The sequence below is a fragment of the Trichomycterus rosablanca genome, chromosome 12, assembly GCF_030014385.1.
Source record: "Trichomycterus rosablanca isolate fTriRos1 chromosome 12, fTriRos1.hap1, whole genome shotgun sequence".
Taxonomy (NCBI): Eukaryota; Metazoa; Chordata; class Actinopteri; order Siluriformes; family Trichomycteridae; genus Trichomycterus; species Trichomycterus rosablanca.
Window position 1 is genome coordinate 22,820,162 of NC_085999.1, and position 144,179 is coordinate 22,964,340.

Sequence of the window (144,179 nt, forward strand, 5' to 3'; positions counted from 1 at the left end):
ATTAACCATTGCCTGTCCCTTTGTGAGAGTGAGAAAGAGTGGGCACTTGATAGAGATGTTAAGGTCTGTAGCAAAGAGTGTAGAGGCAGACAACACTGGAGACGAAGTGCCTTCATGTCTGTGGTCACCTTAGGAGCTGCCAAGGGATGCAGGTGCTGAGCAGTGAAAGCTTGGTTTGGGTGGGATGTCCTGGGAAAGTACAGTGCTTTTTATTTGATATATGGTTAAAATAAGTATGTTAATTAAAAAAAATGGAAAAGTGGCTGATTAAGAAGGCACACATGGCTATATGGCTAAAGCTGAGTGTGTGTTGTCCTAATACCTAGTTTCGGGGATTTGCTTTAATTGTCTTGTTTTGATTGTTCAAATGCCTGCTGCAGTCACCTTAAAATAGCAGGGGTTTTCAACCTGAGGCCTGTGGGTTATTTGTGGCTAAAAGATGCACTTTTGTGCTTTAGGTCTATATATGCTATGTATTGTTGCATGCATGTGTCTCACAAGACTGACTATTGCTCATTGTTGCATCCTACTGTGAACCAGTTAAAAAAGAGGGCTATTGGTCATTATTTCTTATAGCCACCACATGACAGATTGCATTGTGTATACTAGATAGGAGGACTACAATTACAGCTTCATTCATTTATTTATTGTCTGTTTATCCTGGTCACCACTGCTTTATCCTGGTCAGGGTCACAGTGGGTCTCATTCATTAGGTGAACGGAGGAAACACCCCGGACATACACACACAAATAAACAAACAAACAACATCACACCCTCTTAATAAACTGGTCTTAATGGAGGAAACTGAAGCACCTGTAAGAAACACATGCAGACACAGGGAGTGCATGCAAACTCCACACAAAAATGACTCTGGACACTTGGTTTAGAAATCAAACCCAGGCACAAACCCACAGCGCTACCCACTGTGCTGCCTACAATTACAGCTTGCTCCAAAGTAATTACTCCAAATCAGCAGACCTAAAAACCTAATACAGAAACCAATAGTGGATCAAAAGTTTGTTCAGTATGATTTGGAAACACTGGAAATACTCTAAAATAAATAACATTCTTGCAACATATAGTATTAAAGTTGACCAGCAGACAGTAGAAAGAAGCAGCCAATATATGGCATCTGTATCCTGGCATCCTGTATGAGGTCAGTGAATACCATGCACACTAACAGTCCTGGATCTTCTTATAGGTCAAGTTGCTTTTTTAAAAAATTGGCTGGTTTGAATATAGTTTGGATTGCCACTCCACTGACTGAAGGTTTCTGTCTGTCTGAGAAGCACAAACTTTTGGGCTCATATGGTTGAGGTTGGCTGATGTGTGTTAAATGATGCCAAAGAACCACAGCCTCAAAGAACAGCAACCTATTTTTTCTTATTATATGGTGGATTGACCCTTTCTAGATACAGCAAAAATCCTACTCCACCATCCTAATCCACCATGTCTTGGTGTTTTGAAGTGCTGTATCCTACTTCTGGTTGTGATTCTCCTTCTCTCTTTCATTGTATTCAGAGTCGTGGTCCTTTCTCATTGATAAAGCTGATTTGCTCTGCTGAGTCCCATTCTTGCATCTCAAGCTCCAGATGTGGTTTTTCAGTAGCAGGCAATGCCTGTAAACAAAAGGAGTTCTGCTGGTTCAGTGGAAGGCTAGTTAACCCTTGTCTGTCCATTTGTGAGAGTGAGAAAGGGTGTGCACTGGATGGAGATGTTAAGGACAAGGTCTGTAGCAGGGGTGTAGAGGCAGAGAAGACTGGAGAGGAAGTGCCTTCATGTCTGTGGTCACCTCTGGAGCTGCTGAGGGATGCAGGTGCTGAGCAGTGAAAGCTTGGCTTGGGTGGGATGTCCTGGGATGGAAGTAGAATGTCTTTTGAAGGGGGTGTGACTAACAGGCTTTGGGTACAACTAGAAGGGCAAGATGGATGAGGTCCCTGGCAGGGTGATAATGAAGATGACTGAGAGTGAGAGGAAGATACAGACAGGGAAAAGGACAAAGATGGGGAATTGACATGAGAGGCAAAAGACGCAGTAGCTAGCTGCATGTAGCCACTGGTCGAGCCCAGAGAGATGTCAGACTGGACACTACTCTCTTTTTGGAAGAACTCTGAGGTGTATACCTGAGGAGAGCCCTTCTGAGACTGTGGCCTCTGTGGAGGGCTGGTAGGTACAAGGCATCTGGGAAGACCTGCTAAGCCCAACTTGTCTGCATTGTACAAAGAGCAGGGTAGAACAGATGAAACTGAAGGTGAGTTTATAGATGGATTACTGAGGGGTGGAGTCAGTGAAGGGGTAAGGGTTGAAAGAAGTGGCTGTTGAGCAGTGAGAAAAAGAGGGTGCAGGAGGCGAGTCATTTCCTGCAGATCCTTACTGAGCTGGGAGACCTGCTGCGACAGGCTGTTCATCTATTAACAAAAACAGAGCAACATGACAAGACAAGTTTTCTGTGACATCAAAATTGCCACACGGTAATCTTTAATTTTCACATTAACATTAACAGCTTCTTTTCTTTGCCTAGTACTGCCCTATCATGCAACAGCGAACAATTTTGAAAGTGTAAGAGCTTACACAGGCTTTCTCAATAACATAATGGTAGCCTCCCTCTTTGTCCTGAGCAGCCCCCCTCCATTTATTTAAGAAAAGTGAATTAATAAAGCAATGTGGAGAAAATGGGGAGCACTTGGAAGAGAAGGAAATAATGGTTTAATATAGAGACAGTCAGTTAAGTATTGGAAGGAGTTTCAGCCATGTCCTTTTCACCTAAGGTATTTAATAACTCTATTTGGCAGTTAGAAACAGTTGTGTTTTCATCTTTTTGTCAAACAGAACTTTTCATGCTGAAAATTTGTGTAAATAATCAAATGTAATGTAAAACCCACCAAAACAGCTCCGCCATGAATTAGAAACTGTTGAAACATTAGTCACACTGTCCACAGTCAAACTTTTACATCACCGTGGGCTTAGAGACAGTTATTCTGTTTAATCAGGACAAACTGTAGTGAAGCGTTAAGGTGTCAAAGCATAAAGTGTGAGTCTAAGTTCATAAGTATTATTACTGCAGAAAAATATTGTTTATATTTTATCGCTTACAACTATTCATAATGGGTCTCATAAAATATATTTGCAAAATTAATCTGTGAGCTGTTTTTGCACACCAGTTGATACCATCCAGTCGGGACTGCTAATACTGGGTCGTGATTGTTTACACAGACACAGATGCTCCACTCATGTATATCCAAGCTGGTTTTTCACTTGCTGGTCTGGACAGATATTATTCTTTGTTTTGGTGACATGAGTTGGTGTTTCGAGATTCTTACCTCTTCACTCAGTTTGCTGATGCTCTTTCTGGTTTCCACCTGCTCCTGACTCACTACAAACAAACACACACACACACACACACAAGCACAATGAAAAGAAGAATAAATAACAAAGCAAAGGCATTTAATTATCCAATGGGTGTGTGATGAAATCAGTTTTAAGCAAATGAGAGATGGTATCCCTTGTGAAAAAAAGTGTACTTAAATGTACTTAAAATATACTAAGATTCGTCTAAGTATACAATAAATAAACTAGCAAATGTCTGTACTTATTTTAAACATGTTAAAAATATATTAATGTCATACTTTGAGCAAGTAAACTTTTATCATACTTTTCAAAAGTTATCAAAAAGTATACTTTTAATAAATACATTACCATGAAGTATACTTTTAGTTACATTTAAGTTTCATTTAATTTAATATACTTGTTTTCAAATACATGTTTAGTATATTTTTGCTAAGTATGTTAAACAACTGTTGTAGTAATTCAGTTAAAGCACACTTTGAAAAGAAGTATACTAATCTTAAGTACACTAATGATCAATACACTTAGAGTGCTAATTATACTGTAATTGTACAAAAATAATACAAAAGATCAACTTTAATTGTATTAAGTGTACTAAACTGTACTAAATTGGAACTATTTTAAGTAGTTAATTTACCTTAACTATACTACTGCATGTGTATTTAACTCCATGTTTCACATACACTTAAAGTGAAATTAAAGCACATTTCACAACTGCACAATCAGTATTCCAAGTGCACTTGGAGTACATTAAAATATATATTATGAAAAAACTTTAAATATATTTATTTTAGAGTAAAAATATACTTCCAATTTTTGTCTTTCTAGACCTGATTCTAGCAATATATTTATCAATATATTTATTTATGAGCACTGTAATGACATATGCAGTAATACCAACCTTATATAGTTATACTTATAATTATACTTTTAATAAATATATTACCATGAAGTATACTTGTAGTTAAAATTAACTTTCATTAAATTTAATATACATCTCATATACTTGTTTTCATAATAGATGTTTGGTATATTTTTGCAAAGAATGTTAAACAATTTGTATTTTTTAACATGAAGTTACTTATTGGTAAAATGTTAATAGTATTTTTGTTATTTTAAAAATATGTCATTATTCTTTAATTTTAATATGGAAAATAAATTAATCATATTAAAGAACATATTCAGGTACTTTTTAATACTATGTTATGTGTTTTTACTTTGCATGTAATTAATGGATTTCACATGATGCTGTGATTATACTTGCAAAGAATTCACTACATAAAAATTTATTGTGTACTTGAATGAACGAGTTAAAATTTACATTCCAAGTGTATTACTACACCTGTGTTTGTAGTGCTCTGGTGGCACAGCAGTAAAACACACTAACACATAAGAAATGACATGTGAAAGTTAGGGGTTCGAACCCCGTGTCTGCTAAAAGTCTGAACACCACCTCAAAATGTAACGACTGGTTGCTGGTTACAATTCAGAGATCAGTGCTTGGCTTTTCTCTGAACTACAAAGAAGTGTAAGAATGTTTTTGCTCTAAAATAAATATGTTTAAAGTCTATTTTTAATGTACTCTAAGTGCACTTGAAATACTGATTAAATGTGCTTCAACCTCATTTTAAGTGTATGTGAAACGGAATTACATTTACATAGGGTTAAGGGCCTTGCTCAGGGACCCAACAGTGGCAACTTGGTGGTGGCGAGGTTTGAACCGGCAACCTTTTGTTTACTAGTCCAGTACCTTAACCACTGAGCTATCACTGGCCCTACACATGCATTTAAATACACATGCATTTAAATACACATGCATGGAATTAAATACACATGCAGTAGTATACTTAAGTTGAATTGAATATACTTAAAATTGTCTCAGTTTAGTACACTTAATACAATTAAAGTTGAGCTTTTGTATTATTTTTGTACAACTAAAGTATAATAAGTACAAAAACTAGTTGTTCCATTTTAGCACTCTTTAGTGTATTGATCATTAGTTTGAAAATAATACACTTTAGTGCACTTTAGCATATTGAAGATTAGTATACTTAAGTATACTTTTTTTTTCACCAGGGATAGTATACATAAAATATGTAGATAAAATTTGAGTTACCTGGACTGGGAAATGGAGGGGTGCTGTCAGGTAAGGTGGAGGTGAATTCAAACCTTGGTGCACAGCTAGAATTGCTCTCTGTCTCAATGCCATCCACAAACCTATGGACCAACAACAACCCCACAGAAAACCTGTTAAATAAACCAACACAATTCTACTTGCAAATCCAAAGGGATGTAGCCAAGTATATATAAAAAATAATAATAATAATAATAATAATAATAGTAATAGTAATAATAAAAGGAAGAAGATCACTTTACAAAGTCAAGAAAAAAGGGGAAAATAAAAAATTGCACCTTAGAAGTAGAAGTACTGTGCTTTGAAAGCGAATAGAAGTACTATGCTTTGAAGGCGAGTAGTAAGTGACACAAAGAAATTGGAGTAATATGTTCCATAGTCTGGGGGCCATGTCACTGAAAGATCTGTCCTTTCAACAATCTTAATTCGTACAGATCGTACAGACAGATGCCTGTTACCAGAGGAGCTGAGTGTTCCGGCAGTTCAATAAGAGTGCAGAAATTAAATAAGCTGGTCTTAAATCATGAAGAGATTTGTGTCTTAACAGGAGAAACTGAATGAAAAGTGGGACTGGCAACCAGTGTTCTGACATGGACTTGGAGTGACATGAGCTAATTGTTAAAGTGACAAAGTGTTCTATACTGTATATACCAAAAATCTAAATATTAGATCTTATAACTCCAGTATTAGTTAACTAAAACCATGCTTTTCTTTCTAGCGTGAAACTGATGGTCTGTCAATGGCCGATTTTTCGTGGCAGCGTGTAGTACACCTCTGTATACTGCACTAAATTATGTATTATGCTTCAGCTGCAGTTCTTCTGTTGGTTAGCAGATTGCCAAAATTTTGAGAATTTTTCTACATGAGCATAGGTAGAGACATGTCAAAAGTGATTTAACGCTTTTTATTCACGTAGCATTTAAGGGCCCCACGTTTACTGGTTAATTTGGACTATGGGCTTGTCCTAGCAACCCTATGGTAATTAAGTTAGTAATTGCTTAGACAAAATGTCCAAGATGTAAAGCAACTAAAAACCCTACTCGGGTAACTGAGATTGGAAAACTCCCAACCAATTCTGTGAACACGGGCGGGGTGGGGGAGGGGGTTAGGTTCATTCATCCGTTAAGGTAGGCTGTGCTGTGTATTGTAGCTTCCATTTATTCTATCATTCAGGTTATGAGTATAATTTAATGACTGCCATGAAATGTGGCACTTTTCTTAAAAAATCCATGAAATCTATGATTTTGTGAAAAATAAGGTCTGTAAAATTAGGCAATTTTACAAATTTAGTAGGGCTCTACCTATAGTATTAGCAAAAAACAACATTACAAGGGTATTTTATCAAAAACATTGTAGGAGTATTTTTGAAATAGTGGAATATTACTACTGGCAATCATGCCCTAAATACATGTTCTATTGATCAATAATACTTCTTGTAAATTAACATTTTTTTCCCACATAATTTTTATATTTGCACAATTTCACTGAAAGTGAAATATATGTTCTGTTCTGTAAACAGGATAAAAAAGTACCAATGTTTGAATTCATGAATGCATCTCACTACACTTAAAGACACCTTAAGACATGTTAGCAGAACGAGTTGGACAAAATAACACTTTAAACACTTAATCATGCCTAAACATCTTTTAAGTGTTGTGAGAAGGAATGGCAACATTACAACTTTACATTTGGTAAGTGCTTTTTTTTTGGAATGTGTTGCAGGTCTGAAATGCAAAAATGGATGTACATTAACAAATGAAATATCTTGGGTTCATGCTGTCTGTAATGAGTAAAAGTAAATGTAAGAAACACTTAAATGTTTTTATTTGCATTTTTCATACTGTTCTAACCTTTTCTGATTTGGGGTTGTAGTATTGACATTTAACTCATTGGTTTTCCATGTACACAAAGATTTAAAAAGAATGTGTCTGACAGTGATGATGTTTTTCTACCTGGGGCTCAGCTCTGGAGGGGCGCTGCTAAAGCTGACCACAGGTATCTGAAGTGCGGTAGGACGGCTGTGGTCGGAAGGTGGGCGGAAAGGGCGTGGAGGAAGCAGGGGTGAGCGCAGGGGTGAGCGCAGGGGTGAATTTAACCTTCTAGTAAAACCGGTGGTTGAGTAAGGTGCCTGCGACACTGAATTCTGGTCTTCATTGTTCTCCTCATCCTCACGGATGGAGGGTAACTTCTTTACTAGGCCACTACTGCTCTCCCAGTCCACCTGTGATCAATACAAGAAATGCACCGGCTGTTAGCTTTCAGGAAAACATTAAAAAAAAATACATATTAGTAGGTTCCCAGAACCTTTGAGGAACTATACACATCGGGAATAAATTCCTAAATCAAAAGACTGTTCCAATTATTAAAATGTAGTAAATGAAATCATGATTATAATAATATTGTATATTGTATTGTATAATATAGGAAAAAGATTTTTAAAATATGGGTCCATCCTGCAACAGCCTATATGACACCTAGCAAAAAATTCAGCATTAATTTATTTGTCCATTCATTAATTTAACTAATTAACTACTTAATGTAGCTATTTTAAGTTACTGTTAAAAAGGCATCACAGTAGCACAGTGGGTAGCACTGTTGCCTCACATCAAGAAGGGCCTGGGTTTGATTGCCTGGCAGGAAACCACCTATAAAATAGGCTGTTATTGCCATTAAGGACGTGAGGGGTCAGCTTCCATAGTTAAGGAATGCAATGTCCAACAAGCTTATGATTAACCGTGTACATATTTTTGGCTATGTAGCATAAATGCCTTAAATAGTTCAATAGATTGTCATTACATAAATTAAATAAATACCAAATATACATTCTTCAGTACCCTGAAGAAACACATGCAGACATGTAGAGAACATGCCAAACTGTACGAAGATAGGTCAAAGGAGCTGTGCAGCGCTAAAACTACTTAGTTTTAGTCCAATTCCCTAGTACAGAAAAATCTTTTAAAATACCTGCACTGAGGAAACACAGACAGTGGGGGGGGAGCCATAACATATTGTCTCTCTTTTTTGACTCCCGTCCTCATTATTTTTTCATGTGTCTTCTTCTGCTATTCATGCTGCTTATTAAACCTCTCCATCATCCCTTCAAGACCCCTGTGGTCACAGCTTCCTTTTTCCACTAATGAACATCGACTTCTGTTTGTTTGAGAAGCTCAAAGATGTAAATACTATTTTAACTATGCTACATGGAACAATTAAGAATGTAGAAATATTTTAGTTAAAGCTCTTTACAGTCAATTTGGTATTCAAGAAATCTTACATGAAGACAATATATGTTTATTTTATAATTACTTCAGCCTGTTTGATTTTTACCCTTATATAACATAGACACATGGTACACTCATTAAACAGTCTCTAATTAGCATCTACTGAGTGCACGTATTCAGTTTGTATATCAGATTGGTTCAAAGCACAGTTATTTCGACATGTCTGTTTTGTTCCCTCTGAGCATCTCTATCACCATCTTTCTCCTGCAACCCTCCCCTACTCAAACCAGTAGAGTGCTTTTTTCTCAGTTTTCCTCCCCCTTCCTTGATGCCTCCATCCCTTTTAAAAGTAGTGCTATTTTTGTATCTTTCTTCTATTTTTAGTAATAAGGGTTCCATTGGTACTGAGCTGTTGCATGTTCTAAAAGCATGTGTGCATATATTTTTTAGTGCATACACACACATTGCTCTCCAATACAAAGCAACAACTGCAGATGCCTCAACTAGAGTCTGAATAAACATTCAAAATGTACATTTGATTTCATATATTATTTTAAGTACTAACAGCATAATTAATGTATAAAACATGTCACAAAACATTTACATGTCTGTGCACATGGGATTCCACAAAATCCACTTTTTAACTTTTCTCACTAAATTTACTGCAGCAATTCATTACAAAACTAATTATGTTCATGTTGCCAAATAAAGAAAGAACATGGATTTCTTTTATCACAAATTCCTTGCCCTTTAGTAAACCATTTTTATCTGTTTAATATATTGCAAAATTCCTCTACAGAAGTTAAATTACACATTAAAATGTTTTTAAAAGTGAAACAAATTAGCAAAACCTCATTATACTTTTTAAAATTATTCTTAATAGCAGTTATTCTTAATGGTTCTGTCCCAAAAATGTCTGCATATTGCACTACTCGTCGTTTGTATCAATTGTATCTAAATCCTAATTTTTAATTAATTAATTACAGATGACATAACTTTGTAACTAACACTAGAAACTAGCCAAATCTTATTTTTTATTGCGGTTCTATATAGTCGAATCTCTATGAAAAAATTATTTTAGTTGCAAATCTTCACTGGTGTAAAGAAGGTAATTGTTCATAACAAAACAACGTAATAGTGGTCAGAGGTCAATTTTCATCATGGCAACTGTGGTACTGTGTATTGCCCCCACATGCATGTATACACTTCTGACATCATCTAAGCAAGCTCCTGATAAGATGGTGGCTGGTGTCCTGGGGGATCTCCTTCCAGACCTGGATCAGGGCATTAGTAAGCTCCTGGACAGGCTGTGGCACTACTAGGCAGCGTCAAATACACTGATATAGGCAGCATCAAATACACTGATATCATTTATGAAGTCCCTGGTTGTTAAGCAATCTTCTCATGGTCGACACATTTATCAGTTATATTCATCAGATTATCCTCAGGTCATCTTGTAAGTCTTTTAAAGAAGCACAAGAGTTTTGAGTTTTCTTCCATATCCAGGTAGGTTTACTACTGTGCCATTAGTTTGAAACTTCTAGACAATAATTCAATGGTGTCTTTAAAAATGTTCAAGATTTTGGAAATCTTTTTGTACCCATTGCTCTTTTGGTGCAATCAAATTATCTCTTCTCTCAGCTTTTGTGACAGCTTCTTAAGTTTTCACCATGGTTGTAACACACATTGAACACATGTCTGGGTGGTGTTTATATCCAAACTTATCAAAGCTGAAGCAAATTAAGGGTCATTATTGAGATTCCAATGGTTTTAATCACATTGTAACCCAAATTCAGGTAATGAAAACTAGCAGTAAGATTGCTATACATAAATCAATTATTTTCCTTATTTTCTTTGGGGGCTGAATATTTCCAGTTGCAACTGTAAATTGTATATTTTTACTAAAATAAATAAATAAATAATGGGCTCAATCCTTGATGCTTATACTTGTTGCGGGTTGTTCTGGAGTGCCTTGTATTCCAAAAATAATCCTACATTTTTTGTGTGTTGTGACAAATGTAGTTGGTATTTTGTCCGTTTTTTGAAGATAAGCAGTAGCAAACTGACGTTGGGGGGCCAGGTAATAAATGCTAACACTGGGCACCAGGTGGACAAACATTAGTAGGGTTTTGTAAAAAAAATATCTGTCTTGCCATGATTGGGTCAACCCTGACGTGGCATTGTAAAGGGAGTCAGTTTACCACCTTAGCATTTTGTATGGAAATAATAAAGTAAAGGTCATTTGAAAAGGTTCACAAAAATATAAGGGTAAATGCACACTACTGTTCCCTTCTCTATACAAACTGAAAAGAATTATTCTTTATTGTGTTCAGTTTGTATAGAGAAAGGAAACAGTAGTGTGCATTTGCCCTTATATTTGCCCTTTACTTACTTTTTTAAAATGTATTTTAGCCCCTTAATTATTTTAGGCAAATTTAAAAAAACTATTGCTGCGGGGGTGTTTGCACAGTTAAGTGAGTATATATGTGAATGTGTGAATGGGAGACTTGTTTTCACAGTCAAGGAGACTTTCCAGTTCAAGGCACACTGATGCTTGAACAAACATGAATGTCAGTAAACACTGTACCACTTTACACACCAGATCAGATCTCACACACTTTGTCTTTTCACTGGTTATGTAATCACCAAACAGCTTTTATCTAATCTTTCTTCATTTGAAATGTGTTTTATCAATCTCTTTATATTGTGTTTCTTTGCAGTGGTGGACTTAGAGGAAAGCAGCACTATGACAGATTTCTCTTCCTCAAATCTAACTGCCTTATATTTCCCTATTTTTTCCCTCACCCTACATGGCTTTCTATTTTTAGCAACAGAGTACAATCTTAGCAGACACACAGGGAGCTCCTAGCCAGTAAGGGAGAGCCCTCACCCCACCTCAGGATATTCTTAGCCATGTCTCACACTTCCAACAGCTCTTCTGCTGCTATTCCACATCCGTATGGCTTGTTAGAGGGAAAGAGGATTTGTGGGCATCTTTAAAGTGACAGGGGTTGAATGAAATTGGTGAGAGATGTATATACTGTATGTACAAAGAAAGAGACAGGCCAAATACAGCAAATAGATGGTTGATCAGCTATTGCAGCAATTTCGTTACTTTGAAACACACACACACACACACACACACACACACACACACACACACACACACACACACACACACCAGTTAAAGGTCAGAACAGTTTTCTTCTAAACCCAAACACATTTATCTCATGCAAGATCAATGTAATTTACAGCCCCACATTGTTTACTTACACTTAGACCACAAGATCTACATACATTTGTCTAATACTAGTACTGCACTAATTTCCTCTTTCCTCCACTTCTGTACAGGCGCCTCGAGCAACTAACCAGGGTCCTTACACAATGTTATAGACCCCACCCCCTTTTTAGTCTGACCTCTTCCCAACCAGCAGGCTAGTGGCCAATTTTGTCTGGTGCAGGAATAACAAATTGCGCCTGCCCAACCGGTATTAAAGCTAAGACTTAAACACAGAGAATTAGGAAACCCTGCACTGGTGCGCTAGCAGAATATCCTGCTGCGCCACTGAAAACTTTTTTTATTCTTTACTTGTGCAACTGAACTTCAACTTTTGAACTTGAGCTGCTCAATCATAAGAAGTCTTTGCTGTCATATTTTACACTTCAAAATGAGGGAGACAGGTCTGGACCGCAGGCTGGCTAATCTGCTTTTTGCATTTACATAGCTATGCTTTTGTAACAAGCAGAATGTGATCATGTTGAAATAAACATGGATGTCCCTCAAATCATGTCTTACAGCATTTAATGGGTCATTGCATGACAGAACCTGGCTCTTGTTTGCATTTTAATGAATTTACATTTACATTTTACATTTCATTTCATTTTCGGCATTTAGCAGATGCTCTTATCCATAGCGACTTACAAAAGTGCTTCCATAGTGAACATTACCTTACTCTACTTTAGGTGGACAGTTTTTTTAATGCAAGAAATAAATAAGAGCATTAGTAAGTACATGTCAGCTTAAGTGCTTGGTAAAGAGGTGAGTTTTTAATTGTCTTTTGAAGACAGTGAGAGACTCAGATGTTTGGACAGACAAGGGAAGCTCGTTCCACCACTTGGGTGCAAGTACAGAGAAGAGCCTTGATGCTGGTCTTCCTTGAGTTCTGGGTGGAGGATCAAGTCGAGCGAGACTAATGGCTCGAGGGTTGCGTGTTACAGCGTTGGGTTTTATTAGACCTCACCTCAAAGGTAACTTGGAGCTGGTCCACGTTTGGCTTTGTAGGCGAGCATCAGTGTTTTGAACTGAATGCATGCAGCTACAGGAAGCCAGTGAAGAGAATGCAGCAGATGTTGAGCATCAGTGTTTTAAACTGAATGCGCACAGCTACAGGAAGCCGAATGTGATGAATTACCATTGACATTAAAATCTTTCTAATAATATGCAATGTAGAGGCGAGGGAAGCTCGGGTGGCCACTGAGATCCAGAGATCTGGGGTAAAAATCTCAGCAGTGTTATTAGTCAGTCAGGCATCTACATGGACGTGATTGGTAACATCTGGGGGAAACTGATCAGGTTATTACCTGATGTAAGATTTAATAAGTGAGAAACAAGATGGAAGGAAGTAAGTTTGCATTTTTCAGCTCTAATATTAGTTTCACTGTAATTACACCTGTAACACCTGTTACACCTGTTTTATTATTGACTTGTCACAGCTACAATTACTAGCTTATTATTTATTAAGAACTTGTGCAGTAAGGCATCTGCTAAATGCCGAAAATGTAAATGTGCATATATTATTTTTATAAAATGTGCACATAGATAAATATAACTTGTAACTATTATTTTACCTTTTTTCTGCTTATCTTTTTTTTTTTTTTTTGCATTTTACCCCTTTTTTCTTCCAATTTAGCGTAGCCAATTCGCTGCTGGGGACCCCGATGGTGTCCAAGGAGGGGGTGTCCTGACTGACATACACTCCCTCCAATGTGTGCGCAGTCTTACCAATCCCTTCTTATTCACCCACACTTCTGTGAATTTGCACACGGAGAGCCATGCCCCGGAGAGTGCAGGTGCCTTGGGCAACCAAGATCAAGCCCCACGCTTTTTTTTATCCGGTCTTTTCTCACCCAGCAGACTGGAGGCCAATTTTGTCTGCTAGAAGGTGCCTAGCTGACCTGTAGCAGAGCCGAAATTCAGAACCAGGGAATTCAGAATCTCTGCACTGGTAGGCTAGCGGATTATCCCGCTCCGCCACCCAAGCGCCTTTTATTTTACCATTTTATTTTCACCTTGATACAGCTACAATCACTGAATTATAATCAAGTATCTACTACTGTGTTACTTACATCTTTGCTGTTTCCTTCACGTAGGTTGTAGGTGAGGTCATGCTGAATTTCACTGACGAATTTTCGTGCATACTCGGGGTAAAGGCGCAGTACCTCGCGAAGCCCCTTTAAGCTAATGTACTGCAGGTCACAATAGGTCAAAGCCTTAACATTTGCATTGGTCTTAATCACCTGCTCTCTTGTCAGTGAGTCTGAGCCAATCAGGTCTCCCTTACCTAAAAAGTAAAGAGAGTGTTACCAACACTTAGCATATTTATTAAATAGCATAGTATTTACCAGCATTTCCAAATCAGCTCTATGGCTGACTCTGTTTCAAGAATGACGTGAGCTCTTCCCTGCCCCTATTAAGATAAACTATACTTGTCAAAAGAGCAAATGGTGACTCAGTAGTTTAAATGTCAGATGCTTGAATATAGACAAATCTTTTAATAAAAGCTACACTTTCCAGTTGGTGACCAGCTTAGTATCTGTAACTAATAACACTTACACCTCTCATTATCCTCGATATGTTCTGATTTGCTTAATGTTTAATTTGCTTTCAAAAAAATTGCATATAAAAAGAAACTACAGTACAAATGATGAGCTACAAAGTAAGCTGAATGAACTTGAAAAAAATAATCCACAAAATTATATAAATAGTACTGATAACCCATGGGTGAAACTGACTCCTAATGCATGGAAAATAATTATTAAAACTGAAATAACTCAAGTAGTGTAAATATGACTTTATGCCAAACAAATTGGACACAATTTAAGCAATGGAAGCTAAAGGAATAACAAATCTATGCAATATAATGAAAAGAATATTACCCAGTTTTGAAACACTTAGTGAGAAACATTTATTGGAAAAACAAGACTATCTACAGACGCATTTGTCTGTTGACTTTAATTTGCTTTCAAAGAAAAATCTGCATATAAAAAAGAAACTTTGGAGAAGCTACAAAGTAAGCTCTTTTAAAGGAATTTCTTCCAATTCTGAGCTGATGGCACTGCTGGACATCTTCTGATTTTAAAGCATTTTGTGTCTTTCATCTGCTGAACTATGTTTCCTTGGCTGACCACTGCATCTACGGTCCCTAATGTTGCCTGTTTGTTTGTGCTTCTTTCTTTTTGGTTTACCTGTTATCCTCTTGTATTGCTTTCCTGGTTTTGACTTATGCCTGCATACTGATTTAATATCCTGATCCTTACAGCATTATATGTACATTATACGTATGTGTAAATGTGTGTTTTTATGAAAAAGGGTATAAAACTGTGAGAAGTTTGGGAATCACTGATATAAAACATGTACATAGGAACTTAACTATAAAAATACCTAAAATAAAAGCAAATGCTTTTTTTTAAAACAAATTAAAAATATATATTTTTAAAAATTATTTTTAAATGACTATACATTACAGATTTGAATATACGCATAACCTTATTTTTTATTTTTTTTTACAGTGGTACTGTATATAAAATGATATTTCCTCCAAGGTTGATACTCTCTGTGGTATGAGCTGTAATGGCCATTTGAACCGTCCTTCCAACTTTGTATTTTTAAAGCTAAAAGTTACGAGATTAAATAATGGTGGTTAAGAACATACTGCAGCCCATATCATATTGGTATTATATATCCAAGCATTTACCACTTTGTAATGTTTCTCTCACAACACTTAAAAGACTTAAAAGAGGATATCAAGCAATAAAGTGTTTTGGGTGTTATTTCCTTTCATTATTCCTGCAAACATGTATTATATAAAAAGGTATGCAACAGTATGGAGTGTGCAACAGTACACTGACACAACCTTATATCATAACATGACCCTGGCTTTTGAAGTTGTTGCTAAGAACAGTTTTCATGGTCCTTTTCATATTTGGTCTGGAGCACACAGCGTCCATTTCTTCCAAAAAAGACCTGGAATGCTGATTCATCTGAATAGAATACACGTTTGGTCCATTCCCGATGCTTCCAAACTCAGAGAATTGGATGCTACCACTGGACATGGTTAACATAGGGCATTTTTTGTACAGTAAAGTGAATTTGTGAAAGTAACTCTGTATTGTAGTGCTTGAATCCCTAAAATGATAAAACAGAAGGGTGTTCCCTGTAAATCTCAAATTCCTTTCTACCATTCTGTTCACCATTTTAAAATAATTGACTTCCAGGGCCTAAATGTCAGCAAAGCAGTTGTGTGTGTGAACAGTTTTGTAATGTCTTTTAATCTGTGGTGAAATACAACCTAAATACAATATTATATACACCAAATAATATTACACACAGCATTTCTACCTCTACAGAGCTGTAATTAAGTTATAATTAAAAATAATTTTACTACAGTGTAAGTAATTAGATAATCAATTGTGTGAAGTACATTTGTGTTCATTCATCTACCACAGTGAAATGTTATTATTGACAGGTTGTTTGTCTGATTTAATGTTGATAAATACTGATGGAATAAATGATGATGAACGCTGTTTAAATGTACAATGAAATCCTGAAATACTGTTTAAATTTTGAAAAAATAAAAGAATATTATATATTATTAATATTTTAATATTAAATATAAATATAAATTAATATTAGTAAAATAATATTAAATGCTTTTTAAACATGGGTGACTATGTGGTTCTTAAGGTGTACTCATTCATCGTTTGTTTTCTCAAGAGGTTGCTAAGCTATAGCTAGATGGTTGCTATGATAAAAGGTTGTTGTGAAAGAGTGGCTAGTCAGTAACTAAGATGTTGCCAAGTGGTTACTAGGCTATTGCTAGAGGGTTGCTAGGGTAGAACCTTACTTGCTAACTTATTCTTAAGGGGTTGCCAATGTGTTGCTTGGTGGTTTCTAAGCTGTTACTAGGTGGTTCCTAAGGTATTGCTAGGTGGCTTTAAGGATTTGGGATATGGTTGCTATGGTGTTCCTAGGCAGTTACTATGGTAAGAAGTTCATTGCTAAGATGTAGTTAAGTGGTTGATAGGGTGTAACTAGGTGGTTGCCAAGGTGTATTAATTTGCCGAGGTGTACTTTTCCTCAGACAGGTGATTGTGTGTTTAAATATTCATTGGTGGTAGTGTAAATACTTTTACTCAGACTGGTGATTATGTATGTGCAAGCATGTATTTGGTGGGGATGTAAATGTGTGAAAAGTTGGTGATTGTGTGTGTGTGTGTGCAAGCATGCAGTTGGTGGGGGTGTGGATGCTTTTGCCCAGACAGGTGATTGTGTGTATGCAAGCACATAGTTGCACTATTCAGCTGTCTGGGTAGTTAGGGTTAATGGGTAATTCGTGGTGGAGTAGTTGAGGCTGATGAGTTATTTAGCTGTTGGGGTAATTAGGGTTGATAGGTAATTGACTTGTGTAGTTGAGGCTGAGGAATTATTTAGCTGTTGAGGTAATCAGGGTTAATACGTAATTGGCTGTGGGGTAATTGAGGCTAAGGGTTATTTAGCTATTGGGGTAATTAGGATTGAGGGGTAATTGGCTGTGGGGTAGTTGAAGCTGAGGAGGTTGTTTAGCTCTCCACGTGGTTCTAGTTGAGGGAATGAGGGAGAAAAGAGTCCATCTGTGTGTTCTGAGAAGATGACATTAAAGAATCTTAATTTCCAAACATTCCACAGTTTTTCACAAAAACCCAAATCTTTCTCAAAAGCACAAGCAGACTATTCCCATGGGGGGTCTACAGTTGTGCTGAATTTCATGATCCTAGGACAACCGGCTTGATGAAACATCTAAAAACGAATAACAGACTGTGAAATTACGTTAAATGCAGCTTAAACTTCTGAAATACTGGTTACAAACATGCTTGGCAAATGCTAATGTGTTGCTAGTTGGCAGCCAAGATGTAGTTGGTTGTTAAGGTTTTCTTAGGTGGTTGCTAAGATATAGGAAGATGGTTGCTATGGTAACATGTTGTTGTTAAAGAGTTGCTAGGCAGTTACAAAGATGATGCCAAGTGGTTGCTAAGGTGTTGTTAGGTGGTTGCTACAGTAGTAGCTTATTTACTAACATACCAAGTGTTGTATGGTTGCAAAATTTTTGCTACACAGTTACCAATGTTACCAAGTGTTTGTTAAGCTGTCACCAGATGTTTGCTAAAGTGTAGCTAGGTGGTTCTTAAAGTGGTGCTAGGTGCGTAGTAGGGTACAGAGGGTGGTTGCTAAGGTAGTCCCAGAAAGTTGCTATGGTACTGGATTGATTGCTATGGTGTAGTTATGCAGTTGCTTAGGTGTAGCTAAGTTGTTGTCAAGGTGTATTGGGGTTAGTAAGCTGTTGCTAAGGTGATTCAGGTGGTTGCTAGGGTGCATGTGAGGGGATTTGTATGCATGTGATTGTGTTTGTTCATGCACGTATTTGGAATACTTTTGCTCAGACAGGTAATTGTGTGCAAACTTTAACTGCTGGGGTAGTTGTGGCTGATGGGTAATTTGCTGTGAGGTAGTTGAGGCTGAGTGGGTATTTAGCTGTTGAGGTTAAAGGCTTTTAGGCTAACAAGGTAGTTTTGGTTGAAAGCTTTTAGGTTAATGGTGTCGGCAATTTAGCTGTGGAGGTAATTAGGGTTAAGGAGTAACTGGCTGTGGGGTAGTTGAGACTGAGGGGTAAATTAGGTTTTGGGGTAAATAGGGTTGAGGGGGTATTTAGCTGTTGGGGTAGTTGAGGCTGAAGGATTATTTAGCTGTTGGAATAGGTAGCAATGGATGTATTGAGGTGTTTGGGTAGTTGAGGCCAAGTAGCTATTTAGCTCTTTAGATAAGTGGGGTTAAGGGTGTATTTAGATGTTGGGGTAGTTGTGGTTGAGTGGTTATTTAGGTTTTGAGGTATTTAGGGTTAAGAGGTAATTGGCTGTGGGGTTATTGTTGCTGACGTGTTATTTAGCTGTTGGAGTAATTATTATTGAGAGGATAATTAGCTTTTGGGGTAGTTGAGGCTGATGGGTAATAGACTGTAATGCCAAGTTCACACTGCACGACTTTCTGATTTGTCGGGTTGCTGTACAGTTCACACTACACGACTGAATCTTTTGCACTCGGGAGTCTTTCAGTCGGTGTATATTTCACACTACACGACTGATCGGTGATAGGGGGTTTCACACTACACGACCTATCACCAACTGGAATCACAGGCGAGCTTCTCTGGTCTCCCAAACTACGTTTTGTCACGAAAACAAACGCGAGAAATGACGAGGGGTTTAATGATACCACGTCCAAAAATACACGTCAACAAGTAGCGAGTGATCAAAGTGTTTGTGCGCTGATGTGCAGCGTAAAATCAAGGAGGAAAAATAAATGAATCTGAGTGGATTTGGCAACACGAACAGTATGGATTGTTCTATAGTAAGTTGGAGGTTAATTAATATTTTTGCAATGCAACGTTGGTGTTTTGTAAAGAACGATCAAGTCAGAAGTACTGTAAAGCTTGTGTGTGTGCCGGTGTATTCTGATATAAACTATATTATGTCCCTGCCTATATTATGTACCGGTACCCTCCTCTCCTGCGTTTCCCCTCGCACCGTATCTTGCGTTCTCATTGGTTGTTCGACAGAGCACTCATTGCCAGACGTGCAACTGAGATCAGATATCTGACATGCTAGATATCTCAATCCAGACGCCAAGCACTCGGCGAGCCGGTCGGATCGAGTTGTTGGATAGTTCACACATAGCGACTGAGTGCCGAGTTTCGATCGCCGAGCGAATGTTGAGCTCCTGAGCCGGCAAATCTAGCGTCGACCGGTCGCCGAGTGAAATCTGGCCAAAAATCGTGTAGTGTGAACTTGGCATAAGGTAGTTGTCACTGAGGGGGTGTTTAGTCAAGTTAATTAAAATGTATTTGTATTGTTTTTTTAGCTACAGTGTTGTTGAACCTTGGTTAAGTATCCTGTTATTGGTTTAATTTATTGTATCCTCTAGGTGCAGAACTTAGCCTGGTGCCTCTTTGGCGAGGCGCTACTTGCCCCGTTACAAATAAATAGAACCTGGCCAATTATACTTTTACATAATGTAAAATCAAATAATGCGCCTAGATACCATAAATAACAAGGCCTTAACTAACTGTTTATAGCAAATCATTTCAGTTAATATTTTATTTTATTATTTTCAAATAACAGACACATCTAAGTGGGCACTAATATGTTATATTAAATAACACCTAATGTTTAATGAATAACATATTGATAAATGTCTTAATTACATTCATAAATAAAAGACACCAGCTTTACTAAAAAAAGAACAAAGCTTTAATTATCCACTAATGTGTTCAATAAAATAAAGTGCACATTTAAATACACTACAGATCTAAATTTAGTTAGAATACATGTTGCAGTTTATATTTAGCATTTAGATTTAATGTTTAAAGTTTAATGTGTCAGTTTGATGACAAGTTGTTCTAATTAATCCAATATTTGGTTTAATTATTTTCTGGTAAAATAAAGGCACATAGAGCCCAATAACCTTTTGTTTTTTATTATTTACACCTTTGGCACTAAATATTTTAAATAAACTTAATAAAAATAGCATACAAAAAATATGAACAACACATAAATATACACACTCCATTACCAAAATTGTGGACATCATTTCTATTTGTTATGCTTCAGCTACAGTAACTGCTAACAGGTGTATTAAATTAATGATGTCAAATTAATTTCATATCTTAAACTTTACAGCAGCAGTTGGGGAATTCCCTTTCCTCCCCAATATTGACTGTGAAGTCCATAAAGATGAGTTTGTTATGAAGGAAGTCCAAACTTTCAAAATTTCAAATCTATCAGAGGGAATGATATTATCTTGGACAATAAGAGACAATTTTAAAGAAAAATGGGTCACAATTTAGAAGAATTTAAGAGCATCCTGTACATACAATAACTTTGATTATTCATTTGCTGGGGTAACAAGGTCTAAAAAATCATTTAAGCTATAAATTGCCAATGTTGCCATATATAAAAAAAATGCCCCTGTTGCTCCCTTTTATTCATCCACGCAAATCAGATTGGGTCTTTAGTATTATGAGAATTAATTTAATGTACACATAAAAAACAGGAGAGGTTAAAATACAGATAAATTATACAATTAATATATACAGTTAATATGCATGTAGGACTGTGCATCTAAGACATGGAAACATGGTAGGTGGATGTTTGCGAGGACATGCACAGCTGACAGCTATAATTCTCAATAATAAAAAAAAATCAATATATAAAAAATAGATTATTTATGCTCTCTACTAAAAAGGACAATGATTTTTGACTGTATATATCTTTAGCTGCATATATTTTAGCTCAGTTATGTATTTGTATGTTCAGACAATCCCTACTGACATCTATCTATCTATCTATCTATCCATCCATCCATCCATCCATCCATCTATCTGTCTATCGTATCTACAGGGGTTGGACAAAATAACTGAAACACCTGTTTTTAGACCACAATAATTTATTAGTATGGTGTAGGGCCTCCTTTTGCGGCCAATACAGCGTCAATTCGTCTTGGAAATGACATATACAAGTCCTGCACAGTGGTCAGAGGGATTTTAAGCCATTCTTCTTGCAGGATAAAGGCCAGGTCACTACGTGATGCTGGTGGAGGAAAACGTTTCCTGACTCGCTTCTCCAAAACACCCCAAAGTGGCTCAATAATATTTAGATCTGGTGACTGTGCAGGCCATGGGAGATGTTCAACTTCACTTTCATGTTCATCAAACCAATCTTTCACCAGTCTTGCTGTGTGTATTGGTGCATTGTCATCCTGATACACGGCACCACCATTGGATGCACATGGTCCTCCAGAATGGTTCGGTAGTCCTTGGCAGTGACGCGCCCATCTAGCACAAGTATTGGGCCAAGGGAATGCCATGATATGGCAGCCCAAACCATCACTGATCCACTCCCATGCTTCACTCTGGGCATGCAACAGTCTGGGTGGTACGCTTCTTTGGGGCTTCTCCACACCGTAACTCTCCCGGATGTGGGGAAAACAGTAAAGGTGGACTCATCAGAGAACAATACATGTTTCACATTGTCCACAGCCCAAGATTTGCACTCCTTGCACCATTGAAACCGACGTTTGGCATTGGCACGAGTGACCAAAGGTTTGGCTATAGCAGCCCGGCCATGTATATTGACCCTGTGGAGCTCCCGACGGACAGTTCTGGTGGAAACAGGAGAGTTGAGGTGCACATTTAATTCTGCCGTGATTTGGGCAGCCGTGGTTTTATGTTTTTTGGATACAATCCGGGTTAGCACCCGAACATCCCTTTCAGACAGCTTCCTCTTGCGTCCACAGTTAATCCTGTTGGATGTGGTTTGTCCTTCTTGGTGGTATGCTGACATTACCCTGGATACCGTGGCTCTTGATACATCACAAAGACTTGCTGTCTTGGTCACAGATGCGCCAGCAAGACGTGCACCAACAATTTGTCCTCTTTTGAACTCTGGTATGTCACCCATAATGTTGAATGCATTGCAATATTTTGAGCAAAACTGTGCTCTTACCCTGCTAATTGAACCTTCACACTCTGCTCTTACTGGTGCAATGTGCAATTAATGAAGATTGGCCACCAGACTGGTCCAATTTAGCCATGAAACCTCCCACACTAAAATGACAGGTGTTTCAGTTATTTTGTCCAACCCCTGTATGTTACCCTTTGACTGAAGGATTTGGATTTAACTTTTGCCTCTATTTAACTTAAATTAAATCAGGGCATGTAAGAGAACACTGCCCTATTAAAAGCTCAGGCATAGCAGGATTAATGATGTTGATATTTATACAACAGTTAGTTCCGACCTTACAATCTGATTGGTTGAGAAGCGCCTTTTCACACCACAACTGTATTACTCCGTTGACGCGTTGCCAGTAACGACAAGCTTCATGCACACAAACGCGCACGCAGGCGACACAGACCTTATTCCCGATCGCGTTTTAAATCCGTTATCTGATATACAATCTAGCGCACTGTGTAGGGAACATAAATCCGCGATCTGATACACAATCTAGCGCACTGTGTAGGGAACATAAATCCGCGATCTGATACACAATCTAGTGCACTATGTAGGGAACTTTAATGTGTTTGTAACGTGAACAGATAGCTTAATAGCCCAGTTAGCAGCTCCTAAGAGTTCTGTTATCACCCATATCCTTTGGTGTGTGTGAGAGAGGTTTTTTATTTCTTTTTTTCCTTTCGGAGGTTCTTGCCTTCTTCTTCTTGTTCTTCTTACCTCCCTAAAATTAGTTTGTGCAACTTGGGATGTCTGCTTTGTAGTGTTAAACTTTATATTCGTTGTGGAACTACTTTTTGGCGGAAGGTATTGTCAATATTAAAGCATATTTATTATGAAATTCAGGGCTTTTCTTTCTTTATTTTGTAAAAACGGTTGTATAAAAGCAATAGAACACAAGAGGGAGTGTGTTATCGCGAATAACATCACGGCTGTGATGATCTACTGCAACCAAATCACAGCCGTGATGTTATTCACGATAACACACTCCCTCTTGTGTTCTATTGCTTAATTATACAACAGTTAGTTCCGACCTTACAATCTGATTGGTTGAGAAGCGTTCTAACCATGCTGATATTCGTGATAACAGCACGGCCTTTTCACACCACAACTGTATTACTCCGCTGATGCGTTGAAAGTAACGACAAGCTTCATGCACACAAACGCGCACGCAGGCGACACAGCCTTTTTTCCCGATCGCGTTTTAAATCCGTTATCTGATATACAATCTAGCGCACTGTGTAGGGAACATAAATCCGCGATCTGATACACAATCTAGTGCACTATGTAAAGAACATAAATCTGCGATCTGATACACAATCTAGTGCACTATGTAGGGAACTTTAATGTGTTTGTAACGCGAACAGTTAGCTTAATAGCCCAGTTAACAGCTCCTAAGAGTTCTGTTATCACCCATATCCTTTGGTGTGTGTGCAAGTTTTTTTATTTCTTTTTTTCCCTTCTTGCCTTCTTTTTCTTGTTCTTCTTACCTCCCTAAAATGAGTTTTTGCAACTTGGGATGTCTGCTTTGTAGTGTTAAACTTTATATTCGTTGTGGAACTACTTTTTGACGGAAGGTATTGTCAATATGAAAGCATATATGAAATTCAGGGCTTCTTTGATTTATTTTCTTTCTTTATTTTGTAAAAACTGTTGTATAAAAGCAATAGAACACTTGAGGTTGTGATGTTATTCGCGATAACACACTCCCTCTTGTGTTCTATTGCTTAAAAGTTGACCAGGTGTTTTAGGTGCTTTGTTGTGGAATGCATCAACTTGAGTGTCTGCATAATGGTTAGCCAACAATCACTTCAGATGCTATTACAATAAAAATGATGGTATTTTGTTGTCAGTATTCAGTAGTAAATATTTTGATGTTTCTATAATAGCATAACATTTTTAAATTAAATATAATAAGGTGTAACTTCAGCAAACAGTTTTATAAGTGTTACAATGTGTATAGGGTCTGAAGAGATTTTCCTCACTAATTATAAAAATAAAAATGTATACATATAAGCAGGAACATAACATAAAGTTTAAAACTAAACGCCAGAATATAACCACTAGAGGATTTGTGCAGTGGATTTGTCTGTGTGCATTCATGTAACAAGCAAAATTTTCTTTCTTACCCAATATAGCTAGTACAGTGTTTTCCTTAAGCACTTCCATGGAGCCAGAACAGACAAAGTAGATGGCCTGCAGTGCATCACCTTCGCGGATGAGGAACTCTCCAGGTGCACAGAATGATGTCTTGATAATAAGTGACAGTGAGCGCAGGCACCCCCGACTAGCCGATTCAAACAGTGGCAGCTGCAGCAGCTCTTTGTTAAGGTGCATGGCGATGTCTGCTCGCAGCTCATCAGGAAAGTCCTTTAAAAGCTGGATACAGGAGGGAGAAAACAAGAGATATACATTAGTCATAAATTGTAATGGGCAATGAGTCAAGCATTTTGGGAAAATTACAGAATTGATCATTGGAATTGTGTGCTTTAAATGACCACCATGTGATATCACTTTTAGTATTTTATGTTGTATGTTATTTACTTCAAAATCTTGTGTAAAGACTTCTCAGAAGAGTGGAGGTGGTTACAGCTGTAAGGGGGCAACTTTATATTTCCATGGTTTTGGAATGGTATGTCCAACAAGGCCATACCTTTCACGTGTCCACATACTTTTGTGCATATAGGGTAGACTGCTGTCACTGGTCCTTGCCCGTGTTGCTTTAAATATACACTGATAATTTCCAGTTTACCCAATGCAATACCTCTTGCAAATGTGTTTGTAACTAAACCTCTTTGATTTGGACCTTAAACCTTGTTTGTGAACTGTGTTACATTACCTTCCCTATTACTTGAACTTTTTCATAGTTTGGGAAATGAGGATACTAACTGTTGCAGTTTTAAAAGTAGCATTTTGCCTATTCGTGCTTGATAAAAGACTTTAGATCCGTAATCCTCGTCACTGTTGTTGCATTTGTTTCATTCTCCTCTTCATGATGCTGTCTGTATACATGCAAACATTCTCAATAGAAGACAGATCTGGACTGCAGACAGGTCAGTCAGCATGAACACTCTGTGTCTACAAAGGCATGCAGTTGTGGCATGTCCAGAATGATGTCTGGCATTGTCTTGCTGAAATAACCAAAAACTTATGTGACCTTGATAGCAGCATGTCTCTTAATATATGCCTCAATCTTAATATATGCCTCCGCATCAATGGTACCTTGAAACCATGACAGATGTTGGCTTTTGCACATTTTGCTGATAACAGTATAGATGGTGCTTTTTGTTTTCGACATAAATAACTGTCTGTCACCGTGAAGTTGAAATCAGAATCAGAATCTTTATTCGACAAGTACCAGGTGTACAAGGACTTTCTCTTGGTGCAGGTGTCAGCATATTTTAGACCAATAAAAGTGTATACTATATATAAACATAAAATAGAGACATAAATACACAGTAAAACACAGTAAAAACATAAATAGACAGTACACTGCACAAATATAAACAGACGGTGCAATTTAGATAAACAGTACACTGACAAACTTAAAGTAAAAAATGTGCAGTGACGATGACTAATAACTGACTGCAGAAGGAAAAAGTGTAAGAGGTACTAAATCAGGAGGATTGTGGCCTTGTATGTACAGTGGATAGTGGATACATACTGTATATACAGCATGTGTGATAAAGTGCATATGCAGTTGTTTAAAGCAGAGGGATGTGGGAATGGTACTTATGAGGAAGGTGATGGCCTGGGGAAAGAAGCTGTAGAGGTGGCAGTTGGTCTGAGTCTTTAAGGCTCTCACTCTTGGTCTCTGTTGAGATGGAAGCCACTGGAAAAGAGAGTGACCAGGGTGTGACACATTTACATTATTTAGCAGACGCCTTTATCCAAACCGACTTACACAATGAGCGGAACACGATGAGCAATTGAGGGTTAAGGGCCCAACAGTGGCAACTTGGTGGTGGCGGGGCACCACCAAGTTGCCACTGTTGGGTCCCTGAGCAAGGCCCTTAACCCTCAATTGCTCATCGTGTTCCACTCAAGTCGCTTTGGATAAAGGCGTCTGCTAAATGCTGAAAATGTAAATGTGTGAGGTGTCAGCCATAAACTTCCCTTCCCTCTTTCTCATCCTAGAAGAGTAAAGATCTTTGAGGGTGGGAAAGCTGACAGCCGAGATTTTTTCTCGAGATGCAGGGCCAAACCAGACAGTGATGGAAGATGTGATGACAGACTCAATTACAGTAGTGTAGAATTAAATAAGCAGTGCTTGAAGCAGCCTAAATTTCTTAAGCTGTCGCAGGAAATACAAGCTCTGCTGGGCCTTCTTAATAACTGCAGTGCCACGTCGGTCCCATTTGATATCCTGTTAAATGGTTGTGTCCAGGAATTTGTAGGACTCATCTCTGCTGAATGTAGAGCCGTGTATTTCCAGTGGAGGCCGTGGGGTGAGTTATGCTTCCGGTACCACTTCCGGTGGTACGCACGCTGAGACGCTAGCCTAGTTGTTTGTTTGTAGCCTTTAGCTAAATAACTTTTTATATACGTATGTTTTAAACATATAATTTATACGTTTATCTTCCGTGTGTTGTTGATTTAGTTTTATTTTGTTTATCGTAAAAAAGCGCTTGTGTTTACTAACGTAAATTCGTGCTGTGTTGGAAACTAGGAAACTTCTGCTACCGGCATCCGAACGAAGCCGGTTTTGTTTGTTTTTGTACTTCAGCGCATAAATATCTTAATTATCCAGAATTAAAACCGTTTTCGGTCCGCACGAAGCGCGTTTGTGTTTGGTTGTGTTCTGTATTTCAGCTCTTAAAACACCTCTGTTTTGTGAGGAGTTATTTGTTTTGTACACCAGCGCATAACACCGTTCTCCTTTAGAATTACAGCCGCTTTTGTCCGAACGAAGCGCGTTTGTGTTGGTTTGGTTGCTGGTTTTTGTATTCCAGCTTATCATCGCCTGTTTCATCCGGAATTAAAGCCGTTCTTCTGTGACTACCAGCAGAAGCGCCGGTGAATCCAACATAAACATCATCTCCAACTCATCTTGTAAAGCTAAGTACATTTCTTTGTTATTATGGCCCCAGCAGGAGCATTATATCCATGTTCCGAGTGTAACATGTTCAGTTATTCCTTCTCCGTGTTTAGTGATAACTTTATATGTGATAAGTGTAGATTAGTTGTTAGTCTGACGGAGAAGATCTCAGTGTTAGAAGGGCGCATTCGGGCATTAGAACAGACTACTACTAGTGAGTGCTTAGATTCAGCTGTAGCAGCCCCGAATGCCAGCAGTTCAGGTACAGAACCCCAGACTCCGGCATTAGAGCCCTCACAGCGGGGCGACTGGGTGACATCTCGGCGACATAGTCGTAGGGCAAAGCACCGACCATCTCAGTTGCACGTGTCCAACAGGTTTTCCCCACTCAGTGAGCCACCCGCTGAGCAGCCTGTTAATGTAAGTGCTCTGGTTATAGGAGATTCTCAGCTCCGACACGTGCGTATTGCAACCCCCATAGAGACACCAGCAACCATAGTCACCTGTATTCCGGGGGCCAGGGCGCCTGACATCAGAGCAAACCTGAAAGTGCTGGCTAATGCTAATCGTAGATTTTCGAAGATTGTTATCCACGTCGGCACTAATGATGTTCGTTTACGGCAGTCTGAGGTTACTAAGAGTAATGTTAAAGAGGTGTGTGAGTTAGCTAGGTCGATGTCTGAGGCAGTAGTGTGCTCTGGCCCCTTACCGATTCGACCCAGTGGCGAAACCTACAGCAGGTTGTTGTTGCTGAACCGCTGGATGTCTAAATGGTGCTCAGAAAACTGCATTGATTTTGTAGATAACTGGTCCACCTTTGAGGGAAGGCCTGGTCTTTTGAAGCGGGATGGTGTCCACCCCACGTGGGAGGGTGCTGCTCGCATTTCTTGCAGCATAGGTGACAGGCTTTACCACCGCGTTAGTGTAGCGGCAGATAGTGTTAAATGACTATCCAGAGCCAAGACCAGGCAGCAGACTAACAGGCCTAACCGACTGTCTGCGAGTCGCCATCGGACGTCACCCGGAATCCTTAGGTCACAAACCATTGAGACTGTGTCTGTTTACCGTGGCAGGTGTAAGCCAAAACAAAATCAAAAAGTATGTCATAATAACTTAATTAAAATTAATCTAAATGAGCATCATGAAAACCATAGTAAAGCTAAACTAAAGTTAGGACTTCTAAACATCAGGTCACTTGCATGCAAAACAGTAATTGTAAATGAAATAATTACAGATAATAGTCTTAGTGCACTTTGTTTAACTGAGACCTGGGCTAGACCTGATGAGTATCTAGGTTTAAATGAAGCATCTCCTCCGGGTTACAGTTATGAACATAAGCCACGTCTTAGTGGTCGTGGCGGAGGAATAGCCGCAATTTATGACAAGGACATAGGTCTCACTGTAAAATCAACTCCCATAACAAACTCGTTTGAAGTTCTTATCTCTGACATAACCAATAAATGTTCATCTGATAAAACTAGTATGTTTAAGCTGGTTACTGTTTATCGACCCCCTGGTCCTTACTCAGAATTTCTTAACGAATTTGCCGATTTTCTTTCTAAATTAGTTTTATCAACTAAGAAAGCTTTAATTGTTGGTGACTTTAATATCCATTATGAGGATAAATGTAATCCACTCAAAACTGCGTTTGATTCTATTTTAGAATCCTTAGGCATCACCCAAAATGTAACAGGACCCACTCACCGCTGTAAACATACCTTAGATTTAATACTTACTTATGGTATAAACATAGACAACCTGGAAATTGTACCACAGAATGACTTAATCTCTGATCACTCTCTACTAATTTATGAAGTGTCCCTGTCCAATAATATACAGCAACCGCATCGTTTTAAATATAAGCGCACTATTACATCTGCAACTGCAGCAGCGTTCATAAACTGCCTACCAGAATTACCAAATATACCAGCATCAGAACCTAAAGAACTAGATCAGGCAACTCAAAACCTAGAGACTGTATTGCGCACAACCTTAGATAACGTAGCCCCACTCAAAACTAAACTGATTAGGGAGAAAAAACTTGCTCCTTGGTACAATGACCACACATGCGCACTTAAACAAGCAGCACGGAAATTAGAACGCAAGTGGCGTCACACTACACTGGAAGTGTATAAGATTGCTTGGAAAGATGCTCTAACTGAGTATAAACATGCACTTATAAAAGCTAAATCTTTATATTATTCGTCCCTAATAGAGAAAAATAAAAACAATCCCAGATTCCTTTTTGAGACAGTGTCCAAATTAACTAAAAACGTTAATGAAACTGAATCTAATATACCGCCTGACTGTACCAGCGATGATTTTTTAAAATTCTTTAATGACAAGATAGAAAAAATACGACTTCAGAGTCAGAGTGTGTCACTTGCCAATGTTAAGTATGGACTCACTCCGAGCAGCATTGGTGATAATAGTAACGAGTTAATCCAACTAAATTCCTTTAATCCAATCTCCCAAAATGAACTAACTGTGTTGATTAAATCATCGAAGTCATCATCGTGTATACTCGATCCTGTTCCAACTCGTTTACTTAAAGATTTACTCCCAGCTATTGTAGAGCCCCTGCTTACATTAATCAATGCATCCCTTAGCCTTGGATATGTACCTAAATTGTTTAAAAGTGCTGTTATTAAACCCCTGATTAAAAAACCTAATCTTGATCCACATGTACTAGCTAATTATAGGCCAATTTCAAACCTTCCTTTTGTCTCTAAGATATTAGAAAAAGTAGTTTTCAAACAGTTATGTTCTTATTTGAATGAAAATTGTATTCATGAAAAATTTCAATCAGGATTTAGACCCAACCATAGTACCGAAACCGCATTAATTAGAGTAGTTAACGAGTTGTTAATGTCTTCTGATAATGGATGTGTCTCTTTTCTTGTTCTATTAGATCTTAGCGCAGCGTTTGATACGGTCGATCATAACATTTTACTGGAGAGGCTAGAAAATACAGTAGGTGTTAAAGGACTCGCACTCTCTTGGTTTAAATCATATCTGACTGACCGCTCTCAATTCGTTTATGTAAATAATAAATGCTCGGAAACTACAAAAGTAAAGTATGGTGTTCCACAGGGGTCGGTACTGGGACCGCTATTATTTACACTCTATATGCTTCCACTAGGTGAAATTATTCATAAACATGGCATAAACTTTCACTGCTATGCAGATGACACACAGCTGTATATATCAGCCAAACCAAATGATACTGACACAATCAGTAAGATAGAAGATTGTGTAAACGACATAAAAAACTGGATGTCATGTAATTTTCTTTTACTTAATTCAGATAAAACAGAGGTTTTACTTGTTGGCTCTAAAGCTGCAAGAGACAAGTTGTCTAACCTGGTGCTAAACTTAAACACGTTCTCTGTTACTCCCAGCCCAGATGTAAAAAACTTAGGTGTCACAATAGATTCAGATCTCTCATTTGATACACACGTTAATAATATTACTAGAGTTGCTTTCTATCATTTGCGTAACATTTCTAAAATAAGAAATATACTATCTGTTAATGACGCCGAAAAACTGATCCATGCGTTTATAACTTCTCGGTTAGATTATTGTAATGCTCTTCTAACTGGATGCTCTGGTAGATCCTTAAACAAACTCCAATTAGTTCAAAATGCAGCAGCTCGAGTGCTAACTAGAACTAAAAAATTTGACCATATTACTCCTGTTCTATCGTCTCTACACTGGCTGCCAGTTAAATTTCGCATTGATTACAAAATACTTTTACTAACTTATAAAGCGCTACATGGTCTGGCTCCACAGTATCTGAGTGAACTTATTAATCACTACAGCCCAGCGCGTCCACTTCGTTCACAAGATGCAGGGTTACTTATAGTTCCTAAAATTAAAAAGATCACGGCTGGTGGAAGAGCGTTTTCTTACAAAGCTCCACAACTCTGGAATAATCTTCCTGCCTCTATTCGGGATTCGGACACAGTCTCAATGTTTAAGTCTAGACTGAAAACATATTTATTTTCTCAGGCTTTTGATTAGTATAGACAAAGGCGCAGAGCTTGGGGGTTCTTGGTCATAGAAACTTGTGGTGATCAGGGATGTTGGGTTGCTGTCGTTCTGCCTCTCTTGTCCGATCACTCAGGTTTGGTGACGGTGGGGAGATGGGCGCTGATGTCCTGTGAAAGCCTTCATGACCTTGTTACCTGCTCGCTCTCCCTTTTAGTTATGCTGTAATAATTAGGGCTGCCGGAGTCTAAAACTCTCTGTAAAACTGTTTGTCAACTAGCATTGTACATTATTAACTACATTCTCTGTTGTTTTACCCCGAGGGCATTCTGATGGAAACCTGTTTACCCGCCGAGGTTAAGGATTAAAGTCGAGACTGCCGGGACAACGATGCTGCTCCTGTCAGATGTGACGGGTCTGGAGTAATTGCAACGACAAGAAATCACTACAGACTTTATTGAAGACTAGAGCGGATAACAACTCTATTATTATTTAATTGTTTATTTATCTATTTATTACCAGTTATGACTTTTAGATCATTTAATTCTGTGTTTGTATGATTTGTGTAAATCGTGTATTTATTTAAAGTATCCTCCAGGCCACCCATGAAGGATGGGCCCTGCTGAGTCTGGTTCCTCTCAAGGTTTCTTCCTGTAATTTTCAGGGAGTTTTTCCTTGCCACAGTCGCCCTCGGCTTGCTCAACAGGGGTTTTTGTATCTGTTGGTCCTGGATTTTGTAAAGTTGCTTTGAGACAATGTCTATTGTAAAAAGCGCTATATAAATAAAGTTGACTTGACTTGACTTGACTTATGCCTGAAGTCAATGATCTTCTCCATCGTTTTTTGTGTGTTTAGCTCCAGGTTGTTAGCTCCACACCATGACACCAGCCGTGTTATTTCCTCCCAGTATGTAGACTCATCGTTGTTTTAGATAACACTGAGCAGTGTAGTGTCATCTAAAATTCAAACAAGTTTAACAGAGTTTCTGATAGAACTACAGTCATTGGTATAGAGGGAGTAGAGCAGGGTAGAGAACACACATCCCTGTGGAGCACCAGTGCTGAGGCAGAGAGGGACAGAAATGTGATCACCTGCCTTGACATACTGTTTTCTGTCAGACAAGAATTTGTGGATCTAGAAGCAAACAGATGGGGAGACATTGAGGTGCCACAGTTTATCCAGTAGAACTAAAGTCTACAAACAGCACACGTGTGTAAGAGTGCAGTCCAGGTGTTGCAGGATGTAAGGAAGAGCCAAATTAAGGGCATCATCTACAGACCTGTTGGCTCTATATACAAACTGGAGAGAGTCATGAACGGCACCAGTCAACTTTAAGGTGTTGAAGTCTGTCAAAACACTTGTTCTGTAGTCACTGAAATGATGACAGAGTTCTTGAAGCTTGCAGGAACAGCGGACATGGTCAAGGACTGATCTAAGAGATCAATAAGGATGGGAGAAAGCTGTACAGAACAGCATCTGAGTGTAGCAGGTAAGACACCATCAGGACCAGCAGGTTTCCTGATCCTCTGTTTCCAGAGAACACAGCTGACTGTGAAGGTAATAGGGTGGTGGGCAGGGGGTGTTAGGTGTTATGGAGGGGAGGACAGATGGGTGTGAAAAGTCCAGATAAAGGAACAGTCATTTGAGGACAATTCCTGCTCCTGTCTTCCTCTCAGGCTTTGTGGGTTTAAGCTTTTGAATAAGGGGATGAAATGGATAAGGGAGTGATCAGAGTTTCCAAGTGGGGCACGGGTCTAGGCCTGGTAAGCATTTTTGATGGTGCTGTAGCAGTGGTCAAGTGTTTTGTCTTCTCGTGGGGCAGCTGATCAACTGTTTATATTTTGAAAGTTTGGCACTCAGGTTGGTGTGGTTGAAGTCTCTCATACTAATGATAGGTAAAGTGTGAGTGTTGCTGTTCAGCTTTTACAATTTGGTCAGCCAGCCATGGTGCAGTTTGTTGCTGAGTGAGCGCACGTTGAAGAGAACTATGCGGGAAAGCACAGGTCTAAACCGCATCTCCGAAGTCGTGTGAGTTTACTGCCTCTTCTTCCACGAGCTCTTCACCCTCGCGGCACATTGTTATGGGAGAACGGCTGGTAATCTCCCAATGAATTACTCCAAAGAATTCTGGAGGTATGCGAGTTAAGTTCGGAAAATAGTTCTGCTGTGTTAAGCCCCTGATGTATTGATGATGTGGGAATAAAAGAGAGATAGAAAGGATAGGAAAAGATGAATAATAAAAATGGTGATAACTAGATGGTGATAGACAGTGGCTTTTTGGGAGGAAGCAATTAAGTATTAGAACCCAATGTGGCCAACAATATGTTCCCAGAACATGGCTAAAGTCTCTTATATGAAGGCTTGTCAAGTACAACCCCAAATCAGAAAAGTTGGGACAGTATGGAAAATGCAAATAAAATAAAAATGCAGCGTTCCTTACATTTACATTTAACGACCCCATACTGCACATCTTAAGACGTGTTTGCAGGAAGAATGGGACAAAATAAAAGCTGAAACACTAAATCTCTTGGTATCCACTTGGTATGCCAAAACGTCTTTTAAGTGTGGTGAAAAAAAATGGCAACATTACAATGTGGTAAATGCTTTACTGTCCCAACTTTTTTTGGAATATGTTGCAGGCCTGAAATGCTGGAATGGATGTTTTTTAATAATTATTTCATAACAAAGTTGACCAGACAAAACATGAAATATCTCACGTTCATCCTGTCTGCAATGAAATAAAAGTCAAAGTAAATGTAAGAAACTCTGTGTTTTTTTTTCATGCTGTCCCAACTTTTTCTGATTTGGGGTTGTACATAACTTGTTCAAAAAGTGGGTTCACAAATCCTTGTTCGGTGTATTCTTTGAAGAGGGGCTTATTAATAGGGCAAAAACAAATTTTAAATTTGTTGTGTGAATCCTTTTACTCTGTTTTTACATACCCCAATTGCATTAGAAAAATGGGTTGGTATTACTGATTTCAAACATGGTGTATGCTATTAGTCCTAAATCAAATAACAGAAAATGTCTAGCACAGAACTGAAACTCACCTCATTGACATCAATTCCATTATTCACTGACCAGGTGGTCTGAAAGCACTCCAGCATGCGCTGCTCTAAGGCATTGGGCAGCCGGTGCACACGAATGAAGTCCTTCAGGTCTTTTGTGCGTGTGTGGTATAGAGATCGGCGGCAGTACATTCGCTGGATGATGGCTGTCACGTTACCAAATACCACAGCATGCATCAATGCTAACAAAAACAGACATAAACAAGAAAACATGTGTGGATGTGCACCAAAATGAGTGAATCATCATTATAATTTTATAAAGTATGTAATAAATTCTCCAAGCAGACAATCACCAAACAAATCTAGAGGAAAGGCAGGATGGTCTAGCACCAGCACTTTCTTACTTAACTCACACTTTTGCAACATATGCAGAATGTGGCTTGGCATTGTCTGAATAAAACAATCATTGTTATTTAATAGTCTTATTAGTGTGATTGCAGTAGGCAGTATTGTTATTTAATGGTCTGTTTTCTTTTTTATCCTCCTTTCTCCAATTTTCTTCTTCCTAGTGATGACACCATTATTATTATTGTTGTTGTTGTTATCTGATAGCATTGTTATTCTTCTTATTATTAATAGTATGATTGCAGAAGGTAAGAAGGCAATCAAACATTTTCTGACAGTCTTATTACTATTATTCTCTATATTATTTTTATTCTTATTCTAATTATTAGTATTGACAAAGCAAACATTCTGTTCTTCTTCTTCTTCTTTATTATTATTATACATGACCACACACACGCTCTAGTCTAGAACAAGCAGCACAAAAATTCAAGCGCAGGTGGAGGCACACTACACTGGAAGTGTATAAGATAGCATGGGAAGATTCTATAAACATATAAGTGCAAGTATAAACATGCACTTATAAAAGCTAAATCTATATCTTATTCTTTTTTAATAGCGAATAATAATAATCCTAGAATCCTTTATGAGACAATGTCCAAACTAACTAAAAATGTTACTAAAAACAAATCTTATATGCGATTTAACTGTACCAGCAATGATTTTTAAAGATACTTTAATAACAAGATTGAAAAAATACGACTTCAAAGTCAGAGTGTGTCACTTGGCAATATTAAGCATCAATTTACTTTGAGCAGCATGGGTCCTACACCCTACAAGCTAACACAATGCTAAAGCTAAACATGAACTGGATGCTGACGCTAAACATGAACTAGACTAAGACAAGACATGATTCTCTAAACATGACCTGCAAAACATGATTCTTAATATTCCAAACAATCACCAAATAAAGTAACCAAAGTCAGTACTAAAGTACCATCTATATCATGAACAGAGTAACAGGCAAAAGCATGATTAAAGAATCTATCAATGAGTTGTAGCTGTGGATCATTAGCGTAATCAACCAATCATAACAAAGGGGTGTCGATTTGCCACTATAAACAAAGCTTCCTCAACCATGTGCTCCTGGAGACAGAGGCGTGGCACATACATGAATCATTAGCTCCGGGAGCTCCTGTCACATCTAGCAAGCAGGCTCCTGCTGGATGTGACAGAAACCTGCTGTGTCTGCACTGAAAATGTCCAGAACTCACTATTGACTTTATCACAGAGTGGACCGGACTAATAAAGAACTCAAATTGCTTTTATTTTCTTCTCACTAGTTATACCACCATGTTTAACTGTTATGTTATGATGTTCTTTTGGTTGAATGCAATGTTAGTTTTATACCAGATGTAACAGACCCATGCCTTCCAAAAAGTTCCACCCTAGAATCCTAGATCAGTCCAAAGAATTTCTTTGGAATTTCAGTCCAAAGAATTTCTTATTACTGACTTTGGTCATCAGTTTGTTTTGTTTGTTTTTTAGCAAATGCAAGACAAGCCTCTTTTTTTGGTCAGTAGTGGTTTGCGCTTTACAACTATTCTATTTTTCAGTGTCTTTCTTATTGTGGAGTCGTGTAGACTGGCCATAAATGTGTTAGTCATGCAGCTCTTAGTTTTGTCTGAGATCTTTTGTGAAGTTGTCAATACATTGGTGAAATTTTGGTAGGCAGGCCACTCCTAGGAATGTTCACCACTGTTTGTTTGTAAATGATTGCTCCTTTTGTGGTTTTCTGAAGTCCCAGAGCCTTAGCGATGGCTTTGTAACCCCTTTTCAGACTGACACTTCAGTGATTTTGCCTCACACACGTATTTAAATCTCTTTACAATGTGGCATCAGGTGCTGCTTTTTAAAACCCTCTAGCCTGCTTCACATTGCCAGACAGTTAATGATCTTAAGATTTTACAGGTCGGACAACAGTCATGCCTGGGTGTGGCTAGTGAAACTGACCCCAACTGTCAGTTGAATTTAGTTAACTAAAAATGTGTGTGTTTTCATTTTGTGTGTACTTGAATTATCTTGGTCTAATTTGTTAGATCTAACTCTTTCTGTGCAACAGCAGAAACTGACACAATTCTTAATAGATACTTTTAGAAAGCAAGAAGCCAATCCACATGCTACATCATGGTTATGAGCCCAAATGCAGAGGGTGGGAACAGTCAACATAAGAATGATATTCAAATGACTTCATGCATCAGAGCACTATCCTGCCATATAAAATAAGGCTTTTCCAGCACAAAATAGTGTAATGATCAACAAACACACAAAGACAAATGAAACAAAGACACACTGCGTGCAACTGGATTCACGTTTTTTAGCATATGAAACATTTCCCTCAGCCCCAAGTTTCTGCCAAAATTACCCCAAAAGGTACACTTTGCTGGCACATGTGAGAAATGTTTCTCTTAACAGGCAGAAGCTTAAATACAATCACATGTGCATCACAGTGTGTAAACTACCTTGTTTTAGGACAAGGGTTATAGACTGCAAGTGAAAGCTAGATATTTAGATATGATATAAAAGCAATGCCACAGTGTCAGCAGGTGGACCTCATTGCATATGCAAATCATCTTTAGCTTTGTCAATTCTGTTTAACATCAGTAGTAAACATAGAAAAGTTTACTGATCGAGACAATAATCATTCTCCCAATGAAAGTCCGAGTTATTACCTTCCAGTCATACTTTGTAGACAGCACAGAGTATGAATCTTTACAGCCCACTGGAGAAAGCAAATTGCTTACACACTAAGCAGGTTGCTGTCATCTAGCCACAGACAGCACAAAATCACCACTGCCAAATTTAATTTGCCTATTATTTTAATTCTTTGTGTCACTGAACAAGACAGCACTAAGCACTAAGAACCATTACTTCTAAGAGCTTACCAACAAACTTAGACACCACGTGTTCTCTGCATGATTAAAAACCTGTACCAGAAAACTTTGCTGTAGAGATACGTTTCGCCACTCAATCCAAGTGACTTCTTCAGTCTAATTCTAATTCTTCGTATCTCTACAACAAACTTGTGTCCAGATGAACTGATTCAACTTTGTGGATTTGTGTACCTGGATTATTGAGCATGCATCAAAAGATTCAGTATAATATGGTGCCCTTAAGTGGCTCAGTCAAATCTGTACACAACTTCTATAACTTTTTTTGGTTTTGATTAAAAAAATGGTTTAATATAAAAAGTAAAGTTTGAAGAAAAAGGTATATAAATCACAGGTTTGACACTTGTAAAACTGGTTCAGATTAAAAAGGATTAGAGAATCAAGACTATGGTATTTCAATGCACTGTATCATTCACAAGTGAATGTTTAGAGCATACTTTAAAAAATGTGTTAACTCACCACCAATCAGCATGGTGCAAATAGAGAAGACTTTCTCAGAGTCAGTGTTGGCTGAGACGTTGCCAAAGCCCACGCTGGTTAGACTGCTTAAAGCAAAGTACAGGGATGTCACATAAGAGCTCCTTACAGATGGCCCACCACCCAGCATTGAGCCAAGACCAAGACCGTCTACTGTCCTTGTACCATTCCACTGGCTGTAGTTTCCTCCCAAGTTTTGGCTAACCACATCAGCACTAGACGAATTCCACTGACTCATGTTCTTACTCAAGCCGTCCAGGTGGTTTGGCCTCAGAGAATCAGGGAGGAGGGAGGCAAGAGGAGAAAGGACATATGGTGTTCCCAGACGCTTGGCTAGCTCATGCAGCCAGCCTGTATGTAAAGAAAAAATTATATACACATGAGATAATAAACAGTTTTAGCCCTAAACTAACTCACTTTTCTGAATTTAGGCAACACAAATATTTTACAAAATTTGGTCTAAGTATCTCAGCAGTCTTTTACTTATTTCATTAACACCTTTAGAAGATATACGATAGGCTCATTTGTATCTATGATTTCATACAGTTAAGACATTGCATGCTGTTTGAAGTTATGTGCATTTGACAAAATACATAAACAGGGGGACGCAGGTCCTTTGACTACAATATTGTTTATTAGCTCTATTGCATTGCACCTGTTTCGGTTCTAATTAAGAGAGGCCTAAACACCAGTGTGAGTCATTCTGTAATGGGGCTAGTGAGGTTGAGCAGCCTTCACTCATCAGCAAGCTTATTCTGGACCCAAGGGCAGGTCAGTATGAGGATAAAAACAAGTGATTTAATTCTCTTGAACTGACAAAAGTAGAAGAAAAAGATTCTCAATGTCTTCATTGATTTTGAACTTAATTAAATTATGTTAACACATTTAGAACGTAATATCTGCAGAGCTCAGGTTGTGCAGTGGTAAAACACACTAGCACACCAGAGCTGACATCTCAAACTCGGAGGCCAGGCACCTATATGAAAAATTGCTTATCCAGAGGGCAGAAATGTCAGGTTTTTTTTTTATAACTGATGCAATTATGGTCTCTGCTGGCTAATCAATGGTGCCTGTGTGATATAGATCTTCATATGAACCCACCCAGTGCAGATGGAAAAGAGGCAGCTGGCTACTGCACGTGTCAAAAGGGGTGTGTGCTAGTCACTGCCCTCCTTGGTTAGCAAAATTGGGTAATTGGATATGACTAGATCATAGGAGCAATACTAGAATCAATACTAGAATACTAGGATCAGAGGCAAAATGAGACTGAAAGGTTTGTATATTCAAGTTACAGCATTTCCCAATAAGCAAGTAAATAATAACAGATAAGGGAACCATGGTTTAGTATTAAAGGACGATCCAAAGGATCAGTCTTTACAAGAAATGATTACAATATGTAAGGTTTAGTTTAAAAAGAACTCAATGCAAGACTGCAAATTATTTAATCATCTACTGTTCATAATATTGTGAAAAAAATCAGGGAATCTGGAGAGATCTCAGTCTGTGTAGGGCAAAGCTGGAAACCACTATTGAATGTGTGTGATCTTTTAAGCTGTCTGATGTCACTGCATGAGAATCTATCATGATAAAATTATAAAAATAGCCACATGAGCAAAGGAGAACATCAGTAAACCATTGGCACACAACACAGTTTGACGCTGCATTAAGAAATGTAGCCTGAACCTCTATCACACAAAGAAAAAGCCATATATTAATTTTATGTATAACCACCTCCAAATTCTAAGTTCCAAGGTCCAAGCTTATTTCAGACAGTAAAGTTCATGATTATTTTAGCAAGATGATGCCAGGCCTCATTCCGTATGCACCACAACAGCATGGCTTCATAAACACAATATGTTTACTTGACTAGCCTGCCTGTAGTCCAGTTCTATCTTTTATTGAACATTTATAGTGCAGCATGAAGAAGAGAATAAGACAGTGGCAACCACAAACTGTTGAGCAGCTAAAGTCTTGTATCAAACTGAATGGACAAAATTCAACTTGCAAACCTGCAACAATTAGTGTCCTCATTTACCAAACTAGTAAAGTCTCATTAATAAGAAATGTGTTAAAACATGGGGGTAAACATGCCTCTGTCCCAACTTTTTGGAGTGTGTTGCAGGCATACCATTTTAAAGATGTTTATATTTATAAAATAAAGCTGATTAGTAAAAACATTGGAAATCCTTTCTTTTACTTTAATTGGTTAAAGAAAGATCAAGAGAACTCACAAAATATCCCAACTTTTCTGGAAATGGGGTTTGTAGTGTAGTTTCAATAGTTTCACATAAATAAATGTCATAATTAAGGAAATGATGCCATGGTTGGTTAGCAGGTATTTTAATTATTTATGTACCAGGACAGTGTCACGCTTGGAGCCTCAGGGTGATCCTGTGCTCCAGTGTGCCACGCCCTTCTCTCCCCAGTCTCCAGCCAGCCTCCCTCTCCTGATTGGTTAGCTGGGGCTAATTAGCCCCAGCTGCTACTATTTAGGAGAGGCTCAGGGAAAGGCTGGTTGGAGACTATTTTCATGGTAACTCTGTTTGCTCTGTTTGCTCTGTTTGCTCTGTTTGCTCTGTTTGCTCTGTTTGCTCTGTTTGCTCTGTTTGCTCTGTTTGCTCTGTTTGCTCTGTTTGCTCTGTCCGTTAGCCTGTTTAGACTTTGTTTAGCCTGTCCGTTAGCCTGTTTAGTCTGTTTTGCCTGTTTAGTCTTTGTTTAGCCTGTCCGTTAGCCTGTTTCGTCTGTTTTGCCTGTTTAGTCTTTGTTTAGCCTGTCCGTTAGCCTGCTCAGTCTGTTTAGCCCAGTTAGTCTGTTTAGCCCAGTTAGTCTGTTTAGTCCTGTTCTGTCAGTTTAACCCTGTCTTGTCTTTATTATTATTAAATATAGTTTCTATCACACATCTCTGCGTTTGTGTCCGCCCCTCCTGTCCGTCTAGCCCACATACCGTTACAGAATAGTCTCCCTCAATTAGGACACAGCGAGATGTTGCTTGTTCACGTTTTCCCAGACTTTGGCTCTATGAGGTTTCCTCTGGTCTTCCCGCTTAGTAGGCCGGCTCCTTATGATGGAAGCAACCATAGTGTTGAAGGCTTCCTTCTACAGAGCCAGCTCTACCTGCAGAACCTTCTGGACCCCCAGCCAACTGAAATCGACAAGGTACGATTTATGATGTCTAGACTGAGGGGTGCTGCTCATGAGTGGGCTAAGCAGCTTTGGTCTGACAGGGGAGTTGTGCTGAACTCGGTGAAGGATTTTGAGGGCCTCATGAGAACCAAATTTCCATGTAGCAAAGTGCCCACTGCAGCTTATACCTGGCATCCAGTGCCCACTGGGGAGGTTAAATTTTCCCCAGTGCCCACTGCGGATGTGGTCCAGGAGCCAGTGCCCGCTTATAAAGCTCGTGACTGTCCCAAGTCCACGTTAGGAGCCAGCCAAAATTATTTAGGTCCTGTTTCCGGTTTCGACCCCAAGGGCTCCGGGAGTCCTTCTGTTGGTTCGCCGGCTCCAGTGTTTTCGCAGCTGAGTCCAGTTTCTCCAGGGTCCAAACAGCTGACTTTTGACGCCTTTCCAGGGTCCAAGCAGCTGATTTCGGATGCCTCTCCAGTGTTTTCGCAGATGAGTCCAGTTTTTCCAGGGTCCAAACAGCTGACTTTTGACGCATACCCAGGGTCCAAGCAGCTGATTTCGGACGTCTCTCCAGTGTTTTCGCAGCTGAGTCCAGTTTCTCCAGGGTCCAAACAGCTGACTTTTGACGCATATCCAGGGTCCAAGCAGCTGATTTCGGACGCCTCTCCAGTGTTTTCGCAGCTGAGTCCAGTTTCTCCAGGGTCCAAACAGCTGACTTCTGACGCATATCCAGGGTCCAAGCAGCTGATTTCGGACGCCTCTCCAGTGTTTTCGCAGCTGAGTCCAGTTTCTCCAGGGTCCAAACAGCTGACTTTTGACGCATATCCAGGGTCCAAGCAGCTGATTTCGGACGCCTCTCCAGTGTTTTCACAGCTGAGTCCAGTTTCTCCAGGGTCCAAACAGCTGACTTCTGACGCATATCCAGGGTCCAAGCAGCTGATTTCGAACGCCTCTCCAGTGTTTTCGCAGCTGAGTCCAGTTTCTCCAGGGTCCAAACAGCTGACTTCTGACGCATATCCAGGGTCCAAGCAGCTGATTTCGGATGCCTCTCCAGTGTTTTCGCGGCTGACTTCGGGCGCCTCTCCAGGGTCCTCACGGCTGAGTGACGTTTCTCCAGTGCTTTTGCAGTTACCTTCGGACGCCTTTCCAGGGTTCTCACAGCTGTTTCGAGAAGTTTCTCAAGGGTTTTTGCAGCTGAGTCCGGACGCCTCTCCGGGGTCCTCACGGCTGAGTGATGTTTCTCTAGTGTTTTCGCAGCTGACTTCGGACGCCTCTCCAGGGTCCTCGCAGCTGAATGACGTTTCTCCAGTGTTTTCGCAGCTGACTTCGGACGCCTCTCCAGGGTCCACGCAGCTGAATGACGTTGCTCCAGTGTTTTCCCAAGTGACTTCGGACGCCTCTCCAGGGTCCTCGCAGCTGAGTGACGTTTCTCTAGTGTTTTCGCAGTTAACTTCTCAAGGGTTCTCGCAGCTGACTCCGGATGCTTCTTCGCCAGGCTCCACGCAGCTGACTCCCGAAGCCTCTTCGCCAGGCTCCACGCAGCTGACTCACGAAGCCTCTTCGCCACGCAGCTGGCTTCTGTTCCCGAGTTGGCGCATCCCGATGGCGCTCCTGTTCCCGAGTTGGCGCATCCCGATGGCGCTCCTGTTCCCGAGTTGGCGCATCCCGATGGCGCTCCTGTTCCCGAGTTGGCGCATCCCGATGGCGCTCCTGTTCCCGAGTTGGCGCATCCCGATGGCGCTCCTGTTCCCGAGTTGGCGCATCCCGATGGCGCTCCTGTTCCCGAGTTGGCGCATCCCGATGGCGCTCCTGTTCCCGAGTTGGCGCATCCCGATGGCGCTCCTGTTCCCGAGTTGGCGCATCCCGATGGCGCTCCTGTTCCCGAGTTGGCGCATCCCGATGGCGCTCCTGTTCCCGAGTTGGCGCATCCCGATGGCGCTCCTGTTCCCGAGTTGGCGCATCCCGATGGCGCTCCTGTTCCCGAGTTGGCGCATCCCGATGGCGCTCCTGTTCCCGAGTTGGCGCATCCCGATGGCGCTCCTGTTCCCGAGTTGGCGCATCCCGATGGCGCTCCTGTTCCCGAGTTGGCGCATCCCGATGGCGCTCCTGTTCCCGAGTTGGCGCATCCCGATGGCGCTCCTGTTCCCGAGTTGGCGCATCCCGATGGCGATCCTGTTCCCGAGTTGGCGCATCCCGATGGCGCTCCTGTTCCCGAGTTGGTGTCCTCCGACGGCGCTCCTGTTCCCGAGTTGGTGTCCTCCGACGGAACTTCTGTTCCCGAGTTGGTGTCCTCCGACGGCGTTGGTGTCCTCCGACGGCGCTTCTGTTCCCGAGTTGGTGTCCTCCGACGGCGCTCCTGTTCCCGAGTTGGCGCATCCCGATGGCGCTCCTGTTCCCGAGTTGGCGCATCCCGATGGCGCTCCTGTTCCCGAGTTGGCGCATCCCGATGGCGCTCCTGTTCCCGAGTTGGTGTCCTCCGACGGCGCTCCTGTTCCCGAGTTGGTGTCCTCCGACGGAACTTCTGTTCCCGAGTTGGTGTCCTCCGACGGCACTTCTGTTCCCGAGTTGGTGTCCTCCGACGGCGTTGGTGTCCTCCGACGGCGCTTCTGTTCCCGAGTTGGTGTCCTCCGACGGCGCTTCTGTTCCCGAGTTGGTGTCCTCCGACGGCGCTCCTGTTCCCGAGTTGGTGTCCTCCGACGGCGCTCCTGTTCCTGAGTTGGCGCCCCCTGATGGCGCTCCTGTTCCCGAGTCGGTGCCCCCTGATGGCACTCCGGTCTCCAAAGGCGCTCCTGTCAAGTCGGCACCCCCAGAGGGTGCTCCTGGTTCTTTATCAGCACCCACCGACGGCGCTTCTGAACTTTTGTCATGCCTGCCTCGGAATTTTTTGAATGACTTCGAATTTGCCCCTCAAGGTCCAGGACCTCCTTTTAGTTTTTGTATTTGGGCACGCCAGGAGTCGTGCCTTCGGGGAGGGGCCTACTGTCACGCTTGGAGCCTCAGGGTGATCCTGTGCTCCAGTGTGCCACGCCCTTCTCTCCCCAGTCTCCAGCCAGCCTCCCTCTCCTGATTGGTTAGCTGGGGCTAATTAGCCCCAGCTGCTACTATTTAGGAGAGGCTCAGGGAGAGGCTGGTTGGAGACTATTTTCATGGTAACTCTGTTTGCGTCTGTTTTCTCTGCTCCTGGTACTCTGTCCGTTTGCTCTGTTTGCTCTGTTTGCCCTGTAAGTCTGTTTAGTCTTTGTTTAGCCTGTCCGTTAGCCTGTTTAGCCTGTTTAGACTTTGTTTAGCCTGTCCGTTAGCCTGTTTAGTCTGTTTTGCCTGTTTAGTCTTTGTTTAGCCTGTCCGTTAGCCTGTTTCGTCTGTTTTGCCTGTTTAGTCTTTGTTTAGCCTGTCCGTTAGCCTGCTCAGTCTGTTTAGCCCAGTTAGTCTGTTTAGCCCAGTTAGTCTGTTTAGCCCAGTTAGTCTGTTTAGCCCAGTTAGTCTGTTTAGTCCTGTTCTGTCAGTTTAACCCTGTCTTGTCTTTATTATTATTAAATATAGTTTCTATCACACATCTCTGCGTTTGTGTCCGCCCCTCCTGTCCGTCTAGCCCACATACCGTTACAGACAGCTTACAGTTTACACACAGTTCAAAATCACTATGTCTGACAAAACAAACCAATGTTTAACTTCTTTGATTACTGAAGATTACTGTATACAGTAGACCTGTACAGTTTACCAGAACACTACTGAAGAAAAGGGCATTTTAACTTACAGTTAAAGTCATAAGTTTACATACACCTTAGACACATTTATTTAAGTGTTTTTTTTTTTTTTTTTTTTTTTTTTTACAATTTCTAACATTTAATGCTAGTAAACATTTCCTCTCTGTCAGTTAGTATCACTACTATATTTTAAAATGTGAAATGTGAATAATACTAGAGACAATTATTTACAGTTTCAATAAAAAAATTCAACCCTTCCTGCAAATTAGGCTTATTAGTAAAATTTACAATGACTGATTATCTCTTTATCATGTCACCTGTTAGTGGGTGGGATATATTAGGCAGCAAGTGAACATATTATCCTCAAAGTTGATGTGTTAGCAGCAGGAAAAATGTGATGTCTAGACGACTGGGTAAGAGCATCTCCAAAACTGTAGCTCTTGTGGGGTGTCTGCAGTGGTCAGTATCTGTCAAAAGTGGTCCAAGGAAGGAGCAGCCAAGACTCACTGATGTGCGTCCGATCCATGAAGGCCCCACCACGCAACTTACAGGAGTTAAAGGATCTGCTGCTTACATCTTGGTGCCAGATACCACAGCACACCTTCAGGGGTCTAGTTGAGTTCATGCCTCAATGGGTCAGGGCTGTTTTGGCAGCAAAAGTGGTCCGACAATAAATTAGGAAGGTGGTCATAATATTATGCCTGATTGGTGTAAAAAAATCTGCTGTTTGCAATAAACCAACAAAACAAGAACAATTTAAGTAGCTCAATAAAAGTCATTTCTCCAAATTCAACACAAAATGCCACTTTTAATATCCCTTGTCACCAATTCCTCTCCATATTAGTAACTACTTCACTTAAACACTTCATGAAAAGTGTCTTTAGTATCTAGTACCCTTTTGCTGTTTTGAGTCAGACACCAGCTTCTGACAGTGTTCCTAAGGAATCTTAGCACATTCCTCATGGACAATGGCCTCCAGTTCGCTAATATTTGTGGAATTGCATGCTGCTTTAAATCTCTGTGAAATTTTTATAGATCTCACCAACCTACTGTGATGGCCATTCCAGAATCTTCTTCTTCTAAAACCAAGTGCTGGTGGGCTTTTTGGTATTATTGTTCTGGGATTATTGTTCTGCTGGAAGGCAGAATGATACCCAAGATGACACCCAAGCTTCAGCTTTCTCTCAGAAGATGGCAGCAGGAAGCGTAGATTAACTTGTTCTGCTCTGAAACAAATTACAATTCCCAGACGCTGTAGCACTAATCAGCGCTAAACTCTCAGCACCTGTAGCCAAGGTTACTTAAGGAAACACCAAATGCCTATTCAGTGCTGAGTCACTCTGTCAGGTAGTTGGTTGGTGTGTGTTTCTCCCTTGCTATTTCTCCTAAAAGAGATACGTTTACTACAGAGCACTTTCTAATGCCACGTTTACATTGTGTTTACTTCTGCATTACAAAAGCCATTGTTTCCTGAATTGAATCTTTTCCCAAAACTTTTTTCTTCTTTTTTGATTCTTCACAAGAGTTGGTTTGCTGTATCGACTCACTTTCCCTTAAGGCTCTTTTATCGCATTTTTTTCTTTCGAATTAAGTGAAGCATTTGGACTTCGGCTGTGTGTCAGGTGACTGGTAGATCGAGTAGCTGGTTGACTGGCCGCGGTAGCAGTCCCACCTAGTGCTTTCTCCCACTTAGTTGTAGCTTCTCTATTCTGTTTCACAAACACTCTTCCCTCCTCCTGTATATTGGGTCCAGACACCCTTGCTGGTAAGTCCCCTTCGCTTTTCCCCATCAGCCCCTCATTACAGAATGACTCGGCCAGCATGGACCCAGCGAACCTGAAGAAAGTCAAGGAGGCTGTTGAGCGGCAGGGTTCCCTCCAGTCGCGACCAGATACTGAGTCAGATTCTTTCTGAGATCTGCAGATCTCGGACTGCAGTTGCCACCTAGGAACCTCCCGCCTCCACTCCACTACCCTCCCACATAGGCACACAACCTGCCCGCCCTCAAGCATTTTAGTGGAGACCTGGTACATTGTAGGGGTTTTCCTTCTCCAATGCTAGCTGGCATTTGAGCTTCAGCCCTTGCAATTTCCCACCAAGTGGCCACAGAACACCCACATAATCACTGTCCTGTCTGATTGGGCTCTGACCCAGGCGACCATGATCTGGATAATTGAGTCTCTCAGATGGGGACTTGAAGAGGCTAAATGAGAAGCTCAGTGACAGGAGCCCAATCCCATTAACAGCTTCCAGGCAAGCTAATCATTCCAACCTTCATTTAGAGATAAGTCCTGCAATGGAAACACACTTCCCCTTCTTCAGGCCAGCCAGGACTAATAGAACACATGAGTTTTGTCACAGATGGACTGTGATATGTGGAAGTATGTTGGGTTGAGGTCCTTGCCCTGAACTCGACCTGCAGGCCTCTTGAACCCTCTTCCTATAGCTTGCAGTAAAAAGATCTTTCTCATGCTTTCTGTCTTGGCCTTGGGGGTGCAAAAAAGCTTCCCAGGCTGAGACAGAGAAAAGAGTCCATTATTTGGATGGCTGGGGTCCCTTATTATCTTCCTGAGTGTTGACCAGCACCGTTTAATATATATGGAGTGCAAGTCAGGAAGCTCAGTTCAGCTGATCACACCACCCTCTGTAGAACCAGCCTGTCCAGCTTGGTGCTGTTTCCAAACCAGGCTGTGATTTTTCCTGTGATGATGCTTTCGGTGGTGCAGCTGTAGAAGCTATGTAGCACCTTTGAGGGCAATTTGATGTCTCTTAAGCACCTAATGTGATATAGATGTTGTAATAGTCCCAATTATATTGTTGCGTACAAAGTAGGTATCCTAAACAACTTGCTAAAACTAGAGTTTGTTGACATGTTATGATGTAATCTGTGCAAAATACATGGAGTATAAAAAGGCAACAGAGTTGCACTGACTAATCCAAAGCAAAACATGAATTCAGAAAAAGCATTCATCATTAAGGAGTAAATGCTCACTTGTAATGCTCACATTGAAATAAATATTTACAGGCTTTATGGTGTGGAAAAACAACCTAATTGCAGCATTATGATAATACGTAACCATAGCAACCAATTTGTAAAAGATGGTGACGGTAAAGGATAAAGATTTAGTTAAGAGGAGGCAAAACATGTTTTATTATCAATGATCCAGTTCATTCCAAAGATGTTTAATTTCAGGACTATAAAATGCAGGAGTTTCTCTACACCAAATTTGTCAAATAGTGTCTTTATTGACCTGGCAGTGTGGAGGACTACAGTCAGGCTGGTACAGGTAGGAGCTTACAGAGGAAAACTCCATTATCATCTTTCCGTAATAATTTAAACATCAAATTAAAATAACTTTTAAAAGGAAGAACATAACAAATTTTACATATCTGTATTTTCTTCCCTAAAAACCACACATTATTACCTTCTGGCTTCAACTAAAGTAATTATGTATAATAAAAGGATAATGCTGATCCTTAAAATTGCTATTTTTATTGCCCAGCAAGTTTTGTCAGTATGACAGTACTGGTATTATGACTGACAAGACAAATTTTAGGTTATACATTCATCATTTATTTATATTACTATATAACTTTTTTGTGGTGGGTCATGTGGCACCTGACAAACACAGGATGCAAGAAAGGAATGCACTTTGGACAATCCATTGCACAGGAAGACACAATTGAAAATGTACTTTGCCATAAGATAAATCTCAGGGGTACCGCTCTTAATTTAGTAAATGTTTCTGCCCGTCTGTGGTGAAGAATTCAGATATGCTGTTTCCGGAGCACACTAGCAGATGTCCTGGTGTGAGGTGCAGAATTCAGAAGTGCTGTTTCTGGATCACACCAGCAGCTGCCATAAGATGAATCTTAATGTTACCACTTTTAATTTAGTAGATGTTTCTGCCCATATTTGTGCTGAAAAATTTAGACATGCTGTTTTAGCAGCCCACTACCAGATGCCCTGGTCTGAGGTGCAGAATTTAGAAATGCTGTTTCTGGATCACACCAGCAGCTGCCTGGTACACAAGGCAGAATTTAGACCTACTATTTCTGGAGAGCACCAACAGCTGGCCTGCTTTGTGGTGTAGAATTCAGAAAAGCAGTTTCAGGAGCACAGAAGCAGCTTCCCCAGTCTGTGATGCAGAATGCTTTTCAGCAGCAGTAGCACGTTCATTTATTCATTCATTCATCCCTGGACCACTGCAACTGAGAATCAAAAACAGGAAGTTCTTGCTGTGAGGCAACAATTTGCCCTGCTACCCATCAAGCCAATGTGCCACCAGCAGTAGCACAGGTGCCAATGAATTCAGACACAAAAGCGTCACATTAGTTTTCTTCTGTCCATGGTGCTGAATTTACTCCCAGAGCAACTGAGAAGCAGCTGGTACTATCCATGGTGCTAAATTCACACCCAAATCTCCAAAACTGACAACGCAGCACCCATGCCTAAAACTGTAACAGTTACAGTTCCTTTTTTACCCTTTAATCTTAGTCTCCCAAGTTTAAATTGTTGACAAACTGGAGATGCTCCTCAAAGACTTAGCCCATCATACTGCTTTTTTTTTTTTACCAAATCATGATTACAACCACCTGTTGACATCAACTATTTAAAATTACATCATTATTTAGTTTTTGTTTTATTTTATCTCACTACTAGCCCTAACTTGCCCCCATACCAACTTCTTTTGGAAGTTGTTGAAGGTAAATTGTAGGAAATTAAATGTAGGAATGGATGCATAGTAAAAAATCAAAAGCTGACCAGACAAAACATGAACTATTTTGGATTTATAGTGTCTGCAAGTAAATGAAGGTTATGTAAGAAAAACTGTATTTTTTCAATTTGCCATAACATCCCAACTTTTTTTAATTTGGGGCTGTATTTCAAAAGTCTTTAGTTCAATGAACTGGAATAGCCTTGGAAAAGCTTAATCTTTTGTTTATTAGACATTTTAAATTAAATTAAATGTGTGTGCAAAGTTGTCTTGCTAATAGATCCAACTATGATCCAGTTTAAGCTTTAGAGACAGGTTTGACCATTTTTAAAGCCAGTGTCTATTTACACAGATCGACAATTTTTGTCTTATCTGTGTATTCTCCAATCTTGCAAGACAAGGCAATTTGCCCTGTCACCTAGAAAAAAACAGTCATGAATAATTGCTTATGTGTTCCTAAATGCCAATAACTGACATGATTATCTTGTTCAAAGATTAAGAGTTTATTAAAAATAAATGAATAATGTATTAGATTAGAAGGGTTCATTTATTATTCATTCACTAAAATTTAGGAAGATGTTCCTTGCCACTATTGCCCTCTGCTTACTCATTAGGGGTTTTTGGACCTGAATTCTGTAAAGGTGCTTTAAGACAATGTTCACTGTAAAAGTACTATACATCTAAATTTGACTTGATTTGATCAACCATTTCATCCTGGGGTTGTAGTCGCTCAGAACATAGGAGGTACAAGTAAAACATACACACAGAGTGTACAGGGTCAAGAGTCCCAGGACTCATGTTGTGGTCTAGCACCCACTTCACCAGCTGTGCCCTTTTTAAGTTTTGGGTGAATTTTTCTTAATAGTACTGTAGAGTAAAAGGTTTAAATAGCAGAAGTGCATATTAGTAACATTTAAGTAATTTATAAGAAAAACTATAACTTTACTGAGATGTGCTAATGGAACATTGCTGACATACACTCACCAATGTCCCAGGATCCTGGGCTATTATTTTCAATCTCTTTGCGCCCAATAAAGTACCAGACACAAGCCATCCAGTGAGCCAGCAAAGCAAACATGGACATGAGCAGGGTAAGCACCACTGCACTGTACTGTGAGTAGCGTTCCAGCTTCTGTAGTAAGCGCAGAAGTCGCAACAACCGAACCGTCTTCAAAAGATGAACCCCAAAATACTGTAAAAATAAAGTACACAAAGTATACAAATGAAGTACACATAGAGTGCATAGTTCACTATTAAAAAAAAGTTAAATGTGATGTGCCCTAGGGTTCAAAAATGGAAAAGTATAGATTTAATATTTTGTAGAAAAAACATAGATCAGATAAACAAATATATATATATATATATATATATACTCACCACACTGACATTAAAAGCATAAAGCAGGTCAAAAGGTAGCGCAGCAATCAAGTCCACAAACAGCCAGGTAGTGACATAGTGCACACAGATGGAGCGAGTATCATACACCACCTGGCCTGTTGTGCTTACAAATGTAGTGCGGAAGTTTAAGACAATATCTGTCAAAAGAAAAAAGTATATTTGTCAGCATAATGTGTAATAAATTACAAAAAAAATTTGTTTTACTTACATTTGTTAAAGCTACAAAGTATTTAGGGAGCTAGAGCTCATAAAAATGTGTTATTGCAAAAAAGTGTCTACATGTCATGTTGTGTCTTGCTGAAATAATTAGGTTCTTTCCAGAAAAAAAAGTCAAAGGCAGCATACATCTATCTTAAATCCCAGTATATGCCTCCACATCAATGGTACATTCACACATATGCACGTCACCCATGTTACAGTGACTGATGAACTTTAATGGCATGTAAGATGTTAGCTTTTGTACATTTTACTGCACAGTCTAGGTCATCCTTTTCATTTTTGTCTGTTTTTTTCCCAAAAACAAGCTGAAAATGGACTCATTTGACCAAAACACATGTTACCACTGTCTTGTCAGTCCACCTGAGATGATCCAATGAGCTCTTCAGTCTTTTTGCATAGAATTGATACATGGTTTTCTCTTTGCATAACAGAGTTTCAGGTTGATAAAAAGGTGTTAAATGACATTTTTTTTAGCATGAAGAGATCAAAGAAAAAAAAAAGTCTTCCAAAGTTTGGCACAAAGTGGTGATCCTTTAGCGTTTCCTTCTTAGTGGATCTTCCTTTTATACCCATATGTGTAGCCAAGTCTCCTGCTTATTGGGGATTGTTATAAAGCAGTAAAACTTAACATATTATAAACTTTTCACTCTGTCTTTGCCTCTGCCCCAACATTTTTGTTAAAATTCAAGTAGGTCAGCTAAATTCCTTTGTACGTTTGCATGTTAAATGAAGGTTCAAGAAATTGAAAAAAACTTCATTTCATTGTTACTATACTGTAGATCCATTTCTGCATTATAGGCCTGGAACAAAGTTGAAAAAAGTTGAGACGGGGCAATTTAGGGCTAGTAATTAGGTAAAAAAAAACAGTATCCATGTATCTATGTTATTGAGAAGAAAAGATGGGCAACAGATCTACAATTTGTTAACAAATGCATGAGAAAGAGCGCAAGCCTAAGGCGAACAATCTGAACTCATTGATGGCACTGCATGAAGAACCATCATTTATCAATAGCTGATATACCCACATGGCAAAATGGTAAATACTTTACCGTACCAATTTATTGGTATGTGTTGCAGGCCTGCAAACTGCTTTGTGTTTGTATTTAGATTTACCATACTGTCACAACATTTTCTGATCTAGGGTTGTACAACTAATTTATGATGAAACTTACCTAGCATAAAAAGGATCTCCACCAGGATGTCACTTATGCTGGGAGGACTTCTGGGTGTCAATACATCATCACGCACACCAACCACAGTGAAACATACATTATAGGGCACGGTGACGGCCACATAAAAGGTGGCTAACAGAATTAACCAATCCCAGACAGCTTTAAAGGTACCATAATGAAGAAGGATGAAGCAAGATTTCTGAATAGCTGCCACCTTGTATTCTGGAATAGGTGGGTTTTCCCCAAACATGTTCTAAAACAAAAGAAAAAACAGACAATTATATTAAAACAGAATTACATGACGAGACAATCAGTTTATTTTTTCAACTTACACTACTTTAATTCTGTAGAATTACTTACTTAACTATAGGTTTAGGCTATCTCAATTTATCTTAAATTTAATCAAACAGAATCTTCTGAAAGAATACACTGAATTGATTTTTATTTCATTTAGGGCACTGACCAAATTCACATTCTTTATTACCATAGATCCACTTAACAATTATAGGGAACATGAAAAACACATTACCTAAGTAACATATTATTATCTGGTCATATGAAAGGCACAGTACTTAAATAATCTGAATTGAACTTATTTAGACTTGCAGTTTTTGCTAAATACTTGTGTATTTATGCTGGTGATTATAGAGATCATTATCTGGATTGGGTGCTGGATTGAAGTGTGTCCTAGGTGCTGAAAAAAGGTGAAAAAATATGCTCACCAGTTCAGCAAGATCTGTTGTCAATGTTTAGTAAATTCATTTACGTTTATTTGCCACTTTATTCTGTTTTGGGTTGCTGTAGGACCGGCCACCCAGAAACATTAGTGTACCCATTTACTCACTTATTTGGAGATTTGGAGTTTAAGGGACGTAGAGTTACAAGGTACCACTCACTGTATTATGTTTTTATGATAGGAAAATAATGTTTTAGACATACATATTTACATTATGTATGTAAAAAGCATTTATTTAGACATATGCTAGGCAATATGAAGTATGAAGATGTTTTGTGTGCTTTATTTAATGTTATAAGAACATTTATAAATCATTTTAAAGAATATAGCATTTTTGCATATGGCAATTAGGCCCTTTTAAGTATTTCTGCAAATGTATAACCATGGCTCATGGTATTTCAAAAAATTTAACAACATGATTAACTATGCTTAAACACACTTAAAATCAAGGAAAGTAAATTAAATTTGTCAGTTTTTTATTCATAAAATAAGGGCATATGAGCTTTGGTATTGTTTATGAAAGTACGATACAAGAGTGTATGCCTCCATACGTTTATTCACACTTATATACCTTAGAAACAATAAGAGTACAATAAAATTAGTCCTGTGGGTAACTTACATTGTTAATCTTGAGCTTGGTTTTGTCCTGTTTTTGCAGGTGTCCAGACAGTTGATACAGCACAGCCCGGCTTCGCCGCCGACTAGCATTAAAGCCCTGTGGGTGTGTGACCTTATGAACTTCCAGACCTGTCTGTTCATCTGTCACAAAACAGGATTATATACAGTTTGTTTATTGAATTCTATTGAGCCACAAAGTTACTTATAGTTAAAAATATAAAAATAAAACAATCTGAGAATTACGTGTTATTTTAACACGTAAAATAAATAAAGCACAAACAGAATATGTGAAAACTGTATACATGTTTAAATAATATAAATCATTTTAGTGTACATGTAGGTCATACAATACAAAGTCCCTCTGGTACACAGAAATGTGTGGAAGTTATGATTAATAAAGCAAACAAGGAACAAGAGAGTATGTACTTGACTACAAAGATGATTACTAATGGACTGATGTGCAAACACATTACATGGGATAAACTGCATTTCTATTTTATTTCTGTCACATAAAGGTGGTTCTCCAGAAGGTGGAGGACATGCCTAACATGTGTTCATCTAGATTCTTGCTGTATATCAGGACATCAAACGATATATGATATATGCTGCAGCAATTCAAAGGTAGTGTTCATTAGAGGGGGGATACCAAACTTTGATGTTAATGCAGTTCAAGCCTTGGTAGTCTATACAGTATATGGGCATAGAGTTTCATTCTTTTTATCTAAAAAGAAGAAGCCGGACCCAATGGGCGAGGTGGAAGGGTAAATTAACCCCAGGACCAGGGCTTCCTGAATGTAGTCGTCCATTGCCCTCTGCTTAGGAGCAAACAACCAACCTCGTGGGGGTGTGGCACACAGGAGAAGGTTAATTGCGCAATCAAAAGAGGGATAGGAGGGCAGGATCTGGGCCCTGTGCTTGCTAAAGACTTCTTTTAGGTCATGGTGTGTGAACCATCAACATATTAATTACTTCTGATTGTGCAAGGTTGGTAAAGCCATCATGACTCCCTTCAGACATGTTTGTTGGCAGAGTGGCCCCCAAAAGAAAGAATGATCGGGTGCACCAATCAATCCTGGGGTTGTGCTGCTGCAACCATGGAAACCCCTGGATGAGAGGCTGGTCTCTGTCCTGCATCAGTAAAAAAAAGGTCTTTTCCACCTGGTTCCCTAGATGTAGGGTGATGTGACAGGTTTGGTGGGCAACCGCCCCAGATCCCAATGGTTGATATTATCTGTGGGACCTCTAGGGAACAGTTGGTATACCCAGTGCTTTAGCAAGGGCTGTATCGATAACATTCGTTGCTGCCTTAGAGTCTACAAATGCATTCATGGGTTTCTCCTGTTTAACCCTCCCAGAGAGCACTTGGGCACACATGCTTACTCACTCATGGTAAAATAGTGCAGTCCAGGTGTAACCAATACTCATTGATGAGCGTGATGCTTTATGGGAAACAAATTTCCTCTATAATTATGGTGCAATGTTAGGTGCTTCCTCTTTGAACTGCAATAGCAGTTTTTTTAACCGACTCTGATAGTGAATAATCTCATGGTCAAAAACAATGCTACACATACACACTCAAAAATATATGGTAGTTTCTTGAGAGTACAAAAAAAAAAACTAAAGATGTTGAGATTACTGATTATTTTCCTGCTCATTAATTGTTTAATGCTTTAGTTCAGAGCCTAATGAAAAATGAGGATGAAGTTCACTATCTAAAAAATATACTGATAAAATTCAGTCACATGAGCTCCAACCAAGTAGGGGCTCTTATATTTGCTAATATAATAGTCTCTTTGCTGATATCATATGGGGTGATGGCAGACTTACTCTGTGAGCTGTTTCAGATTTACAGTTTGTGTAATGTCTGAAGAATTTTAAATCAACAATGCGGGACACATGGGCTCATTATCAGAAGGGGTTCATTTCTCTTGCAAGACTGGACTGATTCCATTGCTTTAAACATCATCTTAACACTGTAAATGAGTATTCAGTTTCACAGACTGGTTTCTCAAATCACTGTCTGTTTATAATTTTCTTGTTGGAAACCTAAAGTCCAAAGGCGCATATAGGCACTTTAGTGCTTGTTTGTTAGTGGATGTTAATTTTCAGAATGTTTACTGAATTTTTTTCAGTAATCAGAAAACATTTTAAGAAACTACAAAAAAGGTTGGATCATGGCAAAACAATTATATCAAAAGTACACTTACAGATTTTTTTTCAGGATACCAAGGCCGATCTGAATTTAAAAAGCTGCTCTTGCAAACATTATTGGTTTTTAAGGACAGAGGGGTTTTGTCTGATTGTGTTTTCAGTGCTTAACGGAAATGGATGCTCCATCCAAGTTTTTCTTTAGCCTAGACTATACGCTGCTTTATTCATTCACATACTAATATTCATAACATCATTGACCTGTATTACAAGAGCTATCAAAGGCCACTGACATTTGCAAAAGGGCTGAGCGATTTTTTAAGGGTCTCCTGAGATCAGTGCTGGGTCGAAATTATGAACTGGAAAGGCTGACTAATGAGCAAGGACTTTTGGCTGCACTACACAACATTGAGGGCTGAATAATAAAATAAAAAATACTTCAGCTAAGGTTTGTAAAGCTTGGGTAAGAATCTATTAAGTGTTCTTAATAAAAAAACTGACTAAAGGTTCCTTGTCCTTGAGCTTCAGCAGAGTTTACTCTTCTGCTGAAAAAGGTAAATTACATGAGATAATGAACTGAAGGCCAGTAAGCCCTTTAAATACAGATATAAAGATCTTTTACAAGGCATTCACTAATAGATGGAAAACATTGATGGGACTGGTCATTCATATTGATCAGACCTACTATGTGCTGGGCAGATCAATTATAGATAATGTTTGTCTAATTATAGACATTTCGGAAGTATCCAATATTATGGGACTTGATATTGATCTCCATAGATCAATAGAAAGCTTTTGATAGAACTGAACAATCCTAGAGGTTTTTATTTTAATGGCAAAACATACCAAAATGTCATTCAAATGACAGATTCTAATAATCAACAACCTTGGCTTCAGCTCTGTGGCACGCAACGTTTTGTGCCTCCTTGCATTGCCAGAACAGGATACCTTACCATCCATCATAGATGTAGCAGGTTTAAAAGCCATGAGGGATGTTACGTCCAACCAGGTAAAGCTGGTTGGAGAACATCAACAAGAAATATCTTAGTTGAGTAACTCGTGAACCATCTCGCTCAAGCAGTCGACTCAATCACCACAGTAGCACAGGCACTTGTGTCTGGGTCACATATCATTGCATGACTGGAGTGATAACTTAAGAAGCCCTTCAAATGTCAAGGTTTCCTTCTTCATTGTTCTTTGTATTTTGCTTGCCAAGAAGGTCTATTAGACAAAAGCAAGACTGCCCAGATTATTGGACACTGGCAGGGAAAAGCTCTAAAATGGACACCATGGTCTGGAACTAAAGAGGTGAGATGTTATCGACCTATGATACATTTGTTGATTATTTTTGCAAAGCATTCAACCATGCCATTGAGGGAAGAGACTTTGAAGAATTGCTACTGTCTCTTAAGCCAGGTTATCCCCATTCTGAGAGTGTTGTTCTGAGACATGTTAGTAGTGAGAACTTTCTTTTGAGAACTGCCCTGTGTAGGGATGTCCCGATCCGATCTCAAAGATCAGAATCGGGGACGATCAAGGCATTTTTTAACCGATCGGTATCGGCTTTACTAAGGCCGATCCTTCGTTTTACGTCAGCATGTCCGCTGTGTGGAAATACTTTAAATTGGAAAGTGAAACAAGTCCAACAGCAAAGTGTAATGTCTGCAATGCGAGCGTTTCACGAGGCGGTAGTAGCAGATCTGCGTTCATTACTGTAGAATTTTACTATTTATATGGTGTGAGAGTCAAGGATCACTCCGGTTTACAAAACAATAACTTTTAATCCGAGTATGAAAACTTCAGGACCATAACATACAGCGTTACCATGTTACAAGACTGAACGACATCTCAGTATCAAGCACTCTGATTGGCTTAGTTATGTAACCGAGCGTCGTAGTGATGCACTTGCTTAATAAAGAAATAAATACACGGTATGTTCACAAATTGTCGGGAGCATAACACTTTTATCAACTTCTTCTGTTACGGTACTGAATAGCGGACAGCTAGAGTATGCACGCTATTCCATGCACTATGGAAGCCCCAAAGGGTCAAAACGCACTTACTTCGCATAGAAACGTCCATCAAACCATTGTCACAATACAACCACAGAAAAGTTTGTTACAGTTACAACACGGCAGGCAATTCTTTTCCTACAGCACTGCAGAGCTATTCAGTTGTACTGAGCTATTGTTCATGTCAACATATACATTGGATTAATTTTAATAACTGTAATGTACTTGAAGTGTGCACTGTGTGAACAGTATTATCTATTTCTTATCTAGACAATATTTAGAAAATACAAGTATTGGTTTGAGACTCGGTATCGAATCGGGATCAAAATTAAAGATCGGGATCGGGAATAGAAAAACGTGATCGGGACATCCCTAGCCCTGTGAGAGTGAATTGCCCTAGACGCAGCATGATGTCCCTTTTCTGAAGCTGGATTCACTTGTAAATTCACTGTTATGCACAGGAGAGTGCAAAGGGAGCACACTGTGGTAGCGATTTTGCTCATGTATTATCAAAACTGGCCGGTCAGAACAGTTCCCGGTTTTCCAAGGTAAATGAATCTTGTCGCAAATGAATAAAGTAGCCTGTCATATTATGACATCCAGTTCTCATGTCTGCATGAGATGTTTTATTTCGAAATCTTGTTTTTATTAATTTGGCTACTTATTCATTTGCAATTGCCCCCCTTTATGTTTTATGACACTTTAGTCACAGTCTGGTTCTACCTTGATTAGATATTTGCAAATTGTGTTCTATTTCTATTCTTGCAGGTGTGTAAAGATCTGTCCTGCCCTCTCTGCAGCAGGGCATGTTCTAGTCCTGTCACAGAATGAAAGAATGAATAATTGCTATTTTTCCCATCAATCCATCAATACACTTAATCACTCATAATGACAATGGGTTGTTTTTCCTTTATTCAATACTTTTTAGAAGCTCCTTTCAGAGCAATTAAAGCTCCAGGTTTTACTCTATAATATTTGTACAGCAGGATTTGGGCATTTTATCCCATTCTTCTTGACAGATCCTTTCAATCTCTATCAGATTTTCATCAAAGATGTTCCTGAATTTGATATTTATCAGTCCCTCAATTCTTAATACTCTCATAGTCCCTGCAGCTGTAAACATGTCCATTCAAAATTCATTTAAAGCTGCAATTGTATCCATTAGGCCACGAAGTTTAAGGGACTGTCTGTTAAAGACCCATAACCACCAATTTGCCACTGTTGGGCCCCTAAGAAAAGCACTTAAACCTAATCTGTTTGCAGAAAGAATGTGACAAAATAACATGTGAAAGAATTAAGTGCATAATATCCTCAGTGCCAAAATGTCTTTGGACTGTGACTGTGTTGTGAGAAGGAATGGCAACATTACAAAATGCTTCACTGTCCCAACTTTTTTGGGAATGTCTTGCAGGTCCTTAAATGGAGGCAAGGAATGGATGAATATTAATAAATGAAATAAAGTTGACCATATAAAACATAAATATCCTGGGTTCATACTATCTGCAAAGAAAAGAAAATCAAAATAAATGTAAAACACCCACAACACAATAAAAAAGTCAATGTGTTTGAATATTGAATCCACTGTACTTACTGCCTTGCCACAGTGCTGCACTTCTAACATAATAAACTCAGATTTTTGTTGAGAATGTGGAGTGTAAATTTAGTTTAAAGTAGATTTTCTTGATATGAATGTATTTTGAACAGAGATGCAGCTGGATTGTTTTACATGGTGTGCATAGCTTTTGCTCTGTAAAGAGTCCGGACGTCTTACAACGTCAAATCAGAAAAAAGTGGTAATGAAAAATGCAAATAAAAAAACTGCAGTGTTATTACATTTACGTTGACTTTTTTTCATTGCAAAAGGTATGAAACCAAGGTACTTTAGGTTTTGTTTGGTCACCTTTATTGCATTTGTTAATATACAGCTATTCTGGTATTTCATGCCTGCAACACATTCCAAAAGAAAAGTCTGGACTGGGCAATTCAGGGCTAGTAATAAACTAAAAAACAAAATAATGATGTGACTTCAAGTAGGTGATGTCAACAAGTGATTATAATCATGGTTTGGAAAAAAAGCAGTATTCACAAAAGGTCTTTGATGAGCAAATATGGGTATAGGATTCCAGTGAGTCATCAAATGCTTGAGGATATTCTTGACATATTTAAAAACAATGTTTCTTAAAGAAGAATTGGAATGGGTTTGCACATTTCTTCTTCTACAGTGCATAATATAAGTAAGTTATTTAAGGAATCTGGAGGAATTTCAAAATAACTAATTACGGGACTTTTTTACTTTCACAACGGACTGATGTTAATAGCTGTGATGTAATTAATGGTTTAGTTTGATCTTTGAGACTTACCTTTGTTGGAATGTAAAACACTTTGTGCCCACTGAAATAATTTTAATAAATCCATTGGTACAGTTGGTAATTAAACTGCTAGGTTGGTCCCTTGCTTCTCTGGCAGTCTTAATACCCTATATTGGTCTACTTTAAATCAGACTGACCCCAGATAGCCAAATAAGTGGGAGGGGTTTGTTACACATGATCAAATATAATTGCGTTGACCATGGAGGTTGCTGATGATCTGCATCTTACATATGCTCACTCAGGTTTGCTCGGGAGGTTGATGCTGATGTCCTAAGAGAGCCCTCATGGTTCTAATTAAAGGGGGGAGCTAGCCCTCTTATTTTCCCCTTTTAGTTATTCTGTAATAATTAGGAATGCCTAAGGGTGCAATCAGATGAGAAGCAGCAAAAGTGGAGTGTGGTGGCGCAGCTTAGCTTGCAGATGCACTACCCTGAGCGGCGCACACAGCGCACATTTGCTGTGTTGGGCTCGTGATTTAAGCTCTTGCCACAGCACTTAAAGTTCACATCATTAAACTTTGATCCAGTTTGTCATTGACCTTTTCAAAGCACTTCCAATGAGACGAACTGAAATTATGTGGTAAAAGCGACTTATGCAGTACGAACATGGAGAATAAGCAAGAGTCTAAAGCGCTTAATGTGAAAAAAGTCTAATGTGGCCTAATGTACTAAAACAATGACCTAGAAACACCAAACTTCTTTTAATTATTACTATTCATAAGTACTCATAAGTATTGCTGAAATTACGAGCCTGAGGGTCAAAAGAAGAAGCAGATTCTCACTGTTTCTCAGCACCTCGAGCTGTGTAACACAACTTTGTGTTCCACCACACAGTAAGGAAAAATACAGCTAACCTTAGATACATGTGGATGGTTTCAGAGTGGATTTGATGGTTATTTCACACAAATGGATATTCATGTCATCATGTTTTACCAAGCGGTAATTTGCACCCAGCCTCACAGTGAGCAAAGCCCAAAATGTGCCCTAAGATGCTGTATTCTGCATGTGACTTCTGATTATTAAAGCTTTTGTATAGATCAAATTTCAGTTTTTGTTACCTAATTTTCAAAGACAAAACATAATGGGTGATTAGTGTAGATTAGGTAAAAATGTCAGTTAAATCCGTTCAAAATAAATTCCACAACAAAGTGTGCAAAAAGTGAAGGGGTCTAAATACTTTCTGAATCAAATGAATGTATTATTAACATATAAATGAATCATTGTGGTCGAAGTAAATTTGGAGCCACGTACTTTTATACTTTTGTACTTTCAGTTACCAACAAATGTATTATTGTTATTATTATTATCAACTGCTTTATCTTAGTCAGGGTTGCGACAGGTCAGGTTTCACCAGGACATGCTGGGTGCATGGCAGGAATAACCCAAACATAATTCAAAAAATTTATTTTTTTGTAAATAAGTGAGATAAGCCACATTTGCCATGTTAAAAGTTTAAGCATATATGTTTGTAAGAAAACTTACCTGTCTCAGGGCACTGTTCTTCATCCTGATCCTTCTTATTGTCTGTGATGTCTTTATGGGATACCAGAAAGAGTACAACTTCTCCCTTTTCATTTTTAATGGGAACAATATCAAGAAGACACCAAAACTGGGTACCTGTCAATTAGAAAAGATAATAGATTCAATAAAAGCTACTTGTTAACACACTCCAGAGATTAGGAGAACACAGAGAAGCTTAGTACTGAAACAAGAAACATCCCTTACTGTTTTTGTATGCCCTTTCCTTCTCACACCTCCCATCCTTACTCCCAGCAACATTTATAAAAGAACCTAAGAAGTAGTTTGTAGTAGTTTGTTTCCCCAATGTCTAAACATTATTTTATTTAGATTTTGCTGTGGAATTTCTTCTGCCACAACTGGTTGTTACCTCTGGTAATATTGGATTATCTGAACTATGGGACTCCTCTAACGGAGACTCCTTTATGGAGACTTTAACCTCCCAGCTGACAAGCTCCAATATTCTTGGCTTCTCCCTCGTCTTTCATTCTTTGACCTCCTCTTCAACAACAGTCCTCCGACACACAAATCTTTTCTGCCCTGATGTGCTCGATTCCCTCCCACTTAACTCTGCTACTAATACTTTACTCTCTTCTCTGTCATCATCACTTGACCAGCTATGTCCTCTCTCCCTTAAACAAAGAAAACCTTGCTCCTTGGCTTTCAGATGCATGTGTAGCAACAGAAGAAATGTAAGAACAGCTGACAAAAAGTGCAGGAAATCTAAACTTAATGCTGATCTTCTCTTCTACCACTTCCTACTGTCCAAGATCTCATCTGAGGTAACTGCTGCAAAAACATCTTTTTACAAATCAAACCTTGAACAGAAAACTTTTCTTCACTTCTGAATCCCTCTCCACCTCCTGTCTTACTGCTTCTGATTTTGCAATACTCTTTCAAGAAAAGATCAATCAATCCTTTTCTCTGACTACCATTATCTGAACTCAACCCCCTAACCCACGCGTCAGCTTCTCTCCAATTACAACAAAAGTTGCACAGCTTCTCTCATCCAGCAATCCCACTACTTGCCCACTTGATCTTATTCCATCTACAATCCTAAAAGAAATCTCATAAGACCCTATCCCTTTTATCACATCAATTATCAAAAATGTACTGTCCCTTGAGCTTTCAAAAAGGCACAGGTCATCCCTCCTCTCAGGAAACCTACACTAGACACCACAAACATACAAAATTACAGACCAGTATCACTCTTCTCTTTTCTATCCAATATTCTTAAATGGACTGTCTACAATCAGTTATCCTTTTTTCATACAGAATGACCTGTGCAATCAGTATCAGTCTGATCATGGTTTATCAGGATTGTAGCTGTGAAACATTACATACAGTACAAAGGCCATTTTTAATTCTTATGTATTCGCTCCTATTTTCTATACAATAATCTGAAGTCGTCATAAAGAAGGATTAAGTTAATAAAAGTGACTGGTAAATAAGTGGCTACAGAGAGCTAATAAAAATGCTTAAGATACTAAATATTTGATACATAAACCAGCCAAACTATTTGCAAAATTATTTGAGACTACAGGCTGCAATAGCTGCCAAATGTGGCAGGCAAGTACAACCTTAAATCTGAAAAAGTTGGGACAGTATGGAAAATGCAAATAAAATTAACCTAGTGTTTCTTTTTTTTACTTTGACTTTTATTTCATTGCAGACAGCATGAACCCAAGATATTTCACATATTATTTGTTTAACTTAATTGGTAAAGCATTTACCACTTTTGTAATGTTGCAATTCCATCTCACAGCACTTGGCACATTTTGGCACTAAGGATACCAAGCAGTAAAGTCTGTTGTTATTATGCCCCATCCTTCCTGCTAACATGTATTCTCCCACATCCCACATATTCTCTATTAGGGACAGGTCAGGACTGCATGCAGCCAAGTCCAGAACTCATACCCTCTTCTTCTGCAGCCATGCCTCTGTAATGTGTGCTGCATTTGGATTTACATTGTTTTGTTGAGAAATGCATTGTTGTCCCTGGAAAAATTTTTGTCTTGAAGGCAGCATATGTTACTTTTCTGCATCAATGCTGCCATCACAAAAGTATAAATGACATTTGTCAAAGGTACTGACACAGCCCCATACCATGACAGACCCTGGCTTTTGGACTTGTTGCTGATAACAGTTTGGATGGTCCTTTTTGTCTTTGGTCCACAGCAAATGGCGTCCATTTCTTTCAAAAAAAGATCTGGAATATTGATTTGTCTGACCACAATACACATTTCCACTGTGTAATGTTCCATCCCAGATGCTTTTGAGACCAGGAAAGTCAACATCACTTCTGGACATAAGGCTTATGTTAACACTAGTAAACATAAGGCTTCTTTTTTGCACATTTGTGGCATTTGTGAATCTAAGGATTGCTAAAGTAATCCCTTGCCCATTTGTTATATTAGCTATTGATGAATATTTGTTCTTAATGCAGTGCTGTCTAAGGGATCAAAAGGCCTGAAATGCAGGAATGAATGTACATTACCAAATGAATTTAAGTTGAACAGACAAAACATGAAATATATTGGGTTTAAACTGTCTGCAAAGAAATAAAAGTCAAAGTAAATATATAATCCTTATGACAGCCTAAAGCTTTTAAAATAAGATCTGTACATGATTTTGTAGATACAGATGACAGTTGTTACAAATAGCTTACATAGCTTATGCCCTGCACACTCCTTATTGAAGTGTTAAAATATCACTGGTAGTAGCAATCAGATGTGGTCTTAACATTTTATGTCATATGCTAAGGCTATTATGAAAGTTATTAAAACAATTATGAAAATAACTAGTATTGGAAACATACTTTTGTTATAATACCCGACATAAACTGTGACCATGACATGACAAAAATCTAGTAAGTAAAGTGTTTCTGTAATTCCACATTATTAGTTACTTGACTATGTAATAAGCCACACATTTAACTGCTGGCATGGATTATTTACATGCAGTCTCTTGAAAAACAACCATTACTTCAGAGCTCTGTGCTTCCATCTGGTGAATATGTTAATGGTATGTGTTTTTTCTTGTTTATCTGTTTTTATAATGAGAACAAGGCCTGAATGTTGATCTAAATATCATCAGGTTGCAATAGAAAGATAAGGACAAAATCTTTTGTATCACACTGTTATTATCATCTGTGCCCGGGTGCCTTTGAGGCAAGTTAGGTCGATTTATGCAATACAAACAATTTTGTCAAATAAATAAAGCAAGACCTAGGATAATAATGAATTAAATATAAATAAGGAAATTGTGAGATTTCACACCCTACATCTATCATTATTTTGGTGATTTTAAAAAGTATTTTTATTGTATTTTATTTACAATAGTGCTCTGCATACTCTTTACCTTAATTTACCCCGCCCTTCTGTCTTTCTCACCTTCTTTTTTGTAGAAAACCAATTCAGTCTTGAATTCACGACGTTCATCCAAAGCGCTTTGCATTTGTCCAGTCAACTTGTGGTTGGTCTCTGGCCCATACAGGAAGTTGCATGCACAGCTTTTCTGCATCAGCTCAGCGCGAGCATAGCCTGTCAGCTCACAAAATCCATCGGAGCAGTATACGATGGGGTACAGTGACTGGACCTGAGCATTTCCCAGCACAAAGTTGCTATCTGAAAAAAGAGAGTAATGGATAATGATATTTTATGCTACTACCTGAAGCAGACATATCTGTATAAGGTTATCTGATTTAAAAATGGCTGCTGCAATATAACTTCTATGAAGAAAAAATAGAAATTAGTGTGCAGGAACATTGCATTCAGTTTCAATCCTAGATTAGGCATATGAAAACATGGAAAAGAGTGCAGTTTAATAACGTTCGTGAGTTAGCTAATCTATACATATATGAGGAATCTTTAAAAAGTTTCCGCACTTTTATATTTTCATTGGAAATGGTGAGGGAGGAAGGAGTAGTAATTGGACGTATCTGAGAGACTAAGAGAGAGCTTATAGTCCAGATTTAGTGCCATCTAATTTCCACCTTGTTGGATGCTCAAAGCTTTAAGGGGAAGGAGATTTTCATGTGATGATGATGTGAAAGCAGCGATGCATCAGTGGCTACACACTCAACCAAAAAAATTTTTTGCTGATGGCATTAAAAAGTTGTTACAACGCTGGGAAAAATGCATTGCAAGGTGACTATGTAAAAAAGTGATGTATTTGTTTTTGAAATTCTTAATAAATAGAGTTTAAAAAAGTGCAGAAACATTTTAAAGAAACCTCGGAAATATAAAAAACACTGCAATATATTTTTTCATACTGTCCCAACCTTTTGTAAAATGGGGTTGTAAATTGAGAAATGTACCTTGTGCACCAATTAAATCTAACTAATTGGAATGTTAATTAATAATAATTATGCCTGTAACATTTACAAAAAAACAGGTTTAGCCTCAGATGGTACACTTAAACCAACAAAGGTTGTGCGGTTAGAACTAACACTAAAGCTAATTCTGTAATTCTCATCTGAATTAGTTTGGATACCTTTACTCTGACATACTTGGATAATTCATCAAAAACAGATTCTGATCAGAACTGATTTTTTATTTTATTTACCTATTTAAAATATTTTGATTAATGCCTCTCTAAAGTGCTTCACAGTTTAATTTAATTGCAGGTCTGGTTTTATCAGGAAACACTGGGCGCAGAGCAGGTATACCCCGGACGTTGTTCAAAAAACTCTATCAGGTTCAAAAAGATGCCTTTTGAAGTTGTACTGCATGACTTCCAACACAGAGCTATGAGGTTCAAAACATGTCTTTTGAAGGTTGTACAGCATGACTTTCAATATACAATATTCTTACTCTTTTTACTTGACAGAAAATCAATAATCTTCAATATTCATTGCAAGCAGTAAGAGAATTTGTCCTAAGGATACTTCAAAATCATTGCTTGGATGTCAAGAGTCAAAGCCGAGTCAATGAAGTATAAGACCAGGATTAGTACTTTTTACATCCAATCTGCAGGGATTGCAATAATGCAGCTAAAGTTATGTGACTATTAAAATGACAAGATATTTCTGTAATTGTATTTTTGTAATTTCTGTATTTCTATTGCTATTTCTAAGTAGATAATGTAAATGTAAATGTATGGTTAAGCATCTAGGTTTATTTTAGTAAGGTAATGTGATCAGAGAGTCAATATAAGACATTTTGTATGTTGTTCATGTTCTTAAAAAACAGAGCTAAAAAGTCATATGCGGCCATAACACACTCCGGAGGATAGATGTGACAGCAGGGTTAAATTTTAAAATTTTAGATTAACAAAATAAGTTTTGTTAATTTTTTGTCATTTTTGATGTGTGTGTGAAGGAGGAGAGGTAGTGTTTGTGAGAAGAGGATAAAAGGAGAGGATGAAAAAACACAAAGAAACAGACACAAAAGAAGAGGGATGGGGGCAACAAAAGACAAAAGTTGTACACAGAACACATTCTTTATTTAACTTGATCTAAAAACTTTATAAGACATTTATAAGACCCTATACTGTACTTTGTGTCATTTATATGATCATAGCATTGTAGTAGAGTGGATTGACAGCTTGCTCATCCAAAGTAGTTCCCTCGATGAACACCTGAAAAAGTCTATGACACCAGCTGAGTTCCCAGTAAGACACAAGTGTGCTGGCTTTATGCCCCATCAAAAAACCAGACCGGATCAAGCCAAGCATCACAGTTTTAAGAGAAAAGCAGGTTTTACCACAGAGGCAAATCTGCCATGATAAATAGTAAAACTTCCACCTGAAGCAAATTAATGCTTAGCAAGGTGACAGTTAGTTAAGGAACTAGCATCATCTACATCTTCATGCCCCTTCTGCCAGCTATATTTCTCTAGACAGAAGGACATAATTCTGTACACTAGCCACAGTGCCAATCTCCACAGCAGGTGGAAACATGTTTATCATTTTTCATTATTTCTCTGTTTTTTAATATTAAGGAAATGCAATAAATGCCAGTGTGTTTTATAAGTGTACACCATGCCACATTCATAACATGAATGTGTTTCTTAATATTGCCTCCAGCTCCCCTGTATAATAAATGCGAGGGGGGCTTAGACCCACACTGATCAGCAACCTCTGCTTTATCTGTACAGAGAAACTCAATCACCTGGTATTGTACACAAATGTAAAGTGCGTTACAAATTAAATGTATTATTATTATTATTATGAGAACATCATCTCACAAAACCCTGGAAGTTGAGCATCAGACAGTCCCACTAATCAACCTTTGGCTCAACCTCTAGTTGATCACAGCTAGTCTCTACCAACACAAGATGACCAAGAAGAATTTTTGAGATTTAGTGTGAGCTGGTATAGCACATCCACCAGCCTGGATCTCTAGCATCTCATCTAGCGTCTGGTTTCTCACTGATCTCCTCCTGCACCGTCACAAGTAGTGGATGCCAAGGCAATGCCAAGCTTCTGAAAACCAGTGAGCAAAATGAGTTTACCTGCAATCCCCAAGGAAAGCAGACTCCACAGAAACCAACTGTGGCACGGATAAACTAGTGCAATCTCCACTAGACTACTGATCAAGCAGACTTATCTAATGTTTATTGAAAAAGCATGCCATTTTAATGCTATGGTGCCTTAAGGATCAAAGTTCACAGGAAATGTTGATTTTTCCTTGGCCATTAACTGTTAATAATGTTATGGGCCTGTATATGGTGAAATCCCTAAATTCTTTGCAACTGTGATTAAAGTTGTTATAATTTAATAATTGTTTATAAATATTGGCTTAAAACATAAAATGTATTTAAGATACAAATATTTAAGATACATAATAAAATACTATATTGTCTGATCATTTTCTTTTTTGATCATAAATACTTAAGTGTCAAGTTTTAAATAAATGTAATAACTGTGATGACTGATCTGACCCAAAATACCTATGATTAACAAGAAACAATCATCCAAGAGGTTTTAATTTTTGAACAAAAAAATGTATATACAGGGGTTGGACAAAATAACTGAAACACCTGTCATTTTAGTGTGGGAGGTTTCATGGCTAAATTGGACCAGTCTGGTGGCCAATCTTCATTAATTGCACATTGCACCAGTAAGAGCAGAGTGTGAAGGTTAAATTAGCAGGGTAAGAGCACAGTTTTGCTCAAAATATTGCAATGCACACAACATTATGGGTGACATACCAGAGTTCAAAAGAGGACAAATTGTTGGTGCACGTCTTGCTGGCACATCTGTGACCAAGACAGCAAGTCTTTGTGATGTATCAAGAGCCACGGTATCCAGGGTAATGTCAGCATACCACCAAGAAGGACAAACCACATCCAACAGGATTAACTGTGGACGCAAGAGGAAGCTGTCTGAAAGGGATGTTCGGGTGCTAACCCGGATTGTATCCAAAAAACATAAAACCACGGCTGCCCAAATCACGGCAGAATTAAATGTGCACCTCATCTCTCCTGTTTCCACCAGAACTGTCCGTCGGGAGCTCCACAGGGTCGATATACACGGCCGGGCTGCTATAGCCAAACCTTTGGTCACTTGTGCCAATGCCAAACGTCGGTTTCAATGGTGCAAGGAGCGCAAATCTTGGGCTGTGGACAATGTGAAACATGTATTGTTCTCTGATGAGTCCACCTTTACTGTTTTCCCCACATCCGGGAGAGTTACGGTGTGGAGAAGCCCCAAAGAAGCGTACCACCCAGACTGTTGCATGCCCAGAGTGAAGCATGGGGGTGGATCAGTGATGGTTTGGGCTGCCATATCATGGCATTCCCTTGGCCCAATACTTGTGCTAGATGGGCGCGTCACTGCCAAGGACTACCGAACCATTCTGGAGGACCATGTGCATCCAATGGCGGTGCCGTGTATCAGGATGACAATGCACCAATACACACAGCAAGACTGGTGAAAGATTGGTTTGATGAACATGAAAGTGAAGTTGAACATCTCCCATGGCCTGCACAGTCACCAGATCTAAATATTATTGAGCCACTTTGGGGTGTTTTGGAGAAGCGAGTCAGGAAACGTTTTCCTCCACCAGCATCACGTAGTGACCTGGCCACTATCCTGCAAGAAGAATGGCTTAAAATCCCTCTGACCACTGTGCAGGACTTGTATATGTCATTTCCAAGACGAATTGACGCTGTATTGGCCGCAAAAGGAGGCCCTACACCATACTAATAAATTATTGTGGTCTAAAACCAGGTGTTTCAGTTATTTTGTCCAACCCCTGTATATGTGCAAGAATTGACATGTATAAAGCAAAGCTGATTTAAAACCTGGGAATTATTTAAAAAACATTCATGCACATTCTCATTCCCTCTATAATGCATCATCATTATTATGTATAACATCTGAGCTGTTTGATACTCTGAGCCTTCCTTGCTTTTAGAAGTCGGGTGGTATTTTACTCATGAAAGACTATGAGAATGCACACAGAGACTGGCACAGGAGCCATGGTGAGGCCAAGCTGTTTGATGTAGGTAAAGGCTGAAAGGCTGGAGATAGATTTAAGCGCACTATGTTTCTTCTCCTCTTCATCATCTGCCAGATGAGTCAAAGTGCTTACACTTAGTACACTGCAAGAATCAGTAAAACTGCCAAGAATACTTATGTACATCTGTCATTTAATTCTGTATATTAAAAAGAACAAGAATAAAAAGGATCCTGTAAAATTTAGGGTTTTAGATATTTATAGTTCCACCCACTTTAGTGGCTGTAATAGTCACAGTAGCAACAAAAATAGTTACTTCATTATTGTTGCAGCATGTAATTTAGAAGTAGAACTCTTGTTGTTTTGTTCAGCCAGCTATTTAGTTAACCATGTTATAATCATAAGAATAGGAACAACATTAACAGAAAGGCTAAAAAATACCAGTAGCTATGTAGAAGATGTAGCTAAAACCGCAGTGATGCTTCCAATTCATACGGTCAAAAAAAAAAAATGAGTTAGTGCTACATATTTGCTGTGAAATCTCAAAGCACCCTTTTAGTTAATATAATTCTATTCCAGTTACATGTTAATAGTTTATCAGAAAGAGTTTTCTATAAAGAAGGTGTTTACTTACAAGCAATTTAATTTAGTACTTTTAATTAGGTAACAGATAACTTAAACCAGCCATCATAACATGACTTAAGAATGTTATAAACTTGTCATGTCTGATAAATACTGTCATAACAGTCGATGTCTTGTACTGTTTAATTCAGTGTTATGTTTATATTGCTAGTACTTTATATAATAGCTTTCAAAATATGTGATGGCATAACATCCTGTGTTACATGCTTAAAAATGGCATGACAATTACATATTATAAAAAGCATTTATTACATTCTTAGGTCAGTGTAGTCATGATTGGTATAGATGGTAACTTCTCTGTTTCCATATAAACATGTTTTTTTTGACAGCAGCTATTAAAATGTACATGAAACTGTTACCTTATGCCTAGTTCACACGACACAATTTTTGCCCAGATTTTCGCTCGCCAACTGGTTGCAGTCAGAAGCGCCAGCTTGGAGGCAAATCTGCATTTGCTCGGGACCCTAAAATCGGCTCTTGATTGTTATGTGTGAACGCTTCAACAACTGAACCTGTTGTCCTGGTTGCTCATGAAGAATGTAATTAAAAGACATTAAATAAATATTTTTCATTATATTTCCATAACAGAACCATGTGTTTTACCTGTGTTCTTCATATCCATCCTAAACTCCTTATAAAAATCTGAATTTTAGCTCCGTAGAGGGATTATGCCTGACATTAAACTCAAACCAACTCATGCTCCAATACTGCCAAATGGTAACACTCACTGGGATACACACTTTTGTAAAGCAGCAGATGACAGCTAGGCAGTAAATAGAAGTCTAAATGAGCAACAGTAAGAGATAACGCCTCCGGCTATGTAAAGCCTGCCATTTTATGACGTTCTGTTTTTAGAGAGCCTACGCTCTACTGTTCTTGTGCTGCACTAAATATCATAATTCTTACCATGGATAAAGGACATAAAATACAGCAGAGCTGGTCTGGGTTTACTTTACACTTCTTTACTTTTTACACTACTTTACATAAATCATGTTGATCACTCCTCAGATCTGCCTTGTTAATATCATTCACAGGTTGCATGTCTTAAATAACAAAAACAAAAATATATTTCATTTAACTTTTAGTAAATGCCAAAGATATTAAAGCAGTGTTGTAACTGTTTTATTTCCACATTGTCCTCTTGTGTTGTCAATAATATACTGTATTTATGGTGTCTTTCCTGTAGTAGATTTATGCAGTTTTTGCTTTTTTTTTTAAATTGTATTTCTTTCTTTGTATGCTGTGCTCTTGCTGTGATCGTTGTTCTCTAACTGTGATCCTTGCAGTAGGCCCAGTTCTTTAAGATCTGAATTTTCTTAAACGTTATACTGTTAACCATCATTTACAAATATTATTTAAAATTTAAAATCAAATTTGATTTGGCTTGTTTTATTTCTTATGTATTTTATAGCTTTTCATTCCAGTCTGGGTTCTGGTGAATCAGGATCCACAGCTTCAGAGCAAATCCCAGCCGATATCACAATTATTAAATTAGTGTCTAGACATTTAAGGAGCAGAACCAGAGTGCTAGACTTTTTAACTAGTTTAGCTAATGTTAGTAAGGAGCAAAATAATATTTGTTATGGTATCTTCTCCTTATAATTTAATCTTTGATTTGAACAAGCTCAAGGTAAAACAAATGATTAAATAGGCACAGAGCTGCTCCCACTAGCATTGTGTGAAACATGCCATTTTTAAAATTTAATTCTACTGCAAAAATAGGAAATCAGAAAAAATCAGTACCACTAAAAAACTTTACTTCTAGGTAATACCTGAAAATATGTCCAAAGTTCTGGATAGTAATTATACTGTGCTATAGCATAAGTACAAGCTGGTTAAACATATGTAGTAATTCAGGTTAGACATACACAGTAAAACCTAGTATTTCCCTGCTGTATATGTGTAGTTGGGAAGAGAAATTTGCTACTGTATTATTCATTAATATGTCCATACACACACTGATAAATACCATACATTCAGCCATTCAACTCTGACCAGTCTCTCCCTGCCCTGTGTACACAAACAGCCAGAACAGTAACATGAATGTGCATGTGTTAAGTCTTTACACATGCACATATTCTCACTTCCAAAGACTGCTTATCTTTTCACTGCCAAACAGTTTGTGCCACAGAAATACCAGGCTACGTTGCCTGGCAACAGACACCCATTGTGTTTCTGTTGGTTGCCATGGCATGAAAGCTGAGGGTGGGGTTTTAAAACAGGTACACAGTGTATCTGCCAACCACAAATATAGTCCTACACACATGTTAAAATACACATGACACTCACTTAATACAGAAATGAACAAATAATTAATAACATGCATTCAAGTTCTTAGAATTCACTGATAACTGCACTAAAAATAAATAAAAACACACGTCTTAGGACTAATATTACATCTGGGATGTTATTAGTTTTGTGCTTTTATCATGATATTCTTGTGTGTCAAAAATCACAATTAATAATTGGAATATTGCGCCTACACAAGTGGTAAGATTAATTGCATGTTCTCAGTGGACTTAGCCTGACACCACTGCTGACCTGTGACACGCTGTAAAATAGAACAGCGATCATTAGAGCACCTCTGTGTCATTATGAAAGCACTAATTATCCAAGAACAAATTATCTCCCTCTGGAAAAAGTTTCTATCTGTCTGTCTGTCTATCTATCTATCTAACGCTTACGTACACATTTCAGGCATCTGTTCTACCCATCCTTTAATATAATTACAAATTATGCCTGTATGCAAGGTTCACTGTATAGACTACTGCATTCAACTGCATTAGTAGGATTTTTCTCTTACCCAATATCAAATAAAAGTAAAACTCCTTAATCATGTAATGACTGCTGCTTAATGGCTTATGCTGTTAAACAGCCATAAAAATACATTTTAAATGGATATTTAAAGCATTCATACTTTTTTACTGTTGCACAGTTTATGTCTGTATTGTGCCCGACTGCCAGATGGCAGAAAGTGTAGTTCTCTTTAAATGGTACTTAAAAGCATTCACTGCATCTAAACAAAGGTTACTCACTGCACCTGAAAATAGTTCTTTGTAAGTGTACCTCTAAGCTGGGGACTAAGTTCTGACCCCCTAACTTCATATCTTCTGTGACAAAATGTATTTTATAAAAGGGATAGTTTCGGTCCTTAAATCTGATTGGCTGAGCCACGTTCGAAGCCATTGTAAAAACCCCGATATACGCACACCTATGACCACCTCACATCATTCAATATTAATACGCCACTGAAAAGAAAAAGTACAAACTTGGTTGAACACTATTTTAAGTCATGTACTATACACGGAAATGTCCAGATTAATATAAACAGTAATCCTAATCATTCGTCCAATAAATAGTGTAATAGTGTTTGTGGAGGAATGTTTATTGTGAATGTTATGTTCGCCCTCATGTTGCCTAGCAACACTGTTAACGGACTACCTGATTTCGCGGAAGAATGCTTTTTGTAAGTGTTTTTGTAAATAAAAACATTTATAAATTGAACATTGTTGTATTTTATTATATTTTATGTTGACCGCCGTTTTAGAAAAGCAATAAGCCACTCGAGACCGTGCGTTACTGCTATGATTTTATCACGGGGAAAGACGTTTTAGGCACTCCGCTTCGCGTCATGCCAAAACATCCTTCCCCAATGATAAAATCACAGTAACGCACGAGTGGCTTATTGCTTTATTAAGTGATGTGAGAAAGAATGACAACATTATAAATTGGTATTGTCAAGTAGCACTTTTGTTAAGTTTTGTTTTTTTCTTGAGTTTTTTTACTTTGTTTATTCAGTTATTTTCTAGTTTTTTCCCCTAAAATTTATTAAAAACTAACTGAAATCTCTTATTCACAAAAGTATTTAAACAATTTGCTATAAAACTTCAAATTGTGGTAATCTGCATAATGTTTGCTTTTATATACTTATAGTATACTTATATTCAAGAAAATAACTGAACAATTGGAATAGGCGTTTCGCCATTTTGATTAATTGGACATATTTTGGGAAGGCAGTAACTTGGGTCTATAACGGCCTACAATTTGCAGACATCTGGGCACAGACTCCCAGGGCAAGTGGGAGCGGATTGCACAGCCCGTTCCAGCATATCTTAAACATGTTCAGTGGGGTTGCAGTTTGGGAGCCAAGGCAGTGTGGAGAATTTATTTAGTGTTCCTCCAACTATTACTAAGTGATTCAAGCCAGATGACATGGGGTTATCAGGAAGTATATGGGTGCAGAAGTTCAGCTAACAGGGCTCTGCAGCGTTCACCATTTAAGGGATGTGGTACAATGACCAACGGTCCTAGGGCATACCAAGAGAACGTTTTCCAGACCATCACACCACCACCACCGACCTGTAGCACTTCAACGTTGCAACCAGGAGATGTGGCTTCATACGGTTACCGCCAAATGCAGACCTGTCTATCGGTGTGTCTCAATAGTAAACGGGACTCGTTACTCCAGACAACCATCTTCCATGTGCCCAGGGACCATTAACGCAGTTTTTAGCCCATGCGAGGCATTGGTTGTGAATTCATGGATTACTTACTTATTACTTACTACAAAGTGTTCTTAACTGGCTGAGGTCAACCTAGTCTTAACACTTGTCAACTTTGATTTTGATGTCAACTCAATCTTTTACTTTCAAAGTAAAGGTCGGTGCTTAATAATAATTGAGATTTAAGGCTATATTTAGAAAACATTTTGAAAAACAGACACAGTGATAGAACCGAAGTGAGTCAAAGACAGACCATGAAAGCAGGGGCTTATGGAAACACAAATAGATGAACTTTAATTGTAAGGCCCACTACCTGCCATTATGTCATCCACCATCCTGTCATTTCTTTTAAGGAACAGAGGGACTGTATGGCAAGGGGTGTGGGGTTCAGTATGTGTTTCTGGGTTATCTGCTGACTCAACTCAAAAGCGGTCAAATCAAGTTTGTGCCAGCTTTAAATGTGTATGCTACTAATTGCGCTAGATTACTAAAATAAGGCCAGATCTAGCCTGCTTGATTTTTGGTCAGTGGCTTACTGTAGCTCCTCATCTTGCAGTCATTGTGCCAGCAGCCATTTAGCAGCTGGCTTTTGTTTTTTATGAGACTAAAAGTGTTGCCCAAGTGTGTTTGTGTGTGTTTTCTTTTGCTTCAGGCTGCTAGTAAATGCTGCACAAACAGGACTGTTTGAGGTTGACAAAAACAGATCCGTCAGTGGCTGAGATTACCTGCTTGTTGCCTTGGAGCAAACAGAGACACAGTGTCAACACAAGTCTTTAGGTTTGTTTGGGTTTGCTAGCTAAGTCACATAAATGTGTCTCAATATTTAATGACCAATTATGAACACACATGCATATATATTTTAATTAGAATTTTTTTTAATGAAAACATACACATCATATAAACACAGACACACATACATACAAACCTCCTACAGCTTCATTAATTGCTCATTAGGAAGTCAGCAGGCAGTAAAAGAGAGTTAACGATTAACCTTTAACAGCGGAGCTACAGGTAATCACAGAGATCAAGATCAGAGGGAAGGGTTTGACTGGTTGGATGTACCCAGCTAACCCTAGAGGTCAATACTGCTAAATGTAACATGCCTTTTGCAAATTTAAAACTATCAGTATTTGCTTGAATACAACAAGATGACACCCTACTGCGTACCATATTGCAAGGCTACCGGTGTTTCTGGGTGGCACAGGAAGCATTACAACCCTGACTAGGATGAAGCAGTTGATGAAAGTGAACAAATGAATATTTTATCACTGTAATCCAATGTGTTTCACTAATCATTTGTGTGACACAATACTTAACTAAAGTAAGATTAAGTCTGGAATTAAATAATACAGAAGCACAAATTTGAGCTATGGTTAGTCCATCATAAAGAACAAAGGGACAACAAATAATCAGCCATGCCACCTAGGTAAGCATGTCTCTCTATACTGAGTAAAAGAAGTCAGCTGCAGTTGAAAGAATCAAACACACACCAAAAAAAACTTTTAAGACTTTCAAAGAGAAAGTCGTTACTAAAAAACTTGTCAAAGATACGTGTTTGACAAATCTAAAAGTCAAGTAAAACTATCTCTTCTGTGAAATATGGTAATGGTTTATACAGCACTGTAAAAAAGTATTTGAGGACACTTGATTTCTTCGGTTTTTGCTAATTCGTCCATTTAAATTGATGCAGATCTTCCAACTAATTGTAATGAAGATCAAGACAAACACTACTAAACACAAAATGCAGCTTTTAAATGATTGATCTATTTACTAAAGATAAAGATTTATTTAAAACATGTAGCACACTTGGGAAAAGGTAATTGCCTAAACCTAATAACTGGTTGTACCACCCTTGGCAGTAACAACTGCAGTCAAATGATTTGATGGCTTGCGATGAGTCTTTTACATTGCTGTAGAGGAATTCTGGCCCACTCTCTTTTGCAGAATTGTTTTAATTTGGCTACGTTGGAGGGTTTTTCATGAACTTGACACAGCATCTCAATAGTATTCAGGTCAGTCTTGGCAAGACAGGTGGACATTCTTCTTCAGAATTTTCTGATAGCGATCAGAGGTTTCATTTCAGCATTTGTACAACCCCAAATAAGAAAAAGTTGGGACAGTATGGAAAATGCAATAAAATAAAAATGCAGTGTTCCTTACATTTATTTTGACTTTTATTTGATTGCAGACAGTTTGAACCCAAGATATTTCATGTTTTGTCTGCTCAACTTCATTTCATTTGTTAATATACATCCATTCCTGCATTTCAGGTCTGCAACACATTCCAAAAAAAGTTGAGACGGTGCATATTAGGGCTAGTAATGAGGTAAGAAACTAAATAATTATGTGATTCCGAACAAGAACAGGAGATGTCAACAGGTGATTGTAATCATGGTTTGGTACAAAAGCGGCATCCACGAAAGGCTGAGTCTTTGATGAGCAAAGATGGCCAGAGTTTGACAAAAAAAGCGTGAGAAAATTATTGAAATGGTTAAAAACAATGTACCTCAAAGAACGATCAGAGTTACATGCACAAATGCCACTTTACTAAGCAAAAAAGAAGTCTTATGTTAAACATGTCCAGAAGCAGCGTCGACTTCTCAGGGCTCAGAGGCATCTAGGATGGACCATCACACAGTGGAAATGTGTATTGTGGTCGAATTAATCAGCATTCCAGTTCTTTTTTGAAAAAAATGGATGCCGTTTACTTCGGACCAAAGACGAAAAGGACCATCCAGACTGTTATCAGCAACAAGTACAAAAGTCAGGGTCTGTCATGGTATGTCAGTGCCCTTGTGTCAGTGCCCTTGGCAAAGCTAATTTACACTTCTGTGATGGCAGCATTAATGCAGAAAAGTACATTAAGATCTTAGAGCAACATATGCTGCCTTCAAGACCTCATCTTTTCCAGGGACGTCCATGCATTTTTCAACAAGACAATGCAAAACCACATGCTGCACATATTACAAAGGCATGGTTGCGGAAGAAGAGGGTACGGGTACTGGACTGGCCTGCCTGCAGTCCTGACCTGTCCCCAATAGAGAATGTGTGGAGAATCACTTGGTATCCTTGGTGCCAAACGTCTTTTAAATGTGGTGAAAAGTAATGGCAACATTACAAAGTATTAATTGCTTTACTGTCATAACTTTTTTTGGAATGTGTTGCAGGCCTGAAACGCAGGAATGGACTTCTAGCATGATTCACATTGCCAAACAGATTCTATTTCATTGATGTTTAGATTCAACAGGTCTGGCAGTAATCATGTGCTAAAATGTAGTTAAAATGTGCTGTAAACAATATCATTAATAGTAAAATGTCAATTGTGCAGAGAACAGCATGAGACTCTGGCATCCTTAATTATTACAGCATAACTAATAGGGAGAACTGTGAGCATCATGGGGGCTTTCACAGCAATGAGGGCTTTCACAAGACATCAGTACCCTCCTCCCCACAGCTGACAAACCTGAGTGAACACATGAGAGAGGTAGAACTGCAGCAACCCAACAACCATGATCACCACAAATCTTTATGACCTAGAAGCCCCAATGCTCTACATCTTTATTAATAGTCTGGATGTGTAATGATGTTGGTCATAGAGGCCAAAAGCAAATATAAAATTCCAACAAGAAGCAAGTTTATTTGACTCACGAAAGTGATTAATTGTACCACAAAAAGTGAGCAAACTAAAGAACTAAACGAAACAAAAAACTGTTAATACACAAATAAAACAAGGCTCTGTGCAGCCATTTCCATATTTGATAATAGGGCTATTGGGAGTCTCTTCACATTCCGCTCCTCACATTTCACCTTATGAAAATGATCTTCATGTGCAGGGACTGAGTCAGGCTATTAGCAGACCCCCTGCTCTCATCAAACATGAAAAAGAGTCTCTGGGTGTAAACTTACATCAATGGATACCTTAAATCTAGATACCAGAAGGGATTTTACTGAATAAATGTGGTGAATAAGCTTATTAGAAACCTTTGTGATTTAATTTCTTAATAAATATGTATGGGGAAGTGTCCAAACATTCTATCAACAGATATCTTTAACATTTTTTTTCAAAATTGTAATTACATGTGGAACAGAAACACTTTTATTCTGAAACAACACACGAGTATTTGGTTTTTTTTAAACATTTGTTTGAAGACATACCTTCCCTACTGAGGTGCTAACTGGATAAAGTAAGGGTTTTATTTAACAAGATAGATATTTACAGCCCTTAAATAACACCAAACACAAGAGCATATTGTTTGGGACTAACAGCAATTTTGCTAAATTGTAGCAATTGTTCATAGGTAATTAAGTTACCTTCCTCATTGAACAACTCACTAACCAATTCAATTTCATTTCTAAACTAATCTTAGAAAAACAATGATTGCTTTTTGAAGCATATGTCCTTATTATTCCATATAAAATAACTAGTTGAAGAAAAATTGTGTTTATAAACAAAAGACCACGCCAAAAGTACATGTTTATGAAAATTAGAAAGAATACATCATTTATATAATCTATAATATCTTCAAGAACACCCTTTAAGTGTTGAGCAAATATAATTTAGTAATTATTGTTCAAAAGGCTATCAGATGCCAGTTGTCAATAGCAATACATATTTTTTTGGTTTAGGAATAAGAGTTATTAGACTTTGTGTTACAGTGGGGGGAAGAGTGCCCTTATTAATACTTTCACAAACACTTCAGATAAAAAAGGGGCCAAATCTTCCACAAAAGTATTATACAATTCCGATGCAATAGCATCCACCCCAGGGGATTTATTATTTCTTCACTTCTTAATAGACTAAAAAATTTTTTAAGGGAGATGGAAAGGTCACAAAATACCTTGTCAATGGTACTGATGGCATTAACACTATACACAGAATTAAGGAACGGAACGGCATCCTCATCAAAGTATTGTGAACTATAAATATCCCTGTAAAAATCCACACAAAAATTGGCAATCTTCTTAGGGTCATCACAAATCATATTTCCAGTATTCAATTAATGAATGTTGTTTTTAGATTGTGACTTTTCTAAATAAAAAAAATGCAGAATTTTGCTCGCCCTCTTCAAGCCAACTTCTCTTTGATCTAATAAAAGCCCCCCAGCTCTTGACTGATAAATCTTATCCAGTTTATTTGATAGTCAAAAAGAGTTTCTGATTATTCTATATAAATTATTGAGAAGTTCAGTGGTCAAACAAGAAATACTTGAAATAATTTTATTTTCTTCAGTGCTTTTTTAGCTAGATTGCTACAGTACCTTCTAAAAAAAACATATTTAAAATTTAAACACTTCCCAATTTTCCCAAACTTTTCATCAGATTTTTTAATACAGAGCTGTTTAGCTCCATGTAAAACCTCTATCGTTAGGATATTTAACTCTCCAAGCATCAACTAATCATCCCTTCACTGCTGTAACACTGTGAATTTCCCCACTGTGGGACTAATAATGGATTATCTTATCTTATCTAACTGAATCAAATCTGTGCATAAACACATTAGAAGTCTCATTTGTATGTTTTTGGGAGGTGGCCCCAAGTAAATAAGCCTAAAGAAAAGAAAGAAATAATTTCATAACGGAACATGACATGCTTTTTAAAAGTATTAAAAAAAGAATTATTTACTTGTTAATATAATATCAACCAGTAAAAAATTCTTTTTTTAATACTTTTAAGAAGCATGTAATTTTTCCATCTTAAAATTATATTCATAAGTATTAATTATAGTCAGAATAAAGGTGTAAATGTCAATAAGATGACAAATAAAGTGTCTCCTAGCAAACCCCAGCAGAACGTTGTGTACCATTTGAATAGTATCCCTAATTACCCCACTGAGACCTCCAAAAAGTCACGTCATTACTTTTGATTCCTGAAAAAAAAAAAATAATAATAATCTGTTTTACATTGTTTGGCAAATAAAAATAAAGCTTTACGTTTTAAATTATCCCTTAAACCCCTGGCATAAAGTGAAACTACAGACAATGACAAATTTTAAAAACAATTAACAGAAATCGAAAAAGAAAAACAAAACTTGCAATCAGCCACTAAAGATCAGAAAACAACTATAGCATGTAACGAAAACAACTCCAAATAATAATGTACAAATTAAACGTAAAAGCAGTGTCACATAATAAATTTTAACAAACTACTACTAAACTTTAACCAAAAGACAACAGTATATTTCTGAGATTGACTAAGTTATCTTACTTTTATAAACATATTTAGGGAAGCCTAATTATTAAAACTACATACAGAAACTCCCACATTTGTACATATTAAGCAAATGGGAAAACAGTAGACCCTTGACTTACGAATTTAATTGGTTCCAAGGGGCTGTTCTTAAGTCAAAATTTTTGTTAGTTGAACCTATTTTTTCATTAGAAATGATGTAAATGGAATTAATCCGTGCCCGACCTCCCAAACCACCCCCTTACCTAACCTTTCTAATGTCTTGAATGGTCTTTTTTGTTATAAATACAAGTATATTTTCCCTTAAATCTTAAATTATAGAATAGACATTCCTGTAATAAATAATAATAAACAACAATACACAGTAGTACTGTACTGTACATAAAAAACACATCACATTTCAGTACAGTACGTGTGCAGTAATAAATTTCCTTCTTTTTTTATAAGATGTATCTACCAGAAACAACAATAACTCTCATATTTCTCTATTATTTCCTTCTTTATTTCTATAGTATTGTATTTTATAGGTGTAATTGCACGAATGAAAGACTACTTTACTCTTCGGACTTTCTTCTCTCTCACTCACTGTCCCCTCTGTCTGATACACAGTGACAGCTACTGGCAGGAGTAATTATACAACAACAAATAGTAATAGATTCATTTTCTCACCACTACGCTTTCTCTGCACCATTTTAATATAGAATATTACAAAATATAAAGAAAACATTTTAAAAAAACACTGTCCGCTGTCCGAATGTTCGCTCACTGTATATATGTAGAGAGAGAGATGGTCGGAGTCAACTTGTTTGTGACGTCACGTGTTTTATGAATTTCGGTTCGTAATCTGAAATTTGTTCGTACATTAAGTTGAAAAAGATCGCTCGTAACCCAAAATCAAGGGCCTACTGTAAATAAATGGGAATGAATTAATTAATGAATATACATTTTGTGATTACACAGTTTGAACTTACTCATTTAAAGATGAGTGTGAATCTTGTTTAAAGTTTCATGTAAAGCTTATAAAAGTTTATTTCCTATTGTTATAATATTTAACTGGGACTGGTGCATTTCAACTAACAACACTGATTTTATTAATTAAAATAAAAGCATACAGACTTGATTGATGTTTTTAAAAAGAAAAACTTTCTTCCTGTCTGCTGTTTTCCCTAGTTCCCTATTCCTTTTCATTTTCAAATCATCAACCTCCCCTCTCGCAATAATTCATCTCACCTGGGCATCCCAAAAACTTCTAAAAGTGAATGCACTGCACTGTACTGCCAGGTGGAGAATGTTTTCCCCGTTTTGGGCCTGGTTTCTCACAATATTTTTTTATGATTTTAGACAGTTAAAACAAATATTTTAAGCACTTGCTGCAAGGAGTTTGGTGGGTTCTCTAACCCTTTGTTACAATTATTTGAAAAAAAGTTGTTTGCTTGTAGCTTGTAGTTTGCTTGTAGCTTTTAATTAGACAATGCTCTAACAATTACATCTATTATGATACACATGTAAAGTGACAATGTATACATCTAAATCCAACATTTCTTGACTGTTATTTATTTATTGAATTTTTCTGCCAATCTAGTTGTATCCTGTTGCCTGACTGCATATTGCTTCCTCTCTACAGCTGCTGACCTCCAATCCTGATCAAGGAGAGTCGTAACTTACAAACGCCCCACGTGTCAGAAGCTGACTGCTTCGATTTAACTGCACAAAGCGGAGTTCATATGGCGCTAAGTATCGCGTGCGGAGAGTCACACATTGATCTCCATTATCCCTTGTCTCTGTGCAGGCACCACTGATCAGCCAGCAGAGATCGTACATCAGTTATGAGGAAATCCCCTCCAGCAATCCAACCCAACAGCAAATCATTGTCCATGTAGGCATCCAGCCTGTCGGTAGTAGAGCTAAGATTCATACCCATGAGTTTGAGATTGTCAGTTCTGGTGTGTTAACGTGTTTTACTGCTGCGCTACCTGACTCTAATTATTCGAATGTATTTTTTTAATTTACTATTTACCCTATTCCCAGAAACATCAGGACATTTTGTAAAATCCTATAAACACATGTAAAATGTTATGTAACAACAAGCTGGAAAAGTTAACGGGACACAAGTGCGGATATGTCAAAATTATGGTGTTTAATTAATAAAAACCAGAAGAGAGAATGCTAGGAACTCCAGTGCAAAAGAAAATTTAAGATACTTCTCATATTAGTACACAACAAATATCTCAGATAATTCTTTGACAATTCTTAGATTCAATGCTTCCTGAACTAACAAAAGAAAAGTTATACAATTATTTGATTATATTATCATTAGAGCAACAAAAGAAAACTTGGAAATTCTTAGATTCTAGATAACGGATAACTAAAATAATTCTTATTCTTACGGACAAGAGGGAACACATGGAACAAGAACCAGTACACAAGGACAAACAGACTAAGCAGACTATTAGAAGAGAACAAGGTCATACTAAACAGACCCTATGCTATTGCTACGCTAATGCTAACACTAACAAAGAAACCAAGGAACAAACACTATGAAATACAAAGGAAAAGACAAGGAAATGGCCAGGACCAAATTATAACAAGGGGGTGGGGTCTTTGACGCTGTGTAAGGACTGAGGTGCTTCTATGGAAGTGGACTCTGGTGGACTGCGCACGCCTCAGAAAGAGCGTGTCAAGCAAATGTACCCTCTTCAGATGCGACTGGGGCCTCCAGCAGCAAAAGACTAAATGGCTATGCTACATTGGGAGAAAAGGGAGAAAATGCATGAATAAATTAGTATAAAAAGACAAGGACAGGGAGCAGAGTAAATGGGTTAGGGGAGGAGAGCCTGGACCCTGGGGGGCAAGAGCAGATTGGAGGCTGAGACAGTAACAGTAAGGGAAAATAGGACCAAGAAGCTGGCCGGGAATGCCTCCAGATCTAAGGAATGGTCTGTAACCAACAAAGAGTCAGAGGAGTCATCTGAATGTGGCAACAGTTTTGGGAAGACATTAAGATTTGACAGTTCTAGGAAGCCAGCAGTACACAATGATAGGTCAGGGAACTCATCAGGACATTTCTGGAAACAGTTCTGGTGAGCTGGATTCATGCAGTGACAGTTTAGGGAAGCTGACAGGACATGACAACAGTTTGGGGAAGTCATCAGGACATAACAGTTCTGGGGAGCCAGCTGTACGGGTCAAAAGTTCAGGGGAGCCAGATGTACACAACAACAGTTCTAGAGCTGGCTATACACGACAACAGTTCTAGAGCTGGCTATACACGACAACAGTTTTAGAGCTGGCTATACACAACAACAGTTCTAGAGCTGGCTATACACGACAACAGGTGAACTGTTTTTACATTTGTACAAAAAATGTCTAATATGATGGATGAATGCAGAGCAACAAAAGGAGTTCTTTTCAAATGTAAATAAATTCTCATTGTTTTTTAATTGGTATAAAAGTGTTCATGTTTAATTTATTTGCAAATGTAGGCTTACAGTGACAATGTAACCGTTTTAAGACTGTTATTTTATATAGCTAAAAGTATGGTGATGTAATCACCATAATTGCTGTCTCTAAATAAAGTTCAATATCTTATTAGTAGAGATGGAACGATCGATCGGCTATGAATCGGTATCGATTTTTAATCAAAATATGCTATAGGCGATCGGCGATATTTCCCAAATGTAGCCGATCCGATCGTGTGATATATAAAGATCACGTTAAGCTTAACATCTCAGTGGATTGATCCAGACTTTGAGCTACGAAGCACCAACCATCGCATCAAAATTCGTCAACAATCGTACAGAAACCATCGTGAAAGCTCTTCATGACCTAAAATAACATGATTAACGTTGTGCATCATACATACAATGTAATTTTGCTGATTGTAATATTTACTTTAAAAAGATAATTCAACCCGGTCACATCTGAGTCGATTCTATCAGCACGTTATATAAACTCGTGGTTCACTTTGGTAAATCGGAAGCGGTTCTTGCTTGTGATGTACAGGGGTTGGACAAAATAACTGAAACACCTGTCATTTTAGTGTGGTAGGTTTCATGGCTAAATTGGACCAGTCTGGTGGCCAATCTTCATTAATTGCACATTGCACCAGTAAGAGCAGAGTGTGAAGGTTCAATTAGCAGGGTAAGAGCACAGTTTTGCTCAAAATATTGCAATGCACACAACATTATGGGTGACATACCAGAGTTCAAAAGAGGACAAATTGTTGGTGCACGTCTTGCTGGCGCATCTGTGACCAAGACAGCAAGTCTTTGTGATGTATCAAGAGCCACGGTATCCAGGGTAATGTCAGCATACCACCAAGAAGGACAAACCACATCCAACAGGATTAACTGTGGACGCAAGAGGAAGCTGTCTGAAAGGGATGTTCGGGTGCTAACCCGGATTGTATCCAAAAAACATAAAACCACGGCTGCCCAAATCACGGCAGAATTAAATGTGCACCTCAACTCTCCTGTTTCCACCAGAACTGTCCGTCGGGAGCTCCACAGGGTCAATATACACGGCCGGGCTGCTATAGCCAAACCTTTGGTAACTCGTGCCAATGCCAAACGTCGGTTTCAATGGTGCAAGGAGCGCAAATCTTGGGCTGTGGACAATGTGAAACATGTATTGTTCTCTGATGAGTCCACCTTTACTGTTTTCCCCACATCCGGGAGAGTTACGGTGTGGAGAAGCCCCAAAGAAGCGTACCACCCAGACTGTTGCATGCCCAGAGTGAAGCATGGGGGTGGATCAGTGATGGTTTTGGCTGCCATATCATGGCATTCCCTTGGCCCAATACTTGTGCTAGATGGGCGCGTCACTGCCAAGGACTACCGAACCATTCTGGAGGACCATGTGCATCCAATGGCGGTGCCGTGTTTCAGGATGACAATGCACCAATACACACAGCAAGACTGGTGAAAGATTGGTTTGATGAACATGAAAGTGAAGTTGAACATCTCCCATGGCCTGCACAGTCACCAGATCTAAATATTATTGAGCCACTTTGGGGTGTTTTGGAGAAGCGAGTCAGGAAACGTTTTCCTCCACCAGCATCACGTAGTGACCTGGCCACTATCCTGCAAGAAGAATGGCTTAAAATCCCTCTGACCACTGTGCAGGACTTGTATATGTCATTTCCAAGACGAATTGACGCTGTATTGGCCGCAAAAGGAGGCCCTACACCATACTAATAAATTATTGTGGTCTAAAACCAGGTGTTTCAGTTATTTTGTCCAACCCCTGTAGATGAGAACAGAAAACGTTACAGAGCCAATCAGACGCAAAAGTTTATTCATTACCAAATTCGTTAGTTCAGGATCATCTGCTGAACTTCATCATCAGATCATCAGAAAACTTTTAGCTCCTTAGACGGAACGAGTCTGAGTCGGTTACAGATCTTTGGTAATAACAGTTTAATTAAGCTTTTTAATTAAGCTTTTTAATGTAAGAGAGTCACACAAAATCTTCTGTAGTAGTTGGTGTTTATTTAAAACCACGACATTTAATTAATAACAGAAAACACGGAGAGATGACTGAGAAGAGAAACTTACGCTTCACATAAAACGAATCGACTCATGAATCAATGAATCACTTATAGCGATACTGTGAACAAAGCGTCTCTTCTAAAGGCACACACACACACACACACACACACACACACGCGCGCGCGCTGCTCCGGTTTATCTTCACTGTGAGGCTCTTTTGAAGTTTATTTACTTTATTTACTGCTAAATCCCCCCGCCCCCGATCGGAATCGGCTATAGGCCGATATCCCTGAAAGGAGATCGCAGATCGGAATCGGTGCCAAAAACCCCGATCGGTACATCTCTACTTATTAGAATCCTTTCTACTTAGGCAGCTGCCTAGGTAGGCAGTGGGCAGGTGGGCAGCTCACTTGGACAGACCCACTGACAGTTCTGGGGAGCCTACAAAAGATAACAGTTCTGGAGAGCCACTTGGATGCATTGACAAGACCTCTATAGAGTCACCTGTAGTATGCGACAACAAGACCTCTAAAGAGCCAACGAGGACCCTGGACAGCCATCTGTAGTTGGCTGTAAGGACTTTAAATCCATCTGGATGGATCCTGGAGATTAGCATTGGCAATGCTATTGGCAATGCTGTGGCCTCGGCGGCAGGGACCCTGGTGAGCCAGCAAGGACTCTGGAGAGCCATCTGGAGTCAGCAGCAAGGACTCTGGAGAGACACCTGGAGTCGGCAGCAAGGATGCTGGAGAGCTGACCAAAGTCAGCAGCAAAGGCAAGGGTCACCTGAGACTGGAAAGGGAGTCAAGGTGTCAGCTGAGACCAGCAAGGGAGCAAAGGGGTCACTACAGTCAGTGTAGCTGGGATGGGCTGGGCAACCTGAGAAGTCAGAGGGTCAATTGGTGGTAGTAAAGATGGACAAGATGGACAGGGGGCATGTGGACTCAGCGGCAGGGACCCTGGTGAGCCAGCAAGGACCCTGGAGATCCGCCTGGAGTCGGCGGCAAGAACTCTGAAGAGCCGCCTGAAGTCAGCAGCGAGGACTCTGGAGAGCTAACCAAAGTCACCAGCAAAATCAAGGGTCACCTGTGACTGGAAAGGGAGTCAAGGGGTCACCTGAGACCAGCAAGGGAGTCAAGGGGTCACCACAGTCAGTGTAGCTAGGATGGGCTGGGCAACCTGAGGAGTCGGAGGGTCAATTGGTGGTAGTAAAGATGGACAAGATGGACAGGGGGCATGTGGACTCAGCGGCAGGGACCCTGGTGAGCCAGCAAGGACCCTGGAGATCCACCTGGAGTCGGCAGCAAGGACTCTGAAGAGCCGCCTGAAGTTGGCAGCAAGGACTCTGGAGAGCTAACCAAAGTCGCCTGCAAAATCAAGGGTCACCTGAGACTGGAAAGGGAGTCAAGGGGTCACCTGAAACTAGCAAGGGAGCCAAGGGGTCACCACAGTCAGTGTAGCTGGGATGGGCTGGGCAACCTGAGGAGTCAGAGGGTCAATTGGTGGTAGTAAAGATGGACAAGATGGACATAGGGGTGTGAGACCATAACAAAACAAAAACAATGAGTCCAAGAGCACAGTGACTTGTGACTGACAGGGGACTGATTAGTAAACAACAAATATCTCAGGTAATTCTTTGACAGAATTCAATAGTTCATACTCAATAATTCCAAATGAAAACAAATGAAAACTAGACCCTATGCTAATGCTAATTGCCAATGCTAACTCTGAAATACATAGAACGAATCCCTAAATGAAAAAATGCTAATACCTATGCTAAGCTGAAGACTACCACTAACAAATGAACCAAGGTACAAACACTCTGGAATAGAAAGACATTGACAACACCATGAACTAAATTATAACACTCGAGTGAATGTTATCATTTCTTTTTTCCATTTCCAGTTTAATAAAGCCTCAGCAGAAGGGAGCTTCTGAAATGCCAAACAATAAAAATCTGAAGTGCTACATTCAGCTGTTTACTCCATGTCAACAGATAAGTGAGAACATTCCACTGAGACATGAGACTCACCACTGAGAGATTATATGCTCTTAGCAACAAAATGATACAACACAGGCTTTTCAGGAAAACAGAAAGTAAGGAATAGAAATATAGAAATAGAAAAAGAAAGCAAGCTACCATAGAATGATAAATGGAAAGGGCAGATCATTTTAAACTATTTAACTTGAACAAGTACAGTAAAGGATGATAGGTTATATGTTGATTGAAGTAGATGATCAACACACACCTACACCCAATACATTAACACCCAGGAGAGAACTGGTACATGATGTTTAACCTGATTATCTGAGGCAAGCAAACAAAATAAACACACATGCCAAATATTAAAAAATATATATGACTAACTCAACTAATTGATTCTGTCTGCTTATGTCAGTTTAACTTTTATGACAGGTCTGCACCAATGCAAGAGGTAATCAGTAATCAGTAATCATGTGCCAGATTACAAAACTTTGTTAGGGCTTATAGTTTCTTATTTTCTGAATGGATCTGGAAATGAAAAGAATCTATAAGCCATAGGTTGTAAAACTAATACTTGTTGTGTGTGTACGGAAGAGCAGTCTACCATGTGTCAAAGTTAAGAACAGACCACAATTAACAGTTTGTGATTCAAACTTAAGTGTGAAACTGTACCGAGGGGAGTGTAAAAGTAGCCCTTCTGTTATAAAACATGTTCAAAACATTTCAGCTTACCAACTGCATATAAAGTCTGTCCATACACAATGTTAAATCACCAAGAACAAATCTGCTAGCAAAGACATGGTAGTACACAGAGAACAAACACACTCTGTAAATTATACAACACCATTAACAACCTTGTAAAATGTATTACTTACTTACTGGATTATTTAATCAACCAGTTCACCAAATGTAAATGGTAATAAAGTGTAGCTATTTAAACACAGCCAACCACTTAAAAACCTACATCATATTTTACGATTAAAGTCAGACAGTTACCCTAAAGTTTTTATAGAAACAATATGCCATCTGAAAAGAAGAAATGAGCTGAGACTAGTAATGGTTACAAAGACATTTTAAGGCTCTAGGATTCTTCAAGACAAAGTGAGAGCCAGTGGAAGAAACTTGAAACAGTGGATTTCAAGTGCTCAATAACAATTCATATGGACAGTCACAAAAGATTCCATGGAGACATTCAAAGAACTACAGATATCTCCAGCCTCAGCTTAGGTCATTGTTCATGACTAAAAACTAGTGTAGGCAAAAATGAGATTTCCAGGATAGTAGTATGATGAAAACCACTGCTAACTAAAACAGGCATTAGTACTCGAGTGAATTCCTAAACATGTTAAGATAATCTTCTAAGGACAGACCAATTAAAATATAACTTTCTAGACAAGAATTTCATTTATTATGTCTGATAATAGCAGATGCAACATATTGTAGTAAATTATTAGGCTAAATGGCACAAAGTCTTGTTTAAATTAGTAGCCTAGTAAAATGAATTGACAAGACCAGGAAAAAGCAACTGATGCCTAAAAACTAGCAAAGACTTTCATTAAAAGCAGTGTCTGATTTAAAGAGGATTGGGCTAAAATTCCTTCACAACAGGGGTGCCCAATACGTGGATCGCAATCTACCAGTCTATCGTACAGTGCATGCTGGTAGATCGCACCTCATTCAAACAGGTCAACATGATTAACATGAAATGTGGCCACTGTTTCTTTAATTTGCGGTTTGTTACCACAGCTACGCCTCAGCCCGCCTAAAGCACTGCTAATCTAGAAAGTTTTCATTCATCAGTAGTCAGTTTGCGCCATTTTTTTCCTTTGTAACCTACACGATTTGTGAAGATGAGTGTGCAACCAAGAACAAAGAGTTTGATTCGAGCAAGAACACTGCAAAGACGGCTGTTTCGTTCATATGTGGAAGAAGCTGATGGAGAATATTCAGATCTCATGTTACATATAGAAATTTTTACCCCACAATCTGAAATGAGGTCAAGGGCCTCTGCTGGACAATTTTGGAACTTGCTGACTGAGGAAAAATATTCAAACATAAAAAAATGTGCCACATATTTGAAAGCATTTTTGGATCAACCTACTTGTGTGAATCAGCCTTTTCCCACATGAAAATAATTAAATATCGGTCCACCCTTACTGATGAACACTTGGAAGGCTGCTTGAGAATTTGCATCAGCAGCTATTGCCCAGACTACATAAACCTGTCTGACACCTGCCTGAGAATAAGGTTAGTGTGATTTTTCAGTCGCTTGCCCTGTAATGGTGAATATCAATATAGGCAACTGAAGCACATTTGAAACAGCTTCAAAGCTTTTTTGAAAAATGATACGGCCAACTTTAAAAAGTCGATCATGATGACCTGTCGACTGAAGTATTTGACATTGAGTAGATCTCAAGCCATGAAAGTGTGGACACCCCTGTTCTACAACATGGTGAATGATCTACTTATCTCGTAAATAAATAAGTCAATATAATGAACCATTTCGGTCCTAATTAGACTAATTGGCTTCTAGGATGACAATAATGACAAAGAGATTTAACTAACATGACAAGAACCATTCAGGAACAAGGAACCAGGAATAAAACTGGCCTTTTTAAGCATGAAAGCCACAATTTATAGACCAATTAAAGTCATGTGAGCACTGGCAATGTGGGGACAGGTGAGTTATTTTTTAGGTGAGTCTATAAAATTACAGAATAGTTGAATTTTGTCCTTTGTTTCTAACTTTGAGGAGCCTTTAGTTTAGTCCTAGGATTGCATTTAATTTTTTGTAATCTTTTTTCATACATTTTTGTATCCCTTTTCATCCTTTTTGTGTCTTGTACATTTATTACTGTTTTAAACATTTTTACCACAGCAATTTTACTAAACACCTTATATCAGGAGATATTTTACATAGTGTACTTGATATTCACTGATGCCAATAGTGTTAACTTCATAATTAACTAATAATAAATAAAGAATTATTAATATTATACCACTTGTTTATTGTGTATTTGAAGGTTATTGAAGTTCACTTAGAACTGTTTTACTGACAACCAACCACTTGACAATGGCTAGAGTTAATTACAATGACTGCACTTCTGCTGGAGGAGAGGTGTAATTAGCTGAGTGTACAAGCTTTAACAGAGATGAGCCTTTATTTAGGCATTGAAAATCATACTGATCAGTCTTTTTGGAAGGGGTGTTGTTGAAAGGGGTGTGTTTTGCTTTTCTTTTGTCAGCTTTTCACGGGAATCCTTTCGCTCTGCTAGAAGAGAACATGCACGGCAGGAATAAGGGTTCAATTTATGCAGCGAGATTTAACATCTTAAGATGCTTTCACACAATTGGAGAGATGATCTGTCTACTATTAAGAACAGATGAATCCTCTATCTACATGACATTCCAAAACCACATGCAAAACGTACTTGAAGTAGTGACATGACATGACAGTAATTTGATGTTTTCACATTTGAACTGTGCATTAAAATCAGCATTTACATGTTTTATTAATGTAAGTGTGTCTGATGTTTAAAACCTTAAAGCTCTTTTTGTTTATTCTTGCAGTGTATGATTATGTAAGCAAGCCATAGCCTAGTGGTTAGGGTACTGGACTAGTAACCAGAAGGTCACTGGTTCAAGCTCCACCACTGCCAGGTTGCTGCTGTTGGGCCCTTGAGCAAGACCCTTAACCCTTAATTGCTCAGATTGTATACTGTAATAGTACTGTAAGTCGCTTTGGATAAGGGCGTCTGCTAAATGCTGAAAATGTAAATGTAAATGTAAGTGGGTCTGGCAAAATGCTAAGACCCTTCTCACAAGATAGCAGTAAAGACTGATCTCACAGTTCAGTAGCTGGATAATCATACATATGTCAGCACAAACACAAGCTCGCTCTCTACGAAGAAGGGAGCAGGAACAAAGACCAACAAACTATAGTAAAAACAAACTAGGTACGTAAACACAAAAGACAATGTGAGATCAATGCAATGCAGACAAACTCAGGTCTTTTTGGTCATATCTAACATACCATAAGAGTTTTTCCAAGACAGAGATTCAATCAAATGGAAAGAAAAAGATAACTTAAACTAAACTCTATGGACACTTAATGTTATCGTGTCAATTATATACTACAGAACAGGGCAATAGACCCACAAATCAGTCCAAAAGCTGTTCTCATTTTTACCTTACAATTTTTTTGGTCAGAGTAAATTTTGACCTGAAAAAACATCAGTACTGCTGAATTAATTCTGGTTTGTGGAGATTGTTTGAGTAAACTGCAGCTGTCTTCAAATTAACAAGACATGCAGACACATATGCATAATCACATGACAAGTATACCCACAAGTATACCCATCGAAGTCATCATCGTGTATACTCGATCCTGTTCCAACTCGTTTACTTAAAGATTTACTCGCAGCTATTGTAGAGCCCCTGCTTACATTAATCAATGCATCCCTTAGCCTTGGATATGTACCTAAATTGTTTAAAAGTGCCGTTATTAAACCCCTGATTAAAAAACCTAATCTTGATCCACATGTTTTATCTAATTATAGGCCAATTTCAAACCTTCCTTTTGTCTCTAAGATATTAGAAAAAGTTGTTTCCAAACAATTATGTTCTTATTTGAATGAAAATTGTATTCATGAAAAATTTCAATCAGGATTTAGACCCAATCATAGTACCGAAACCGCATTAATTAGAGTAGTTAACAAGTTGTTAATGTCTTCTGATAATGGATGTGTCTCTTTTCTTGTTCTATTAGATATTAGTGCAGCGTTTGATACGGTCGATCATAACATTTTACTGGATAGGCTAAAAAATACAGTAGGACTCGCACTCTCTTGGTTTCAATCATATCTGACTGACCGCTTGCAATTTGTTTATGTAAATAATAAATGCTCTGAAACTACAAAAGTAAAGTGTGGTGTTCCACAGGGGTCGGTACTGGGACCACTATTATTTACACTCTATATGCTTCCACTAGGAGAAATTATTCATAAACATGGCATAAAATTTCACTGCTATGCAGATGACACACAGCTGTATATATCAGCCAAAGATAGAAGATTGTGTAAACAACATAAAAAACTGGATGTCGTGTAATTTTCTTTTACTTAATTCAGATAAAACAGAGGTTTTACTTGTTGGCTCTAAAGCTGCAAGAGACAAGTTGTCTAACCTGGTGCTAAACCTAAACACATTCTCTGTTACTCCCAGCCCAGATGTAAAAAACTTGGGTGTCACAATAGATTCAGATCTCTCCTTTGATACACACATTAATAATATTACTAGAGTTGCTTTCTATCATTTGCGTAATATTTCTAAAATAAGAAATATACTATCTGTTAATGACGCCGAAAAACTGATCCATGCTCTTCTAACTGGATGCTCTGGTAGATCCATAAACAACCTCCAGTTAGTTCAAAATGCAGCAGCTCGAGTGCTAACTAGAACTAAAAAATTTGATCATATTACTCCTGTTCTATCATCTCTACACTGGCTGCCAGTTAAATTCCGCATTGATTACAAAATACTTTTACTAACCTATAAAGTGCTACATGGTCTGGCTCCACAGTATCTGAGTGAGCTTATTAATCACTACAACCCAGCGCGTCCACTTCGTTCACAAGATGCAGGGTTACTTATAGTTTCTAAAATTAAAAAGACCACAGCTGGTGGAAGCATTTTCTTACAAAGCTCCACAACTTTGGAATAACCTTCCTGCCTCTATTCGGGATTCGGACACAGTCTCAAAGGCGCAGAGCTTGGGGGTTCTTGGTCATAGAAACTTGTGGTGATCAGGGATGTTGGGTTGCTGTCGCTCTGCCTCTCTTGTCCGATCACTCCGGTTTGGGTAGGAGAGGTGGGCGCTGATGTCCTGTGAAAGCCTTCATGACCTTGTTACCTGCTTGCTCTCCCTTTTAGTTATGCTGTAATATTTAGGGCTGCTGGAGTCTAAAACTCTCTGTAAAACTGTTTTACTCAACTAGCATTGTACAATATTAACTACATTCTTTGTTGTTTTACTCCAAAGGCATTCTGATGGAAACCTGTTTACCCGCCGAGGTTAAGGATTAAAATCGAGACTGCCGTGACAACGATGCTGCTTCTGCCGGATGTGACGGGTCTGGAGTAATTGCACCAAGAATGACAAGAAATCACTACAGACTTTATTGAAGACTAGAGCGAATAACAACTCTATTATTATTTATTTATTTATTTATCTATTTATTACCAGTTATAACTTTTAGATCATTTAAATCTGTGTTTGTATGCTTTGTGTAAATCGTGTATTTATTGAAAGTATCCTCCAGGCCACCCAAGAAGGATGGGCCCTGCTGAGTCTGGTTCCTCTCAAGGTTTCTTCCTGTAATTTTCAGGGAGTTTTTCCTTGCCACAGTCGCCCTCGGCTTGCTCAACGGGGGTTTTTGTATCTGTTGGTCCTGGATTTTGTAAAGTTGCTTTGAGACAATGTCTATTGTAAAAAGCGCTATATAAATAAAGTTGACTTGACTTGACTTGAGTTTAAGTGAGACTAAGATCAGATTTGTATCTTAGATGTGTTTATTCCTGCATAAATAGATGTAGTTCCCAAAGTTTGAGAACCATTTCCAAAACGTAGGCTATTGATATGGAGTTGCCCATTGACCCCAAACAAAAAAGCTCTAACAGCGTTATTCTTTTGATGATATTACACAAGATTTTAAGTGTGTACCTGAAGATTTGTGCACACTTAGTCAAAACAGCTTTTGTAAAATCAGGCACAGATCTTGAGTCTAGCTCACAAACAATGCTCCATTTACATTGATCACATAGGTTTTATGAAGTTGAGGTCAGGGCTCTGTGGTGGCCACTGCAGTTTTACCATATCCAACTCATCAAACCATATTTTTAAAAACCTTCGTTTGTGCACAGAAACATATCAAAAAGAAAAAGTCATTTTCCTGTGCCACCAACAACTGTCAACAAAGGTTTTACACATGTAGCTTTTTTATTGCCACAGAAGCCTTGGTCATCAATAGAACTCTTCAGAACTACTCTTGGCATGACATTAAAAACGGTATGACTAAACAAAACAAGTAAGCAATATTTCAGAATCAGGAAACAATAAATGATATACAATAAGTCATTTAAGTCCTATATTTGTACTTCTTTAGGAGTTAGCTTCTGAAAATTCATGAAACTTCAACCATGTCAACCAATGGCAGGTTTGCATTAATTGCCATTTTGTCCAGTTACTGTTAGCTTATAGTTACTGTCAATGTGCAGCTAAGTGATGGATAATGCAGAGAAATGATCGCATGTTCCTTTGGTAAGACATTGATGTTCTTATGTAGTTTCATTTGGATTTTTTTATGTAAACTCAAGTTGTGTGTACTATGCAGGCTGCTTACCAAAATATAGTTAGGCTTTCTTTGACTATATATTTGGTTATATTTTCATCAACTGCTTTATCCTGTCAGGGTTGCAGCAGGTCTGGCTTCACTACGAAACACTGGAAAAACCTGGACAGGAAAACCTTGGACAGCACGCCAATACATTGAAAGCCTTTGGCCATCATCCCCCCAAAAGAAACCAAATCTTTACAAGTCATGGGTTTTTACTGTACTGGAGGAGTAACAAAATGCCATTGTTCAATTTCATAAGCACACAGACATCCAGGATTTATTTTTTACCTTCAAAACTAGTACACTTTCTTCTCTCTAAGAGAGATTAAATTATTTGCTATGGTATGAACAAATCTGTTATGTGTCATCTGGGTTAGTATCAATTAACCTACATTTTGTTTGTTTTAGAAGCTGTTCCTGGTTGTGTTGGATCCAGAGTGTTCCTGGGGAAATTGTTTAGGCAGCAGAAGTGCACTGGAGATGGGGCGTGACAAAAACGAGGAGACACAAAATAATATGAAGCCACAGAATGAACTACTGGAGAAAATTAAGATATATTAGTCAAATAAATCGGACACGTTCATTTTAGATGTTTGACACTGAGTCTGAAAAAAGCAGGGTGACTTGCGGATTGAGCAATAAAACCTATGACAGTAGTACACTCAGTATGTTAAGAAAATTTACCTTGGGCTAATGAAAAGAACACGCTGCTGCACACATTAACTGCTCAACGCAGCAACACATGCACATTAAAGGGGGACAGAATTCTCAGAACAGGGTTTTTTCCATGCACTAAAACAGTTTGTATGTTCTCTCTACATTCCTCTAAAGCAGCTTGAACTTGAACAGAATGTAGCAGGAACTGTACCAACTGTAAGATGATCTAAGAACAGAATTTAAATGTTAGTACCACAAGCTGCTTTAGGAGCAAAATGTAGAGAGAACATAAAACTGTAAGATGCTCTAAAAGCAGCATTTAAATGTTAAAACACCACAACCTGCTTTAGGAGCAGAATGTAGAGAAAACATACAGCATGTTCTTAGAGCATCTTACAGTTTGTATATTGTCTTTACATTCTGCTCCTGAAGCAGCTTGTGGTACTAACATTTTAGGATGCTCTGGAAGCAGAATTTAAATGTTAAAATACCACAAGCTGCTTTAGAAGCAGAAGGTAGAGACAACATACAAACTGTAAGATGCTCTAAGAGCAACATTTAAACGTATTTAAAGTATTGCAAGCTGCTTTAGGAGCAGAATAGCGCCATGAGAACAGAATAAAAATAAGCTTTACCTAAATGATAAAAGGTTAAAATGTGCAATGTGCATGTGATGAAACCCTGCCCCTCAGTGTTCTGATTGGGTGCCTCAAATAACCAATCATTTGCAAAGCTGCCCTCAGAAGATTTTTCAATAAATAACACTCCAACAAGCACCCAACACTGATTAAATGGCTTTGTGTGGACGTGACACTGGTATATGGATCTTTGTTGTCTGCACTAATGAGCATGGTGTGCTGTGTAACCACTGAAGTCCAACAATACCTGTGTCAGCTGATACACCTTTGTCTCTTGCACTCCTACAGTGGGGCCAAAAAGTATTTAGTCAGCCACTGATTGTGCAAGTTCTCCTACTTAGAAAGATGAGAGAGGTCTGTAATTTTCATCATAGGTACACTTCAACTATGAGAGACAAAATGAGAAAAAAAATCCAGGAAATCACATTGTAGGATTTTTAAAGAATTTTATTGTAAATTATGGTGGAAAATAAGTATTTGGTCACCCACAAACAAGCAAGATTTCTGGCTCTCACAGACCTGTAACTTCTTCTTTAAGAAGCTCTTCTGTCCTCCACTCGTTACCTGTATTAATGGCACCTGTTTGACCTCGTAATCTGTATAAAAGACACCTGTCCACAGCCTCAAACAGTCAGACTCCAAACTCAACCATGGCCAAGACCAAAGAGCTGTCGAAGGACACCAGGAAGAAAATTGTAGACCTGCACCAGGCTGGGAAGAGTGAATCTACAATAGGCAAGCAGGTTGGTGTGAATAAATCAACTGTGGGAGCAATTGTAAGAAAATGGGAGACATACAAGACCATTGATAATCTCCCTCGATCTGGGGCCCCACGCAAGATCTCATCCCGTGGGGTCAAAATGATCATGAGAACGGTGAGCAAAAATCCCAGAACTACACGGAGGGACCTGATGAATCACCTGCAGAGAGCTGGGACCAAAGTAACAAAGGCTACCATCAGTAACACACTACGCTGAGAGGGACTCAAATCCTGCAGTGCCAGGCGTGTCCCCCTGCTTAAGCCAGTACATGTCCAGGCCCGTCTGAAGTTTGCCAGAGAGCATATGGATGATCCAGAAGAGGATTGGGAGAATATCATGTGGTCAGATGAAACCAAAATGGAACTTTTTGGTAAAAACTCAACTCGTCGTGTTTGGAGGAAGAAGAAGAACCCAAGAACACCATACCTACTGTGAAGCATGGGGGTGAAAACATCATGCTTTGGGGCTGTTTTTCTGCAAAGGGGACAGGACGACTGATCCGTGTTAAGGGAAGAATGAACGGGGCCATGTATCGTGAGATTTTAAGCCAAAACCTCCTTCCATCAGTGAGAGCATTGAAGATGGAACGTGGCTGGGTCTTCCAGCATGACAATGATCCCAAACACACCGCTCGGGCAACGAAGGAGTGGCTCCGTAAAAAGCATTTCAAGGTCCTGGAGTGGCCTAGCCAGTCTCCAGACCTCAACCGCATAAAAAATTTGTGGAGTCCGTGTTGCCCAGCGACAGCCCCAAAACATCACTGCTCTAGAGGAGATCTGCATGGAGGAATGGGCCAAAATACCAGCTACAGTGTGTGCAAACCTGGTGAAGACTTACAGGAAACGTTTGACCTCTGTCATTGCCAACAAAGGTTATGTTACAAAGTATTGAGTTGGACTTTTGTTATTGACCAAATACTTATTTTCCACCATAATTTACAAATAAATTCTTTAAAAATCCTACAATGTGATTTCCTGGATTTTTTTTTCTCATTTTGTCTCTCATAGTTGAAGTGTACCTATGATAAAAATTACAGACCTCTCTCATCTTTCTAAGTAGGAGAACTTGCACAATCAGTGGCTGACTAAATACTTTTTGACCCCACTGTATATACAGCCCACCAGAGTGTTAACTCACAGTGAAATTGTGAGACACTTGGCATAATATTGCCTCGTAGGTCCCAGTACTCAAAGTCAATTTCATTTAAGACTGAAGTATATACAATAGAGGGAAATTACGTGTTTTGATTTTTGATTATTTTTTACCAATTAACTTATTTATTTTTGTCTATTTACTTGTCCAGTTATCATCCATTTAATATGTTTTTATTTTACATCCATTTACTCATTTATCCATTTAGTTGAATTTATTCATTTAATTAATGGGGTCTACCAACTGCCAATTATGTCTCTGACAAGCATGCCAGTGTTGTAGTCAGCCTACCAGACGATTACTACTGGCTATTTTTTTTCAATCTTGGCTTTATTAAGGCGGGAAATGAAATTTTCTTTAATAGTATTTGGGTTAGTTTAATAGTCAAGGTGTAAGAGATTGTAGTTTCTTTGCACCACGACAATGGCACCAGGATACTCTCTTGAACTGTACACCTTGCAGTGTACATAAACTGAAGGACCCGCAAGTAGTGTCTTGATGCCAGATACAACAGGACTTCTTCAGATGTCTTGTGGAGTTCATGTATCATTGGCCCAGAGCTGGTTCTAATGTTATGGATAAGGAGATACCCCATGCTCATAATAGTGCTCAGACATTGTCGAGAGTGCATACAGGCAAATAGGGGCTTCAATTTCAATTTGTTACACTGATGTTTAATATGCTTTGATAAATTAATACATTTATATTTAGAGCTTGATATAAAATGATAGGCTGAATATGACTTACATTTTGCTACACTCACTTTTCTGGCATTAACAGTATAACAGCTTTAAAAATAAGATTTATAGCTGCAAAATGTTTGTTACCATTTTAATAAATGAGTGCTGTATATTTCCCTTGAAATCCTAGGCATACATCAAAGTTCATTTGTTTTTTATAGAATGTCCAACAAGCTCGTGACCAGGTGTCCAAATACTTTTGGCCATATACTGTATATTAGCTATATAAAGCTATTTGCAATAATGTATTAATATTATTATTATTATTACTTTGCTGTGGTTCTGTAGGGCGCACCAAAGTAATAAACAGCTCTAGGCAATGTAAAATCGATTTTATTCGCTTATATAGTTTACATTTGGTTGATCCTGTTGCTATTACAGTACATTTTGAGGAAAGTAAACAGTAAAACGCAAACAGGTGCGCACTACTCACGGGTTCCGTCGAAGCGCGTGGCGATGGTATCGAGGAAAGTGTTCTGGGGGGCAAGCAGTCCCCTCATCACCGGCATCCTGCTCCGGGTGGAGCGGCTTCTGGTAGCGCGGCGTCCCGCAGCGCTCGTGTCCCGCTGCTCCTCGGCGCTAGGGCCTGTAAGAAAGCGGGTACCGGGGGCGCATCCCAGTTCGTGCAGAAGCGCCCCAATCCGCGAACCGCGAGCCTCCAGTGTGGCGGCAACGACGACGGGGAGCGGGCATGCCCCCCTCAGCACCAATACAGTATGCTCGCTCCTAAGAGCCCAAATCTTTTGTTATACCCAAAAGTGTAAGTCAAGCGTGCATGAAAACAAAGACGTGTGCAGCTGGAGCTGATACAGCACAACAGCAGTAAAACTGGTAGCAGCAAAATCGAGAGTCTGTTCTGCACGGTTCCTGCACTTCTTCTGCAGCTCTCCTCACCTTCTCACCACCAGCAGCAGATCAATGAATCACGTGACGCTCATGCTCTGGATTGGGGGGGTTGTATCTGTAACCTGCTTAATGTTAATCACCGTCTTAGATCCAACAAGTAATACCCCTGTTTTATCTGAATTAAGTAAAATAAAATTACACAACATCCAGTTTATATGTCGTCTACACAATCCTCAATTTTACTGATTGTGTTAAAGCCATTAAGCTTCGTTGATATAAAAAAAAAACTGTGTGTTATCTGCAGAGCAGTGAAAATTGATGCCATGATTATGAATATTTTTTCCTAATGGTAGCATATAAAGTGTAAATAATAGAGGTCCCAATACTGACCCATGTGGAACACCATACTTTACTTTGTAGTTTCAAAGCATTTAATTTACATAAGAGTGGTCAGTCAAATAGGTCAGTTTAAACCAAGAGAAAGCAAGTCTTTTAACACCTATTGTATTTTCTAGCCTATCCAGTTATAAATATTCTGATCTAGTGTATCAACTCTGCACTAAGATCTAATACATCAGAGGACACCAATAATTCAATAACTACCCTAATTAATGCAGTGTCAGTATTTGGGTCTAAGTCCTGGTTGAAATGTTTAATGAATACTGTTTTCATGCAGATAGAATATAATTGTAAAAAAGAAAAAGCTTTTTCTAGAATTTTGAAGACAAAAGGAGAGTTTGAAATTGGCTTATAATTAAACATGCATACAATTAAGTGTTTTTTAATCACTTTAATGACAGCACACTTTAATGACAGTTTGTAATGACAGAATGTAAGTACACATCCAAAGCTAAGGGATGCATTTATTAAGGTAAGCAGGGGCTCTACAATTACAGGTAGTAAATCTTAAAGTAAACAAGGAATTGGGTCAAGTATACAAGACAATGATTTTAATACATATTTTGTCATTAATTTTAAATCATTGCTGGTACAGTTGGTTGGTATATTAGATTCAGTTTCAGTGACATTTCTAGTAATTTGGACACTGTCTCAAAAAGAAAACCCGGATTATTTTGATTATTTTCTATTAATGAAGAAAAATATAAAGATTTGGCTTTTATAAGTGCATGTTTATTCTTAGTTAGAGCATCTTTCCATTCTATCTTATACACTTCCAGTGTAGTGTGCCTCCACTTGCGCTCTAATTTTTGTGCTGCTTGTTTTAGAGCATGTGTGGTCATTGTATCATAAAGCAATCTTTTTCTCCCTAATCAATTTAGTTTTAACTGGGGCTACACTATCTAAGGTTCTGCAGAATATGGACTCTAAATATTGAGTTGCTTGTTCTAGCTCTTTGGGCTCTGATGGTGACACAATTGTTAATTGTAGTAGGCTGTTTATGATTGCTTGTGTAGTTGCAGACAAAATAGTGTGCATAGATTGAAAGTGATGTGGTAGCTAAATATCATTGGAAGAACACTCCTTATACTTATTAGGAGAGAGTGATCTGAGATCAAATGATTTTGTGCTAAAACAACCAGGTTGTCTATGAAAATACCATGAGTTAATATTAAGTCTAAGGTATGTTTTCAGTGGTGAGTGGGTCCTGTTACATTTTGGCAGGCACGTGCACAGATAGACCCCTAGTGGTGCTCAAGCACCTGCCCTTTTGCCCTGGATGAGAAAAGTGCCCTTTCTGTTGGAACCCAATTTTTTTCTACAATCATTAATATTTAAAAATAAAAATTACCCTCTCTGTCATCAATTCCCTTAAAAGTGTTTTACTGTTTTACAAATTAGACAAGGTCACTAGTTTTGTTTAATTTAAATTCTTACTTATTTTGATGTAAAAGCCTGAAGAAAAAAAAGCATGAGCACAAATATTTTGCAGGAAAATGTCAAGTAGCTCTCACAGTAAAGGGTTGAAAATAAATACAAACATACAATATTTTATAATTACAGCATCCTGGCCAAAACGCTGTGTAGGAAAAGTCACCTTTAGTCAAGGAGTTGTTTTCATGCAAGCATTTATACTAACATTTAAATTTTTAGCATTTAGCAGACACTTTTATCCACAATGAGCGGAACATGATGAGCAAGTGAGGGTTAATGACCTTGCTCAGGGACCCAACAGTGGCAGCTTGGTGGTGGCAGGGCTTGAACTGGCAACTTTGTGTTTACTAGTCAGTACCATAACCACTGAGCTATCACTGGCCTAGACCAATATATGTAGAAGGCTAAATATAATGCTCTATAATATAGAAAAGCATACAAAAAATGATGAATAAATAGGAAAATGTTATTTAGCTGTCTATTTCATTTTATTGGCAGAATAATAGGCCCATTGTTAACATTAACTACCCAAAGTGGGTTTCTGATTTGAAATCAAAGGTAGATCTTAAGTTGAGCTATTTTTTGATGATTATTTAATATATTGTTTGGTTATTAAAAAGCGTGCACAGTATGGCCTTGTTTTTGCCTGTTTTTCATTTATTTATGCAATTTGATAATTTGAGTTATTTGATTAGATGTGTAGTGATTGTGTTAACAAAAATACAAATATCCTACTGTGTTTTTTTTATTTTTTTTTATTACTAATTTTGGCAATGGGTGCCCTTTTTTTGGCTTGAGCACCTGCCCCCAAAAATGTCTGTGCACGTGCCTGCATTTTGGGTAATACCTATAGATTCTAAAATAGAATCAAATGAGATTTTAAGTGGATCATGCTTATTTTCATAATGAATATTAAAGTCGAATTGAATTAGTGACATCTGGGTCTGCTAACATTGTTTCGAAGCATTTCTCATTATCAAAGTGCCCTTCTAACAATGTGAAAAACAAGCTTAAACATTAAGCTTAACATGGCTTAATTTACTAAAACAACGACATATAAACACCAAACTTCTCTCACTTATTACTGGTCATAAGTACTATTTTTTGTTGAAATCATAAACCTGTGATCCAAAAGTAAAATAGGAAATAACTTTTACATTAAGCGTTTTTTCCTTCCCTTTAAACCTATTTTTAGGGTAAAGGCTTAACATAAATCATTACTTTGCTTTTGAAACACAGGTTTATCCACAGGTTAATAAATGTAGCGGCAGGTGTCGATTGCAGGGGTCCAGGCACAAATGATCCTAGTGAGGCCCAATACAGTCCAAAATTGGTATACTGTCTCAGAGTCATATTTTGTACATGAGTCAAAAAATTTGGTCCCAGTTGGACAAAGTATGGCTGATCTGTTACCCAAAGAATTTTAGAAGCTCTGTCTGGATGAGTTTATTGATACACTGTAGCTACATACAGTTAAAAAGTCACATTTTTAAAATACTTATTATTCTGCACAGTTCATTTATCAATTCTAGATGACATTTAGAATAGTTGGGTGTTAACTCTAGGAGTAGTTTGAAATTTGTTTTTGTTAAGTATTCAACCTAAAGGAAGATCTGACACTGAAGGACTGTGACAAATGTAATGTCAATCGTATTTTCTTTGTTTGCGTAACATTATCTTTCATGTAACAGCTCCTCCTACCACTGCAATAACACCATATTTTGTTATCGTCTACGAATCTCATATGGTGTGTGCCTTTGAATGACAATTGCTGCAGTGCTTTCTGAGATAGAGAGGTATATGTGTGCTCTTTGCTTGGCTTGCTACAACCAACCATGTTTTACATTTACATTTACATTTTTGGCATTTAGCAGACGCTTTTATCCAAAGCGACTTACAGTATACAGTCCAAGCAATTGAGGGTTAAAGGCCTTGCTCAAGGGCCCAACAGTGGCAACCTGGCAGTGGTGGGGTTTGAACCAGCGACCTGTTTTGAATGTTTTGACTGGCATTTGGCACTGTATAGAAATTAAGATATTTTTTTGGTTTGATAATTATGGAAATTCATGTTCTTGGGCTTCCTTTAATAAGAATAGCGACATCTTCCGGTCAAAAAGAAGGCAACATGTCCACAAACCTCAAAGCACTCAGGCCTGCATTCTACATTCTACGTCCTAACAATGCTACTCGAAAGGTTGTACAACACAATTGGTCATAAAAGAAACATATATTAACAGTACAGAAAATTAGTATATGTATTGAGTCCAAAATACATTTAGAAAAAAATAGTATTTTAATTGACAACATTTTTGTGACTTTCATGATTAATATAAAAGAAACATTAACAAAAAGCTCAATTGTTTATAAGCATGGGTTGTTTGCCACTTTACAGAAAAGGCAGGAATACATTCTTAAATATATCACATGGTATTGCATACTTACCATGCTGTAAAAAAGGATTTCCCCACACCAGATTTTTTTCATTGTTGCTCATTTGATACATTTAAATGTTTCAGATCTTTCAACTATTTTTAATAAAAGATCCAGACAACACAAGTAAACACAAAAAATAATTATCATATAATTTTTTTTTTTTTGGCGATAACTTGCGATGAGTCCCTGAGGGGCAGACATTCTCAGGATTTTCAGGATAGAGAGGAATTTATGATTTTATTAATTTTGACAGTTTCTCAAGGTCCTGCAAAAGCAAAACAGCCCTGGACCATTGCACTACCACTACCATGTTTGACTGTTGGTATGATGGTCCTAAGGTAAAATCTGGTGTTGGCTTTACACCAGATGTAACAGCACCCATGTGTTCCAAAAAGTTTTACTTTTACCTCATCAGTCCACAAAACAAATGTTAGATGAGACTTTGTGTCAGCAGTGGTCAGCAATGGCTTGCAAACTTTCCGTGGATACTATGTTTGCTCCGTGTCTTTCTTATTGTGGAGTCTTATCTTTTTGTTTATATATTGACAAATATATATATATATATATATATATCCGGTCATTGGATAAATGCCACGATTTTGTCCCGCCCCCAGACGCTGGGCGTCTCTGGGGGTCAATGGGGCTGTGGGCTGGTCTGGACGCTGAGCTTCTGCAAGATGATTGGAGGATCAGTCGAAAGGCTGAATCCCGTTTTGATTGACAGCTGTCGCTGGGAGCTTCAGTACCATCGCGGATTTTGCGAGTGAAGTCGGAAGACAAACTGCAACCCATTTCATGCCATTTTCTTGAAAACTAACAAAGGGGAGAATTTATACATTTATATATAAATAAATTGACAAATTTTATGATGTAAGCCGACAATGAGCTTCACCTCTTTGAAAGACCAGCAGCCGCCACTGTTGTGTATGTATGATTTGTGTAAAGCCTATTCATTTTAATAATTCTCCAAGCCATCCAAGGAGGATGGGTCCCTGGGTCCTAAGGTTTCTTTCTGTAATTTTTTAAAACGTGTCATTGATGCATTCCTGGTAAAATTTCGGTAGATTAGCCACTCCTACAAAGTTTTACCACTGGTCCAAGTTTTCTTTGGTTGTGGATAATTGTTCTTAATGTGATTCACTGGAGTCACAGAACCTTAGCAGGGAGATAGATTTAAATGGCTTTGTTTGACATCTATATTTGAATCTCTTTCGAACCTTGCATCATGTGCTGCTTTTAGAGAACAGCCTACTTCACGTTACCAGGCAGGTTCTATTTAAGCAATGTTTAGATTGAACTGTCTGGCAGTAAATATGCCTAGGTGTGTGTCATCATTGTCAATTTTGGTTAACTGTTTGATTTACTAGCTAAAGGGGTAATTACTTATTTAAACAGGGCCAGGTAGGATTAAAATGTTTCTTTTTCACAGCCCTGTACATATTTTCTACCCACACCTTGGGCCAATATAAAACAGCAAAATACACCTCATGCATGTTTTGGACATCTACGAGAAGTACCCAGAGAAAATTCACAGAAAACATTCAAAAATTCTCATAGAAAGAGAATAGATTAGAAGATTGACCCCAGGTTCCCAGGTCACATGTTTTTGTGTGGCACCCCTTCTTTACTTGTTGTATCAATGGGCCACCATTTTTAGACAAGAAGTGGCACTAAATAGCACTGAATCCATAAATTGATAAGTAATTTTATGTATTTTCTTACAGAAGTATCATTTTATATGAATATGAATATGTATATATACAGTGGGGCCAAAAAGTATTTAGTCAGCCACTGATTGTGCAAGTTCTCCTACTTAGAAAGATGAGAGAGGTCTGTAATTTTCATCATAGGTACACTTCAACTATGAGAGACAAAATGTGAAAAGAAAATCCAGGAAATCACATTGTAGGATTTTTAAATCTACAATAGGCAAGCAGGTTGGTGTGAATAAATCAACTGTGGGAGCAATTGTAAGAAAATGGAAGACATACAAGACCATTGATAATCTTCCTTGGTGTCAAGATCTCATCCCGTGGGGTCAAAATGATTATGAGAACGGTGAGCAAAAATCCCAGAACTACACAGAGGGACCTGATGGATGACCTGCAGAGAGCTGGGACCAAAGTAACAAAGGCTACCATCAGTAACACACTACGCCGAGAAAGACTCAAATCCTGCAGTGCCAGGCGTGCCCCCCTGCTTAAGCCAGTACATGTTCAGGCCCATCTGAAGTTTGTCAGAGAGCATATGGATGATCCAGAAGAGGATTGGGAGAATATCATGTGGTCAGATGAAACCAAAATGGAACTTTTTGGTAAAAACTCAACTCGTCGTGTTTGGAGGAAGAAGAAGAACCCAAGAACACCATACCTACTGTGAAGCATGGGGGTGAAAACATCATGCTTTGGGGCTGTTTTTCTGCAAAGGGGACAGGACGACTGATCCGTGTTAAGGAAAGAATGAACGCGGCCATGTATCGTGAGATTTTAAGCCAAAACCTCCTTCCATCAGTGAGAGCATTGAAGATGGAACGTGGCTGGGTCTTCCAGCATGACAGTGATCCCAAACACACCGCTCGGGCAACGAAGGAGTGGCTCCGTAAAAAGCATTTCAAGGTCCTGGAGTGGCCTAGCCAGTCTCCAGACCTCAACCCCATAGAAAATTTGTGGAATCCGTGTTGCCCAGCGACAGCCCCAAAACATCACTGCTCTAGAGGAGATCTGCATGGAGGAATGGGCCAAAATACCAGCTACAGTGTGTGCAAACCTGGTGAAGACTTACAGGAAACGTTTGACCTCTGTCATTGCCAACAAAGGTTATGTTACAAAGTATTGAGTTGAACTTTTGTTATTGACCAAATACTTATTTTCCACCATAATTTACAAATAAATTTTTTAAAAATCCTACAATGTGATTTCCTGGATTTTTTTTTCTCATTTTGTCTCTCATAGTTGAAGTGTACCTATGATGAAAGTAGGAGAACTTGCACAATCAGTGGCTGACTAAATACTTTTTGACCCCACTGTACAGTATATATATATATATATATACTGTATATATATATATATATACTGTATATATATATACAGTGTATCACAAAAGTGAGTACACCCCTCACATTTATGCTGATATTTAAGTATATCTTTTCATGGGACAACACTGACAAAATGACACTTTGACACAATGAAAAGTAGTCTGTGTGCAGCTTATATAACAGTGTAAATTTATTCTTCCCTCAAAATAACTCAATATACAGCCATTAATGTCTAAACCACCGGCAACAAAAGTGAGTACACCCCTAAGAGACTACACCCCTAAATGTCCAAATTGAGCACTGCTCGTCATTTTCCCTCCAAAATGTCATGTGATTTGTTAGTGTTACTAGGTCTCAGGTGTGCATAGGGAGCAGGTGTGTTCAATTTAGTAGTACAGCTCTCACACTCTCTCATACTGGTCACTGAAAGTTCCAACATGGCACCTCATGGCAAAGAACTCTCTGAGGATCTTAAAAGACGAATTGTTGCGCTACATGAAGATGGCCAAGGCTACAAGAAGATTGCCAACACCCTGAAACTGAGCTGCAGCACAGTGCCCAAGATCATCCAGCGTTTTAAAAGAGCAGGGTCCACTCGGAACAGACCTCGCGTTGGTCGTCCAAAGAAGCTGAGTGCACGTGCTCAGCGTCACATCCAACTGCTGTCTTTGAAAGATAGGCGCAGGAGTGCTGTCAGCATTGCTGCAGAGATTGAAAAGGTGGGGGGTCAGCCTGTCAGTGCTCAGACCATACGCCGCACACTACATCAAATTGGTCTGCATGGCTGTCACCCCAGAAGGAAGCCTCTTCTGAAGTCTCTACACAAGAAAGCCCGCAAACAGTTTGCTGAAGACATGTCAACAAAGGACATGGATTACTGGAACCATGTCCTATGGTCTGATGAGACCAAGATTAATTTGTTTGGTTCAGATGGTCTCAAGCATGTGTGGCGGCAATCAGGTGAGGAGTACAAAGATAAGTGTGTCATGCCTACAGTCGAGCATGGTGGTGGGAATGCCATGGTCTGGGGCTGCATGAGTGCAGCAGGTGTTGGGGAGTTACATTTCATTGAGGGACACATGAACTCCAATATGTACTGTGAAATACTGAAGCAGAGCATGATCCCCTCCCTCCAGAAACTGGGTCGCAGGGCAGTGTTCCAGCATGATAATGACCCCAAACACACCTCTAAGACGACCACTGCGTTATTGAAGAGGCTGAGGGTAAAGGTGATGGACTGGCCAAGCATGTCTCCAGACCTAAACCCAATAGAACATCTTTGGGGCATCCTCAAGCGGAAGGTGGAGGAGCGCAAAGTCTCGAATATCCGCCAGCTCCGTGATGTCATCATGGAGGAGTGGAAAAGCATTCCAGTGGCAACCTGTGAAGCTCTGGTAAACTCCATGCCCAGGAGAGTTAAGGCAGTTCTGGAAATAATGGTGGCCACACAAAATATTGACACTTCAGGAACTTTCACTAAGGGGTGTACTCACTTTTGTTGCCGGTGGTTTAGACATGAATGGCTGTATATTGAGTTATTTTGAGGGAAGAATAAATTTACACTGTTATATAAGCTGCACACAGACTACTTTTCATTGTGTCAAAGTGTCATTTTGTCAGTGTTGTCCCATGAAAAGATATACTTAAATATCAGCATAAATGTGAGGGGTGTACTCACTTTTGTGATACACTGTATATATATATATATATATATATATATATATATATATATATATATATATATATATTATATATAAAAATAGGGTCTGATAAGTCAACACCTCAAATTTCCCCCATCTAGACAGATTTAAGTGTGAAGAAACCCAAGGAATGTCTTCGACCCACAATGTTGCTGCCAAAGTACTGTAGGACAATGTACAGACAGCCATTTTAAAAAAAGCTCAGAATATAGCTTTGTATGTTTTTACTAAGATCCATTTTATAGAACTAACTGCACTCAGTGGTGCAAACATTGTTTTTTTTTTTTTTTTTTTTACAAATGTTCTCATATTTCATAAAGATAATGCCGTATACATATTGTTAACAATTGTCAAAAGTTGTTTAATGAACACCAGTATAAAGCCAAGCATCATCCATTGTCGCCTCAATCACTACATTTAAACATCTTTGAACTATAATTGGCAAGTTTTACAGTGCCGACTGAATATACCATGTCCCCCTCATTTATCTTTCAAAGAATGATGTATGTAGCTATACATATTAATGGGAAACAGTGGGAGCCAGGCAGGAATGCTAGGGGGCAATTCAAATGCAAAGATAAATAAGTAAATACAATTGTGTAGTTAATACATTCAATATCTTGTTTTCATACAGGTTTTCTTTATAGCATGCAGGTCATGTCATGATTTGCAAATCACTGCATCATTTACATTTTTCCTACTGTCCCAGTTGTTGAGGTGGTTTTGTAGAAAAATCACATTTTGTTTGTTGTATGTTGATATGTTTTTTTTTACGTTATTGCATGCAAACGTGTGAAATTATACAAAATGTGTAAATGATGCCTCATGCCTCAATAATCCAGAAGTCTAAAAACTACTAGCCTGTATGTTATCACGTGCTTATAATTCATGAGCAGGTTATAAAGAACCTATTGACATAATTTTAATACAACACGGTTGTATTAAGAAAGGATGTGTTTAAAATAGCACCCTGATCCCTATTTTCTACAAAGTGCAGAGTGCATTAGGGACAAGCTGTGTAATATCGCGTACATGCTATGTGTGTGTTTAAAGAAAGGATGTGTTTAAAATAGCACCCTGATCCCTATTTTCTACAAAGTGCAGAGTGCATTAGGGACAAGCTGTGTAATATCGCGTACATGCTGTGGACTATAACTGTATTGTAATGTAGTATAAGATGTGGCAATTCCTCAAAACATTCTCCAATTCTCTCTTAAGTTGACAACAGGATGACTAGATAGTGCACTAGGTAGTAAACAAGTTGTAATTTTGGATGTGAAATGAGGCGTTTATGATAGGCGGGATTTCTTGGTCATGTTTAATTCCGTGTTATGGCTGATTGGTTGGTGGTTAACGTATGGCGCTGCAGATTCGTTGTGTTGGACTATCGCATGATTGGATGAGTGCAGACCACGCCCATTTCCTAAGTCTCCTGTGCTAAAGTGTAACTAAGTCAGTAACCGTTCAGGTCAGTGTCTGTCTCTTTGATCTTCAGCTCTAACTAATTTAAAGGTATGTATAATTTAACATCTTGTTCAATGAATAAGTTCGTTACCGTGTTGTATTAAAATGTAGAGTAGTGTGTATAGAGTCGATAGCATCTGCTTTTCTAACAATAAAAAGATAATTGTATGAATGTAGTCATTTATAAAAAGACCCGATGCAAACCTATATATTATGTAACGTTAAAAGCTGATCCCAATTATTGGATTCAGTATTAACCCGAGCTGACATTCATGTGTAGTGGACACATATCTCTCTGCCAGAGTTGCTTCTTCATAATAAAATACTGTAGCTTAATACAAGTGCAATCTAAAAGCAGCCAACGAAATGTATTCACTTATTACTCAAGCACCTGCCGTTCTTACAACGGCAATGTCTTATATTGTTGCTCATTATTTTGCTTTATGTTGATCGCTCCTTATTCCCACTACAATAGCTCGTTGAACAGCCTCAGGTTTCTTCTTTTCTGCCTTGAACATGAAAGAAAAATGCTGACTCACGGGTCTTACAGGATTTTCCTGAAAGCTATTCATTCCTAACTAGAGATTCTAGAGATTATTAATCTGAGATTCTGCATCATGTATGAAAATGTTATTCAAATTTTCAGCTCTTGTAAGGAACATATATGGCGCTACAGGCTTCAAATGTTCTTGTCATTGAATTATTAGACCACTTTATTGTTCAAAACAAACAGCATTAGAAAAGAGGAACAATGGACAAGAAAAGCTTCTGACTGATATACTGTACACATTGCAAGACAGTTACTAATTGACCCAAAGGTACAGCCACAAAACAATAAAAAAATGTAAATACTGTATTCACTTTTCAAACAGCTGAAATAAATGGTGGGCTGCTATTTAAAATCTGTACCAAAGTTCAAAGTGCAAATGTTCACGACTTGGTGCAAGGAGCACAAAATCAGAATCAATGATAAATTAAAAAATAGGGTCTGAAGTCAGTACTTCATATTTTCCCCATCTAGACAGATTTAAGTGTGAAGAAACTCAAGGGATGTCTTGGAAATGACCCACAATGTTGCTGCCAAAGTACAGTAGGACAATGTACAGACAGCCTCAGAAGATAGCTTTGTATGTTTTACTAAGATCCATTTTATAGAAATAACTGCACCCAGTGGTGCACACATTTGTTTTTTACAAATGTTCTCATATTTCATAAAGATAATGCCTTATAAATATTGTTAACAATTGTAAAAAAAGTCGTTTAATAAACACCAGTATAAAGCCAAGCATCTTCCTTTACCACATCAGTTACTACATTTAAACATCTTTGAACTTCCATGGCAAGTTTTGCAGTGCAGACTGTATATACCATGTCCCCCTCATTTATCTTTTAAAGAATGTTAAGAATGCTCCAACATCCTGCTCCAAAATTACTCCACATTGAAGACTTGTATGACAGCACTCAAAAAGAATTAAAGTTAATTTGGAAGCAAAGACTGGCACCTTATCTTAATAACTTTTTAAATATTAATATATACTGAAAGGCTTTACTTCCATTGTTCAGCCTCTATACATATGCCCTCATATCCTCCTATTGAAAAGTCTTTTAAAACAGCCTTTAACACTGATCATTGACATGGCAAAAAAATATTTAAAAAGCAGCCGCCATCACACTTTTGATATTTGTAGCTGACTTAGTAAACGTGATATGAGTTTTGATATACCATACGTGAAAGTTTACAGTAGGGATGCATCAATACAATTTTTTCCCAAACGAGTACAAGTACAAGTACATGCATTTTTGTACTTGCCGATAACGATACCAATACCTATTTAGAATACCGTTTTTTTTTAAAAAACAAAAACACACGTGAGAAGTGACGTGAAGTTTAATGATACCACGTCAACAAGTAGCGAGTGATCAAAGTGTTTGTGCGCTGATGTGATGAAATCAAGGAGGAAAAATAAATGAATCTGAGTGAATTTGGCAACACGAATAGCATGGATTGTTCTGAGTTGGAGGTTAATAAATATTTTTGCAATGTTGGTGTTTTGTTGTTATGTTTTGTAGAGAACGATCAGGTCAGAAATGCTGTAAAACGTGTGTGTGCCGGTGTATTCTGATATAAACTATATTATCCCCCTGTCCCACCTGTTTACACTCCTCTCCTGCAATTACCCTCACACCGTATCCTGCGTTCTCATTGGCTGTTCGACATGTCACTCATTCCCAGTCGCACATCTCAGATCAGATGTCTGACGTGCTACAAAACTCGATCCGGTCGCCGAGCGAAAATCAGGGCAAAAATCGTGTAGTGTGAACTAGGCATAACGCACAGGGCTCTAGAGTGCGACCAATTTGGTTGCACATGCGACCTAATTTCTCAAGGGTGCGACTGAAAACAATCTGAGGTCGCACCGGTGCGACCAGCCGTTCGAGGCAAAAAAAAGTCTCTGTGACTCTGAAAGTCTCCGGTGCAACAACAGACACACATTAGGCCCATATCTATATGTCTAAACCAATCAGAGATAGTGAAGGGCGGGACCAGCGTCATCAACGGTGGGCGTTACACAGCGAAAGTTAAGAGTAGTAATATCATGGCGGAGTGTGTAGAATATGTGTGAGCGTCTGTGCTGCTGTTACAGATGTTGGTTTTAATGTAAAAACATCAATCAAATATCGGTGATAAGACGTGACGTGTTTGTCTCAGTTGTTGTTTTCTTTAGTTAATTGACGTGAGAAGAGTTTTGCGCTTTCACCGCGACTCTCGACGTAAATAACCGATTTGCTCAGCGCTCGACTCGAGAGATAAAACATCATTAAAGTTCCATGATACAAACAAACATCTGTGTGAAATAACCATCAAATCCAGTCTAACAGCTCCACATGTATCTGTGTTTAGCTGGATTTTCACGTGTGGTGTTTATATTTCATGTTAAGCATTGTCCGGGTCACTTTTACCACCTCATATCACACAGTTCATCTTTTTTAAGGCACTTTAAAAATATCAGCGGCAAACTGACTCAAAATGTAATAATGTCATGTCATGTAGCCTATGTCAATAATATGCATCTCGTTACTGCATTAACTATATATAGTATTCTTATCATTAAATGAGATGTGCAGTTTGAAGCCCTTAAAACACTTGCACTTTTAATTTAGATTTTCTTTTTATTTCATTTATCTTGAGTTTAAATTTCAGCTCAGTGAAGCACTTTAAGCACCAACACTTTTTCAGTAAGTTACCTTTCTTGTAGAATTGTGCTTCAAATAAAGTACTTTATGTTGACCAGATTGTTAGTTAATCATTTACAAGTCAATATTGCCTATATGGACAGTGATTTAAAAAAGAAAGTGAACCTGTAAAACTGAGGTGTTAAATGCGATGCGGTCGAAAAAAAAAAAAAAAAAAAAAAAGTTAGGCGCACCAGTGCAAAAAGTTAGTCTAGAGCCCTGACGCAGCAACGTGCACTAGACACACGGTATCGGATGTTTAGTATCGGAGCCTCGTTTGCGAGTACGAGTACAAGTTAATGAGCGCGGTATTGGGCAAATACCTGATACCAGTATCGGTACTCATGCATCTCTAGTTTACAGTATATCAAAATATAATATTTCAGCTTGACCTGTAGGCAGTGCAACATGGCTTAAAGTCATGATGACATGAAACTCAGTGATGTTTAAGATTTTAATGGGACACTACAAGGTTCTGGGTTAACAGTTTTTATAAAACTGACAAATTGTACATTTTTGATTAAATATCACAGAATTTAAATAATAAACTTCAAATATTAAGCTGCATAATTTAATGGGATTTTATTAATATCTATCCTGACTATGTTTCAGCTTTGGCTAAAATGGCTGCGAAGATTAAGGCCGGGTCTGTGGTGGAGCTCCAGGGAGATGAAATGACGAGAGTAATCTGGGAACTGATTAAAAACAAGCTCATCTTTCCATACCTGGAGTTAGACCTGCACAGGTAAGGGGGCAGTGAGGTATAGCATAGTATAGAGGTATAGTGAGGAACTCAATTTGGCACCAAGGATTTTTTTCAATAAAATATTAAAAAGTGGTGTAGGGGGTAAATTAAATAGGAAGATTTCCATTTATTATAAACACACAGAACGGAGCAATTAAATTCTGGAAACATCTAAAAAGGGGAGACCCAAAATCTCATCATTATGAAGCTCTGCAACACCAGGAAATAAGCAAAGACACCTTTTCCCTCATCCAACTGGTCCTGAGTCACTGCACATACACACCACTAACACACAAAGACACTCCACCTACACAAACATACACACTACCTACACACATCTTTACACCATTAACACACTATCACAATAAGGACTAATCTGCAAACCCAATTAGAATGAATCAGACTTTTTTTATGTTACTATTTGGCACTGCTACTGTTGTTGCTTTTTAAAAAATATTTTTGTTACTATTTCTCTATATTGTATGAGAATTGTTATTATTATTTGATGTTGATGTTGTTTATGTTAAGATGACTAAGTTATTTTAGTTTTAAGTAAGCAGCACGATGGGTAGCACTGTCGCCTAACAGCAAGACACACGTGACAAGGTTCGATCCCCAGGTGGGGCGGTCCGGGCCCTTTCTGTGTGGAGGTGCATGTTCTCTTAACCACAATAATAACTAAATGGAAAACAAAGGCATTTTTCTACAAGGTGTTTTATTTTCCTGATGAAATTTTCATTTTCTGCAAATATTAAATAACCAAACTTTTTCATTTTCTCATAATGCAGCACCACTGTTTTTATTAGCATTATAGATTAGCACACAAGAACTGATAGATGGTGTAACAAATTATCAGAGACATTAGAAGATTAACTGTTGGCTAGTGTTACTGGATAATGCCACCCACTTCTCATGTGCCAGACCTTTGCACTTTGTTTCAACAATGTTTACTCATTTATTATGGAATCTTCTTTCAACATCTGTACTATGAAGTTATGTACCCTACTGTAGTGTGAGCAGTTTGTACATTATCTGTAGAAGTGCAATTGGAAATATTAAACCACCAAGAAAAAAGGCTTTTAACTTTAAATGAAGTCTTTATCAGCTGAATGATACAGCAAATGTACAAAAAATTTATAATACTATTTTAAAGTAGCGGGATATTTTGTTAATGCTGCCATGGCACAATTATTCAAACCCTAAAATATTGCTGATCTCAAAACCTACAGCTAGTCTGTATGACATAAAGGTGTCAGAAACTGGTTTAGAACTTGCCAGAATCACTACAGGTTATCAGGGGGAAAAGGATGTTCCACCAGCGACTGAGACTGGGGGTTAAATAATAAGTGTACATGGACATAAGTCAATAGAACTAGATGTTTTTCCATTTAAACTTACACTACATACATTTAAGCAATTTTGATTAGTTGAGATAATTTTCTCTGTTTACTGAGACTTTTTGTATAATCACTTTTTGCCATTTCAGTGATCAGTGTTGTAGGACATTACATGTTGTTGGGTTTGACATTAAATGTCCAAGTACAGAGTCTGTATTTTAACAAATTCTTATGAAATTATTGAGTTATTGATTTATTTACATGTTTTTTTTATTGCAGCTATGACCTGAGCATTGAGAACCGTGATGCCACAGATGATAAGGTGACAGTAGAGGCTGCTGAAGCGGTGCGCCGCTACAATGTAGGCATCAAGTGTGCCACCATCACGCCAGATGAGAAGCGTGTAGAAGAGTTTAAGCTTAAGCAGATGTGGCGCTCACCTAATGGAACCATCCGGAACATCCTAGGTGGCACTGTGTTTCGTGAGGCCATCATCTGCAAAAATATCCCTCGTCTGGTACCAGGCTGGACCAAACCCATCATAATCGGCAGACACGCTCACGGAGACCAGGTAACATGGAAACAATTGCTATTGAATTTTGTCTTTCAGGATTTCTTATAAAGAAATATTATACTATACTAGTAACTATTGACATAGCATACAAGTGAGCATGCAGACCACAGTTTTGACAAGTCTGACAAAATAAAATGTGAGGGGTAAAAGTATTAAATTCCTTTAATAAAACATTCTGTATTTTGAATACATCGTATCGAATCTCAGTTCTGCCATCCAGCTTGTTGTTCATACAGGGTTGGACGTGCTAAAATTCAGTAGAAAAAGGGGAGAAAATGCATAAGAAATTAAATAAAATAAATAAAAAAAGAAAACATTCTGTAATTAATAAGAAATATTCCAGTGATGGAACACTAAAAGCAACAAATGGTGAAATAACACGCAGCACACCAACCCAGCAACTATGTATTTTAAGAAATACTATTGTTAAAACATTTTTCTAAATAATCTCCATCACCTGAATTTAAGGTCAGGGACTGATACAGGATAAGAAGGTCTGGTGTGAAATTGCTGGAAATGCTGCAGGAGTGGGTGCGGTCCTCCACCCATTTCTCAAACACAGTGAATTGGCTGCTCAATTTTACCCCTTAGTGAAAGTAAGTAAATTAGCAAATGTCCACACTGTCCAGGGTTTATTTCTGCTTAACGCCCACTGTCTTTGGGCAGCATTTAACCCATCATGACCCTGATCAGAATTGAGCAATTACTTAAAATGACTCACTATTTGTTAATAGTTGTTTCTTTCATCTGCCGCAGTTGACTTAATCTGTCACCATGTACAAAACCCAGATAAAGCAGCTTCTCACACAGATGGTTAAAAATTAAGTGCCCTTGGGCTACTGAAACCACTCCTACTGTAGACAGTTGAGACATGACACATGTCCCAGATAGTCAGAGCAAAGGGCAACACCTCATTAGTGACACTTGCAACATCACAATGATATAAGTTATTTTAGTGTGCCAGTTAGTCCACACACTGGCCTTCTGCCATTACTGTTAGCCAATTTAGCACTGGTTACTCCAGCCTAGGGTAATTCTCAGAAGTGTTTCCTCATGGAGTTTTACTGATGCAGAATAGTATGATTTTTTTTTTTTAAATAACATTTCTAATGCACTAACACAAAACACTGCCATAGACATGTATTGATCAGGTGGTCTATACCAGATGCTGCATTGGACACACACACACAGTTAACACACACATATCTTGTAAGAGGGGAAGCTCCTCCACTCTGTGATACCTGCCATATACCAGTTTCAATCAAACATATACTAACTGAATGTTCTAAATACTTACAGCAACATTAATCTACTGCAATACCAAAGACTATAAAAAAAACCTTTAATCAAGCCGAAATGAAAACAGTCCTTTGTTTTGGAAAAAAAAATGGTCTAAAAAAGAGCATCTAAAGAACATATAAAAACAACATTTGACAAGGCCTATAAACTACAGTATGAGAATTACCTACCTTTCCTGTTGTGAATAGAACAACTGTGTAAGCCTGAATGTTTGTGTTAAATTGTGGTTGGGTGTTGTTGCTGTTATAAATTAACAGATAATTACAATAACTAGTTTCATTTTAAGGCCTTAAATCTATTTGTATAGACTGCCTTCTTCTTTTTTTTGCATTAATGAAAAATGATTACAGATTTAATAGTCTTGCAGTTAATTGCCCACCCCATTAAGCAAACATTTAAAAAAAAAGTTCTGTTTCATAATATAAGCTAATGTAATTAGTTTACAAAAGGAATTTACACTGGTAAATATTAAACCTCCTAGTTTATGCTGCTACCTTTATGCTGACTCTTGGAAGATAATACAACACTGGTTCTTGTCTTTTGTCTCATAATTTGTTTAAGGTTAAATATTTTTTTAGCCCTTTCATGGTACAGCGTTGCCCTTTCTATTCCTGTTAAATGCTAAAATTCATTTTTTAATTGATGAATTAAAAATGCAGTTTCAACAGTAATTTTATAATATGAGTTTGTTAATGAGTTGGTTATTAAAGCTAAATATATTTATACATCTTATGTGTTATTAACACATCTTTAAGTATTACTACACATTCTCACGGTATTGTTCATTCCTACTTCACAGGTGCATTGTAGTACTATTACAATGGGAGTTTGACTTTATTTCTCCACTAGATGCAACTCCTGCTCTTTGACCTACCAGTAATTCTCTAGTCTGAAATGTGCTTCACTGTTCTGTTTCAGTATAAAGCCACAGACTTTGTTGTTCCTGGACCTGGAAAAGTTGAGATGACATACATACCCAGTGATGGAGGACAGCCTCTTAAGTTTGTCATCCACGACTTTCAAGGTACATCATTTTAAACTCTTAAACAAGCTGGGACAGTTCAGTAAATACACAGTGTTTCCTACATTTACTTTACTTTTATTTCAGTGTGAACACAATATATTTTATGTGCTGTCTTGTCAGCTTGATTTCATTTCTTAATATGCATCCATTCCAGTATTTCAGGCCTGCAACACATCCCAAAAAAGGAGTTAGAACTGGGCAGTTTAGGGTAATTGCACTAGTAATGGTGACAGGTGATGTCAACAGGTGATACTAATCATGCTTTCTAATCTTTGAAGGTAAAAGATGGGCAAAGGATCTTCAGTTTGTTAACAAATGCATGAGAAATTTATTGAATAGTTAAAAAACAATGTTCCTCAAAGAAAGATTAACAGGGATTTGCGTACTTCTCCCTCTACAGTGCATAATATCAATAAATAATTTAAGGAATCAGGAGAAATTTAGTGCATATAGTGCAAGGGTGTAAGCCTAAGCTGAAAATCCGTGATCTCCAATCCCTCAAACGGCACTGCATCAAAAACTGTTGTTCATCGATTGTTATATTCTGACCCCATGGTATGATATTACCTCACAAGTTTGAACTAGTGTTTATTACCTTACCAGCATTGCTTCATATAGAATACTGTCCAAAGAGATTGCCTTTTATGTGTGCATGCTCCACCCCTCCATAAACAAATACTGCATTGATTAAATAGAAGCTTTACTAACACATTATCTTGCTTCTGTGCACTCAAGAGTGATGCAAGTGTAGTGTTGGCATGGGTAACTGGGCTGGGTATTTAGAGTTAGTCAGCTGGGCCTTGGGAGGGGTATGAAGGTGTTTTCTAATTCGCCTGAATACTGATCACCTGAGACTCACGTTCATATTCCCCCTGAGCCCACTTCCAGTGTGTTTTGTGCTAACATTTCTTGCTTTTCTGAGATAACTCTGAGAATTCATTATAGTTTATCATGTCTGAGATAGTTTAGCTTAGTCTGTGTTTAGTGCATGTTATTAAAGTGTAGTCCTGTTGAGTTGATGTGTATTAATATATATCTTTTTAATAAACCTGCACCAGCATTCCTAAATAGCCTCTGCCCTGCCAGTGCGTTAGTTACATTTACCTAAAATTATATGCAAAATATGTACATTATATCTTTTTAATGAATAATAATTGGGTGCATAGCTTAGTGACACAAATTTGTTTCCCTTAAATGACCTGTATATTGGTGTTCCATTTTAAATGCTTAAAAAATGTAAACAGGTTGTATAAAGGTATATGCTGTATATTTGTGAGTTTTTCCCTCACTTCTTTTAAAACTTATTTCTGAGTCTTTTGTTAGCAATGTGTTTTGTAATAAAGCAACAGTATTTTGATAACAGGTAACACAAAAAGGACATGTGATGTATTTTTGCATAATCGCAGTATATTTATATTATCTATTTCTGGGTGACTTAACTGTAGGTTGGCCTACATGGTAGGTAATAGAACAATCATGAGTAATTATGATGCACTAATTTAGTCACTGTTTTAGGGCAGCATCACAGACCATTTTAAACACTGATATTATAACTTAATGTAAGATGTAATAAGTTCGAAATGAGATGTAAAGAAGTAAGCTTGTATTTTATAGCTCATGTCATTTAGTTTCATTGTAATTACAGCCTGTAACCTTTTACTCTGTCTGACCAAGACAGGTGAATTAGTATTTTATAGCAAAAACACCACATCATTTCAGCAGAACTATTTAATTGTTTTTGGGGTTATTTCCCAATGCTGTAAGACTTAGACACTTAGGGTTATATTCCTAAGATTGTAAAGGATAAAAAGGTGAAATGACTTATTTGTTAGTACTACTACTACTTTTGAAAGCTTTTAAAATTTTCCCCATTATTTGTTAATTTTTATTATAACTAGTTATCACTGTAATTAGTAACATTATTTAATGAGAAATAGAAAATTAACATGAATTTTTTAGGTAAGTGCTGCCATTATTTTTCCATTTCATTATCGACTTGTAACAGCTACAATTACTGAATTATTGTTCATTAATTTGAATTTGAAAATGTGCATATAATGGTTACGTAAACACAACTAGTTACTATTTTATCATTTTATCCTCAATTTGTAACGGCTACAATTATTATTATGTAACAACTACGAAATTAATATCATTATCCACGTATTACAATTTGTAATGTAAAGTGCTACCAAAAAATTGTATCATAATAGTTGTTGTAAGATGGTAGAGTATGATGTTAAGTGCTCTTTTAACAATATTAATAATAAATGGCCTGGCCTATTCCTTGCTGTGTGCAGGCACTGGTGGTGTTGCTCTGGGCATGTACAACACTGACAAGTCCATCCGTGAATTTGCTCACAGCTCCTTCCAAATGGCGCTGTCCAAAGCCTGGCCTCTCTACCTCAGCACCAAGAACACCATCTTAAAAAAATATGACGGTCGCTTCAAGGATATCTTCCAGGAGATCTATGAGAAGTAAGATGCACACGCATGACATAGGTTATGCATGATTTTTATACACTGTTCTAATGTTTCAAAACAGGTAGCATATAAATACATTATTATTATTATAAATTATTATGATAGTTATTGTTATAAAAATATAATTTCCCAGATATGTAATATTTTACATTAACTAGATAAATAAACTAACTATGTATTTAATCTTGGTGGAAAATTGCCAACAATTCTTGTAGTTTTTTGTTTGTTTGTGTCTTTTTGTTTTGACTGACAATTATTGAGTTAGATAATGTTAGATAACGTGTAATCATGATTTAGGATAAAAACAGCATTATCCACGAACAACTAAGCATTTGAGGAGCAAAGATGGGCAGAGGATCTCCAGGTAGTCAGCAAATGCGTGAGAAAACAATGTCCCTTAAAGAGAAGGTTGCAGGGAATTTACAATAGTATCACCTCTACAATAATATCATTTAAGGGATCTGGTGGAATTGTAGTGTGTATAGGGCAAGATAGCGAGAGATTAAAAAAATATTGTAGGAAGCAAAGGTTTTATTTTACTGATATCCCACTATAATACCATCATCTCTGGTACCCTTAATGATCATGCATTAGGGTTGTACCCGCTTTCCATTTCTCCCCTAGTTAAACTTCACAAAATGAAAACATATGGTAGAAGCCTTGATTGATTGAGTAAGAAATCTAGTATTACTATTCAATTAATTCTACGCAAACAGCACATCCTTAAGTACAGACATTGATGATTTGCTCCCCCTGTTACTCTAACATTATAAATAATAGCAACTCAAGGCTTAAAATCCTTTTAAAAACAATGCGTCAGCTCCTCCAACCATCTTTATCAGCCACTTTAGGTACTTCTGGTCAGTGCCAGGCCTAACTAAACTAAAATAAACTAAAATAAATAAGAAAAAATTCCCTGCAGTCACACAACTTGTTTCCTCTTTGTTTGCCCAAGTGCCTTGTGACTTATTTATGCATTTCAAGATGACTGATCCTTTGTCTGTTTACCAAATTATTAGCAAATTTACCTCTTCTTACTGTCAGCTTGATCCTGCCCCAACTAGCTTTCTAAAAGCATCTCTCATTTAGTAAATGCTCGTTTGTCATCCGGCTCTGTCCCAACTTCCCTCAACACAGCTGCAGTCACACCTATACTGCATGAACCTGTTCTTAATGCAACAGGTCTCACAAATTACCAGCCAATTTCATAGCCAAAGTACTGGAAAAGACCCTCAAATTAAAGAAATAAACTTCAACCACAACCAATTATCTCAAATCCATTACAGTCCAGTCCCCTGCCAGTACATCTAGGACCTAGACATCATCCTCAACCTTGGGTATAACAGAAAAGGTTAGACAAACCCAATACTATAACAACAACACTTTAAAGAAATCAATAACTGGCTCACCTTGCACATCCCTATCTATTCAGACGATACAAAACAAATAAAGGAGTCACAACAGCCAGAGTAATTGGCTAGTTTAACCTTAGAATCCAAATTCCAATTCACTGCTCCATGTTCACTATAGAATAGAATTCCTTCATCGTAATTGTACAACATTAGAAATTAGAAGTACCTCTTCTACCCAGTACACACTTAAACCAGTTAGGATCACCAAAAGAAACAAGATATATTGCATAAACATTGCACATTATTAAATGAGACATGATAAATATTGCACATTATTGAACACGACACTGGAAATATTGCACATTATTAAAGTATTGCACTTAAAATAAGAAAACTGCACTGCACCAAAATTATAAATAATAAATAGTGTGGGGAGAAAACATGATCAGTCTCAAATCAGATTTTACCTTTATCTTCAGATTTTTTTTATGTATTAGAGGAATTTAAAAATTATCTGAAGAGTTCTGTCGGCCCTGGAAATAAACTATTTTTGTCTGTTTGTTTGATATTTGATGCACCTGTATTGCCTCCCAAAGGGCAGGAGAGTGAACAGGTGATAGCCTGGATTGGAGGGATCTTTTATTATTTTCCTGGACTCAGCACACAGCCTTGTGGGGAGCCAGTAATAAGCGTAAGGGTGGAAGAGCATTTTGGAAGCCACTTTAAACTGTTTGTTTATGGCAGTTGGTGAGGAAGTCCTTTATCCAAGCGAAGATAAGTTGGGGAAGCCTAGAACAGACAGCTTTTCAACTAGTATGTCTGGAATTATTGTATTGAAGGCCAAGCTGTAATCTACCACAAGCATGCTTAGATAGCTCCCTGGGTGTTCCAGATAGCTCAGCACAGAGTGGATAGCAGTAGTGATGGATCTGTATTCCCTATAGGTGAACTGATGTGAATCAAAGATTAAAGAGAGGCAGGTTCTATTGTGTTGTGAAGCAAATCATTAAAACCATTAATGACTGGTTTCTTGGGGACAGGAATGATAGTAGCTGACTTTAGAGCTGGTGGAATGGTAGTCCAGCAGCTTTCCATGGTTTAACCGACATGAGCACCCTCAATGCTTGATGTTCGTGGAGAGTAAATGTGTGGGGGCTCAAGGTTGGTTGGGGGCAGTATGTCAGAAAACAGAGTTGTTGTTGTTTAAATTTATTCCATTGTGTGTGTTCAGAGCAGCCGAGAGAGTGCACCCACAGGTCATGTTTTAAGTTCTTTATCACTTTATCACACAGGCCCAGATGTGGATGGGGTACTGCTTTAAAAGCATGCTCTAGGTTACTTAGAAATACTTTTCTTGTTGAGGGGGCAAATGGAGTAAAAAATATGCAAACACCGGCCACAGACTTTATTGTAATAAAATCAAATAAAAATATAATAGACCTACCTAATCATTAACAATTACACTTCCCTTTTATTTGTATGAGTAATTATCTATTTTTGACAGTGTTGTGTAAACTAAGATTCTGCTGAAAGCTGATTGTAACATTGATGCAACTTTTTGAGCAATTCAGCACTGCTGTGGATGTACGGCTGTGACATATTAACACTCAATACAGGGAGCTAGAAGCCGTTTTGCTCATGCATGCTACAATTTTGTTTTGTTTCAGAAGCTCAAGTCATTCAGCTAGCCTTGGATCATATTTATAACAGCCACCATCTGAACTTTCTTATCTGCAAAGTTGTAGCCTAGCGGTTAAGGTACTGGACTAGTAATCAAAAGGTCGCTGGTTCAAGCCCCACCACTGCCAGGTTGCCACTGTTGGGCCCTTAAGCAAGGCCCTTAATCCTTACTTGCTTAAACAATATACTGTGGCTTTGGATAAAAGCGTCTGCTAAATGCTGAAAATGTAAAATGTAAATGCAAAGACTCAAAAGCTTGCCTTCAGGCATTACATAACTCTTCCCACTCTGTAACAGCAACCATCACCTAAAAGTTAAAGCAGTTAAAGTCTCATGGCCACAACATAAACTTCTGTTGAAACCCAGGACACTGTGGCCTGAGAGGAAATGATTAAGCAGACTTTTCTCTGGTCAAATTAATTTCATTTTTTAATGTACATCTATTCCTGCATTTCAGGCCTGCAACACAAAAAAGTTTGGAAGGGACAGTAACGCATTTATCACTTTGTAATGTTGCCATTCCTACTGACAAATCTAAAGACATTCTGTACTGGGAATGTTAGGACTGCAGGCAGGCCAGTCCAGTTTTCGTACCCTGTTCTTTCACAGCTATACCTTTGAAATGTGTGCAGCATGTGGTTTTGCATTGTCTTGTTGAAAAATGCATGGACATCCCTGGAAAAGATGTCTTGAAGGCAGCAGATGTTGCTCTAAAATCTCAATGTACTTTTCTGCATTAATGCTGCCACCACAGAAGTGTAAATTACCTTGGGCACTGACACAACCCCACACCTTGGGCACTGACACACTCTGGTTGAAGCGGGGATGCCAAGAACTTTGGAGATAATCTTGTACCTTTTAGACTGCTTGTTCTTTGTTAACATAGCATTTACTGGTCTGCCGAGACAGCTAGACTTGGCTATTGTGAACCTGGAGCATAGAATAAAACTAGCCATTTGAGGCATCAAAGCACCCATGTATAGGATAATTAAAGTCATGTGAGCACAGACAAGGTGGAGATAGATTAGTCTATTTTCTAATTTATCACAGTTTTGTCTGCTTTTGTCCTCAGTTTCAAAGTTAACAAAGGGGTGTCATTAATTGAGTCCTGGCATTGTTTTTGCATTTCAATTTCTTTTTTCCTGCCAAGTTTTTATTTTATTGTTTCTGTGTCTTGTGCTTTTCTGTATTAAACGTATGATACATTAAACCTATTTGCCAATAATAATGTCTTCACTGTGTGTGTTTGTTTGTGTGTGTGTGTGTGTGTGTGTGTGTGTGTGTGTGTGTGTGTGTGTGTGTGTGTGTGTGTGTGTTTTAGGGAATACAAGTCTCAGTTTGAGGCGAAGGGTATCTGGTATGAGCACAGACTGATTGACGACATGGTGGCCCAGGCAATGAAGTCTGAAGGAGGGTTTATCTGGGCCTGTAAGAACTATGATGGAGATGTACAGTCAGACTCTGTGGCTCAGGGTAAAACATACAGGATATACAAGCTTCCCCATTTACTGTTTTTCTTGTAGTCTCTTTCACTCTCCCTGTGTTTTTCTTCTAATGGAATCAACAATTTCAGGGAACAAATAGACATAATCAAATTGTCTCGTATAATTCAATTTGCCCTGTGTCCCTGCACTCAGGTTATGGTTCTTTGGGCATGATGACCAGTGTGCTGGTGTGTCCAGATGGGCGTACAGTTGAAGCAGAAGCAGCTCATGGAACAGTCACACGCCACTACCGCCAGCATCAGCAGGGCAAGGAGACTTCCACCAACCCCATTGGTAAGACACCCATCACTTATAGCTTATGGTTCATTCATATCTATGTTATTATTATTTATACAAATCCAAATAGTACCTGAAATTTTATTGAATTAAAATGAAAAGTACAAGGACAAGATTGTATTGTTCTTAAATATATACGCTCTTACTTAATTGGGTGGCTGCAATTTTTTTGACTGAAATATGCGAGATTGACTCCTGGTACACAGTTTTATGGAGTGACAAATCATGACCATGGAGTCTATAATGATCGAAATTGTTTAAGGCCTTTGTTTAAGGCCTCTAATTGTTTAAGAAAAACAGCTCGCATCACCACAGATACATCACCATGTTTCACAAGTGGGATTAAATACTTTTCTGCATGCCTATCTTTGTGTCTGCACCAAAGACATCAGATGTTTCTTACCAAAAATGCTTATTTTAGTCTAACCATAGAACAGGGATCTGCTAGTCCCAGTAATGACTGGCTTAAGTTTGTCTTCTGGCAAACTTTTCAAACAACCTCAGGTTATGTAGATGACATCTAATTAGTTAGGCTTTCAGACCCCAAGATAATGTCTGTGGTTTTCTGTGGTCTGTGATCCTTGAAGATTCTTTGGTCACTCAAACTATCTCGAATGCTTTTTATGGCAGAGATCAACAGTCTGGTCAGTATCAATAGGAAATTTAATATAATACGGTGCTCCCCTCTGCCAAAAAGCTTAATTTGGTTAGAAGAAATTACCCAAATCACTGGGTCATAACTGGGATTGTTAAAATCTTGATCTTAACACCATTAAGCACCCTGAGACCTCTAAATTAATGTAAACCACTGCTGCCCACAATTCTTTGACTTTTATTTTAAGTGTTTGACAGTTAAATCACAGTTGGTGACTTTTAAGTCACTGAACAGTAGCTCACAAGGCATTAACCTTAAGAAAACCATTTTGATAAAATTTATGGCTTTAAGTATTTACAAACGCCTATTTGTGGACCATGTTTTTTGTTTAAGCATCCATCTTTGCCTGGACACGTGGACTACTGCATCGGGCTGCACTGGACAAAAACTCTGAGCTGCGTTTCTTTGCCGAGGCACTGGAGGCCGTCTGCATTGAAACCATTGAGGCTGGTTACATGACCAAAGATCTTGCCATTTGTATCAAGGGCATGGCCAGGTAAGTTTAGCTCACAAAAATGATTATGATTCTTACTGGGGAACAGAGACTAGAGAAGGTCTCAAAAGCAGCACCTAGAGTCTGGGTGTCAGTAAACACCTGTTGAGAAGAACAACTAGGTGGGTATGCCAAAAAGCAGCCTACATGGCTTAATGGCCGCTAAGGGTCACCGACAGCAATGCTTTAATAATTATAAAAGTGAAAACAATACAATACGGCTGCTCAGGTGGCGCAGCGGTAAAAACACACGCTGAAACCAGAGCTGGGATCTCGAATACATCGTATCGAATCTCAGCTCTGCCTTGCCGGCTAAAGCTGAGCGCCCACATGAACAACGATTGGCCTGTTGTTCATATGGGCGGGACTAAGCCGGATGGGGTCTCTCTCTCTCATGACTGGTGCAATTACGACCTCTGCTGGCTGATTGATGGTGCCTGCACAGAGATGAGAAAAGAGTGCTCTTAGGGTGTGTCCCCCATACATGCAGCTAAGCTGCACTGCACTCGTCAAAGTGTAGGTGATAAGATGCATACGGCATTCTGCCCATGTGTCAGAGGGGGTGTGGGTTAGCTTCGTTCTCCTCAATCAGAGCAGGGATTGGCATTGGTGGAGAGGAAGCATGATGCAATGGGGCAATTGGACGTACTAAAAAGGGAGAAAAAGGGGAGAAAATGCATAAGTAAACAATACAATACAAGCAAAGAAAGTACACTATATGGATAAAAGTATATAAAGTTTATTAGTTCATAAAGTTTAGTCACCCTGACTAAACAGCTTTGGAATTAACTGAAACATCAGTTGAGGCTTTCTTGACACAGGCTGTACAGGCCTAAATGCTTGACCCCTACAGTGAGGGGGTCTAGTGATTCTGTAAGGAAGTGGGGGCTAGCTGGGCTTCAAACAGACAGGCCTCTGCAAAGTGCCATGCATGTATTTACATTTCTACATAAATGATGTAACATTTCTATCCTGTTGGGAGTTGTCTTCTCTGGAAAGACAATGGCATTATCCACAGTGCACAAGTGGTTATAAAATGTGTATACTAATTAGGTCAGATATATGTGTTGGCCTTTGCAAGAGTGCGTGACACTGCTTTCGGTGGGAACCCGTCTTAAGCAAGTAAAAAGAAGTGTTGGATGGGTCATCTCATAGTTTGTGGCTATCCTCAGTCAGAGTGGGGGGCCTTCAGCAGCAGAGGAAGTTATGACTGGGGAATTGGATATGACTAGATTAGAAGGAAAAGTGCAAATATAGACCTAAAAAAAAGAAATATATTTTGACATCGGTATTAGCCAGTACAGTTCTAGACACTTCTATGCATATACAGTGTATCACAAAAGTGAGTACACCCCTCACATTTCTGCAAATATTTCATTATATCTTTTCATGGGACAACACTATAGACATGAAACTTGGATATAACTTAGAGTAGTCAGTGTACAGCTTGTATAGCAGTGTAGATTTACTGTCTTCTGAAAATAACTCAACACACAGCCATTAATGTCTAAATAGCTGGCAACATAAGTGAGTACACCCCACACTGAACATGTCCAAATTGTGCCCAAATGTGTCGTTGTCCCTCCCTGGTGTCATGTGTCAAGGTCCCAGGTGTAAATGGGGAGCAGGGCTGTTAAATTTTGTGTTTTGGGTACAATTCTCTCATACTGGCCACTGGATATTCAACATGGCACCTCATGGCAAAGAACTCTCTGAGGATGTGAGAAATAGAATTGTTGCTCTCCACAAAGATGGCCTGGGCTATAAGAAGATTGCTAACACCCTGAAACTGAGCTACAGCATGGTGGCCAAGGTCATACAGCGGTTTTCCAGGACAGGTTCCACTCGGAACAGGCTTCGCCAGGGTCGACCAAAGAAGTTGAGTCCACGTGTTCGGCGTCATATCCAGAGGTTGGCTTTAAAAAATAGACACATGAGTGCTGCCAGCATTGCTGCAGAGGTTGAAGACGTGGGAGGTCAGCCTGTCAGTGCTCAGACCATACGCCGCACACTGCATCAACTCGGTCTGCATGGTCGTCATCCCAGAAGGAAGCTGACGCACAAGAAAGCCCGCAAACAGTTTGCTGAAGACAAGCAGTCCAAGAACATGGATTACTGGAATGCCCTGTAGTCTGACGAGACCAAGATAAACTTCTTTGGCTCAGATGGTGTCCAGCATGTGTGGCGGCGCCCTGGTGAGAAGTACCAAGACAACTGTATCTTGACTACAGTCAAGCATGGTGGTGGTAGCATCATGGTCTTGGGCTGCATGAGTGTTGCTGGCACTGGGGAGCTGCAGTTCATTGAGGGAAACATGAATTCCAACATGTACTGTGACATTCTGAAACAGAGCATGATCCCCTCCCTTCGAAAACTGGGCCTCATGGCAGTTTTCCAACAGGATAACGACCCCAAACACAACCTCCAAGATGACAACTGCCTTGCTGAGGAAGCTGAAGGTAAAGGTGATGGACTAAACCCAATTGAGCACCTGTGGCGCATCCTCAAGTGGAAGGTGGAGGAGTTCAAGGTGTCTAACATCCACCAGCTCCGTGATGTCATCATGGAGGAGTGGAAGAGGATTCCAGTAGCAACCTGTGCAGCTCTGGTGAATTCCATGCCCAGGAGGGTTAAGGCAGTGCTGGATAATAATGGTGGTCACACAAAATATTGACACTTTGGGCACAATTTGGACATGTTCACTGTGGGGTGTACTCACTTATGTTGCCAGCTATTTAGACATTAATGGCTGTGTGTTGAGTTATTTTCAGAAGACAGTAAATCTACACTGCTATACAAGCTGTACACTGACTACTCTAAGTTATATCCAAGTTTCATGTCTATAGTGTTGTCCCATGAAAAGATATAATGAAATATTTGCAGAAATGTGAGAGGTGTACTCATTTTTGTGATACACTGTATATCTAGTGTATGCAAAGATAAGCTATGCATATGTGTATGCTTGTAGAATTTAGTGCATGGTAGCTGTTCTGGTAGCTCATAACTGCCCAGCATCTTACCTTGTGGCTTATTACACAGCTGTCAAAACCACTGCAGACAAGTATGTTTTCTTTATTTTATGTTTTCTTCTCTTTTTTTAGTGTGCAGCGAGCTGACTACCTGAACACCTTCGAGTTCTTGGACAAGCTGGCTGAGAATTTAAAGATCAAACTGTCAAACCAACCCAAACTATAACCCCTGCTTCATACCCACCAAATCCACAATGCACACAATTGTAACAACAGGACCACTAACACATCAAGATCTCAGATCTGTTAAGTGCCAATCCACAAGCACGGCCAACCTTCTCTGCTGGTCTTATAGCTGGCCAGAGGACCACTTCTACCAGTGAGGCACTTTTAGGTAAAAAAGTGCCTTTTTAGAAGGTTAGTGATGCCACATATAGTCCTAACCTTTTTCAATGGTTTTTTACTTTACTAATAATTAATATTGTTACTATATTAAAATTTGTAGTGATACATATGCTTAATTAAAACAATTTCATAATATAATTTATTTCGCACTACTATTGCCCACATAATAAAGTTATTTTATCTATATTGTCAGTATGATGTAGGGCATGTCAAACAGTCTGTTAGGTTTCTTAAACCATGTGCAAGTGTTGTGTGTCTTATCTTTGTGGTAACACAAGCTGTCAGAAGTGGAACCTATTCTGAAGAAACATTTTTCAACTACATTCAGTTTTACTGAAGTTTTCAAATATTTGTACTTATTGATATAATGTATCCAGCTAATAAAAAGTGGGACCATGAATAGTGTCATTTGATTGTACAGGCAACATTCTGCTGGTGAAGGGAACTTTTCTTTACTGTAAGTAGATTGTTAGTGGGTTCTTAAAGTCCCACAGTTAAAATGCAAATTCAAAAAATAACTAGTCAGAAATACAAGGTTCATTTAATTTGGTGACTTTAATGTTAATCACATACAAATGAACAATTCCTCAGAAATCATACAAATGAAAAAGAATAGAATTGATTATGTACCGTATTTAAAGCAAAGTTTGCATAACATAAGTAGGGCCCTACTAAATTCTTAGGAATATGTGCCTAATTTCACAGACCTCATTTTTCAAAAATCACAGATTTCACAGATTTTTAAACCAAAGTGCCACATTTCACGACAGTCATTAAATAACACTCATAAATTGAATTATAGAATCAACCAAAAGGTACAATACACAGTCAGCCTACCTTAATAACTCCCTCTCAAAGATGAATGTTCTCGTCTGTGTTTTGACACACCATCCTCTGCATCCACATAATCGGTTGGGAGTTCAAACTCAGTTACACGAGTAGTGTTTTTAGCTGCTTTAGACTTCGACATCTTGAACATTTTGTCTGACCGATTGCTAATGTAACCGAGTGACTTTAGAGTTTATAAAGAAAGAAATAAACTGTACACAATCTATTGCAGCACAGAGATGATCACGTGTATAGAAGCACACTTTTACTTACTGCACTCAATACAAACACATGCATCAAACATTGTCAGCACACACCACAGCAAAGTCTGTTACACTCACGTAATTACAGTATGATTGCTAGTACCACCTCATATTGCACCTCATATTTCATATGCTACGTGAATGAAAAACATTAAATCGCTAAACACAAACCTTAAATTTTGACTTTTACAGCAAATTGCATATTACGGCAATTTAAATACATCTCACGGCCGTGAATTAGGAAGGGCCTTAAACATAATACAAACCTGATTCCCAGAAAAGTTGGGAAATTATGTAAAATACTATAAAAATAAGAATGTGTTTAATTCTTTTATGCCTTTATTTAACTGACAAAGGTACAAGGAACACATCTCAAATGTCTTCACTTATCAGCTTAACTGGATTTTGTATCTATTAACAAATTTAGAATGTGATGCCTGCACGATACTAAATTAGTTGGGATGGGCAAAATGCCAAACTTGCCAAAAGCTCATCACAAAAAGGACATCATCAAAAAAATCAGTGTAAAGAGTGTAATTAATAGGAAGGGTGGTGTAACAGTGATAAACATGCCTTTGTCCCAAGTTATTTTCAGTGTGTTGCAGGCATCAAATTCTAAATGTATTTAAATTTTCAAAATCCAATCTCTAAGAGTGGATTTCTTATAACTGATGCAATTATGACCTCCTGCTGGCTGATCAATGGCGCCTGCACAGAGATGGGGATAACTGGCATGACTTAACCCTATATGTACTCGCCTTGTGCAGGTGAAAAGATGCAGTCAGCTACTGCACACGTGTCGCAAAAGTGACCAGTGTGTTCTTTCTAACCTCCCTGACCAAAGCCCTTGCCCAAATTCCAAATTTGCCTGCACTGCCAACTTTAGGACAGTTCAAGGTCATGCTGAGCTTTTTGCCACAATTTGATTGCAGACAGTTCTTTGGACCTCATAGCGAAGTCTTGGCAATGCAGTGTAAATTGTGGGCTATCATATACCCAGGTGTGTATGTTTTGCCAAACTGTGCCCAATTCAAATAGCAAAAAGTGGAATTCAATTCCTTTCTAGACACATACTAAAGATAATTAAAGCAAAAAGGATGCACCTGACCACAATTTGCAATGCCACAGCAAAGGGTCTGGATTATTTTGTGAATAACAGATTTCAGTTTTTAGTTTTCAGTTAGTTTTAAAAACATGTTTTCATGTGATTATAAATGATTAAGTGTAGATTGATGGGTAAAAATTGCAATTTTATCTATTCAAAAGTAAAGCCACAACACAATAAAGGGTGCAAATAAATCAAAGGGTCTAAACCTACTTCAGGGGTTCTCATACTTTTATGGCTTGAGATTTACTATTTTCAGTTGACATGTCTTTGCGATCTACTTTTTAAAGTTAACCTCATCATTTTTTAAAAAAAGCTTTGAAGCTTTTTAAAATGCACTTCAGTTGCCTATATTGATATTCAGCATTACAGGGCAACTGAAAAAGCACACTAACCCTGTTCTGATGATTTGCACTGAATTGTGTCTGCCAGGTTTATGTAGTCTGGACAATAGTTGCTGATGCCAATTCTCAAGCAGCTTCCAAGTGTTCATCAGTAAGGCTGGACCGATATTTAGCCTTAATTATTTTCATGTGGGAAAAGACTGATTCACACAAGTTATTTGATCCAAACAAATGCTGTCAAATATGTGGCACATTTGTATATGAATGTCAGATTGTAGGGTTAAAATTCTTCAAGAGCAGATGGGTGTATGTGGAACAACGATGCAGTTTTTGAAGCCAGAACATCAACTTGGAAAGCACCAAATGAAAGCACATGAATGTTGCAATCGGCTCAAGCTAACTAAAGTCTCGAAAGCGCTGTGCAAAGTCTGCTATGACGTTTTGAATTTGTTCAATATACCATGCACTATTCAGATGTATGCAAGATGCCCCCTGCTTTTCCAGCTCCGATGACAAGTTGTGACCCTGCAACTTGAGGACAACAACTCATCTGAAAGCATTCACAGAGCTGATCATGTACACCACACATTTGTCTTTGCCTTTCAGCTCTAAATTAAGCTCATTCAACATGTTGGTTAAATCTGTCATAAATGCCAAATCCAGGAGCCACTCTAAGAGCCATCCAGCTGGGCGTACCCAGGAAAAAATGTACTGTGAAGTTTTACAGTAAAACTGTTAAGTTTACAGTTAAACCATAAAAGTTCATAGTTCTACTGTCATTTTTACAGTTTCACCATGAGTACAACTGTAAACTCTCATGTTACCATGAAGTTCATGGTAACATTTTCAGTGTTTAATAATAGTAACTGTGAAGTTTACAGTTCAACTGTTAAGTTTACAGTTAAACCATAAAAGTTCATAGTTCTACTGTCACTTTTACAGTTTGACCATGAGTACAACTGTGAACTCTCATGTTACCATGAAGTTCATGGTAACCTTCTCAGTGTTTAATAATATTGACTGTGAAGTTTACAGTTTAACTGTTAAGTTTACAGTTGAACCATTATAGTTCATAGTTCTACTGTCATTTTTACAGTTTGACCATGAGTACAACTGTGAACTCTCATGTTACCATGAAGTTCATGGTAACCTTCTCAGTGTTTAATAATATTGACTGTGAAGTTTACAGTTTAACTGTTAAGTTTACAGTTGAACCATTATAGTTCATAGTTCTACTGTCATTTTTACAGTTTGACCATGAGTACAACTGTGAACTCTCATGTTACCATGAAGTTCATGGTAATCTTCTCAGTGTTTAATAATATTGACTGTGAAGTTTACAGTTTAACTGTTAAGTTTACAGTTGAACCATTATAGTTCATAGTTCTACTGTCATTTTTACAGTTTGACCATGAGTACAACTGTGAACTCTCATGTTACCATGAAGTTCATGGCCACCTCTTCCGGTGTTTAATAATATTGACTGTGAAGTTTACAGTTCAACTGTAAACATGATATTGTTGAATTGTAAAATTCAGTCAACTTACAGTTTACAGTTCAACTAAGAATAGTTCATAGTCACCTCTTCTAATGTTTGATGTTTACAGTAATTTACAGTTTAACTATGATCACATAGGTAAACGAAAACATACAAATATCAAGACAATAATAATATAATATTTATGTATTATTTAAAGGAGGTACGTGAATGGTGTATGTGTGTGGGGCTAAGTTAATTACATGACATGAAAAACATGTCAAAAAGACTAAAAAAATTAGATGATTAACAATATTCCAATAAAAAAAGAATACAGAACAGATTTACATATATTACAAAAATACAAATAACCTCATGCAGACAGGACAAATATTACATTACATCAATATTACATCAGACAGATGACTTTATAACCTTTTATTCTGCCTATTCTGCGCAAATCTCTCTTCTACACACATGATGTCAGTCTGGACAGCTGGGCGCGCACATGCGCACTTGATTTGAGACCGTTATCTCAACCAAGCGTCTCGAGCTTCTAGTCAGGTGAACCGCGCGAAATACAAATGTAGAGTCAGTTTCAGTGATTTAATTCTCACAAACGAGTCTGTTAAAGTCCGCGCTGTGTATTTACTTAAAGATAAAGTTCCTGCTACATGTGTTATTGAGTCAGAGCTTATTAAAAGACACAAGAATCTGACGACGGAAAATCTCGTCAACGGCTAAACTGTTATCTGGAAAGTGAGAAATGGATAAAAAGACGTTGGTGAAGCGGCGCGCTGCTAAACCCTGAAGTTCGATGGTAAGTCATAAACTTAAACAGTTTATAATAATAAACAATGATATCTTTACTATGCCTGAAATGTTATTAAAAATAGGTGCCCATTTTAGAAAGCCGAAAATAACACAGGTCTCAGGATTATATGTCTTCAAATTAGTTACTTGGGACGTTAGCTAAACTATAACATTAGCATTAACAGTCTGTTAGCTGACGTTAGTTGATTGTGTGCTTTTTAAATGTTTAGTAATGTTTGCAACGCGTTAAGACTACTTAACTTACTTAGTTTTTGCTGGACCTTCACTATTTTAAGAGCAACAAGGTTAACGTCCACATTTAATTGATGTATATATATATATATATATATATATATATATATATACAGTATATATATATATATATATATATATATATATATATGTCTTATTTGTACACATATCTCTACATTAATTAAAACATTGTTGCTCTTAAAATAGTGGAGGTCCAGCTTTTTCTTTTGAATGATTGTGTGCTTTAAATTATTGCTGTGAAGCTGAGGCAGTTGATCAAAGTTTAAATGATTTATTCAGAAAATGTCTATTAACACACATTTCAGGTTTTCCCTACTCTTATAAGACTTGGGCACCACCTAAGCCCAAGCCCAGTGACCACACCACGTAAGCCCACCAACAACCCAGGGAAAACCCTGCATTCGTGCCACTGTGTTTAAGCTATTGTAGCATTCTGTTAACTACATATTTTAAATATGAAATTAAAAACAGTATTTTTATTCCAGGAAAATGGCCACATGTCAAGGAAGGCTGCTGAGTTTGAGAGAGTCTTAGTGTCCAACAGAGAAGACCCGGGTATTGTAACAGTATCTGCCTACATTTACATCAGCACATAAGGACATGTTTTCCATATTCTAGTTCATGATAGTAGCAGCAAGTTTGATATTCAGTCCATTGCTTTACTATCACATCCACAGAATGTTACTGTTTTTGTAGCCTCAGATAACTACATATCCTAAATCATTTCATTCTAGGACTATGCTGTAAAGGAGAAAATTACAAGGAGGCCTGGATCTGGGAAACTTGAAGTAAGTGCTAGTTGATACAGTTTTGGTGCTGACAATGTCTATTCATCCATTCATTCATCCACCTTTGTGCCCGCCTGCCCATCTATATATGCTTAAAGCCCTGACTGTTTTTAACTTCTGTTGGGTGTGTTACCACGGGGTGAATGCTAAACTGTGTACTGATTGCATAGCTGCTGATATAAATTATTTGATTCTTTTTCAGTCTACTAGTGAATCAGATGGGCCATGCCGATCCATCTTAAGGCAGTCAGAGCTGCTAAAATAATGAAATTTAAAAAAAAAGATCTGTCTGCATTAGTGCAGATGAAGGTAAGTCATGTTTTTCAGCAATAAATATTTTTTGCACAATAAGTATTAATGGTGAGATCACCCAGTTTATATATCTCGTCATATATTGAGCACTCAAACAACAGATTATATATAAAAAATAAAATACACGGTACTTTGTCTGTCACTTTAACCTCTGCTTAAGATCAATCAATCTTTTGAACATGTATAAACATATGTTTGCATTTATATATTGATACGCTCACCAAGTATATGCCTTATGATACATCAGATGTAAGGCATTGCTGATCAAGTATATTAGGGCCCCTGTAGCTTAAAGGTGATGGCGGCAAATGTTTGATTATTTATTTATTATTTTTCAAAGGTGGACAAACATATTTTTCCCATGGAGGAGGTCCAAAAAGTGTACTTCACCAGCAAATTCAATGATGTGGACAAGCTAGGAAAACAAGAGGTGTAATTCATTTCACAATTCTCGCCCCCGCACACACACAAAGACATAGGACACATCCAAGCACCCAATACTGCCATAATTAAATGCATAGTGAATGATTATGAATTAGATTTTTCATTATGTATGTATAGAGTTTATATATATATAGATTTATAACACAATACATTATTCAGTTATATAATTGTATATATTACTGTATAATAAAATTATATTATTGTATAATTACCATCGTAAAATAAATTATTAAGTGTAATATAATTGTTATTATATAACAAATACAATCTATTACTATTATTTTCTATATTACTATTATTATAGAACATTTAACATTGCAATATACATTGCCAAGTTGGTAAATGTGTTATCAGTTTACCATTTAGAAGGTATCCTTACCAGTTGTTTTTGTGCGTGTTTGAAATTATACCGTTGCTTAATAAATGGCAAAGAGCCAAAGATACAGTTCTGAGTTGTGAGATCTATACACTGTATTGTATTGTATAATTGATGTCAAAGTACAGTAATTATAGTCAAAGTAAACTGTGACGTTCAGAGTAAAACTGTTTACCAAGTTTACAGTGGAACTGTTAAACATCACAGTAAAATAATCAATCAGGTTTACAGTTTTACTATGAAATTGTTATAGTAGAACTGTGAAATAATTTATGGTCAAACTGAAAGTTTACAGTAAAACTGTCAACTAGATTACTATGATATTTCACAGTAGAACCATGAAGTGGCCAAATTACCATCAATTCATAGTAGAACTGTAAAATAATTCAGTTTTACTGTGAAATTGTTTACAGTAGAACTGAAATAATTCAGTGTTTTACTGTGAAAGTTCATAGTGGAACTGTCAACTAGATTACTATGAAATTTCACAGTAGAACCATGAAGTGGCCAAATTACCATCAAAAATTCATAGTAGAACTGTAAAATATCCTGGGTATTCTCTACCAATCGAGATGCAAAGAAACTCTTTGATGTCAGGTAAAAAATACCGAAACCTCTGCAGAAATTTGCCTCTACTAAGCCATCTGACATCTGTATGTAACATGAGATCTAAATATTCTCCGTCAGCTTCTTCAAATATGAACGAAACAGCCGTGTCTGCTGATCCGATGTATTGGGAACCCTGGTCTACTTTCTTAATCCACTTTAAAATCTGTGGCGGCGTTGACCTGTTTTGTCCATCCGAGGGCAGCACTTGTATAATTACTGTATTAGGTTCTGGAGATGTTTTTCAAACACTTACATTCATGACAATTCAAAGAAGCCAATTTACCTACTGATATTTGATTTTGTATAAAATAAAATGGGCTTTAAATAGGAGAGTAGTAGAGTACTTTAAATTAATACCCTTTATTTACAGGGCATTGTGGATATACAGTGGATATGAAATGTTTCCATTCCACACCCCTTTTAAAATGCCATTTTTTTGTAATGTAAAACAATCAGACAATCAGTGATTTCAGATTTATTTCCACCTTTAATGTGACCTATAATCTGTGTAACTCAATTAAAAAACAATCTGAAATCACTTAACTGAAAAAAGCAACTAAAATAATGTGGTTGCATAAGTGCGCACACCATCTTATAATTGGGGATGTGGCTGTTTTCAGAATTAACCAATTACATTTAAACATCTAACATCTAAAAATAGAAGCCAGTACACACCTGTCATTAATTGAAGTGACTGATTAACCACATATTAAGTTTAGCTGTTCTAGAAGGACTGTTCATACATTTACTTGTTGTTGCATCTTTGGTCTGCAGCAAGGTATTATAGGAATCTCATTATTGTAGCCTAGCGGTCAAGGTACTAGACTAGTAATCCAAAGGTCGCTGGTTCAAGCCACACCAGGGCCAGTAATAGCTCAGTGGTTAAGGTACTGGACTAGTAAACAGAAGGTTGCCGGTTCAAGCCCTGCCACCACCAAGTTGCCACTGTTGGCTGAGCAAGGCCCTTAACCCTCAGTTGCTCATCGTGTTCCGCTCATTGTGTAAGTTGCTTTGGATAAAAGCGTCTGCTAAATGCTGAAAATGTAAATGTAAACACCACTGCCAGGTGACCACTATTGGGTCCTTGAGCAAGGTCCTTAACCCTCAATTGCTTAGAATGTATACTGTCACAGTACTGTAAGTCGCTTTGGATAAGGGAACAATATTTTTTCCATGGCATTTCATATACCATGAAACAACAACAATGACAATACCAAGAATTGGATGTCCCTCCAAAATTGATGAAAAGACAAGAAAAAGGTCCAAAAGGTTGCCAAGAGTCCTACAGCAATATTAAAAAGTACTGGTTGTGTACTATGTGACAACAATTTATTGTATTCTTCATATGTCTGGGCTGTAAGGTACAGAGATTAAAGACAACCCAGTCCGACAAAATTATACAACAACCTACATTAAGTCTGCCATAACCATGTGGGAGAAAACAGACCGTATGTGTTCTGGTCTGATGAGACAAAGATTTTGGCTATAATTCCAAAAGTTATATTTGGCACAAACACACTGTGCATTGCCAAAATAACACTATAACCACAGTGAAGCATGGTGGTGGCAGCATTATGCTTTGGGTCAGTTTTTTCTTTGGTTGCAACTGGGGCTTTAGTCAAGGTGGAGGGAATTATAAACAGTTCCATATATCAGTCAATTTTGGCCTCTACTAAAAAGCTGAAATGATAAGAAATCTCACATTTTAGCATGACAATGACCCCAAAGCATACCTCCATCAACAAAAGAATGGCTTCAGATTGTGTGTGACTCAGTCAAAACCCAGACCTGAATCTAATTGAAAATTTGTGGGGTGACCTGGAGAGGAGATGCTCTTGCATGTGACAGATTTGGAACATTTTACAGAGTGGGTAAACATTTCAAAGTCAAGATGTGTTATGCTGAAAGACTCTTACCCAAAAAGAAAGTATTAGTTTAAAGGTGTGCATATTTATGCAACCCCATTTTTTTTATCCCCCACCCCCCAAAGATTTTAATTTAGTTTTCAGTTGAACTGTATTGTTTAAATTCTGTAATGATTTATCATTGCATTGTAACAGGGGTGTATAAACTCTAAAGCGTTAATTGTGTCCTTTAGTGAATTATGTTATTTTATATGTACTGAATTATTTGTCCCAAATAATCAGTTAATACTGCTCGGAATCACACTGGGTCCAGAGCCCATTCTGGGAATACTTCAATACACACATTTATTAACTTGTTTACAAATTACACCTAGAGGCAATTTTAAGTAGCCATTCCACTTAATAGATTTGCATTTTGTGTGGTAAAAATGCATTATGTGACATGTCTACATTAATATCTACATATATCGTATATTTATTAGTTTACTTTCCTAAATAAAAACAAAATGCTTACAGTTACACTTACATAAAACATCTTCCATTAATGTTTTTGCTGTTTAATTCTTAACATTCTAACAGCAGCCATCATGCACAATTTGCATAAAATTTATATCTGCCCTTGTATTATAACAATAAATATTTGTTAGTCACCCTAATTTTACAAACACAATCCTTTTTAGGATCCTATAAAATTAGACTGTACATTTTATGGGTGTCATATTGCTTAACAACATCATCTCATGTTTGTTTCCATCCAACTGAAAAAACAAATCAAAAGAAAGGGGGCATTATTGTACACTCTAAGGCAGCCACTGAAGATTGTTGTCCCCATACACACTGCTATGAGGATACTTGATGTGATGAGATACTGTGATGAAAACAGAATCAAGCCATGTAAAAAAGAGAGAGGCCAGCAGAAGCAATACATACCACTGGTGCAAATTACATTGAGGATCCAGAAAGTGTCATGCAGCCACTATTCTCCTCAGAAAATTGGATTCAACCTATAAGAACAGAATCTGGCTGTCAGTAAAGATGGCCATGTTTATGAGATTTATTCAAATGAATTTAAAAAGTCAGTGACATTGTGTGTGGTATAAATAGGGGTGAAAACAGATACTGTATTGCAGAGAGGCCTACAGCTACTAGATGTCATTCAAACAACAAAACATGTAGTTAAAATGTGAGTAAGTGTAGAGAAAATTTTCAGTTTTGCAGAGAACAGCATGAGACTCAGGCACCCCAAATTTCTATGACCTAGAACCCACAAGCTTCCCTGGTTTGGACAGACTAACCAAAAGCCTGAGTAAATAAATATGTTTTTAATCTAGACTTGAACATTGAGACTGCGTCTGAATCCCGAACAGAGGCAGGGAGATTATTCCAAAGTTGAGGAGCTCTGTAAGAAAATGTTCTTCCCCCAGCTGTAATTTTTTTAATTTGAGGAAATTTAAGTAACCCTGCACTTTGTGAACAAAGTGAACCTTCTGGGTTGTTGGCTCAATAAGTTCACTCAAATACTGTGGAGCCAGACCATGCAGCACTTTTAAGTTAGTGAAAGTATTTTGTAATTAATGCGGAATTTAACTGGCAGCCAGTGTAGAGATGATAGAACAGGAGTAATATGATCAAATTTTCTAGTTCTAGTTAGCACTCGAGCTGCTGCATTTTAAACCAACTGGAGTTTGTTTATGGATCTACCAGAGCATCCAGTGAGAAGAGCATCTAACCAAGTTGTTATAAACACATGGAGCAGTTTTTCCGCGTCATTAATAGATAGTACGGGGTAATCGATAGTCTCTAGGGGTTTGGGTCTGTTGGTCCTGGATTCTGTAAAGTTGCTTTGAGACAATGTTCATTTTAAAAAGCGCTATACAAATAAATTTGACTTGACTATTTTTCTTATTTTAGAGATATTATGCAAATGAAAGAATGCACATAATTGTTTGGAAACTGCTTTTTCTAGAATCTTGGAGACAAAAGTAAGGTTTGAAATTGGCCTATAATTAGACAGAACGTGTGGATTGAGATTATGTTTTTTAATCAGGAGTTTAATGACAACACATTTGTAGGAATATACCCAAGGCTAAAGGATGCATTACTGAAGCAATGGCAGGGAGTAAATCTTTAAGTACACGACTTGGAACAGGGTCGAGTATACATGACGATGACTTTGATGATTTAATCAACGCAGTTAGTTCAGTTTGAGAGACTGGATTAAAGGAATTTTGTTGGATAAGTCACTATTATTGCCCACGCTGCTCAAATTGAATTGATGCTTTATACTGCCAGGTAACACACTCTGACTTTGAACTTTCAGTGACATTTCTAGTTATTTGGACACTCAAAAAGAATCTAGGATTATTTTTATTATTTTCTAATAAGGAAGAGTCATAAAAAGGTTTGGCTTTTATAAGCGAATGTTTATAAAGTACTTAGTTAGCCTCCTAAGACCTGAACTCTTGCAGAGCATGCATTTTTAATTTCTCTTTACTATTTGGGCTCATTGTGGCCTAATGATTGTAAAAACAAAGAATTGTCTTTTTACATGATACAGTTTCAGAGAAAAATGATGTCCCCATATGTGGACATTCGTTTTAAATGTCTGTAGAACATAATAAAGCCACAGTAGAGTTATATTGTGCAAAACGCTTTATTTTGTGCTTGAACACAGCAGCATTTATTCATAGTGCAAAAACATGACATCATCAAATCTTTGTCAATGTACTGCTCCAT

At 38.2% G+C, this 144,179-nt stretch overlaps 2 protein-coding genes and 1 long non-coding RNA gene across 3 annotated transcripts; 2 read left to right on the forward strand and 1 right to left on the reverse strand.

The window, feature by feature from the left end:
- Positions 1–624: 624 nt before the first annotated feature.
- Positions 625–101,188, reverse strand: kcnh3 (potassium voltage-gated channel, subfamily H (eag-related), member 3). Its single transcript, XM_063005450.1, has 15 exons — positions 101,038–101,188; positions 65,448–65,681; positions 62,020–62,154; positions 54,011–54,150; positions 52,656–52,908; positions 51,244–51,401; positions 50,851–51,058; positions 38,301–38,669; positions 34,591–34,790; positions 24,642–24,891; positions 14,047–14,261; positions 7,432–7,700; positions 5,462–5,562; positions 3,321–3,373; positions 625–2,408 (listed from the first exon to the last, which is right to left on the reverse strand). Exons 1-15 carry the CDS (start codon positions 101,111–101,113, stop codon positions 1,518–1,520), a joined length of 3,552 nt encoding a protein of 1,183 aa, XP_062861520.1. The 5' UTR covers positions 101,114–101,188; the 3' UTR covers positions 625–1,517.
- A 10,699-nt stretch (positions 101,189–111,887) lies between these two features.
- Positions 111,888–132,346, forward strand: idh1 (isocitrate dehydrogenase (NADP(+)) 1). Its single transcript, XM_063006302.1, has 9 exons — positions 111,888–111,962; positions 115,761–115,893; positions 117,510–117,801; positions 120,022–120,127; positions 122,428–122,605; positions 126,965–127,116; positions 127,281–127,421; positions 128,413–128,575; positions 131,674–132,346. The coding sequence occupies exons 2-9, from the start codon at positions 115,772–115,774 to the stop codon at positions 131,765–131,767; spliced, it is 1,248 nt and encodes a 415-aa protein (XP_062862372.1). The 5' UTR covers positions 111,888–111,962; positions 115,761–115,771; the 3' UTR covers positions 131,768–132,346.
- A 4,210-nt stretch (positions 132,347–136,556) lies between these two features.
- Positions 136,557–138,801, forward strand: LOC134324624 (uncharacterized). Its single transcript, XR_010014202.1, has 5 exons — positions 136,557–136,783; positions 137,535–137,604; positions 137,784–137,837; positions 138,040–138,146; positions 138,490–138,801. It is a non-coding gene; the product is annotated as an uncharacterized LOC134324624 (long non-coding RNA).
- Positions 138,802–144,179: the final 5,378 nt, after the last annotated feature.

Excerpts from the sequence above, each read along its gene's own strand:
- kcnh3 (XM_063005450.1), bottom strand. The coding sequence starts at position 101,113 with ATGCCGGTGATGAGGGGACTGCTTGCCCCCCAGAACACTTTCCTCGAT. Across the intron at positions 51,059-51,243 it reads ATGCTTTTAATGTCAGTGTG|TATTTTGGGGTTCATCTTTT; the intron begins GTGAGTATATAT and ends TTATTTTTACAG. Across the intron at positions 5,563-7,431 it reads CCTCCAGAGCTGAGCCCCAG|GTTTGTGGATGGCATTGAGA; the intron begins GTAGAAAAACAT and ends GTTGGTCCATAG.
- idh1 (XM_063006302.1), top strand. The coding sequence starts at position 115,772 with ATGGCTGCGAAGATTAAGGCCGGGTCTGTGGTGGAGCTCCAGGGAGAT. Across the intron at positions 117,802-120,021 it reads GACACGCTCACGGAGACCAG|TATAAAGCCACAGACTTTGT; the intron begins GTAACATGGAAA and ends GTTCTGTTTCAG. Across the intron at positions 128,576-131,673 it reads TGTATCAAGGGCATGGCCAG|TGTGCAGCGAGCTGACTACC; the intron begins GTAAGTTTAGCT and ends CTCTTTTTTTAG.